The 144179-nt window shown below is 33.6% G+C and overlaps 6 protein-coding genes, 1 non-coding gene and 4 pseudogenes across 8 annotated transcripts; 5 read left to right on the top strand and 6 right to left on the bottom strand.

Annotated features, from left to right (window-relative positions):
- Nucleotides 1–10202: 10202 nt before the first annotated feature.
- Nucleotides 10203–26414, top strand: LOC120197379 (monooxygenase 2-like). 2 transcript variants are annotated; one of them, XM_039198920.1, is made up of 6 exons: nt 18163–18251; nt 18384–18530; nt 18618–18837; nt 20021–20189; nt 25346–25408; nt 25863–26414. In XM_039198920.1, the coding sequence occupies exons 1-6, from the start codon at nt 18178–18180 to the stop codon at nt 26381–26383; spliced, it is 1194 nt and encodes a 397-aa protein (XP_039054851.1). In that variant the 5' UTR covers nt 18163–18177; the 3' UTR covers nt 26384–26414. The 2 variants fall into 2 exon arrangements, with proteins under 2 accessions (XP_039054850.1, XP_039054851.1); XM_039198919.1 differs by lacking the exons at nt 18163–18251; nt 18384–18530; nt 18618–18837; nt 20021–20189; nt 25346–25408 and adding exons at nt 10203–10358; nt 10446–10665; nt 11424–11652.
- Nucleotides 26415–58733: 32319 nt separating this feature from the next.
- LOC120197331 lies at nt 58734–64927 on the top strand (annotated as a pseudogene).
- A 3636-nt stretch (nt 64928–68563) lies between these two features.
- On the top strand, nt 68564–70966 carry LOC120197333 (annotated as a pseudogene).
- Nucleotides 70967–71806: 840 nt separating this feature from the next.
- On the bottom strand, nt 71807–74851 carry LOC120197332 (26S proteasome non-ATPase regulatory subunit 4 homolog). Its single transcript, XM_039198899.1, has 10 exons — nt 74737–74851; nt 74501–74614; nt 74304–74409; nt 73782–73896; nt 73489–73698; nt 73039–73330; nt 72804–72924; nt 72370–72473; nt 72214–72282; nt 71807–72121 (listed from the first exon to the last, which is right to left on the bottom strand). The coding sequence occupies exons 1-10, from the start codon at nt 74746–74748 to the stop codon at nt 72074–72076; spliced, it is 1191 nt and encodes a 396-aa protein (XP_039054830.1). The 5' UTR covers nt 74749–74851; the 3' UTR covers nt 71807–72073.
- A 172-nt stretch (nt 74852–75023) lies between these two features.
- Nucleotides 75024–85330, top strand: LOC120197296 (annotated as a pseudogene).
- Nucleotides 85331–90568: 5238 nt separating this feature from the next.
- On the bottom strand, nt 90569–91123 carry LOC120197715 (dirigent protein 4-like). The gene has a single exon (XM_039199134.1). The coding sequence runs from the start codon at nt 91121–91123 to the stop codon at nt 90569–90571; it is 555 nt and encodes a 184-aa protein (XP_039055065.1).
- Nucleotides 91124–96401: 5278 nt separating this feature from the next.
- Nucleotides 96402–96947, bottom strand: LOC120197716 (dirigent protein 4-like). The gene has a single exon (XM_039199135.1). The coding sequence runs from the start codon at nt 96945–96947 to the stop codon at nt 96402–96404; it is 546 nt and encodes a 181-aa protein (XP_039055066.1).
- Nucleotides 96948–98080: 1133 nt separating this feature from the next.
- LOC120197713 lies at nt 98081–99947 on the bottom strand (annotated as a pseudogene).
- A 2522-nt stretch (nt 99948–102469) lies between these two features.
- On the bottom strand, nt 102470–105618 carry LOC120197714 (translocon-associated protein subunit alpha-like). The gene is made up of 8 exons (XM_039199133.1): nt 105536–105618; nt 104715–104876; nt 104579–104629; nt 104313–104401; nt 103426–103503; nt 103117–103320; nt 102906–102977; nt 102470–102728 (listed from the first exon to the last, which is right to left on the bottom strand). Exons 1-8 carry the CDS (start codon nt 105600–105602, stop codon nt 102687–102689), a joined length of 765 nt encoding a protein of 254 aa, XP_039055064.1. The 5' UTR covers nt 105603–105618; the 3' UTR covers nt 102470–102686.
- Nucleotides 105619–107270: 1652 nt separating this feature from the next.
- Nucleotides 107271–107354, bottom strand: TRNAL-CAA. The gene has a single exon. It is a non-coding gene; the product is annotated as a tRNA-Leu (tRNA).
- Nucleotides 107355–114671: 7317 nt separating this feature from the next.
- Nucleotides 114672–116454, top strand: LOC120197259 (V-type proton ATPase 16 kDa proteolipid subunit). Its single transcript, XM_039198851.1, has 3 exons — nt 114672–114844; nt 115468–115753; nt 116158–116454. The coding sequence occupies exons 1-3, from the start codon at nt 114766–114768 to the stop codon at nt 116288–116290; spliced, it is 498 nt and encodes a 165-aa protein (XP_039054782.1). The 5' UTR covers nt 114672–114765; the 3' UTR covers nt 116291–116454.
- Nucleotides 116455–144179: the final 27725 nt, after the last annotated feature.

Raw genomic sequence — 144179 nt, 5'->3', positions numbered from 1 at the left:
AAAATCCTTTCTCTCCCAAAAAGCTCTCAACCCTTCCCCTAGTCGGCCGAAAACCAGCCACCCGCCGGTGACAAATCCGCCGCCGCTCTGGCCACCGCCTCCAGTGGCCGGAAAAAATCCAAACTTACCAAAATGCTCACCTCAACCCGATAATCACAAAACCGAAGCATATTAGTCCTAAAAAACCCTATAGGCGTATATCTAGGCCCAAAGTTTTGACTTTTTTACCTTGAAACCGGCATTTCTTCGCTTTTCGACAACTCCTCTTCTCCGAAGAGGCTCTCACGCACTTCTACCAAGTCTCGGTGTGGCAAAGTTTTTCCATTTCGATTTCGGTTTACAGGCTAATCTCTTGTTTGGTTGTTTTTGGTTTTCGGTCAAATGTGGCTTGGGTATTTCCGTGGTCGTCGTGTATTCAGCTTTTGCTCGGGTTTGTTTGATGTTGTTGTGTTGTTGTGTTACTGATATTTTGATGTTTTCGTTGTACTTGCTCTGTGTGTTTTCCTTCTGTTTTGTCCGTTGCATGGACGAAGGCTTTTATAGCCCCGTAATTGCCCGTTGTGGTTCCGGATATTTTGGGTTGCTGTCGATTCTTCCGGGATGGTTCAGTCCTAGTGATTGTGCTTGACTCTTAATGGTTGGTCTTGGTTTCGATTTTCCTACGATTTCGGCTTAGAGTGACGAGGATTTCGATCGGTCAGTGACTGGACTGATGCGTGTTGTCACCGGCTGTTCATGATGGATTCTGACCGTTGGATTAGATGGACAAATGCAACGACTCCTATGCGGTTGCATATGGGTATATGTGGAAACCCTAACATATCTCGGGTCCCTTGTTTACCCGGTTTACACGCTGGGTATTCGGGCTTTGCCCGATCTTGGTCTGCTGGGTCATGTAGACTTGGACCCTTGTTGGACACATTTTTGACATTCTTATTGGACATTAACAAATCAGAAAAAAGAAAAAATATATTAATAAAATAATAAATTAAATAATTATTATAAATATAATATAAAAATAAAAAACATTTTTAAATTATTTATTATATGCTTTCAAAAATTGTTTTCAAAACCATATAATATATATTTTCAAAAATTATTTTAAAACTATATAATATATTTTCAAAAAATATTTTCAAACTATATTATATACATTTTCAAAAATATTTTCAAAAACTACATATTATTTTTAAAATGTTTTCAAAAACTATATATTATATATGTTTTCAAAACTATATATTATATAAGTTTTCAAAAATGTTTTCAAAACTATATATTATATAAGTTTTCAAAATGTTTTTTAAAAACTATATATTATATAAGTTTTTAAAATGTTTTCAAAAACTATATATATATATTCAAAATGTTTTAAAAACTATATATTATATATATGTTTTCAAAATGTTTTAAAAACTATATTATATAGATATATATTTTCAAAAACCGATTTTTAAAAACTCAAAAAAATCTTTCAAAAACTATATGATAACATTATATATATATAAATACTTCCGGACGAAAATAAGTGTCTATATATATATATATAACACAAGAACTTGACCCGCACTTTTCAACGGTAGCCGGGCCTGGCCTGGAACAGGAGGGTGTATCAGGAAAGGCGGACAAATATACGGCGTTACCGAAAACATAATAAGATATTTAACAAAGTTGGTTTAGCGCTACCGGAAATGTTGAGCAATAATAATGTTGTAGGTGGAAATCATGAAGAAATATTAAAAATTTTGGCAACCGGCAAACTTAGCTTGTCGGTACGTATCGATACAATTAAAATATGTATCGACACATAACAATATATCAGGTAAAAATATGAGAAAACCGAGTTCAATATAACAAAACCGGTAAAGCGCTACCGGATATGTAGAAAGTATCGATTCTACTGAAATAAGTATCGACACTTTTAAAATTTAAAAGAAAAGTATTAAGAGCGTCTAAAAAGTATCGATAATTTATAAATATGTATCGATACACAACAATATAATAGGTAAAAATATAACAAAACTGGTTTCATTATGACAAAACCGGTAAAACGCTACCGGATATGTTGAAAGTATTTATTCCATTGAAATAAGTCGACACTTTTGGAATTTAAAAGAAAAGCAATAATACACCCTAAAAGTATTGATACTTTATAACATTTACGATAGAAAACAATATAACATGTAAAATATGACAAAACCGGTAAAGCGCTACCGATATGTTGAAAGTATCGATTCCATTGAAATAAGTATCAACACTTTTGGAATTTAAAATAAAAGCAGTAATAGCGCCTATAAAGTATCGATACTTTATAAAAATGTATCGATCCATAACATATAACAGGTAAAATATGATAAAACCGGTTTCATTATGACAAAACCGTAAAGCCTACCGGATTGTTGAATGATCGATACTTTAATAAGTACGTGTAAGAAATTATCGATACTTTTAAAAGAAATAATATATCGAAAGTATCGACACCTGACATAAAAGTATCAATTTGGGTAATTTGTATCGATTAAATATAAATAGCATATCCGGTTAAAATATAAAAGGCATAGCTAAATTTCCTCTGAAAATAGATAGAATACGACCGAGTTTTTGAAATCAAAGCGTAATTGTTGTTGCATTTCAGAAGGCGTTTTTAAAGCGAAGTTTTTTTTTGTTGCTGCAGTCGAATCTAAAAGTACGTTGTCGAAGCCCTAGTTTTTTATTATTACAATAATCGAAAATAGAGTTTTGCATTTAGGGTTTTCAAAGTAAAGAAGCATTTGAGACAGATTATAGGTAGAAAGTGATATTCTAGTAGATGATAATATCAATACTTTTATTAAATATAGGTAAAAATGATATTGTAGGTTGTATAAATGTACCGATACTTGGAGTATTGAGTGTTCCTATTAGTTTGAAGGAAATAGGGATTAGGGTTTTTGGGTTTGATTTGGGGATTTTGAATCGAAGCCAAGAAGATTTGGGACCAATTATTTAATACTATAGATAGAAAATAAATATGGATACTTGTATATAATATTATAGGTAGAAATGATATTGTATGTTGTATAATGTACTGAACTTGTAGTGGTCATTCAAATTCTTTTGAAAGAAATCGTTTTACTACAAGAATAGTTATCTTCTTATCGATATTTTTATCTTGAATAAAGTGAATGTAACCAGTATTTGATTTTGATTTGCGTAAACTGATAAATGAAGGAAAAATGAAGTCAATAGATCTTGCAATTGTTGTTGGCGAAGACGACTTTGAAATGGAAGTCGAGAGTCGAAAACAACCAAAGGGTGGACATATGTATTTCTAGTAAGTATCAATGTATTTTTGTTGTTATTGTTGAAATAGTAATTGGATTAAAGCATTTAAGAACGTTAAATTGATTACAAATTTTAAATGTGACAGTATGACCGAATGCTAAAGGATGATAGCTGGCAATCACATCGGTTCGATATGTAAAATAAAATTGACATGAGTATTATTTAGTTTGTATTGATTAAGAAACATTTATGCTTAATTTTACGTGAAAAATGAGTTGGAGAAATGGAAGTCGATGACTGATGCTGAGAAGGAACCTTACTTGACACGGTTAAGATGGATAGAGAAGAATACAAAGCTTGGAAGAAAGCACATGAAAAAAAGGTATTCATTAAACTTGTAAATACTTTGATAAAAGATATATAAGAACAATAGCATTAAATATTTTAAAAAATATAGGAAGTGTTGACAAGGTGCAACATAAAAAGAGTGAATTTATTAATTGAACACCTTAAGGAGAATGATCAATTGAATGTGCTGAAAGACATAGAGTTTGGATCTTTGATATGAGTAAGGGATCGACCAATTCGGAGGGAATTGTGTCAATCCTTGGTGGAGCAATTCGATGTCCAACAATGTATGGTTAAATATGGTGATTATTCATTTCCTCTGGAAGTCCCATGTGTTGCAACCGTCTTGGGGTAGAAAATAAAGGCAAAGTGTTGTAGAAGTCAGTAATACTAAGAACTGGAAAGTGCTTGCCTCCAAATATGATTTGAAGCACAAGGTGACATACGCTGAACTTGAAGAGAAAATCAAAAGTGGATCTTACGAGGGGGTGACCTGAAGTCCCGAGTTCTGTTGTACCTTATCGGGATATTTCTTTGTCCAACGGGTGATATCAACGAGCAAGAACAAAATGAAGTTGATTTGTGATGAAGACTTGAAAGGTGAATTCAATTGGGTTGAATATCCATTCGAGATTGATTGAATCAATAATTAGCTTTCAAAAAGGTCACCAGAGATACCTTAAAAGGTGCATAGCAATCTTAGAGGTAAATGAGTTGAATAATGTTTTTTATATAAAATGATAGTATAGTTATTATATAAAATGATAAATTTAATTATAAATGCAGGTTGTATTGTTCGATTTTTGGTCGGATTGTAATTGTGTACCGGCATATGAAAGAACCATAGTGGCACGCATCCGTGCATGGGGGAATGAAGAGGTGGTTAGAGTGATGGCGAAGTTGAAGTTGGATAGACCGATGAAGCAAGCAAGGGTAATAAATGTAATTAAATATATTAAATATAATCAATGCATTAATATGTAATTTAATTTTGAAGGTTATTGTCAAGAAGGTAGATGAGGAGGAAGAAGTGGAGGCAGTGAAGGAAGAAGAGATGGTAGTAGAGGGGATGATGGTGAGGGAAAATAGAGTAAATTCGACATTCGTTTTGATGTCTGAATGGCAGATGTAAAAAAATTCCTTTTTGATATTTTGCAAAGAAAATCAAGAGTCGAAGAGGAAATTGAGAGGCTTAAGGGGAAGTGGGTGGAAAAATAGATGGAGTGGTGAAAGAAGTTGAGGAGTTGAAGGGAACTTAAATGGTGATGGGTGAAAAAATTGATGGAGCGGTGAAGGAAGTTGTTGAATTGAGGGTGAACTTACGGGGTGAAGGGGGTGGTTGAGAAAAATTGATGCAATTTCCATGTTCAATTTAACACTGCATTTCATGTTCATTTCATATGTTATTGGAATTTGAATTTGAATTTCAATTTCAATTTCAATTTGAGTTTGAATTTCAATATAAAATTTGGCTCCACTATAAATATGAGCCCGAGCCTTTGTTCCATCCAAACAACAACTTACTCAATGGATGCATCGAGAGGTAACATCATATTTCATTTCTAAGGTAACAACTTACATTTTTCAAAACTTATTAACTTAGACAATTTGCATGTTATCATTGATTATTCCTAATTTCCATTGTTTTTCCCCAACTTGAAACGCGAGGAAATCCCGACCATCATAATTTTTAGTAACAAGCAGGAAGATTGGATATCCAAAGAATGCCTTTCGGATATTATCCATTTCAGCCAGCTCATTAAGATAGGTTAACCCTAAACTGAAACTATCTTAGCGAAACATACTTGATGTATAAGCAGCTACAGATTTAAAATCTCAAAGGTGATGCATTTGGTTCTCAAACGGTTAAAGCGTCAGAAACGGTTCGGACGTATGATCTGGGTGGTATACGGGAAATGCAATAAAGGGCAACTAAAAATCATGATAATTGAGGGCTACAACTTGTAATAATAATAATAATAATTGAAGGGTACACGTGTATAAAGTATCGATACTTAGCTAAATTAACAATTTAAACGGTAAAATTCTACCGGTGTAATAATAAAAGGCGTACATGACAAGCGTCTCAACTTGTCATTTAAGACTATTTTCATTATACCGGAGAACTTTTATCCGTTTACATTGTTAATTGTACCGGTACTTATGCTTTATGTGTGTATCTTCCATTTTTTAACATTATTATTAAAAGATCTAGCGTTTAATTCTCGAGAATTTTTGGATGCATTTTGTTGCATTACCCGTGTGATACCCAAATCATAAGTCCAAAATGTTTCTGATGCTTTAAATGTCTGAGAACCAAATGAATCGCCTTCGAGATTTTAAAAATGCAGCTGTTTCTATATCAACTATGTTTCTCTCAGACGGTTTCGGTTTACGGTTCTCCTATCTTCATGAGCTGGATGAAATGGATAATATTTGGAAGGCATTCTTCGCATATCCAATCTTCCTGCTTGTTACTCAAAATTATGATGGTTGGGATTTCCCTCGCGTTTCATATAGGTTGAATGCTCTGAATATATAACGACATTTGATCTCCGAATCATTGTTGGTTGATTGGTCAGGCTTTTATATTTATATTGCTTCTCTGTATACCGATACATTTGAGGATTGTTGAAATATCATACTAGTATAATGTATATTATATATGCGTACAAATGTATCGATACACATTATTAAAGTATCATTTTCTATAATCTCCACAACAAAGTTTCCATACTTAGAATTTCTAAATCGGTTAAAATTTGGGAAAACAATAAAAAATTAAACAATCGATTAAAATATAACAGATTGAAAATGGACACAACTGGTTTCTATAATTTCACCTATAAAGTATCAGTAACTTACAAACATGTATCGACACATGACAATATAACAGGTTGAAAATTGACAAAACCGGTTTCAATATATATAACTTAACAGGTAAAAAATTGACAAAATCAGTTTCCATAATTACGCCTATAAAGTATCGATACACGTATGAAAAGTAACGATACATAAAATCTCGAAACCGATTACTTTAAAGTAATAGGTAAATAAACAATATAAGGTGTAAAAATATACCGATTTAATGGTAACATAAGTTAATATAAAGTACCGATACTTTTTTTATATGTATCGATACTTTTTGTCCAGTATGTTTCTCAAAACTACATGCACGTAAGAAGTATAGATACCTATAAAACGTATCTATACATAATGATATAAAAGGTTAAAAATTGATAAAAATTGGTTTCAATATACAATGTAACCGATCAATAGATACCAGTTTAATGGTAACATAATTTTATATAAAGTATCGATACATTTTGTATATGTATCGATACTTTTTGTCCAGTGTACTTTCAAAACTACATGCACGTAAGAAGTATCTATACCTATAAAATATCGATACATAATGATATAAAGGTTAAAAATTGATAAAATTGGTTTCAATATACAATGTAATCGGTCAATAGATACCGGTTTTGAAAAAACGAAACGCTAACAAAATATCGATAATTTTGTAAGAGTATTTAATATAAATATCATATCCATATCGTGGTTATAAAGGAAACCCTAATCTAGAGAAATATATAAAAGACGATCGTAGTTTTCTCTAGAGGGAAGTTAGTTGTTGTAAATAGTAAAAGGGTACTTGTTTGTTTGTTGATGAAATAGAATCAAAAGGTATATTGTCGAAACCCTAATTTTTTTTATAATTTTAGTCTTCAAAATAGGGGTTAGGTTTTAAAGTTTGTTGTTTCGAATGGACCTATTATAGGTTGAAGTTCAATCTTAGTTCACAAAGATGATGACCTTCAAATGGACCCCAACGTATCAACATTGAAGAAAATCCAAAGCAAACAGTAAGTATCATGTATTCATGTAATTGTTCTTGAAATGGTAATTGGATTAAAGTATTTAAGAACTTTTAATTGATTACAAATTTCAAATCTCTACAGTCTGATTGAATGCCAAAGGATAAAGGAAGCTCATAATCATGTTGACTGCATAGCCAATAAAACCCCCTTACAGGGCCCAAATGGTAAGGTAGGAATTGGTAAGACAAGTTTTCTTTAAGGGTTAGGAACTGAATCCCTCCAACGTAAGGAGCATGATTGAACATTACATATAATAGTTGTATTCAGTTCTTGAAGAATTGTTTTTCATTGTATATAAGGATAGTTGTAATGATATCCATTCACATTTCAAGACCAATTAGTTAGATGCATGCAGTACCCTATATCCTCGAGGCAGAGCACAAGAAATCTGTCACTCAAAGATTTACCAAGAGGGGTAGCTTATGCTCTGCATGAAGACCGAACCTAGAATCACTTTGCAATTATGTTTATACTGCTGAAGAGAACCTGCTGAATGATAGGATTTGCACACAACTGCAAGCATTTTATGGGAAATCATGAGATCTCTGTTGCATAATTTTAGTAGAGTAGTTGGTTTTAGGGTTTAAAATTCTCACAATTTTGTGTAAATCCTATAATTCAGTAGGTTCTCTTCAGCATGATAGGCATAATTAAAAAGTGATTCTAGGTTCGGTCTTAATGCAGCAAAATCTACCGGTCTTGGTAAATCTTTAAGTGCCAGATTTCTTGTGCTCTGCCTCGAGGATATAGGGTACTGCATGCATCTAACTAATTGGTCCCGAAATGTGAATGAATATCATTACAACTATCCTTAAATACAATGAAGAACAATTCTTCAAGAACTGAATACAACTATTATATGTAATGTTTAATCATGCACTCCTTACGTTGGAGGGATTCAGTCCCTAAACCCTCAAAGGAAGCTTATATTACCAATTCCTATCTTACTATTTGGACCCTTAGGTTTTATTGGCTATGCAGTCAACATGATTAACCTGGATAATCCCAAATACAGAACTTATTCCGACCATGATTTGCGGGAGACTCTATTCTACAAATTGTTTGGCAAGGTTAAAGTATCGATACTCCAAGTACCGGTTAAAAATAATCAATTACTACATTGACACCCCATTGACGATTTTTTTTGCTTTACATCTTTCAAGTGCATTGTATATGTCTTTATGTGTAAATCCAACATTCTGAAAACCCTTTATGAGCTTTGTATAAGTAATAGTTAAATTTACAATATACACGGTAAAATTATACCAGTATAATGATAATATCATAAACTTTTATATATATCAATAATTTGTTATATCGGTCTCTATACTTTAATACCACATGAAGGCTATTACTTTTAAGTAATATTATTCACGAGAGGCTCAAATGCACGCAAAATGTATCGATATATATATATATATATATTTCATACTTATAATTCTGAAACCTATTACTTTTAAGTAATAGGTTAATTGACAATGAAAACGGTTAAATTCATTTGGTATCATGAAAATATAAGTAAGCAATGTACAAGGTTCTAAGGCTCCATCAACTTTAAACCCCCCCACACATTATATATATATATATATATATATATATATATATATATTTCATACTTAATTTCGAAATCTATTACTTTAAAATAATAGATTAATTTCCAATGAAAACGGTTAAAGTCAATCGGTATCATTATAATATGCGTAAACAATTACCATGTTGATAAAGCTTGATAACAAATTAAGTGATTAACCGGTTATGTTATCATGGGATTCTTAATGGCTCCATCAGTTTAAATTTGTTAACATTTATTCCTAAGGTAAGTTATCATAACTGATAACAATTAAATATGTAATTACCTATTTGTTATATTCGGATTTCTAAGGCCCCATCAGCTTTAATAATGCACAATTTATTATGTTACATAAGCGCTACCTAATATGTTATTATGCTTGATAATGTTTACACTAATTAACCGGTTATGTTATCATTGGTAACATTTTAGGCGTTTACCTAATATGTTGTAATAACAAATTAAGTAATTAACTTATTTTATTATATAAGCGCTACCTATTACGTTATATACGCGCTACCTAATATGTTATTGTGCTTAATAATATTTTTCGGTTAAATGATATAATATGACCAGTCTTGATTTTAATCGATCATTTGTTTAATCAATCACGCCATTTTTTTAGTCATTTTTTAACCGTCGTACAGGAGAACTTCTTCTGCTTCACCTGGAAAAGCTCTATCGCTTCTTGTTCAACAAAATATCATTAGAAAGGAGAAAAGTAAAAAGTGGAAAAAAGCCAACCACCGCCAATAATTCTTGCAAATGGATGTTTTAGCCACTATCAGGCGTCTACCCAGTATTACATATGCGCTAACACTTGAGTATTACATATGCGCTGACACCATCTTTTCCTTTACCTTTCTTTCACCATTACTCATCTACACACACACATATATATATATCCCAAGTCCCTGCAAAGAACTAAAAGCACCCAAAGTTTCAAAAATGGAAATCATTGAAGACGTAGTGATTGTAGGGGCTGGAATTGCAGGTCTCACCACATCCCTCGGACTCCATAGGTATACCATTACTTGTTGATCATTTTCATATATATATACTCACCAAACGTAGTTCTTGGTCGAAATTAAAAGGAGTGAATCGTCAAACTTGTTCTTATAAACAAGACTAATCGGTTGTGAAATATTTCAGGCTGGGAATTCGTAGTTTAGTGCTGGAATCATCGGAGACGTTGAGGATCACAGGGTTTGCTTTCACTACATGGAGCAATGCATGGAGAGCCCTGGATGCTATCGGCATCGTGAATCTCTACGCCATCAACATTACCTAATGACCAGGTAGTTTAACTTTAACCACGCCGAACCATCTCTTAAAAGCCTTGGATTTGCTGTAAACTAATGTGGGGTTATCTGAACTGAGTGCAGCATAGTTGTGGCTTCCACGTTCTTGGAGAAGCCGATATCGGAGATTTCGTGTGACGGCCGGGAGATTCGTTGTCTTCAACGAAGATCGTTGTTGGAAACTTTAGCAAAGGAACTCCCCGATGGAACCATCAGGTTCTCCTCTAAAGTGGTTTCCGTCGATGAATCTTCGGGTTACTTTAAACGAGTGCATCTTGCTGATGGAACCATCCTCAAAACCAAGGTCAAATCCTTCTATATTTTATTTCATAAATTACGGGGTTAATTACACTATATATCCCTAAACTGTGATTATAATCTAAATTAGTCCATCAATTGAACTTTTTGCGGCTTAGCTATCAACTTAGCATTAAATTGATAGGGTTTTAAATGTTCAACATCATATTCTAGTTAGAATTTTATGTTAGGTTAAAATCATCAATTATGGATATAAAATTGACTAATTATGTTATAAGTGTCACAAATATTAAAATATCATAAAAAATAATATGTAGACAAAGTAAGTTGTACTTATAATTGATGAGTGATCAAATTATAAAATCATAAAATTAATTTAATAATCAATATTTAAAAGAGACGGTGACCCGTGCAAAATAATTATCTTGCATTTCTTTCTAATACCCATCAGACAGTCAAATAAATATAGCAGAAGAGAAAAATAATTCAAAATTCTGTAGAAAATCTAACAATAAATTTATGTACACTTTTACAAATAATTTTATTTTGTACTTGATAATCTGACATGAAAAACCATTGATTATTAAGTTTTATAAAAGATCCAGTTTTAACATTTTATGCACAAGTTGTTAATAAATCAAACAAAATGTTTGGTTTGATACCATATTGATACTTTAACGAGTCGATTAGAAAGTTTTTAAGTTGATGATCGATTTAGAATGTAAACCATGGTTCAAGGACGTCTGGCGGAATTAACCCGAGATTATATATACAGTTGAAAAAGGCTAATTTTCATTGTAACAGGTATTGATAGGGTGTGATGGAATCAACTCAGTTGTGGCAAAATGGCTTGATTTAAAGAAGCCTGCTTTCACAGGTCGATCGGCGATTAGAGGTAATGCAAATTTCAAAGGTGGCCATGGATTTGAACCGAAATTCAGACTATTCGTCGGCAAAGGTGTTCGATCAGGGTTCCTCCCTTGTGACGACGAGAATGTCTACTGGTTTCTTACTTGGACTCCATCCTCCAAAGGTAACTTACTTTGAAAACACTAATATATTATATTTCCGGGGATTAGCTTCCAAAATTATCAGCTTTGTGTCCATCGAAAGTTATGGATAAATTTTTGTTTATCATAACCTCGATCCGGATATGAGATAGCATACATAATCTTCGAAATAATTATAGTGCATAGACAAAACATGAATTGATATATGATATGTCAGATAAAATTTATGATCAAACTATTAAATCTATGTATCTTATTGACTTACAAATAATCATAATAGCATTATATATATATATGTTTCATTATAAATATCTCTCACACATGATTCAAACAAAATATCCTGTAATATAATTTTCTATTTAAATTCGAAGAGTGAATTACCGATTACCGAGGATGTCAATTTATTCCTATGAACGTGCTCAAATCACATACCATCACTGCAAAAATTCTGTTGTTATTTGTAGAGGAAGAAAATGGAAGACGATCCAGTTAAGTTGAAGCAGTTCGCAACAAGCAAGATTCAAGACACATCAGACGAGATGAGATCTATCGTCGAGAAAACTTCGCCAGATAAAGTCCTGTCGTCGCCGTTAAGATATAGGAAGCCAACTTTGGGGAGATATCAGCAAAGGTAATGTCTGTGTAGCCGGTGATGCTCTTCACCCCATGACCCCGGACCTAGGCCAAGGCGGGTGTTTGGCCTTGGAGGACGGCGTTATTCTCGCCAGATGCCTCGGTGAAGCCTTGTTGCAACCGGGAAAAGTTGAGGAGGAATATGAGAGGATCGAAAAGGGGTTGAGAAGATTTGCTCAAGAAAGAAGATGGAGGAGTTTTGATGTGATTGCCACTGCTTTCGTGGTGGGTTTTATAAGCCAAAGCGATGGGAAGACGATGAACTACTTGAGAGAAATTCCTGTCTAGGTTGCTGTTGAGGAAAGCAGATTTGATTGTGGCAAGCTGAGTAATGTATGTTTCTTTTATTTCGGAGTTTGTATAACGTAGGAAAGTTGCAGAGTGTACATCTTGACCTCCACAAAGCTTGGTTTAAATTTGAAAGGAGGAAGTGACAGAATTAAGATCAAATATAATATAAATAAAAATATTAAGATTCTAACACATATAATTAGAGATGGATATAGCTTGAGTTGGTTCGAGTTTTGATCCACCTGAATTTAATCTAAGTATTACACTCTTTCACCCGTTATTTGATTAGGTTAGAATTAAGGAATGTTATATCTAATTTGTTAACTAGAATAAAAAATTTATAGCCCTCAACACAAATATATATGTCATTTTTATTTAGTATAATAAATATATAATTTAAAAAAATATAGAAATATTATGTTGCAATTATTGTCTTAGACTAAGTCAAATATTTTTTACTTTAAATTCAAAACTTTAACCCGATATTGTATTTAAAAAAATTAACTTAATTTAAACCTGATTTAAGAAAAAATGACCACCATAAAATTTGATCAGATCAAAATCTACAAAATTAGGTTAAATGTTCGTCTGTATTTATCACCTAAATCATTTTTATAGAAGGGTCCAATAAAATATACTTATTTGGATCGAGATGATCATTTTCATCTTTTTTTAATCATTTTCTTTTTCATTTTAATATTCAATAAACCACATACTCCATGACCTTGTATAGTATCTTTAATCATAAATATCCAATTTAATTAAATTTAATTTTAACCTTCATACTTACAAGAACTAAGAAAACCTCTTAAACACAACATCTGCATAAATATTTAAATATTTATTAAATAATAAAAAAATTCGAATAAATATTATCTTATAATTACTATATTCTAGAAAAATTAAAAACTAACCTTCATACTTCACAAGTTTTGAACATCCCTATGTCTATTTTAACATAAATTATATTAAATTCATGTTCAATTAACCTGATAATCAAAATCTCTATATATAACACAAATATTAAAAAATCTACCTTTATTTCCTTAAAAAAACTGCCAAACTTTATATATTATTATTTTGAGATAAATAATAAAAATTTATGCAACAATTTGGGTTAAATATACAATAAAAACATGTATTTTAATTTTATATAATTATACACGTAAAAATTTAATTTTAGTTTAGTGATATATATAAAACTTTAATTTTAGTTTAATTACATAAAAATATGCTATATCGATAGTTAATATAATAATTTTAAAAATGAAATCAAATTAATACTTAATATATGTAATTTTTTTTTCGTTCCAGTTCCCAATGGTTTTATCTTGACTAATCTGGATTGACTCGTGTCGCATATCTAACTTCGATAGATAAGTCTTCCAATGAGAATTTTTTACATACACAAAACCTTCAACTCAAAATTTAAATTTAAAATTATGTATATCATTATACATTTAATAAAAATTTATGTAAATATTTGATATTTACTCCTAGAAGAAAAAAATTATTTATAAAAAATTATCAAATCTAACGGCCTAGATGAAACTCAACATTCTATTGGCCCAAAACATCCAAATACGAGATAACAAGAAAGAGTTAATTGCAAATCTGCCCCTACACACCTCTTCAATAGCTCTTATTAAGCTTTTTGGGAGGTTCTGTTGTGAGGTGGTCTAATATACTGTTAATATATGGTGTAATTGGTTAAATAGGTGATCGGTTAAAAGTATTATCGAAAATGTTATATATTTTTACTGGAAATGTTATTTGTGTTGGTAATAATAATGATAATAACCGGGAATATTATTGTCGTATGTAAAATGTGCCAAAAAAAATTGACTTTAACATAACCGGTTAATTACTGGAAACATTATCAACTATAATAACATAATAGGTAGCGCTTATGTAACGTAATATGTAGCGCATTTTTAAAGCTGATGGTCATTAGAAATCCGACGATAACAAAATATATTAATTACTTGATTTGTTATCAATATTATCAACATATTAGGTTGCACTTAAAATGTTACCAAAGTTTAAGCTGATGGAGCCTTAGAAATATGATGATAACAAAACAGGTTAATTACCGGAAACATTATCAACCATAATAACATAACAAATAGCGCTCATGTAGCGTTTTTTAAAGCTGATGAGGCTTTAGAAATCCAACGATAACAAAATAGGTTAATTACTTAATTTGTTATCAATATTATCAACATATTAGGCAGCGTCTAAAATATTATCAAAGTTTAAGTTGATAGGACCTTAGAAATCCGACGATAACAAAATATGTTAATTACTTATTTTGTTATTAATATTATCAACATATTAGATAGCGCCTAAAATGTTATCAAATTTTAAGTTGATGAGACCTTCGAAATCTCACGACAACAAAATATGTTAATTTCTTATTTTGTTATAAATAAATATTAACATATTAGGTTGTGCCCAATAATGATATTTTGAATAAAGAAGTAGGTTGCAATATGAAATATTAAAGTTGTGTTTAATAATTTCGGTAGGATTTAATATATTACGTATCTTTGGATGACAATTATTTTTAAAATAAATATTGATACTATAATTTGATGGTCGATACTTTAGCAAATATCAATACTTTTAGAGTACATATAGATACATTATTATTAACCTTTAAAGTATCTATACTTTTAGAGTAAATATCTAAACTTTCGAATTTTAAAAAAATATTTCAAATGGTTAAGTTGTATATATTTTACCTTACATTATTATTAATCTTTAAACAAACCGGTAGCTAGTTTAACTGTAATAGGTTGTTGGTCGGGATATGATTGATTGGGTGCAGGGTCATGGCCGGGATAAGTTGTTGAAGGGGGCTGTCATTTGATTAGCTTGGTGTGGCTATCTTTATTATATTTGGCAGGAGAAGAAAGGTAGGATTCACAGGGTTGGTTTGAGGCAGGTTGCAGAAGTTGTTTTGCAGATTAAGCATGATGTTCAGATGAGATTAAAGGGGTGCGAGAAGGTCACTGGTTACTCCTCTACTCTTACTGAAGAGTGGGGGCTAATATAGTTTAGGAATGAACTGGTATAGTATTTTGATTTTGTGCTTTGTTTTGTCGTCTTTGTAACTCTGGTTTTTCTTTTAGTTTTGTTACGATGAATAATATTTTCATTTATCAATATATATATATACATATAGTAACTGTCCTTCGAGTGGGTTCGAAATTGGGCTTCGACTTAAATGAAGCATGTTAGAGCTGCCACCGATAATTTTTAAAAGAAAATTTAGGTTGATCGAACTCCTTAATTTATCATCTTACCTGATATGCATTTTATCATAAATATGTCGGATTCGGGAGTCGATTACAGTCAAAGAATGATTAGCACCATTGTATAGCCCTTTCGGTACCAATTTAATTTCTCGGTTGTCTTAATTGCGAAAATTAAAAGTTAAATTGAAATTTAAAGTTTCAATTCGAACAACTTACTTTTGATCGATTAAAATTACCCCTAAAAATAAAAAAAAAATATTAGATTGTAAAATAAAGTAATTTACAAATTTTAAAAATGTTTAAAAATAAAAAATAAATAAATAACATGTTAAGAAAAAAAAGGAAAAAAATTTCAAAGGATTAAATTGAAACAAGTTGGTATTGAGGGACCAAATTAATCCTAAAGATGTGATGCAAAGAAAAATAAAGAGTTAAAGGGGTTAAATTGTAAAATATAAATTATAAATAGGAGCTAAATCGAATTAATTGAAAATCCAGAGGCAAAATTTTAATAGGTGACCAAAATGAATTACACATCAAAAGTCCATGGACTACAGAAATAATTTGAAAATCTCATAATTACAACATAGTCTCCTTATAAATACCCCTAAAATCACCTATTAATTTCATTTCTCACATTTTTCTCAAAAACAAACCCCCAAAACTCTCCCAACTCTCTCCATTCTTCCTAACTCGACCGAATGGTCGACCACCGCCCTAGCCTTGTATTGCCTACCGGCCGTCGCCCTCGATGGTCGGAAAAACTAACCTAACCCAAAATAACCCCTCGAGGTCGTGAACCCGAATCCACCCTTAGAAAAATGAGATAACGTCTTAAACAAAGTAGATCTAAGCCCAAAGTTACGACTTTTACCTTTGTTCCACAATGATCTTTTGAGTTCCGTTGGTCGTTCCTCCTTTGATCCAATGTTGATGTTTGCCTTGATTTTTCCGATGCTTATTTTTTTGTATGCTTGTGATTTGGATGGTTTGGTTGCTCGGTTTCTTTTTGTATTTGCTTTCGTTTTTTGTTCTATGTTTTCTGTTGGTATTTGGCTTCACTCGCTCTGTGTTTCTACATTGTGGTTGTTAGTATATTGGTGGTATTTGGTTCGGGTTTATCTGCTTGTTCTGTTGTGCTCTCTTTGCTTCCCGTTCTTGGGTGGTTCGACGTGGTATTTATAGCCTCCCGATGGGTATGTTTCTGACCTTGACGGGATGGTTCAGTCCCCCTTTTCTTATTTAATCGGACGATTTATTACTGCTCGTTGTTGGCCGATTATTTTGGGATGGGCCAGTCCCGATTCCTTTACGATTTTCCGATCGAGAACTTCGGACGATTGTTAACTGGGTTGGCGCGTGGCCTCCACGCTTCTACCGTGTTTGCTGAGTCAGGCTACCCAATTGGATTCCAAATTTGGACTATTATGGACCCTAAAAAATAAAAACAAAATAAAATTTAAAATAATAGAATAAAAACTAAAAATAATATATATTATATAAGTTCCCTAAAAACATTTTAAAAAAACTAAATATGATTTCAAAAATTATTTTCGAAAGTATATGTGTTTTAAAAAGAAAATTATTTTCAAAATCATAATATATGTTTTCAAAAAAATTAAAAACCATATACCATACATTTTTTAAAAAATGTTTTAGAAACCATATTATAAGTTTTTTAAAAATGTTTTAAAAACCATATATCATATATTTTTAAATAATATTTTAAAAAAACGATATATTATACGTTTTCTTTAAAATTTATTTTGAAAATTATATACTATATGTTTTCAAGATTATTTTAAACCATATATTACATGTTTTTCAAAATCGTTTTAAAAGTTATATATATGTTTTCAAAATTACTTTAAAAACTATATACCATATTTTCAAAATCGTTTTAAAAAAATTATATATTATATGTTTTTAAAATTATTTTAAAATATATATTATATATTTTTTAAAATCGTTTTAAAAATTATATATTATATATTTTCAAAAGTTATATTTAAAATTATTATACACTATGCTAAATAAAAAAGGTGGACAAAAATAAATATATAATATATATATATAACACAAGAACTTGACCCACGCTTTTCAATGGCACTGGAAAAGCTCTATCGCTTCTTGTTCAACAAAATATCATTAGAAAGGACAAAAGTAAAAAGTGCAAAAAGCCAACCACCGTCAATCATTCTTGCAGATGGATGTTTTAGCCACCATCAGGCGTCTACTCAGTATTACATATGCGCTGACACCATCTTTTCCTTTACCTTTCTTTCACCTTTACTCATCTACACACACACATATATATATATCCCAAGTCCCTGCAAAGAACTAAAAGCACCCAAAGTTTAAAAAATGGAAATCATTGAAGACGTAGTGATTGTAGGGGCTGGAATTGCAGGTCTCACCACATCCCTCGGACTCCATAGGTATATCATTACTTGTTGATCATTTTCATATATATATATACTCACCAAACGTAGTTCTTCGTCGAAATTAAAATGAGTGAATCGTCAAACTTGTTCTTATAAACAAGATTAATCGGTTGTGAAATATTTCAGGCTGGGAATTCGTAGTTTAGTGCTGGAATCATCGGAGACGTTGAGGATCACAGGGTTTGCTTTCACTACATGGAGCAATGCATGGAGAGCCCTGGATGCTATCGGCATCGGTGAATCTCTACGCCATCAACATTACCTAATGACCAGGTAGTTTAACTTTAACAACGACGAACCATCTCTTAAAAGCTTTGGATTTTCTGTAAATTAACGCGGCGTTATCTGAACTGAGTGCAGCATAGTTGTGGCTTCCACGTTCTTGGAGAAGCCGATATCGGAGATTTCGTTTGACGGCCGGGAGCTTCGTTGTCTTCAACGGAGATCGTTGTTGGAAACTTTAGCAAAGGAACTCCCCGATGGAACCATCAGGTTCTCCTCTAAAGTGGTTTCCGTCGATGAATCTTCGGGTTACTTTAAACGAGTGCATCTTGCTGATGGAACCATCCTCAAAACCAAGGTCAAATCCTTCTATATTTTATTTCATAAATTACGGGGTTAACTACACTATATATCCCTAAACTATGATTTATAATCTAAATTAGTCCATCAATTGAACTTTTTTGCGGCTTAGCTATCAACTTAGCATTAAATTTGATAGGGTTTTAAATATGTTCAACATCATATTCTAGTTAGAATTTTATGTTAGGTTAAAATCATCAATTATGGACATAAAATTGACTAATTATGTTATAAGTGTCACAAATATTAAAATATCATAAAAATAATATGTAGACAAACTAAGGGGCCGTTTGTTTACTGCTGAATGAAATCATTCAGCGCTGAATGTTAAACCGTTCAACATTCAGCTTATTTGATTCTCACATCTAAATGAAAACTATGTTGAATGAAATAGCAAAACACTTCTGAATGATTCAGCACTAAAGTACATTATGAATCATTAAGTACCTGGTATTTTACCATAATACCTATTTTTTTACATGTTGCCTTATTAAACAATCATATCTTATAATATAATAAATCAATATATATGAAGGTAAAAATGAAAGTATTCATAATTCAGATTGTACATTCAGAACCATTATCAAGCAACATGTCACATTCAGAGCCAATTCATAAAGAGCCTTTGAATCATTCAGACCATTGAATCATTCAGTGCTTAATCATTTTATTTTATCAAACAACCCCTAAGTTGTACTTATAATTTGATCACTTATAATTTGATGAGTGATCAAATTATAAAATCAAAATTAATTTAATAATCAATATTTTAAAAGAGACAGTGACCCGTGCAAAATAATTATCTTGCATTTCTTTCTAATACCCATCAGACAGTCAAATAAATATAGCAGAAGAGAAAAATAATTCAAAATTCTGTTGAAAATCTAACAATAAATTTATGTACACTTTTACAAATAATTTTATTTTGTCCTTGATAATTGACATGAAAAACCATTGATTATTAAGTTTTATATCAGATCCAGTTATAACATTTTATGTTGTTAATAAATCAAACAAAATGTTTGGTTTGATACCATATTGATACTTTAACGAGTCGATTAGAAAGTTTTTAAGTTGATGATCGATTTAGAATTTAAACCATGGTTCAAGGACGACTGGTGGAATTAACCCGAGATTATATATACAGTTGAAAGAGGCTAATTTTCACTGTAACATGACAGGTATTGATAGGGTGTGATGGAATCAACTCAGTTGTGACAAAATGGCTTGATTTAAAGAAGCCTGCTTTCACAGGTCGATCGGCGATTAGAGGTAATGCAAATTTCAAAGGTGGCCATGGATTTGAACTGAAATTCAGACTATTCGTCGGCAAAGGTGTTCGATCAGGGTGTTGGAAATAAAATGCTCACACAAGCAACTTTTATTGAAGCTCAAAGAAATATTACAAGAACACTCTCACTCAAAAACAAGAACTACAACTCACTCTTATAAGACTTTGCTTCTTCACTCACTTAGAAGCTATTGATTTTTCTTGATGCTTAAAACTAAAATGGGAAGGGGTATTTATACTACTCAAGAACAATCCTACACCACACAAATAAACTAATTTAAACCATTACAAATTCAACAAATATCTAACTCTCACCTAACTAAATTGATGTAAGCAATGACATCATTAATTAAATGATGTAAGCAATGACATCTTTAATTAAATGATGTAAGTAATGACATCAATTTAGTTTGGGTTTGGATTTAGGCTCTCATAATGGATCAAGTTTATGATCCAACACCCTCCCTTAAACTTGATCTCGTGACCCCTAGTAGGTTCCTTAATCTTAAGAAGTCTTCGTTGGTCAGTGGCTTGGTAAAAATATCAGCAACTTGATCTTGTGACTTCACATATTCAACTTCCACATCTTTTCTTGCAACACACTCCCTTATATAGTGGTAGCGAATATCAATGTGCTTGCTTCGATCATGGAATACTGGATTCTTCGCTAAGGCAATGGCTGACTTGTTGTCGACACAAACCTTGGTAGGCTCTTCTTGTATCAAACCAATCTCCTTCAATAGATTTCTAAGCCAAATTGCATGACAAACACATGAGGTAGCAGCAACATATTCCGCTTCACAAGTGGACAATGTGACAATCAGTTGTTTCTTTGACATCCATGTGAATGCAATATCTCCCATGAAAAATACGAATCCAGTAGTGCTCCTTCGATTATCTATGTCTCCACCCCAATCACTGTCGCTATATCCAACAAGCTTGTAATCATTAGAAACTGAATAGAACAAGCCAAAGTCAATTGTACCTTTCAGATAGCGAAGAATTCTCTTTGCAGCTTTAAAATGGGTGGTTGTTGGGGATTCCATGTAGCGACTAACCAATCCAACTGCGTGAAGAATATCGGGTCTCGTGCAAGTTAGATAGCGTAGACTTCCTACCAAACTTTTGAAGAATGTTGGATCTACACTTTCGCCTTCTTCATGTTTGGTCATCTTGATCCCGTATTCTGCCGGTGTGCTTATTGGCTTACAGTTCTCCATCTTGAACTTCTTCAGTATCTCCTTTGCATAGCTTTCCTGTGAAATGAAAATTCCATCATTTTGTTGCTTAACTTCAATGCCAAGGTAGTACGCCATGAGCCCCATGTCTGTCATCTCGAATTCTTTCATCATCACATCCTTGAATTCATTAAACATGCTTGGGTTGCTTCCAGTGAAGATCAAATCGTCCACGTAGAGGCACACGATCAAAATATCTTCATCTTTGATCTTGATATATAGAGCATGCTCGTAGGGACATTTGTTGAAGCCATTCTCTTGGAAGTACTTGTCGATTCGGCTATTCCATGCCCTTGGTGCTTGTTTTAGCCCGTAAAGAGCCTTCTTCAACTTCAACACCTTGTCTTCATGCCCTTTGACTTCATAGCCTGATGGTTGCTGAATGTAAAGTTCCTCTTCAAGAACTCCATTTAGGAAGGCGGACTTTACATCCATCTGTTGTATCTTCCACTTGTTTTGAGCTGCCAAAGAAATGATTAGTCTGATAGTCTCCAATCGAGCAACAGGAGCAAATACCTCATCATAGTCAATTCCAGCCTTTGACTATAGCCTTTAGCAACTAGCCTCGCCTTGTGCCTTTCAATCTCTCCTTTGGCGTTTTGCTTGTTTTGTACACCCATTTGACACCTATCGCCTTATGTCCCTTGGGAAGTGAGGTAAGTTCCCATGTGTCATTCTTCTCGATGGCCTTGATTTCTTCGTCCATCGCATCTCTCCATTTCTTTTCTTGTACCGCTTCTTGAAAGCTCACTAGTTCACAATCGGCAAACAGACAAAATAATGTAAGATTATCTTGTCGTTCAGTTACCTCATAGAGATCTCTAAGGCTTCTTGTGCGTTGCACAACTCTTTCACTTTGACTCCCACTTGACGATGATGAAGGTGATGAGTCTCCTTGAGTGGTTGATGTTGGTGAAGTGGGTGGAGTTGCAAGCTCTTGTTGAGATTCATCTAGTTGCTCCCTCATTGTCTGCTCATCTTCTTCAAACTGAGGAAAGAAATTGAAGTCATCTGTATGAGAGTTAAAATCCCATTCTCCTTCTTCGTTGAAGACCACATCTCGACTAATCACAAACTTCTTATTGTCTGGATTGTACAACTTGTAGCCCTTCGAATTAGCATCATAGCCGATGAAGATAAAACTCTCGCTTTTATCATCAAGCTTCGTTCTTCTCTCGTCTGGTACGTGAACATGGGCTATACTTCCAAAGGTTCTCAAGTGGGAAATGCCAGGCTTTCTTCCACTCCATGCCTCTTGCGGTGTCTTTCCCCATACACTTCTTGTTGGAGATCGATTTGACAAGTAGACTGCACACGATACTGCTTCCGCCCAAAATTCTTTGGGTAGTTTCTTGCTTTTGAGCATGCTTCGTGCCATGTCGAGGATTGTTCTATTCTTTCTTTCTGCCACACCATTTTGCTGGGGGGATCTAGGAACTGTCATTGGTCGACGAATTCCATTTGCTTCACAGAACTCTTGAAACTCCCTGGAAGTAAATTCTCCACCTCGATCGGATCTCATGGATTTGATCTTTCTACCGCTTTCTCTCTCCACTGCTGCTTTGAACTTCTTGAAGACTTCAAAACTTCTGACTTCTGTTTCAAGAAATATACCCAGGTTTTTCTTGAAAAATCATCAATGAAGAGAAGAAAATAGTTACTGTTACCAAGAGAGCTTGGCTTGATCGGTCCACACACATCGGTATGGATGAGCTCGAGTGGCTTCTTGGCTCTTGTCTCCGACTCCTTTGGAAAACTTTTCCTGAATTGTTTCCCGACTAGACACCCTTCACAAAGCTGGTCAGGATGGTTGATGCAAGGTAGTCCCTTCACCATCTCCTTCTTAGATAGTAGCTCTAGACCTCCAAAATTGAGATGCCCGAATCGAAGATGCCAAAGCCATGATGAATCTTTGTAGCAAGCTTTCAGGCACTTTGCAACATCATTTTGAATGTTGATCAAGAACATTCTATTCTTTGACATCGGCACTTTAGCAATGAAGTTATTCTTATCATCTTTTATAGAAAGATTATAATTATTCATATGAATATCATAACCTTTCTCTACCAGTTGCCCTAAACTTAAAATGTTACTTTTCATATTGGGCACATAGTAGACATTTGAAATAAATTGATGTCTCCCATCTTTCAAACGGATAAGAATGTTACCTCTCCCTTTCACTGCTATTGTGGAATCATCTCCAAACGAAACATTTCCACTTACTGACTCGTCTAGCTCCACAAACATGTCTTTCCTTCCACACATGTGATTGCTTGCACCACTGTCAAGATACCAGGAATTGCTTGGCCACCATCAGTTTCCTTTCGTGCTAGAAGAAGAGTTTCTTTGCCATCTTTCTTTTCCTCCACGTAATTGGCCTTCTCCTCAATTTTGTTGTTGGGAGCTCTACATTCTGAAGCATAATGCCCAAATTTTTGACAATTATAACATCGAATTTGAGATTTGTCATACTTTGAGTTTGGATTAATTCTTCCACGGCCTCGTGTTGAGCTTTCTCCTTTCTCATAGTTGTTGTTGGAATTGTTATTGTTGTAATTCCAGCCTCGTCCACGACCTCGACTTCCACCTCGTCCATGGCCTCTACCTCTGCCTTGGCCACGTTGGTTTCTATCATTGCGTTGGCTCTCATGCATATCCTTGAGTTGCATCTTGAGGAGTTGCTCAGTAAACTCATGCTTCTTTTTATGCTTCTCTTCGTATGCTTGCAATGATCCTTGGAGCTGTTCGATCTTCATTTCTTCCAAGTCTTTAGTTTCTTCAATCGTCACGACGATGTGCTCAAATTTGGGATCCAACGAACGGAGTATCTTCTCTATTATCCTCACATCGTCTAACTTTTCACCATTTCTTTTTAATTGATTAGAAACAGCTACTACTCTTGAGAAATAATCTGAAATAGACTCAGATGCTTTCATGTTTAAGGATTCGAATTCACCTCTTAATGTTGGAGACGAACCTCTTCACTTGCTCGGATCCTTTATAAGAGGTTTGCAGCTTCTCCCACGCTTCCTTGCTAGAGCTTGCACTTGAAATCTTTTCAAAACCATCATCATCTAATGCTTGATAGATGAGGTAGAGAGCCTTCTTCTCTCTTTCTTGAATCCTTCAAAGTTGTCTTTTGATCTGGTGTAAGAGTAGCAAAAACATCATCATCCGTAGGCTCATTATAGCCTTCTCTATGATATCCCACACATCTTGTGATCCAAGAAGTGCCTTCATTTTGATACTCCAATTGTCGTAGTTGTTGTTGTTGAGTGTCGGAACTTGGAATGGTGCCATACCATTTGCCATATCTCTCAATATAATGAGATTTTATAAAATCCGATTGCACGGATGAATCCGGAACGATGAAAAAAAACTTTGGAGGGACTTGGACAACTCGGTCAAGAGCTCCAACTCGGCTGACTCGGCTCAACTCGGTGAGTCAACTCGATTTTCTGGCAGCAGTCTTCCGGCGGTGCGTGGCGGTGCGTCAGAACTCAGATTGAGAAAATTCTGGCGGCGTCGTATTCCTCGTCGAGACCTTCGATCTTTCCAACTCGCTCTGATGCCACTTTGTTGGAAATAAAATGCTCACACAAGCAACTTTTATTGAAGCTCAAGAAATATTACAAGAACACTCTCACTCAAAAACAAGAACTACAACTCACTCTTATAAGACTTTGCTTCTCACTCACTTAGAAGCTATTTTTTTCTTGATGCTTAAAACTAAAATGGGAAGGGGTATTTATACTACTCAAGAACAATCCTACACCACACAAATAAACTAATTTAAACCATTACAAATTCAACAAATATCTAACTCTCACCTAACTAAATTGATGTAAGCAATGACATCATTAATTAAATGATGTAAGCAATGACATCTTTAATTAAATGATGTAAGTAATGACATCAATTTAGTTTGGGTTTGGATTTAGGCTCTCATAATGGATCAAGTTTATGATCCAACACAGGGTTCCTCCCTTGTGACGACGAGAATGTCTACTGGTTTCTTACTTGGACTCCATCCTCCAAAGGTAACTTACTTTGAAAACACTAATATATTATATTTCCGGAGATTAGCTTCCAAAATTATCAGCTTTGTGTCCATCGAAAGTTATGGATAAATTATTTTGTTTATCATAACCTCGATCCGGATATGAGAATAGCATACATAATCTTCGAAATAATTATAGTGCATAGACAAAACATGAATTGATATATGATATGTCAGATAAAATTTATGATCAAATTATTAAATCTGTGTATCTTATTGACTTACAAATAATCATAATAGCATTATATATATATATATATATATATGTTTCATTATAAATATCTTTCACACATGATTCAAACAAAATATCCTGTAATATAATTTTCTATTTAAATTAGAAGAGTGAATTACCGATTACCGAGGATGTCAATTTATTCCTATGATCGTGCTCAAATCACATACCATCACTGCAAAATTTATGTTTTTATTTGTAGAGGAAGAAATGGAAGACGATCCAGTTAAGTTGAAGCAGTTCGCAACAAGCATGATGCAAGACACATCAGAAGAGATGAGATCTATCGTCGAGAAAACTTCGCCAGATAACGTCGTGTCGTCGCCGTTAAGATATAGGAAGCCATGGGAGCTTCTTTGGGGAGATATCAGCAAAGGTAATGTCTGTGTAGCAGGTGATGCTCTTCACCCCATGACGCCGGACCTAGGCCAAGGCGGGTGTTTGGCCTTGGAGGACGGCGTTGTTCTCGCCAGATGCCTCGGTGAAGCCTTGTTGAAACCTGGAAAAGTTGAGGAGGAATATGAGAGGATCGAAAAGGGGTTGAGAAGATTTGCTCAAGAAAGAAGATGGAGGAGTTTTGATGTGATTGCCACTGCTTTCGTGGTGGGTTTTATACAGCAAAGCGATGGGAAGACGATGAACTACTTGAGAGACAATTTTTTGCTGAAATTCCTCTCTAGGTTGCTGTTGAGGAAAGCAGATTTTGATTGTGGCAAGCTTTGAGTAATGTATGTTTCTTTTAATTCGGTGTTTGTATAACGTAGGAAAGTTGCAGTGTGTACATCTTGACCTCCACAAAGTTTGGTTTATATTTGAAAGGAGGAAGTGACAGAATTAAGATCAAATATAATATAAATAAAAATATTAAGATTCTAATACATATAATTAGAGATGGATATAGCTTGAGTTGGTTCGAGTTTTGATCCACCTAAACTTAATCTAAGTATTACACTCTTTCACCCGTTATTTGATTAGGTTAGAATTAAGGAATGTTCACTAATTTGTTAACTAGAGTAAAAAATTTATAGCCCTCAACACAAATATATGTCATTTTTATTTAGTATAATAAAGATCTAATTAAAAAAATATAGAAATATTTTGTTGCAATTATCTTTAAATATTTAGAGATATTATTATTGTTTAGATTGAGTCAATATTTTTCACTTTAAATTCAAAACTTTAACCAAACATTGTATTTTAAAAAATTAACTTAATTTAAACATGATTTTAAGAAAAATGATCACCATAAATTTGATCAGATCAAAATCTATCAAAATTAGGTTAAATGTTCGTCTGTATTTATCACCTAAATCATTTTTAGAAGGGTCTAATAAAATATACTTATTTGGATCGAGATGATCATTTTTCATCTTTTTTTTAATCATTTTCTTTTTCATTTTAATATTCAATAAACCACATACTCCATGACCTTGTATAGTATCTTTAATCATAAATATATAATTTAATTTAATTTAATTTTAACCTTCATACTTACAAGAACTAAAAACCCCTCTTAAACACGACATCTGCATAAATATTTAAATATTTATTAAATAAAAAATATTCGAATAAATATTAACTTATAATTATTGTGTTCTAAAATTAAAAAAATAATATTCATACTTCACAAGTTTTGAACATCCCTATGTCTATTTTAACATAAATTATATTAAATTCATGTTCAATTAACCTAATCAAAATCTCTATTATAACACAAATATTAAAAAAATCTACCTTTATTTCCTTAAAAAAATGCCAAACTTTTATATTATTATTTTGAGATAAATAATGAAAATTTATGCAAAAATTTGGTTAAATATACAATAAAACATGTATTCTAATTTTATATAATTATACACGTAAAATTTAATTTTAGTTAGTGATATATATAAAACTTTAATTTTAGTTTAATTACATAAAAATATGCTATATCGATAGTGTTGAAAACATTTTGATGTTTTAATATAACAAATTAAGTTAAATGAATTTTAAGATTTTACAAATGATTTTCTAAGTATATTCGATTTAATTACTCGAATATCAAAATATTACTCTATGTCTTTCAAAGTTCAATTTCAATCCTAACTAATGTGTAAAATTATGTTTTATACTTAAAATGTTTTTGAAACAATTTTTACAAAGTATTTCGAACAAAAAACGAGCCAAAAATCAAAATTGTGAAGGGATGCACCGATGCACTCATTGATGCATAGATGCACTTACCATATCGAATGCATTTCTTGCATCGATTCACTACCATGCATCGATGCACTCAGGTTTTATGAAAAACATCGAATGCATTTTATGCATCGATGCACAGACCATGCATCGATGCACTCAGGCTTGTTTGAAACATCGAATGCATTTTATGCATCGATGCACTCTTAGTGCACCGATGCACTAAGGGTCCAATGGTCGAAATATTTGAATTTTACACATAGTGTACTGATGCACTAGCCTTATGCATCAATGCACCAGCCTTATGCATCGATGCACCAGACGCTCCCAACTGTTTTATTAATTGTTTTCACACTTAAACGGCTCTATTGACTCCACTAATCTCCCAGTGTTCAGAATCAATTGAAGGAGTATTTAAGCAGCTTAGAAGCCATTGATCAACAACAAGAATCAAGAATTAAGAGAGAATCAAAGAGAAAACATCAAACCTCAAGTTTGAGCATTTCAAGCCTATTTCATTCAATATTCATTTTTGCTTTCAAGAACACTTATTTTGCTCAATGTATATTCTTGAGTGTTCTTTCTTTGTTCTATAATTGTGCAACATCTTGCCTTGTGAGGATTTTCTTGTAAGTTTGCAAAATTTGTATTGTTCTCTTTGGGAGAGAGTTCTCAAGAATTTGGGGTATAATTCTTGAGGGATTTGTAAGGTTACTCTTTGTCCTTAAAAGAAAGAAAAAATTAGTGAATTTGTGGAAAATCCTTAGTGTGGATAGCTAAGGTAGTGGACATAGACTTTGGTTGAGAAAGTCGAACCACTCTAAATCGTGCGTAATTACTTTCAATTTTCTGCAAAAGCTTCCACCGAAATTTTTAATTACCAATTCACCCCCCTCTTGGCCATATTCGTCGATCGATTAACTCAACAATTGGTATCAGAGCCTCACTCATTTGAAGGTTTAATCTCCTCTTGAGTCGATTCGGGAAGAGTTACATCAATAATCAAGTCATCAATGACCTTTACTTCAAACTCTGACTTCGGTCTTGATTCATTTCCCGTCAACAAGCCTCCTTTCTTCAATGGAGCTAATTATGCTATTGGAAGAAAAGGATGATGTATTTCATTCAAGCAAGTGACATGGGAGCAGGAATATTATAGAAGATGGATACATCAAACCCTCCACTCACCCAAGATTGTGAAGGAGAGATAAGAATATTCCAGCTCAACTCTAAAGCTATCCATATTATCTTTTGTGCTCTTGGACCGGATGAATATGGGAGAGTTTCATCTTGCACAACCGCCAAGAATATATGGGACAAGCTACAAGTCACTCATGAAGGCACAAACGAGGTAAAAGAATCTAAAATTAGTCTTCTAACTCATAGCTATGCAAATTTCAGGATGAAACCGGATGAATATGTCAAAGCTATGACGGATAGATTCTCCACGATTGTCAATAGTCTCAAATCATATGGAGAAATCATTCCAAATGACAAGCTTGTAAGGAAGTTAGTTTACTCTCTTCCAAAAGCTTGGCAATCAAAGAAGACGAAGATTATCGAGGTTAAGAACTTAAAATCCTTGACCCTCGATGAACTTATTGGCTCTCTCCTCACGCATGAAATGATGCTTAAAGAAGAGAAAGACCTTGAGAAAAGAGACGAGCCAAAAAAGGAGACGGAGAAGAAGAAGAACGTGGGAGTTGCTCTCAAATCAACAAAAGATGAGAGTGATTCGGATGAAGATGACGATGACGAGGAAATGACATTGTTTTCCAAACGGTTCAGAAAAATGATGAGGCCTAACCGAGGAAGAAAATTTAAACGAAATGAAGGCTTCAAAAATGAACCAAAAGAGAAGGACCCGATCATTTGCTATGAATGTAAAAAATAGGGGCATGTAATATATGATTGCCCACAGTTGAAGAAGAAGGGTCAACCAAAAATTAAGCACAAGGCTCACGTGGCTACATGGAGCGATGAAGAAGGTTCCGATGAAGAGGAACAAGAAGTAGCAAACTTGTGCTTGATGGAATTCGGGGAAGATTCTAAGGTAACCTCTAACTCATTTGATTTAGATGATTTATCTTATGATGAGTTATTAGAGGAATATAATGGGTTGGCTTTGGATTATGAGAATTTGTTTTTAAAATATAAAAATGATATTTCAAAATTGAAAATTGAAAATAATCTCATATCCAAAACCAACAATGATCTTGAAAGTAAAATAAAAAATTTGCAAATCAAATTAGAAGAGTTTGAAAAGAAAATTTCTGATTTTCATAATTTACTTTCAAAGGTCAGTGATGATCATCAAAAGAAAATTGACGATCTTAAAGCTTCTTTTGATAGAGTTGGAACAAAACGTTTTGAAAAAGGAGAAAATTCAAAATCCAACTTTGTTAGAAAAAGTTTTAAAAACTACAATCATAGAGGCCCCCAAAGAACCTCTAATGGAAAAATCGTTAGAAGTATATGGGTTCCTAAAGAACTCATTACTACTAAAGATAAGGATGTCCTACACAAATGGATACCTAAGGGGACTAGAATTTTGGAGACTAATGAGTATGAACCCAAAAGAATTTGGGTACAAAAAATTAAAAATTAATCTATGTTTGTAGGAAAAAGGAGCATTGCTACAAGGCAAGGGAAACAAATTCAAATTCATGGTACCTTGATAGTGGATGCTCAAGACACATTACCGGAGACAAAAGCTGGTTCATAGAGCTTAATGCCAAAAATAGAGGAGAAGTGACTTTTGGTAATAATTCAAAAGGTCACATTGAAGGTATATGTACAATAGGTAATACCTCTTCCATACAAATTAAAAATGTTTTATATGTGAATGGATTAAAGCATAATCTTTTGAGTATTAGTCAATTATGTGATAAGGGATTCAATGTCATGTTTTGAAACTAATGATTGTAAAGTTATTGACATTGCATCTAATCGGATTATGCTTGTTGGTCATAGAATATGAAACATTTACATGGTGCATTTAGATTCCATAGGCATGATAATTATGCCTAGTTGCTAAGGATGAGCATGATAGTTGGTTATGGCATAGGAGACTAGGACATGCTAGTATGAGTGTTTTGCAACGGTTAATACAAGGAGATTTAGTTCGAGGTTTGCCTAAACTAAAATTTGATAATGATAAAATCTGTGATGCTTGTGCTAAAGGAAAACAAAAGAGAATTTCTTTTAAATCCATTAATGACGTATCCACTAGTAGAGTATTACAATTGATCTATTTAGATCTTTTGGGCCTAGAACTATTAGCTTGGTGGAAAACAATATGCATTTGTATTGGTAGATGATTATTCTAGATATACTTGGGTTATATTTTTAAGTACTAAAGATGAAGCATTAGAAAAATTCATCACGTTTTCAAAAATCCAAAACGAAAAAGGTTACTCTATAACTAGTGTTAGGAGTGATCATGGAACTGAATTTGAAAATCTTGAATTTACTGAATTTTGTAATTCTAATGTATTAGCCATAATTTTTCAGCACCTAGAACCCCTCAACAAAATGGAGTTGTTGAGAGGAAAAATCGAACTTTAGAAGAAATGGCTAGAACCATGCTTTGTGAAAACAATTTGCCAAAATATTTTGGGCGGAAGCCACAAATACCGCTTGTTATGTTATTAATCAAGTAATGATTAGGCTTATTTTGAAGAAAACTCCATAAGAACCCTTTAAAAAATAAAAAGCCTAACATTAGTTATTTTCATCCGTTTAGATGTAAATGTTTTGTTTTAAACAACGGTAAAGACAATCTTGGAAAATTTGATGCTAAAAGTGATGAAGGAATTTTTCTGGGTTATTCCTTAAATTCTAAAGCTTATCGAATATTTAATAAAAGAACTTTAGTTGTAGAAGAGTCTATACATGTTGTTTTCGATGATAATCCCCTTCCGAGGAATGATTCTTATATGAATGATGATGTAAGCATTATAAACATAAATGACATTGGAGAACCATCATCAAAGGAAGAAACTAAAGATGAGGAAATTCATGATCCCCTCGAGAATCCAACAATGAAGAAAGAGAAGTATATTACCCAAACGAATACAACGTAACATCCCAAATCAGGGTCAGTGACTAAATTGTAAATTTGAAAGTTTTGTGTTCAATTTAGAAATGAAATTTAAAAGTCTTGGGATTTAAGTAAAGAATTTTAATATTGGATTAATAGCAAATGGATGAACTAAAGGGGAAAATGGTCTTTTCATGGGAAAGATTTTTTATCTTCCTTTTTGAGTATTATAAACGTGGGAAATATGACAGAGTTCCAGACTTCTCTTCTTCATTCTCTTCTTTTCCACCGTGAAGCCATAAGAAAAGGTAAGTTTCTTCATTAGTTGATTATTTGTTCAACTAAGGTTTGGTTATGATTATTGGATGATAATAAGCTTAAGGAAAGCTTAATCATCTTAAAAACAAAGGATGGTGAAATTAGGAGGGATTAAAGATTAAGAGTTTTGAATGAAATTCTGGAATAGAGTTCTTTACTCAAATTGGAAGATAAATTTGACTTGTCAATGGTTGAATTAAGAGATAAGTGATGGAATTGAATTTAGAACAAGAAGAAAAATTAGTGTGATTCTTGAATTCTATGTAGAGAATTAGATTTTGAAGTTAAAGAGTATGATGAGTAGTAATGAGTTTAAGCATGTATATGTAAGTTAAGAATAAGAAAGGGGATGATATATGAAGTGTTTGAGAGGAAATGAAGTAATTTTCGTGCTGAAAAATGATTTATGGGTTAGGGGGAATCGGTACCCATTCAAAGGGGTACCGATACCCTCTCAAACGACAGAATTCCAGAATGTCATGATGGTACGATACCCCCAGTAGGGAATCGATACCCCTAAAGGAAAATTGAAATATGGGTTTAATAAGTTCATTTAAGTTGATAGTATCCAACTACAAGGTGTAGGTATCTAATAATTGCCTTAAATGTACATTTATGTAGATTCTGAGCATAAGGCAATTCTGGAACATTTGGCAAATAAGATCGATCAGGGGAAAGATTAGAGATCGAGATTGACTAGTGAGACCAGGTGAGTGCATATTCAATAGTATATGGTGTGATGGGAATAAGACTTGCGATGAGTCTATTTCCTGAAGTGTTACATATGAATTCATGATTAAAGGCATGAGTTGAATATGAGTGTATGTATTTGATTAACTGAATTGATATTTTGTATGTGCCATGTGGTTTATGTAAAAACATTAACTGTATAAGAGAATATAAAATAAGTTATGAAATTATAGAATATAGAAGATAAGTCGAGAGATGTAGGGAAATAGAAATAGATGTTTATTAAGAGTCATAAGAGAACAAATATAAGTAATATGATAATGAAATATAAGACTATGTGAATACATGGTTATGAGATAAAATATGTAATAATAGGAAAATATGATGAAAGTGAGTTTATGAGAAGTTATATGAACTAGGTAAACATGGGTAACGATATATGCATAATGGAAACATGAGTTGGACAAGTACATAGTGGTATGATTTATTATGAGAATTAGTATAATGGAGCTATATGAAAAGATTATAATGAATATATGAAATTGAATTAAGTAAGAGATTAAATTAGTACCTAAATAAAAATACTATTAAATGATATATGTTTAGAAATATGACATAATTTATAATCTAAGGGAATACAAAGAAATGGAGCATAAGGTAGATAATATGATATCAGTTATTTATATCTATATGATATATGTCATCAGGTAATATGAAAGGACTCTGAAATTAATATAAGCTATGAGAAAGTGTTCTAGGTGTTTCTATGTTTATGAAGCATATGATCAGATGTGAACAAGATATGATATGTATGTTTATATGAATATCTGAGAAATGATCTAAGCTATATGATATGATATATGTGATTATATGCACTTTGGGATATATGTTTATGACATGGATCATGTAACTACGTGAGAAAGTATATAAACAAACTGTGATGTAAATGTGAATCATATGAAAATGTTCTATGTAATTGAACTATGTTTTGAATGATAAGTATAAAAGAAAATGCCCATATTAGTCTGAGCTAGGGGTATAGTTGGCATGCCAAGAGTCGAGGGTCTACGCGTCCTTCGGACTATATGTATTCTTTGGAATATGTGTGAATCTGTTGAGACACATACTTGATCCTTGGCATATGTATATGATTCTTAAGGAATGATATGTGGTCCTTCGGGACATATATGTATTCTTTGGAACATGTATGAAGTCTGGTGAGACACATACTTGATCCCTAATATATGTATATGATCTTAAAATGATGTGTTCTTATGGACATTATTATATGGCACTACGGTGCAATTCTACGTGACTCCGGTGCAATTCTACGTGGCACTTCGGTGTAATTATACGGCTGTGGTGACAGCATAGTGCACAACCTCTAGACTCACATCTATAGTTCTCACATGTGTACATGGGCTTTGAAAAGAGAACATAATTTGATATAATGATATGTGTATTTCTCGACATGGTAGAAGTGCATATATGTCATGGTGATATGAGATCTATGTGTTTATATATATATGATTAGAAATTAGTAATGTATTGTGGTTTATTAAATATATATAATATGTTTATATTCATTATGCTCATATGACGGAATTGAAGTAATGACAAGGGAATTAGTAAGGATAAACAGGTTGGTGATATGAGACATGTATGTGATATATGTATATGAGTGATATGATGCATGATATGATAATGTGTGATAGGGGTTATGGTATCTGTTACATAATACACGAATATATGTTGATGTATATGTAAATGAGTTGTATAATTGATAGCATAAACAGTCATGCATGATTAGTGGGTATGAATTCCATTAGATGTGTTTTCTTTATGCCTCACTAAGTCTCGACTTGCGTGTGAGTGTTTCACACGCAGGTTACAGAAAGTGAATATGGAAGCTGTGAGGAGCAATACAGGTCATATCTCCCTTACAAGATTTCAGATCAGAAAATAGATGAGTTAAATGATTTTTGTTATTTGAATATAGTTGTCATGTACTAATGATTGAGTTAAATATGTTCTGATCAATTTGGTTATTGTGGTCAAATTATGTAACTAAACTGCTTTACTCTAAGGAAAGTTTTAAATTTTCTTTGAATTTTTTCAAGAGTCAAAGTTTGAAAAGTCAATGTGACACCTCGGACTCGTATCTGGGTCGGGTACGGGTTGGGGTGTTACATTTAATGGTATCAGAGCCAAGGTTTAGCCGATTCTCGGCATAAACCGAAGTCCAAAGTGTCATAAAATGTGTACATGCCAACATAGAGTGAAAAATTCTGATCTGATAGTGCAAGGAGTATGTTGCCTTGCTAATAGAAAAAATAGTTTAATACAGTAGAAATCCGATCGTGATAATTTGAAGTAAGTGAAGGTGATATTCCTACTGTGATAGCTATTCACCTGCCCTGGCCAGGCAGGATGAAGAGCGGACACCTCAAATGCCTATAAAATCAAAAGTTGATTTCAGAAAGCTGAAATCATATCTGAATAATGATAGAAAGTTTTCATTATTTTGAATCGGAAACACGATATGGAATAGTTTTGTTATTTTGTGGATAAGATAGAATATGGTGAAAAAGTGTCACTATAAGATTGTTAAAAAGATCAAAGGATGTGGTGAGTATTTGTATAAGAATTCAAGAATAGATGCATCAGTGACAAGTGTATAAGAGATATGGAGATAAAGTTTATGAATTAAGGCAAAGGGATAATATTGTGTATAAGCAGAGTGTGGCTATAATAAGGGTTTGCATTCTAGATGAAAAGAGCGTTGACTAACCGATTATGTGATGGAAAATATATGTGAATTATAAGATTTTGAGATATTGTCAGAACAGAAAAACCAAGATGATATCTGGATACAGTTGTATATTTGGATCATAATAAATGTGGATTTGATAAGTTAAGTAAACTATTGCTGAGATAATTCCGACTGGAATGAATGTATATGAATGGTTCGATGAAGGTTTATGTTTTAGATTGGAATAATTGGTGGTGACTAACAGAATTATGTGATGGTAGTGTATCAAAGGTAAATGATTAGAAGATGTCAGGGTAAATTAATTAAGTAGGGTGTGAATTGAGACACGATTATGTGTTTTGATCACCTAATTGTAAGGTAATAGAGGAAACAAGAGAATAATTGTATATGAATAAGAGTGTGGGCTGGATAAGTGAGTAATTGCACTGATTGGATTTCAACTTAGAAGATGATATGATTAGTCTGATTAGGGCTTATGCCCTAAATTGGAAAAGTATGACTGATTAATTGTAATAGTATGGATAATAAGTTCTAAGATTTGAAGAAAATATAAAGTTAAGTAAATCAAGTATGATGTGGATTGGATAGGTTTTGATCATATAATATGATGTAGGCAAGGAATACTATTGATATGTTTAAAAATGAGCTTTGAGGAAGAAAATACAAGTACAAGAGATGTAAAAAAATGAGATTCTGTATAAGTAAAGCATATTATCAAATTTATGAAGATGCGATGAAGATCAGTAATCATGGATAAGTATAAACGATATGAAAAGAGTATGAGAGCCTAAAGAAAGATGTGATCTATGTTATAAGGAGATTGTGATGTTGGAATGAAAGAATAAAGGGATAGGAAAGACAAGATGGAGGTTAAACCATCAAGTAAGACAAGTGGTATATTGAGATATAAGTTATAAGTTGATATTGAAATAATACAATTTTCAATTATTAGAAGAACGAGAATGGGTGATTATTCTTTGAACAAATACATAAGGGTTATATGAAAAGATGTGTGTATAATATTATATGGACTTATAAAGATGTGGATGTATATGAAGAATTGAGTATGGGAAAATGGTAGGTTGTAGCGGTGGCAGGAAATATTAAGGGAAGCAACAAAAAATATTAGAAGACGTGATATTAAAGGCATGCAGTGAAAATCGAGGACGAATTTTCTTTAAAGGAGGGAAGATTTGTAACATCCCAAATCAGGGTCGATTAAATTGTAAATTTTGAAAGTTTTGTGTTCAATTTAGAAATGAAATTTAAAGTCTTGGGATTTAAGTAAAATTTTAATTTGGATTAAATAGCAAAGATAGATGAACTAAAGGGCAAAATGGTCTTTCATGGGAAAGATTTTTATCTTCCTTTTTGAGTATTATAAACGTGGGAAATATGAGAGAGTTCCAGACTTTTTTCTTTCTCTTCTTTTCCACGTGAAGCCATAAGCAAAGGTAAGTTTCTTCATTAGTGATTTTTGTTCAACTAAAGGTTTGGTTATGATTATTGGATGATAATTAAGCTTAAGGAAAGCTTAAATCATCTTAAAACAAAGATGGTGGAATTAGGAGGGATTAAGATTAAGAGTTTTTGAATGAAATTCTGGAATAGAGTTCTTTACTCAAATTGGAAGATAAATTTAACTTGTCAATGGTTGAATTAAGAGATATAAGTGATGGATTGAATTTAGAACAAGAAGAAAAATTAGTGTGATTCTTGAATTCTATGTAGAGAATTATTTTGAAGTTAAAGATGTATTGAATGAGTAGTAATGAGTTTAAGCATGTATATATAGTAAGAATAAGAAAGGTATATATGAAGTGTTTGAGAGGAATGAATAATTTTCGTGCTGAAAAATGATTTCTGGTTAGGGGAATCGGTACCCATTCAAAGGGTACCGATACCCTCTCAAACGACAGAATTCCAGAATGTCTTAGGGTTTCGATACCCCCAGTAGGGAATCGATACCCCCTAAAGGAAAATTAAAAAATGGGTTTAATAAGTTCGTTTAAGTTGATAGTATCCAACTACAAGGTGTAGGTATCTATAATTGCCTTAAATGTACATTTATGTAGATTCTGAGCATAAGGCAATTCTGGAACATTTGGCAAGTAAGATCGATCAGGGGAAAGATTAGAGATCGAGATTGACTAGAGACCAGTGAGTGCATTCAATAGTATATGGTATGATGGAATAAGACTTGCGATGAGTCTATTTCCTGAAGTGTTACATATGAATTCATGATTAAAGGCATGAGTTGAATATGAGTGTATATGTTTGATTATTTGAATTGATATGTTTTGTATGTGCCATGTGGTTTATGTAAAACACGATTAAGTGTTATTAAGAGAATATAAATAAGTTATGAAATTATAGGAATATAGAAGATAAGTCGAGAGATGTAGGGAAATAGAAATAGATGTTTATTAAGAGTCATAGAACAATATAAGTAATATGATAATGAAATATAAGACTATGTGAATACATGGTTATGAGATAATATGTAATAATAGGAAAATATGATGAAAGTGAGTTTATGAGAAGTAATATGAACTAGGTAAACATGGGTAACATTATGCATAATGAAACATGAGTTGGACAAGTACATAGTGGTATGATTTATTATGAGAATTAGTATAATGGAGCTATATGAAAAGATTATAATGAATATATGAATTGAATTAGTAAAGAGATTAATTAGTACCTAAATAAAAATACTATTAAATGATATATGTTTAGAAATAAATAATTTATAATCTAAGGGAATACAAAGAAATGGAGCATAAGGTAGATAATATGATATCAGTTATTATATATCTATATGATATATGTCATCAGGTAATATGAAAGGACTCTGAAAATTAATATAAGCTATGAGAAAGTGTTCTAGGTGTTTCTATGTGTTATATGAAGCATATATGATCAGATGTGAACAAGATATGATATGTATGTTTATGAATATCTGAAATGATCTAAGCTATATGATATGATATATGTGATTATATGCACTTTGGGATATATGTTATATGACATGGATCTATGTAACTACGTGAGAAAGTATAAGCTATGTGATATGTAAATGTGAATCATATGAAATTGTTCTAAGTAATTGAACTATGTGTTATGTGAAATGATAAGTATAAAAGAAAATGCCCATGTTATGTGTCTTGAGAGCTAGGGGTATAGTTGGCATGCCAAGAGTCGAGGGTCTACGCGGTCCTTCGGGACATATATGTATTCTTTGGAACATGTGTGAAGTCTGGTGAGACACATACTTGATCCTTGGCATATGTATATGATTCTTAAGGAATGATATGTGGTCTTTCGGGACATATATGTATTTTTGGAACATGTGAAGTCTGGTGAGACACATACTTGATCCCAAGTATATGTATATGATTCTTAAGGAATGATATGTGGTCCTTATGGACATTATTATATGGCACTACGGTGCAATTCTACGCGGCACTCCAGTGCAATTCTACGTGGCACTTTGGTGCAATTATACGAGCTGTGGTGACAGCATAGTGCACAACCTCTATAGACTCACATATCTATAGTTCTCACATGTGTACATGGGCTTTGAAAAGAGAACATAATTTGATATAATGATATTGTATTTCTCGTGACATGGTAGAAGTGCATATATTCATGGTGATATGAGATGCTATGTGTTTATATATTATATGATTATAGAAATTAGTAATGTATTGTGTTTATTAAAAAATATAATTTTTATATTCATTATATGCTCATATGACGGAATTGAAGTAAAGACAAGGGAATTAGTAAGGATAAACATTTGGTGATATGAGAACAATATGTGATATATGTATATGATGTGTGATATGATGTGTGCATGATATGATATGTGATAGGGTTATGGTATCTGTTACATAATACATGAATATATGTTGATGTATATGTAAATGAGTTGTATAATTTGATAGCATAAAACAGTCATGCATGATTAGTGGGTATGAATTCCATTAGATGTTTTCTTTATGCCTCACAAGTCATCGACTTAGCATGTGAGTGTTTCACACGCAGGTTACAGAAAGTGAATATGGAAACTGTGAGGAGCAATACAGGTCAGTATCTCCCTTACAAGATTTCAGATCAGAAAATAGATGAGTAAATGATTTTTGTTATTTTGAATATAGTTGGCATGTACTAATTGATTGAGTAAATATGATCTGATCGATTTGGTTTTTCAAATTATGTAACTAAATGCTTTTACTCTAAGGAGTTTAAATTTTCTTGAATTTTGTCAAGAGTCAAAGTTTGAAAAGTCAATGTGACACCTCAGACTCGTATCCGGGTCGGGTACGGTTGGGGTGTTACAACAACTGTGTCAAGGATGGTGATTTTAGGTGATCCATCTAAAGGGGTAACAACTCGATCCTCTCTTAGAAATATTTGTAATTATGTTGCATTTATCTCATGCATAGAACCTAAAATATTAAAGAAGCATTAATGATGAACATTGGATTATGGGTATGCAAGAAGAGTAAATCAATTTGAGAGGAGTAAAGTATAGACATTAGTTGAAAGGCCTAGTAAAAATCTACGTAGGTACTAGATGGATTTAGGAATAAGCTTGATGAAAGGTAATATAGTGAGAAACAAGACTAGACTTGTTACTCAAGGTATACTCAAGAAGAGGGCATAAAATGATGAAACATACGCTCCTGTAGCTAGGATAGAAGCAATTAGAATGTTATTAGTATTTACATGCTTAATGAATTCAAATTTATCAAATGGATGTTAAAAGTATATTTTTAAATGGTTTATAAAAAGAAGTGTATGTAGAACAACCTCCAGGTTTTGAAGATTCAAAATTTTTGGATCATGTTCTTAAATTGACAAAGTGCTTTATGGTTTGAAATAAGCTCCTAGAGCTTGGTATGAAAGATTGTTAAATTTTTTAATTGAAAAAGGTTTTTCAAAAGGTAAGGTTGACACTACATTGTTTTTAAAGCATAAGGTAAAGATTTATTAGTAGTTCAAATTTATGTTGATGATATAATATTTGGTTCTACTAATGATGTTCTTTGCCAAGAATTTTCTAAGCTAATGCAAAGTGAATTCGAGATAAGCATGATGGGGGAACTCTCATTTTTCTTGGGACTCCAAATCAAGCAAAGAAAAGATGACATCTTCATCAATCAAGCTAAGTACGTCAAGGATATGCTCAAGAAGTTTGAACTGGAAAACGGGAAACCTCATGACACTCCAATGAGCTCATCAACAAAGCTGATATAAAGGAGGTAAATGTGTGGATGTTAAATTATATAGGTCAATGATTGGCTCTTTGCTTTATTTAACCGTAAGTAGACCATACATTATGTTCAGTGTTTGCTTATTGCTAGATTTCATCATGCCCTAAGGAATAACATTTACTAGCTGTTAAGAGAATCTTTAGATACCTTAAAGACACTCCTAGTTTAGGACTTTGGTATCCTAGAGAATGTAGCTTTAGCTTGCATGCCTTCTCTGATGCGGATTATGGAGGATGCAAATTAGATAGGGAAAACACCTCCGGTACTTGCCAATTCCTTGGAAATATGTTGATTTCTTGCTTTTCAAAGAAACAAAATTGTGTTGCATTATCTACCACTGAATCGGAATACATTTCAGCTGGTAGTTGTTGTGCACAAGTTTTATAGATGAAACAACAACTTTTTTATTATGGAATTGAAGTAGGTACCATTCCTATTAAGTGTGACAATACTAGTGCTATTTGTCTCACTAAAAATCATATCCAACACTCTAGAACTAAGCATATTGAAATAAGACATCACTTCATTAGAGACCATGTCACTAAGGAAGATGTAGTTCTAGAATTTGCTGATACTTTGCATCAATTAGCGGATATATTTACAAAATCGTTAGACAAAGACATATTTTGGATACTTAGGAGAGAATTAGGTTTAACTGACATTTCCTCACTTACTGTTTAAATTAATTTTATCACTTTTAAGAATAAATGAAAAATGCTTATAATAATAATTTTTTATTGCATTCTTTGCTATTAGTTAGGGGAAGTTTATATTCTTTGGTGAAAATTAATTTTATGTTCAAATGGAGTTTAAGGATTAAATTGATTGATTGAACATGATTAATTTTCAATATATGAGTTGCCAATACCACTAGAGCTAATTAATTTAGCATTTTGAGTGTTTAAAATGGATTTTTGACATTTTTGTGCAAAATGCATCGATACACTAAATAGTGCATCGATGCATCCCTTTGAATGTGCATCGATACATCATGAAGATGCACCGATGCACTCATTGAATGTGCATCGATGCACACTATCATAGATCGATGCATCGGTCGGGTTTTGGGTATTAATACTATTTTCTCATTCTTTCAAAACCTCAAACACCAACCTTACGCCGTTCATCCTCTCTCTCCCTATACTCTCTTTTGCTCAAAATCAATGAAAAATAGTCAAATCTTCGAGCTTTACATCTCCAAATATTGCTAACATCATTAAATCGTGCAAAACAAAATCACATTCCACTCAATTCGAATTTTTCAAGGTATTTTTCCAAAAACCTCTATTTTATCAAATTTTGATTTTAGAACTAGTTTAGATTAGTTCTAGGATGAACATTATATCGGGCATTGATTAGTATGATTCTAAACTAGATTTAACAATCAATTTCGTCAAAAACAATCAATTTTTCAACATTGTCTATGAATTTTCAAAATTTTTTTTTTTTTTTCGAAAATTATTGATGTTTTTAATTTAATTGTATTGTTTTCATGAAAACTATATGTATTATGATATTTTCAATGTATTTTCAAATAGTTTTCAAAATCATGCCCATTAGGATTCGGTTTAGAGAACCTTGAATTATTGAGGACTCAATTGAGTTTGGGATTGATTATTTTGCATACATGTGTTTCAATTGCAGGTTACATTCCTAATTCTAATTCCCTAAACCATGTTAAACCCTAAATGTCCTAGGACTCATCTATCATTCTAACCGACCTCCTAATCCTATTCCTCCTCAAGCTCTAAATCCAAACGATCCCAATATGACCATTCTAAACCCATGTTTTAATATGACTGGTCGTCATAGAGAAGAACTCTATCATAGATACATGAATTCTTTCCATCATACAAAATCGGGAAAAACGTATTCTCTCTTCAAGCAATAATAGATATAACTTTGAATACCTACTAACTTTCAAATCCTGGAAGTTTGATAAATGTTTTGCCTTAAAATTGTCTATCATCAGTTAGTCCACATTTTCTACTCTATTGCGATATGTATTCAAAACGAGAGTCAATGTGGGACTATAGGAATTAGATCCTACATTTTAGGACAATATATTCATATTGACTCCAAGACTATAGCCACACAATTTGGGCTAGATGACAATGGTTATATAATGAGAAAGAAACTGTGACATATCCCTATATTCCTAATGCTAGTGTTAGTACCTTACGTACACATCACGATCATTTTCTACATTTTGATCTCTTGGTGGTTTGACCACCGGAGGTAGGCACTCACTCTTCATGTCAGGGATTATGGTGGATGCATTATCCAGCATAATAGAAAGATAAATTTGCCACATATGATTTTTAGTGAACTAGATACTATAAATGTCCCTTCTAACATGTCGAAACTTTAGTTTATGGGTGTCTACTTAGTATCTTTTTATCAAACTTGACCTTAGAGTCTCTCTCGCAAACTCCGGGAGCCAATTCTTCACGATCTACTCCTAGCTCTTCTCGTGCTCCTCCTCCTCCGGCACCGGCTGCTGACGACGATCCCGAGCTTCAACAGCTCATGCAAAATATTGATGAGGAAGTACCTGACGAAGATCCTCCGACACCGGAACCAACAAGGCATGAGGAACAAATGCCTCCATATTTTCGAACATTTATGGAGTCATTTGATCTGAGGTTTGCTTCCATGGAGTCTCAAATAACTGAGTTTCAACGGGAGATGCATGAATGTATAGACGCTCTCACTCTTGAAGTACGAGCTCATTATCCTCCCCTCCCGACCCTCCGATGGAGTAGCTCTTTTCCATGCTTTCTTTGTCTTAAAACTTAGATTGATAAACATTTTGTTGTTTTTGGATTGTTTTACTTTGGTTGTTGAATGATTGAATTTATTTGGATTTATGGTTTGGATGCTTGGATTTAAGAGCTTAATATATATATATTATTTGGCTTGGATTAAATTTTTAATTTGGGCTTAATGTTTATTAATTTTTGCATCATTTACATTTTAGTTGTATCATGACCAATTATGTCATTTCACATTTGATTATGAATATTGAATTATGAAACTAATGGCTAGCGTTTCTCTTGATCTTTGATCTTAGTACTTAAGCTATATGTATTTATAATCAATTGGCTAGCTTTTCAAAACCTTGTTCCAACGTTTTTGAGTCTTTTTGATTTAACAAAAAGGGGAAGAAGTATTTAAGTAAGGGGGAGTAATTTTTCAAACTTGATTTCAAAATCTATTTTGAATTAGAAAATCTTAAAATTACTAAAATGTTTTGTTATATCAAAAAGGGGGAGATTGTTGAAAACATTTTGATGTTTCGATATAACAAATTAAGTTAAATGAATTTTAAGATTTTACAAATGATTTTCTAAGTATATTCGATTTAATTACTCGAATATCAAAATATTACTCCAAGTCTTTCAAAGATCAATTTCAATCCTTACTAATGTGTAAAATTGTGTTTTATACTTAAAATATTTTGAAACAATTTTTACAAAGTTTCGAACCAAAAACGAGCCAAAAATCAAAACTGTGAAGGATGCACCGTTGCACTCATTGATGCATCGATGCACTCACCATATCGAATGCATTTCATGCATCGATGCACTAACCATGCATCGATGCACTCAGGTTTTATGAAAAACATCGAATGCATTTTATGCATCGATGCACAGACCATGCATCGATGCACTCAAGCTTGTTTGAAACATCGAATGCATTTTATGCTCGATGCACTCTTAGTGCACCGATACACTAAGGGTCTAACGGTCGAATATTGAATTTTACACATAGTGTACATATGCACTAGCCTTAGCATCGATGCACCAGACGCTCCCAACTATTTTATTAATTTTTCACGCTTAACGGCTCTATTGACTCACTAATCATCCCAGTGTTCATAATCAATTGAAGGAGTATTTAAGCAAGCTTGGAAGCCATTGATCAACAACAAGAATCAAGAATTAAGAGAGAATCAAAGAGAAAGCATCAAACCTCAAGTTTTGAGCATTTTCAAGCATATTTCATTCAATATCATTTTTGCTTTCAAGAACACTTTTTTTGCTCAATTGTATTATTCTTGAGTGTTCTTTCTTTATTCTAGAATTATGCAAACACTTGCCTTGTGAGGATTTTCTTGTAAGTTTGCAAAATTGTATTGTTCTCTTTGGGAGAGAGTGTTCTCAAGAATTTGAGGTATAATTCTTGAGGGATTTGTAAGGTTACTCTTTGTCCTTAAAAGAAAGACAAATTAGTGAATTTGTGGAAAATCCTTAGTGTGGATAGCTAAGGTATGGACATAGACTTTGGTTGAGAAAGTCGAACCCTCTAAATCGCTGCGTAATTACTTTCAATTTTCTGCAAAAGCTTCCACCGAAATTTTTAATTGCCAATTCACCCCCCTCTTGGTCATATTCGTCGATCGATTAACTCAACAGATTTAATAAAATAATTTTAAAAATGAAATCAAGTTAATACTTAATATATGTATTTTTTATTTTCATTCCAGTTCCCCATGGTTTATCTTGACTAATAGTATTGACTCGTATCGCACATCTAACTTTGATAGATGAGTTTTCCAATGAGAATTTTTACATACACAGACATTCAACTCAAAATTAAATTTAAAATTATGTATATCATTATACATTTAATAAAATTTATGTAAATATTTGATATTTACTCCTAGAAGAAAAAAACTATTTATAAAAACATCCAAACTACACAGAAAGAGTTAATTGCAAATTGCCCTACCTCTTCAAGAGCTCTTATTAAGCTTTTGGGAGTTTTGCTGTGAGGTGGACTAATATACTGTTAATATACGGTGTGATTGGTTAAATAGTGATCTGTTAAAAGCGCTACCGAAAATGTTATATGTTTTCACCGGAAATGTCATTTGTGTTGGTAATGTTGAAAACATTTTGATATTTCGATATAACAATTAAGTTAAATGAATTTTAAGATTTTCCAAATGATTTTCTAAGTATATTCGATAGAATTATTCGAATATCAAAACATTACTCCAAATCTTTCAAAGATCATTTTTAATCCTTACTCAAGTATAAATTAAGTTTTAATCTTAAACAATTTCAAATAATTTACAAAGTATTTCGAACCATTTCAAAGCCAAAAATTCCAGATTGCTCAGAGGGAACCGATTCCCCCCTTGTATAACGGTCGAAATATTTGAATTTTACTCTTAGAGAACCGATTCCCCATAGGGGGTACCGATTCCCCCACGCTCCAGTTGTTTTTATTAATTGTTTTCACACTAAAACGTCTATATTATTTTCTCTAATCATCTCCAACGTTCAGAAGTGATTCAAGGTGTATTTAAGCAAGCTTAGAAGCCATTGATCAACAACAAGAAATATCAAGCAATTAGAATCAAGAGAGAATCAAAGTGAAAGCATCAACCTCAAGTTTGAGCATTTAAGCCTATTTTTCATTCAATATTCATTTTGCTTTCAGAACACTTATTGTGCTCAATTGTATTTATTCTTGAGTGTTCTTTCTCTGTTCTATAATTGTGCAAACATATTTTCCTTGTGAGGTTTTTCTTGTAAGTTTGCAAATTTGTATTTCTCTTTGAGAAAGAGTGTTATCAAGAATTGGGGTATTCTTGAGGGAGTTGTAAGGTTATCTCTTTGGCCTCAAAATAAAGAACAAATTAGTGAATTTGTTGGAAAATCCTTAGTGTGGATAGCTAAGGTAGTGGACTAGACTCTGGTTTATAAAGTCGAACCACTCTAAATCGCTGTGCAATTTCTTTCAATTTTCTGCAAAAGCTTCCACCAAATTTTTATTGCCAATTCCCCCCCTCTTGGCCGATTCAGTCAATCGATTAACTCAACAATTGACATCAGAGCCTAACTCATTTGAAGGTTTACTCACCTCTTGAGTCGATTCGGGAGAGTTATATCGATAATCAAAGTCATCAATGGCCTCCGCTTCAAACTTCGACTCCGGTCTCGATTCGATGCCTGTCAATAAGCCTCCTTTCTTCAATGGAGCTAACTATGCCTATTGGAAGAATAGAATGATGTAATCATTCAAGCAGTGACATGGGAGCATGGAATGCCGTAGAAGAAGGATACATCAAACCTCTTACTCATCCAAGTTGTGGAGTGAGGAGAGACAAGAATGTTCCAGCTCAACTCCAAAGCCATCCATATCATTTTTTGTGCTCTTGGACCAGATTGTGCTTGACCAGATGATACGTAAGAGTTTTCATCGTGTACAACGCCAAAGAAATAGGGGACAAACTTCAAGTCACTCATGAAGGTACCGATGAGGTAAAGAAATCTAAAATTAGTATTCTAACGCATAGCTATGACAATTTCAAGATGAAACCAATGAAGATATCAAAGCTATGACGGATAGATTTTCAACGATTGTCAATGGTATCAAATCATATGGAGAGATCATTTCAAATGAAAAGCTTGTGAGGAAGTTAGTCTACTCCCTCCCAAAATCGTGGCAATCAAAGAAGACGGCAATCATCGAGTCTAAGGACTTAACTTCCTTAACTCTTGAAGAGCTATTGGGTCCTCCTCACTCATGAAATGATGCTTGAAGATGAGGTGACCTCGACAAGATTGAGGAGACACCAAAGGAGAAGGAGAAGAAGAGAAAAACATTGGAGTTGCTCTCAAATCCACAAAAGAGATAGTGATTCGAATGACGATGACGATGACGAGGAAATGACATTGTTTTCCAAACGGTTCAGAAAAATGATGAGACCTTATCGAGGAAGAAAATTCAAACGAAATGAAGGCCTCAAAATGAACCGAAAGATAAGGACCCAATCATTTGCTATGAATGCAAAAAGCCAGGGCATATCAAAATGATTGCCCATAATTGAAGAAAAAGGGTCAATCAAAGAATAAGCACAGGGCTCATGTGGCTACATGGAGCGATGAAGAAAGTTCCGATGAAGAGGAACAAGAAGTAGCTAACTTGTGCTTGATGGCATTCGGGGAAGATTCTAGGTAACCTCTAACTCATCCAATTTGATGATTTATCCTATGATGAGTTATTAGAGGAATATAATGGGTTGGCTTCGGATTATGAGAAATTATTTTTAAAATATAAAATGATGTTTCAAAATTGAAAAATGAAAACAAACTCATATCCAAAACCAACAACGATCTTGAAAGTAAAATCAAAGATTTGCAAATCAAACTAGAAGAGTTTGAAAAGAAAATTAGATTTGCAAAATTTACTTTAAAAGATCAATGATAATCATCAAAAGAAAATTGAAGATCTTAAAACTTCTTTTGATAAAGTTGGAACAAAACATTTTGAAAGGTGGAAATTCAAAATCCACTTTGTTAGAAAAAGTTTTAGAAACTACAATCATAGAGGTCCCCAAAGAACCTCTAATGGAAAAATCGTTAGAAGTATGTGGGTTCCTAAATACTCATTACTACTAAAGATAAAATATCCTACACAAATGGATACCTAAGGGGACTCGGATTTTGGAAACTAATGAATATGGACCCAAAAGAATTTGGGTACCAAAAATCAAAAATTAATCTATATTTGTAGGGAAAGGAGCATTGCTACAAGGCACGGGAAACAAATTCAAATTCATGGTACCTTGATAGTGGATGCTCAAGACACATGACCGGAGACAAAAGCCGGTTCATTGAGCTTAACGCTAAAAATGGAGGAAAAGTGACTTTTGGAGACAATTCAAAGGTCACATTAAAGGTATTGGTACAATAGGTAATACCTCTTCCATACAAATTAAAAATGTTTATATGTGAATGGATTAAAGTATAATCTATTGAGTTTAGTCAATTATGTGATAAAGGATTAAATGTCTTATTTGAAATTAATGGTTGTAAAGTCATGACATTGCATCTAATCGGATTATGCTTGTTGGTCATAGAATAGGAAATATACATGGTGCATTTAGATTCTTTTGATATGACTAATTTATGCCTAGTTGCTAAGGATGAGCATGATAGTTAGTTATGGCATAGGAGACTAGGACATGCTAGTATGAGTGTTTTGCAACGGTTATAAGAGGGTTGCCTAAGCTTAAATTTGATAATGATAAAATTTGTGATGCTTGTGCTAAAGGAAAACAAAAACGATTTCTTTTAATCCATTAATGATGTATCAACTAGTAGAGTTTTGCAATTGATCCATTTAGATCTTTTTGGGCAACTAGAACTACTAGCTTGGGTGGAAAACAATATGCATTTGTGTTGATAGATGATTATTCTAGATATACTTGGGTTATATTCTTAAGTACAAAAGATGAAGCATTAGAACATTTCATCACATTTTCAAAAATTATCCAAAACGAAAAAAGGTTACTCTATCACTAGTGTTAGAAGTGATCATGGAACTGAATTTGAAAATCTTGGTTTATTGAATTTGTAATTCTAATGGTATTAGCCATAATTTTCAGCACTAGAACCCCTCAACAAAATGGATTTGTTGAGAGGAAAAATCGAACTTTAGAAGAAATGGCTCGAACCATGCTTGTGAAAAATAATTTGCCAAGATTTTTGGGCAGAAGCCACAAATACGCTTGTTATGTTATAAATCGAATAATGATTAGGCCACTTTAAGAAAACTCCATATGAAATTTTCAAAAATAAAAGCCTAACATTAGTTGTTTTTCATCCTTTTTTAGAAAAAGTTTTAGAAACTACAATCATAGAGGTCCCCAAAGAACCTCTAATGAAAAATCGTTAGAAGTATGTGGGTTCCTAAATAACTCATTACTACTAAAGATAAAATATCCTACACAAATGGATACCTAAGGGGACTCGGATTTCGGAAACTAATGAATATGGACCCAAAAGAATTTGGGTACCAAAAATAAAAAATTAATCTATATTTGTAGGGAAAGGAGCATTGCTACAAGGCACGGGAACAAATTCAAATTCATGGTACCTTGATAGTGGATGCTCAAGACACATGACCGGAGACAAAAGCGGTTCATTGAGCTTAACGCCAAATGGAGGAAAAGTGACTTTTGGAGACAATTCAAAGGTCACATTAAAGGTATTGGTACAATAGGTATACATCTTCCATACAATTAAAAATGTTTTATATGTGAATGGATTAAAGTATAATCTATTGAGTTTAGTCAATTATGTGATAAAGGATTCAATGTCTTATTTGAAATTAATGGTTGTAAAGTCATTGACATTACATCTAATCGGATTATGCTTGTTGGTCATAGAATAGGAAACATATACATGGTGCATTTAGATTCTTTTGATATGACTAATTTATTCCTAGTTTCTAAGGATGAGCATGATAGTTGGTTATGGCATAGGAGACTAGGACATGCTAGTATGAGTGTTTTGCAACGGTTAATTCAAGGAGACCTAGTAAGAGGTTGCCTAAGCTTAAATTTGATAATGATAAAATTTGTGATGCTTGTGCTAAAGGAAAACAAAAGCGAGTTTCTTTTAAATCCATTAATGATGTATCACTAGTAGAGTTTTACAATTGATCCATTTAGATCTTTTTGGGCCAACTAGAACTACTAGCTTGGGTGGAAAACAATATGCATTTGTGTTGATAGATGATTATTCTAGATATACTTGGGTTTTATTCTTAAGTACAAAAGATGAAGCATTGGAACATTTCATCACATTATCAAAAATTATCCAAAACGAAAAAGGTTACTCTATCACTAGTGTTAGAAGTGATCATGGAACTAAATTTGAAAATCTTGGATTTATTGAATTTGTAATTCTAATGGTATTAGCCATAATTTTCAGCACCTAGAACCCCTCAACAAAATGGATTTGTTGAGAGAAAATCGAACTTTAGAAGAAATGGCTCGAACCATGCTTTGTGAAAATCATTTGCCAATATATTTTTGGGCAGAAGCCACAAATACCGCTTGTTATGTTATAAATCGAATAATGATAGCCATTTTAAGAAAACTCCATATGAAATTTTCAAAAATAAAAAGCCTAACATTAGTTATTTTCATCCTTTTGGATGTAAATGTTTGTTTTAAACAACGGTAAAGAAAACCTTGGCAAATTTGATGCTAAAAGTGATGAAGGAATCTTTCTGGGTTATTCCTTAAATTCTAAAGCTTATCGTGTATTTAATAAAAGAACTTTAGTTGTAGAGAGTCTATACATGTTGTTTTTCGATTATAATTCCCTTCCGAGAAAGGATTCTTGTATGAATGATGATGTAGGTGTTATAAATACAAATGACGTTAGACATGACGTTGGAGAACCTCATCAAAGGAAGAATGAAAAATGAGGAAACTCATGATCCTCTTGAGAATCCAACCATTGAAGAAATGGAAGTATCTTATCCAATAGAGTACAACTATGTCAAGGATGGTGAAATTATAGGTGATCCATCCAAGGGGTAACAACTCGATCTTCTCTTAGAAATATTTGTAATTATGTTGCATTTATCTCATGCATAGAGCCTAAGAATATTAAAGAATCATTAAATGATGACATTGGATTATGGCTATGCAGAAGTTAAATCAATTTGAGAGAAGTAAAGTATGGACATTAGTTGAAAGGCCTAGTAATAAATCTACTATAGGTACTAGATGGGTATTTAAGATAAGCTTGATGAGTGGTAATATAGTGAGAAACAAGCTAGACTTGTTGCTCAAGGGTATACTCAAGAGGGCATAGACTATGATGAAACATACGCTCCCGTAGCTAGGATGGAAGCAATTAGATGTTACTAGCATTTGCATGTTTTCATGAATTTAAATTATATCAAATGGATGTTAAAAGTTCATTTTTAAATGGTTTTATAAAGGAAAAAGTGTATGTGGAACAACCTCTAGGTTTTGAAGATTCAAATTTCCAGACCATGTTCTTAAATTGACAAAGTTCTTTATGGCTTAAAACAAGCTCCTAGAGCTTGGTATGAAAGATTGTCAAATTTTTTAATTGAAAAAGGTTTTCAAAAGGGAAGGTTGACACTACATTGTTTCTAAAGCATAAAGGTAAAGATTTATTATTAGTTAAAATTTATGTTGATGATATAATATTTGGTTCTACTAATGATGTTCTTTGCCAAGAATTTTCTAAGCTAATGCAAAGTGAATTCGAAATGAGCATGATGGGGGAGATCTCATTTTTCTTGGGACTCCAAATCAAGCAAAGAGATGGCATCTTCATCAATCAAGCTAAGTACGTCAAAGATATGCTCAAGAAGTTTGGACTGGAAAATGGAAACCTCATGACACTCCAATGAGCTCTTCAACAAAGCTTGACTTAGATGAAGGAGGTAATGTGTAGATGTTAAATTATATAGGTCAATGATTGGCTCTTTGCTTTATCTAACTGTAAGTAGACCAGACATTATGTTTAGTGTTTGCTTAGTGCTAGATTTCATAATGTCCTAAGGAATCACATTTACTATCTGTTAAAGAATCTTTAGATACCTTAAGGACACTCCTAGTTTAGGACTTTGGTATCCTAGAGACTAGCTTTTAGCTTGCATGCTTTTTCTGATGCGGATTATGGAGGATGCAAATTATAGGAAAAGCACCTCCGGTACTTGCCAATTCCTTGGAAATATGCTAATTTCTTGGTTTTCAAAGAAACAAAATTATGTTGCATTATCTACCACTGAAGCCGAATACATTTCAGCTGGTAGTTGTTGTGAACAAGTTTTATGGATGAAACAACAACTTTTTGATTATGGAATTGATGTAGGTACCATTCATATCAAGTGTGACAATACTAGTGCTATTTGTCTCACTAAAAATCTCATCCAACACTCTAGAACTAAGCACATTGAAATAAGACATCACTTCATTAGAGACCATGCACTAAGGAAGATGTAGTTCTAGAATTTGTTGATACTTTGCACCAATTAGCGGATATCTTTACAAAACCCTTAGACAAGGAAAGATTTTGGACACTTAGGAGAGAATTAGGTTTGACCAACCTATCTTCACTTAGTGTTTAAAATAATTTTGGCACTTTTAAGAATAAATGAAAAATGCTTATAATAGTAATTTTTGATTGCATTCATTGCTATTAGTTAGGGGGAGTTTATGATTCTTGATTAATTTTATGTTCAAATATTGTTTAAAGATTAATTTAATTGTTTGAACATGATTAATTTTAATATATTTGCCAATACCACTAGAGGAAATTAATTTAGCATTTTGGGTGTTTAAAATCGGATTTTAGTATTTTGGTGCAGAGGGAATCGATCCCCCTTGAGGGAACTGATTCCCCCTTTGAAGGGGAACCGATTCCCCCCACAGGGGAATCGATACCCCCCTGGGGTTCTGGTTATACACGGCAGAACCCTTCAAAATCCTAAAAATTCTCTCATTTCTCTTCTGTCGTTCCCTCTCAACTCTCTCCCTATCTCCATTCTTACCTCAAATCATCGATTTTAATCAGAATTCACTTCAAATATCATCTCCTAAACTTGCAATCATCATAAAAATCGTGCAAACAACATCAAAATCCACTCAATCTCATCCTTCAAGGTAAAATTCTCTAAACTCACTATTTTATTGATTTTGAACATAGGACTAGTTGTAATTAGTTCTAGGATGAACTTTAGATCGGGCATTGATTGTTTAGTGATTAGAAACTAGATATTACAACCAATTTCATCAAAAACACAAGAATTTTCCAATTTTTTTTAAAATTTTCGAAATTAAAAAAAATTTTAATTTTCAAATTATTGTGTTTTGATTAAATTATGTTGTTGTTATGAAAACTATACATATATTATTTCTCAAAACCATATTTTTCAAAAGTTTTTCAAAAACTTTGCCCATTAGGATTGATTTAGAGAACCTTGAAATATTGAGGACTCAATTGAGTTTTGGGATTGATTGAATTGCATACATGTGTTTTCTAAATTGCAGGTTATCAATTCTATTCTGATTTTCTAAACCATGTCCAACCCTAAACGTGTTAGGTCATCATCTAGTCGCTCACACCGTCAACCAAATCCACCTCCAAATCCTCCTCCTATTCTAATTTCTAATCCTAATCCCATTGATCCTAACTTGATTATCCAAAATTCGTGTTTCAATCATCCTGGTCCTAGAAATCATCATTTTTGGTATTATCAATATTTCGATTCTTACAAAATCTGGGAAGAACGTATTCCTTCTCGTCAAGCTATGTTAGCTATTAATTTTAAATATCTTCCTCTTTTACAAGAGTGGAAATTTGATAAACTCTTTGACCTTGAACCCATCGTTTACCATCAACTTGTTCGTATTTTCTATTCTAATGTCGTTTGAGTTAAAAACCAAACTGAAACCGAAACCATAGGAATTCGTTCCTACCTACTAGGACAATTCTTATATATTGACTCGGCTTACATAGCCAATACATTCGAATTAGATAATGATGGTATTTCAAATGAAAAACAGGTTTTAGGATCTCATTATAAAAGAAGGGATAATGCAAGTGTCTTAGACCTTCATGAACGTTTTCTTCATCTAATGATTTCTTGGTGGTTTCGACCATCCGGAGGTCGTTATTCTACTCTTAGAGCCTTAGATCTTTGGTGGTTACATTGTTTCGAAAACAATATTAAAATTAACCTACCTCAGATTATTTTTGCTAAAATTGTTAAAACCGTAAATCTTGTTCCTAACTAGAAACTCTGTTCATCTCTAGTTTACGGTTGCATTTTGAGTAATCTGTTTTCCAAAGCTGGGCTTAGAGTCGGTCTAGATGCTGTTTTTCCCCTTAAGAAACAAATTAACCTTCTTTCCTTAACGAGAGCGGGATGGATTAAGGATAAGGAAACCGGTGAATGGGTTCGATCTTCTGCAAATACTCCGAGAGCTAGTTCTTCACAAGCTCCACCCGAAGCTGACGAAGATCTCGAGCTTGAGCAATTAATGCAAGACATCGATGAAGCCGAAGATGAGCCTGAGCAACCCGAGGAGCAGCCCGAGGAGCAAGCACAACAAACTCATCAAATGCCTCCATATTTTCAATCCTTTATGGAGACATTCGATTTCCGATATGCTACCATGGATTCACGCTTTACTTCTATAGAGTCCCACTTATCCACAATGGGAGCTCAACAATTAGAAATTCTTCGGGAGATACGTGCAAACAACGAAGCAACCAACGTGCGTATTAATGACCTCACTCACGAAATGGCCGCTATGCGAGCTCGTTTTCCTCCTCCTGATCATGATATGTGATTCTATGTTTTTCTTTGAACTCCAAACTTATTGTTTTAACATTTTGAATATTTTGGAATGTTTGAATTTGTGGATTGATTGACTTTGAATTTGTTTGGATTTATGAATGGTTAGAACTTATCTATTTGGTGTGATAAATTTATTCATTATTGCATCATTTACTTCATGATTAGATATGACCAATTTTGCCATGTCACATTAACTATGAATATTGATTATGAAACTAATGGCTAACGTTTCTCTTGCTTGTGATCTTAGCAGCTTAAAAAATATCAATTAGCTAAATGATTTCAAAACCTTGTTTTAATTCTTTAAAATGTCTTTTTGATTTAACAAAAAGGGGGAGAAGTGTTAAATGTGTTTTTAAATGATAATGGGAGAAGTGTTAAAGTAAGGGGGAGTAATTTCAAAACTTGATTTCAAAATCTCAAAATCTTAAAATTACTAAAATGTTTTGTTATATCAAAAGGGGAGATTGTTGAAACATTTTGATATTTCGATATAACAAATTAAGTTAAATGAATTTAAGATTTTCCAAATGATTTTCTAAGTATAGTCTATAGAATTATTCGAATATCAAAACATTACTCCAATCTTTCAAATATCATTTTTAATCCTTACTCAAGTGTAAAATTAAGTTTTAATCTTAAAACAATTTCAAAATATTTTACAAAGTATTTCGAACCATTTCAAAGCCAAAATTACAGATTGCTCAGAGGGAACCGATTCCCCCCCAAGGGGTACCGATTCCCCCCTGAATGGTTTGGCTCCGAGAATTCCAGTATGCTCGGAGGGAACCAATTCCCCCCCAGGGGTACCGATTCCCCCTTGTATACGGTTGAAATATTTGAATTTTACACTTAGGGAACCGATTCCCCATAGGGGGTACCGATTCCCCCCACGCTCCAAGCTGTTTTATAATTGTTTTCACACTAAAACAGCTATATATTTTCTCTAATCATCCCCAACGTTCAGAAGTGATTCAAGGTGTATTTAAGCAAGCTTAGAAGCCATTGATCAACACAAGAAACATTAAGCAATTAGAATCAAGAGAGAATCAAAGAGAAAGCATCAAACCTCAAGTTGAGCATTTCAAGCCTATTTTTCATTCAATATTCATTTTGCTTTCAAGAACACTTATTGTGCTCAATTGTATTTATTCTTGAGTGTTCTTTCTCTATGTTCTAGAATTGTGCAAACATATTTGCCTTGTGGTTTTTCTTGTAAGTTTGCAAATTTGTATTTCTCTTTGAGAAAGAGTGTTCTCAATAATTGGGGTATATTCTTGAGGGATGTAAGGTTATCTCTTTGGCCTCAAAAGAAGAACAAATTAGTGAATTAGTTGGAAAATCCTTAGTGGGATAGCTAAGGTAGTGGACTAGACTTTGGTTGATAAAGTCGAACCACTCTAAATCGCTGTGCAATTTCTTTCAATTTCTGCAAAAGCTTCTACCAAAATTTTTATTGCCAATTCACCCCCCTCTTGGCCGATTCAGTCAATCGATTTAACTCAACAGGTAATAATAATGATAATAATCGGAATATTATCGTCGTATGTACAATGTGCCTAAAAATATTGACTTTAACATAACCGGTTAATTACTAGAAACATTATCAACTATAATAACATAACAGGTAGCGCTTATGTAATGTAATATGTAGCGCATTTTTAAAGCTGATGGGCATTAAAAATTGACGATAACAAAATAGATTAATTACTTGATTTGTTATCAATATTATCAACATATTAGGTTGCACCTAAAATGTTACCAAAGTTTAAGCTGATGGAGCTTTAGAAATATGATGATAACAAAACAAGTTAATTACCGGAAACATTATCAACCATAATAACATAACAAGTAGCGCTTATTTAATGTAATATGTAGCTCTTTTTTTAAAGCTGATGAAACCTTAGAAATCCGACGATAACAAAATAGGTTAATTACTTAATTTGTTATCAATATTATCAACATATTAGGCATCGTCTAAATTATTATCAAAGTTTAAGCTAATAGGGCCTTACAAATCCGACGATAACAAAATAGGTCATTACTTATTTTGTTATTAAAATTATTAACATGTTAGGTAGCGCCTAAAATGACCAAATTAAGCTGATGGGGCATTCGAAATCTCACGACAACAAAATATGTTAATTTCTTATTTTGTTATAAATAAATATTAACATACTAGGTTGCACTCAATAATGATAATTTGAATAAAGTAGGTTGCAATCTGGAAATTTAAAATTCTTTTAATGACGTCGATATGATTTAATATATTACGTATCTTTGGATAATAATTATTTTTAAAATAAATATTGATACTATGATATGATGGTCGGAACTTTAGTAATATCAATACTTTTAGAGTACATATAGGTACATTATTATTATTATGGATACATATTTATTAAACTTTAGAGTATCCATACTTTTAGAGTAAATATCCATACTTTCGAATTAAAAATTATTTTAAACGGTTAAGTTGTATATATTTTACCTTACATTATTATTAATCTTTAAACAAACCGGTAACTAGCTTAACCGTAATAGATAGCGCTTATTTAATGCAATAAGTAGAGTCTATTTAACATAATAAGTAGCGCCTGTTTTATTTTACCATTTACATTATTATTAACTTTAAAAAAATCGATAGCTAGTTTAACGTAATATATAACACCTATTTTATTTTACCGTTTACATTATTAGTAACATTTAAATAAGTCGGTAGGTAGTTTACGTAATAGACAATGTTTATTTTATTTTACCGTTTATATTATTAGTAATCTTTAAATAAACCGGTATATATTTTAACGTAATATGTAACGCCTATTTTATTTTACCGTTTACATTATTAGTAACCTTCAATAACCGGTAGGTAGTTTAACATAATATAGCACCTATTTTATTTTAATCGATTAAGTTTTAAATATCAGTATCGATACATACAATATAGATATAGATACTTTTTTAGGACAATAGTTGAACATAGTTTACTGTCGAAACAATATTCATACTTTTAGAGTAAATATAAATACAAAATTTATGCAATTTATGTTTCAAAAAATTTTAATAGTTTTTTATGTTTTCTACCTAAAACATTAATTTAATAATTTTATTTACAAAAAAAACTATTTAATTAATTAGATTTTTTTATAAAATATTATTTAGAATTTAAATTTAATAATTTTAACTAAATATAATAATAAATATATAATATATATTTATTATTTTTAATTTAATAATAATATATCGTAACATAAAATAAATCATTAGACGCTTATAATTACTAAATTAATATCTTAAAACTCAATCAAAAGATAACTCTAAATTATTTTTCACAAACAAATAAATATAAATACTTATATATATATATATCGATACCTATCTATAACCAAATTTTACCAATTATCAAATATTTTAATAATTCTTCATATTTTCCACTCACAACATTACGAGCACGGATAACATTTTACCAAATGTATTAATTATATTATTAAATTTCCAAATCATATTATTTTTTAACCTTATATTAATCCGCCTATACTGAGACAACTTATCAGCGTTTATTGACATTTTCCTTTTCAATACAAAATCAGCTTTACATTTTTTACAACAACCACAGCTCCTCAGAGGTTCGCTCTCGCTCTCGCTCTCGCTCTCGCTCTCGCTCTCGCTCTCGCTCTCGCTCTCGCTCTCGCTCTCGCTATTCAGATAAATCGCCGTTTTTCATCAGGTATATTTCGATTTCAGATCGTCTTTTTGATAATCCGCCGATTAATTTACCGATGAAAGCTGAGCTTGTATTTCCATTTCTTCCTTTTTTTTCTACGATTGTTTTATCGGAATGAGGTGGTATAGTGGATTTGATCTGCCTGTTCTTCTTTTATTTTTTTTAATTATTTGTTGTTTCGTTTGATTTTTGAGCTGTTTTTGGAAATTTATGAAAAGTATTTCCCAGAATATGAATAAATTTTTTAAAAAATATATGTTTTGTTTTGGCATTTCGTTTTTATTGCGATTAAATAAGATATGGTTGTTTCTGGAATATTTCGGAGCACTGTTTTTGTGTTTCCAATAGGGTGTTAAATGGTTACATGCGATTTTAGGTGAAATTATGGTTTTTATAAAATCCGATGATTAACTTTTGAGAAAGAGCTGAATGTTAGTTTGAAGTGTATGGCAATATCTAAGGAGTTTGTACTAAATAATTTATGAGGAACTGGTTTAAGAGTGTTGCCGTGTTTTATTTACCAGTTGCGATAATCAATCATGAAAACCTTGTTTTTAATATGTTGATTCTGAGTTAGGTAGGTTGTTTTGTCGGTAACATTTTTTTTTGGGGGGGGGAGTATTTCAGAAAAATAGGTTATTTGCTGAGCAAAAGGATTGGAAATAAGAAAATGCTTGATACGCTGAAACTTGCTTTGCTGAATCCTGAATTGTGCTGAATTATAGTTCTATGATGTTCATATGTATTCTCAGATGGAGGCAAAGCAACAATTATCAGTTTCAGAGACTAATGAATCCACCACTGCAAGTTTGCATGGAAGTAACACTTTGATTAAGGGTGATTCTACAACAAATGGGCCTGTCAGTGATCAAAATGTAAATAACCCAACTATTGTTGGAGTTAGTAAACAAAATGAGGCTTCCAGTAACTCACATACTGTTCCTTATATTTATCGACAAGACGTTGTCAAGAGTAATACAAGTGGTTCAATTGGGATTGTGAGTGAAGTTGCTGGTGACTCAGATTCAGATGGAAGCATAACTGATGATGAAGATGATGAAGATGAAGATAACGAGGATGGTGAAGATGAAAGCGGTGATGTTGATGCCAATAGCAATGCTAATGGGAGTGGTGAAGCGAGCAAAGGTGACCGTGAATATAAGTGTGGTGATCTTCAGGCTGATCAAATTCGGGTACTATGGATGGATGATACTGAACCAGTTCAAAGTATCAAGAATGTACTGTTGTTGATCGGGTTTCTTACATGGTGATTATGTAGCTGCTGCTTCAGACTCAACTGGGCAGGTGGGTGTTGTGGTGGATGCCAATATCTCTGTTGATCTATTGGCTCCTAATGGATCAATTATAAAAGATATATCCACCAGAGACTTGCAACGTGTGAGGGATTTTGCTGTGGGTGATTATGTGGTTCTTGGTCCTTGGCTAGGTAGAATAGATGATGTCTTAGATAATGTCAACGTGTTATTTGATGATGGCTCTGAGTGCAAAGTTATGAGGGCTGAACCATTGAGTCTCAAGCCAACTACTAGGAATACCCTTGAAGATGATGGTAGTTTCCCATATTATCCTGGCCAGCGTGTGAAGGCAAGCTCTTCATCTGTTTTCAAGAATTCTAGGTGGTTATGTGGCTTATGGAAGCCAAACCGGTTTAGAAGGTACAGTAACTAAAGTTACAGCTGGATCCGTGTTTATTTATTGGATAGCATCTGCTGGCTATGGGCCTGATTCTTCCACTGCCCCAGCTGAAGAGCAGAATCCAAAGAATCTAAGATTGTTGTCCTGTTTTACCCATGCAAATTACCAAGTGGGTGATTGGTGTCTTCTTCCAACTTCATCACAATCCATTCCTTTGGACAGGGGTTTTTCTAAGCTGCAACTTAATGGTTCCATGAGAAATGGAAGAAATCGTGAATGTGACTCGGAAGAGATGGATGAATCAAATGATAAATCTGAATCCATGGATCTTGATGTTATGCCTACACCTAATGAAAACAATGCCATTGTTGAAACTAAAGAAAATGGCAGTATTTGACAATAAAGTCTCACCTGAATCTAGCTCTTGTAGCAGTGCATTATCAGTTTCAAAGGAGACTGTCCATGAGCATTGGCCCCTTCACCGCAAGAAGGTCCACAAAATTGTGATTAGGAAAGACAAGAAAGCAAAAAAGAAAGGGGATAATTTTGAAAGGGCACTATTAATTGTCAATAGTAGAACAAGGGGTTGATGTTGCCTGGCAGGATGGAACAGTGGAATGTGGAGTGGATGCAACAAAGTTGATCCCAATTGAAACTCCTGGTGATCATGAATTTGTTGCCGAGCAGTATGTGGTGGAGAAAACCTCTGATGATGGTGATGATACATATGAACCCAGGCGGGTTGGGGTGGTCAAAAGTGTTAATGCAAAGGAACGGACAGCTTGTGTAAAATGGTTAAAGCCGGTTGCCAGGGCAGAGGACCCTCGTGAGTTTGACAAGGAGGAAATTGTAAGTGTGTATGAACTGGAAGAACATCCAGATTATGATTACTGTTATGGTGATGTAGTAGTTCGATTACCCCCAGCTTCTTTTCCTGTGCAATCTGTTTCTGAAGAGGGCTCCCTTGAGGAACCAAAGCAGGAAGATGGAACAAAGGAGGTGAAACGAGACTTTAAAAATAACTCAAGAAACAACAAAGTAGAAGGTGCACCACTGAATGAAGCTTCCATAGACTTCACAGATCTCTCTTGGGTTGGGAACATAACTGGCCTGAAAAATGGTGATATTGAGGTTACATGGGCTGATGATGGGATGGTCTCAACGGTAAACTTGATTCCTTATTCTGTGAACTATTATTTTCTTTTCTTTCAACTTAAGTTGTCTTTAACTTCTGAATTTTAAACTTTGCATCTTTTTTTAGTTGGGTTTCTTATATTTATTACAGTGGTAATCTCTCTTCCCAAAGGAGGCTAAATATAAGCATTATAACCTTAGAGAAATCTTCTCATGACATTTTTAGCTTATCATAATCAGTAAACTTATCTTCCTTTGCTTATAAACTGTTTATATCTGCTTCTTTTAGGAATATCTTAATTACTTCTATGTTCCATCGCATGATGATTACTGAAGTATTTCATACTGTGCCTTTATTCCCCCGTGGAGGAGCATGGTATGGTCATTGTTTTGACAAATTGATCCTTTGGTTTGTTTAGGTTGGACCTCAAGCAATTTATGTTGTTGGTCGAGATGATGACGAGTCAATTGCTGCTGGGAGTGAAGTAAGTGATGATGCTACTAGTTGGGAAACTGTTAATGATGATGAGATGGATGCTCTTGAGAATGCTCAAGAGGTTTGTTTCTGTTTGAGACAGTAGTATGGTTGTCCATATATATAAATCAGTTAACACATCAACATATCAATTATATGCAAGTGGGTTTTCAAAAAACTGGTTTGGAAGTTGTCGATCTTGGCACTTTATTTTGAAACACATTTTTATGAGCCAGAAAAATGTTTGGAAAAAGTATATACTTTTGCCTTATAGCACAGGTAGGACCATAAGATGGTTGAGAAAAGATGTCTAGATGTCTTTTTCACATGCATGATCACTGAACCTTTTATGCAATCTGCTATTAAAACTATCAGTATATTATTATGTAATCTTAAATTCTAATAATTCATTTATTATTCTCAGTTGAATGATATGACTATTTCTTGTTCAGGATCTGGAGCCTAAAAAAGCCAGTGGAATTGTTTCGGAAACAGAAGAGGGTATGGAAAAATAATTCTGGAAGGAATGCAATATTATCTATCCCCTTAGCTGCATTTGATTTTGTCACCAGAGTAGCAAGTGGATTATTTTCAGGACGACAGAAGAATGTTGATCCAACTGGTTTGGATTCTGAAGGAGAAAATGAACATGAGCCTGAGGGAAGAGATTCCAGTTATGAGTCTAACTCACGGAAGTCTAATGTTATTGATAATTCCTGTGGAAAAGGTCCAAAACACGTTGAGGTAGAGGCCCAGAAACATTCACTTCCAGGGGAAGATATATGCAACTTGAGCATTGAAGACTCGGATCCTAACACAGGTGATGAGGATAATGCTTGCAGTTTCAAGCGGTTTGATACAGCTAAAGATCCTCTAGATCATTATTTTCTTGGTGCAAATGGGCAGGTATATGACCTTACTATATTAGCACTTCCAACTAATAACTTGCTTTGTTGACTCAAGTTTGAACATTAAGAACATGAAATATAATCTTTTGATGTGAACTCGTTGTCATAGTGTGGTTAAGATCGTCCATTAATTTGATTGTGCAATTTAAAATGCACTCTGACATATTGCAGTGCAAGTTGGGAAGTTTATATTGATATGTTGCTTGAGGAGATTCTGATATATTGATATCTTTTTTTCTCTTGTTAAATTTCTGTTGGTACTCCACCTTCGTAGTTATGTCTTTTAGATCTTGAGTCCTTCCACATTAATCATGCTTGCAGAATAATACCGGAAGGAAGTGGCTAAAGAAGGTTCAGCAAGATTGGAACATCCTTCAAAACAACCTGCCAGGTAAGAATTGTGTGGTCTAGGCTTATTAAAAGGTTTCTGGTACTTGGCTATGGCAACCTTTGTTTTAAGCACTTGAAACAATGTAACAGATGGAATCTATGTACGAGTATATGAGGATCGGATGGACCTCTTGAGGGCTGTAATAGTTGGGGCATATGGAACACCTTATCAAGATGGTCTTTTCTTCTTTGATTTTCACCTTCCTCCCGAGTATCCTGATGTGCCACCGGTATGATCCCAAATTTGATTACTCAAAGCTTGAAATTGTTTTTTTTCTTATCTTTTAATGTTCATAGAATTGGTTCTGAACTTTTTGAATTCTCTTAATGTGTCCTATGACAATGAATCATGCTACTAGTTTTTCTGACTTTGGTTCAATTCTGCAGTCAGCATACTATCATTCAGGTGGTTGGAGGCTAAATCCTAATCTATACGAGGAAGGCAAGGTTTGCCTTAGCCTTCTAAACACATGGACTGGCAGGGGAAACGAAGTTTGGGATCCATCGTCTTCAAGCATCCTTCAAGTCCTAGTTTCATTGCAAGGGTTAGTGCTAAATGCTAGGCCATATTTCAACGAAGCTGGGTACGATAAGCAGATTGGGACAGCTGAAGGAGTGAAAAATTCGTTAGCATACAATGAGAATACTTTCTTACTGAACTGCAAGTCGATGATGCATCTAATGCGGAAGCCCCCGAAGGTGATTATTCCATTTCACTCATACATTCTCATTATTGAGTTGCTCTGGCATGGTTCATAGGAAGTTGTCCACCTAAGATTTTAAAAGGCTAGGAGGTTTTAAGCATTGCACATATTTTCTCGAAGTGTCATCTGAAGTTATCAATGTTCCTATGTGCCGATTTATTGATACCTCGCATGTAGTTTTTAGTATTTAACAACTGTCTAGCATAAATCCATCCGTCGTAGCCCGTGGTAAAGTTCTGTTCTAGCTCGACTTCTCACTGAATTCCATATCATGAACTACTGACATAATTTACCGGGGCATAATTAACAGAGTAACCCCCCTACTTATTCTCATAAGTAGTGCTTAATATTATATCTTAGAGGTAGTAGGGATTTCTGTGCCTATTCTTTATCTTTTCCAGATACAAATGATTAACTTCATAATTATCTCTAGGACTTCGAGGAACTTGTCAAAGACCATTTCAGACGACGTGGTTATTACATCCTTAAAGCCTGTGATGCATACATGAAAGGCTACTTAATTGGCTCTCTAACAAAGGACGCCTCCATTAGTGACGCGAACAATGGGGACTCCAATTCAGTCGGTTTCAAGTTGATGTTAGGCAAGATTGTGCCAAAGCTTTATCGGCATCAACGAAGTCAGAGCTGATTGTCAAGAATTCAAGCATCTCCAGTCATCATAATGGTTGATTCTTCTAAAAAAACTCAATATTGCCATCAATGCGACAAAGGTCAGTGCTCTGGTATTTTGCTATGTAAATATATAACTCGGTGAAACATTCTTCCGTCTTGTTTCGGACAAGCCATTTAAAAACATTAGGAGCTGCACTTCCTTGTAGGAAAAAATGACAGGGTTTCTTGTTTTTTCTTTTTGTCATATTGAAATTCTTTTCATCTAACTTAGAGTGAATTTTCCTTTTTTACTTGAATTCTTTGAGTGAATTCTGGGTTTAACTCTTCTTTTCACTGATTTATTTTAGAACCCTAGGAAATAGGATTGGGGAGACAGTCAGGTTTCGATTGACTGTGAATTTAAATGACAAATTGATTTAAATTTGAAGAAAAAAGAGTACACTCTGTTATGAATATTATCATGTTAATCATTCATCTGATTTGATTTCCTTTTACCCGTAGAATCTTTTTCTTCTTCTAATAGATAGATAGATAGATAGGATGTTAATGAGAATGCATTAGATGCGAATATCGAATTTGGATATGAATAAATATGAAAGATTTGTGGAGCTTTTATGATCCATTAATGGTTGATTAGGCGTAGTCGTCAGATTTGTTGATGACCCAATAGATTTATCAGTCGGTCTCAAAGCAATTACTTTTAAGAATTTAATCTATCATTTGATATAAAATATAATTTAACTTTTTAGATATATTCAAAAAATTATGGATCAATGTTTTTAAATTCATGTTTTAAAATCAAAACAATTAATAAAATATTTATGTATCAGCCTTAGAATAACCTTGTAAGTAGGGATGGGCATGGGATCCAAATCTGACTGGTTTCGGGTTGGGTTATTTTTAAAAAAAATCGGGTTCAGGACGGGTCATGTTTTTTAAATATGATGTTCGGGTTTAGGATGAAAAATATCCGACCTGATTTTTTTATTTATTTATAAATTTACCTTATATATTTAGGAATAATTATAATAATATCCTCTATATTATATTTTCATTAAGTCATTATTTTTATTGAATAAAAATATATTTTTTATTATTTCGGGGTCAGGTTGGATTTTTAAGTTATATATCGGGTCGGGTCTCGGGTTGAGGATTTCTTGATCTCGGGTCGGGTCGGGTGGACAAAAAAACCGACCCATGCACATCCCTACTTGTAAGAGGATCGGAGTTAAGGAAATTGAAACTTGCACATGAGAATGAGAATTTGGGTAAAGTACATAAATGGTCATTGATTATAAGATATTATTTTGTTGAGTCCTTTGATTATTTAAAGTTATAAAATAGTTTTTTAATTATAGGATGTTTTTTGTTGAATCTTTTATAAAATGGTTGTTTGGCTGTTTCATATGTTTCAATCTCGTTCTTTTCTATTAAAAGTTGACGACAATTTGAGTTGTTTGTTAACCTACTGATTGGATATAATCATGTTTACTGGATATAATAAAGTCTAATTTCAAAATTTCAAGCGACTATATAGTTGAAACGATTATGAGATATAATTTTATTATATCTCAGTCAGTAGTTAATGTTTAGCTCATTCGACAGTTAATTTTTTTAATAGAAAATGACAAATTTGAAACTTATTAATAGTTAAGTAATCATTTTGTAACTTTTAATAGTTGAGATTTAACCAAGTAATACCTTATATTCGTAAGACTGATTTGTGACTTTAAATAATTAAGAAACTCAACAAAACGAGACTCTATAATTGGAGAGCATTTGTGTACTTTACCCTTAATTTTTAGTAAATAATCTTTGACGAGGAAGAACAAGAAAATAAACTAGGTTTTTCTCCTCATATATATATATAATGTGAAATTTTTTTAGTTTTATACAAATATATGATTGTTGGTTGAGTGAAAATAGATGATTGAAATTAATAATTAAAAATGAGGTGTTTACTTGAAAAATAAAATAGTCTATCTTAACTAATTATTTTCACATATCCAACGGTCCAACATCTATATAAAATTAAAGAATTTTATATTGTGTAAGTGGGTCTTAACTTTATATATATATATATATGTATATGTATGCTCGTATAGATATTATAGCAAATCACCACTAATTCTAATTATCCCTTTTCAACTATATTTATAAACAATTTTTTATCTTGTTCATTTATTTTTTTAGAAGAACGCAACTTTTTTTAATTAATGGTTAATGCATTTTTTAGTACCTTACAGATTCAAGGTCATCCGCCCACACACATAATATCTAAATTCGACGCTTTTTTTTTATTCTCAAACATCCATGGAATATTGCGAAAGACGCTCACGACATAAACATGTGAACATGCTAAATGGTTCCAAGAAACAACCATTAGGTCTCATCTAAATGACCATAAGTGCCTTGCGGACTTTGTAGACTCATATAGAGTATCCTCCACACATACCGCAAATTCTCTTCCACAGTGAGACATAAGAAAGTGCATAACCTAAACGTACAAATCCAAGGTTCATTGCTACAATAGGTCATCAAGCAAAGGATGATAACTAGCACACCACAATAACTATAATTTTGTTGATATAACTTCAACATTTCACCCTAAGGTTCTGCTTCGATCACCTTCATGGCAAAAGACGGCAACAAAAAGCGACGAATGAATCTCGGAGTTGTAAACTTTAGAGGTTGCTTCGATTTGCAGCAGATATCATTTCTTGATATGCACACTCATCTCTCTCTGTGAGATGTATCACATCATCCAAAACAAGAACCTTTCCATACCATGACATCAACCATAAGTTTAACTAATATCCATACCATTCATTAACAATCGACATCATTATACTCTATCAAAACGCCTAGTTACATGTCACCACTTCATAATTAAACATCATAGATACACATACAAAAGATTACTTGTGATTTGTTCATAGACTCACGGAGTCGGTATAAGACGAGGGATGTCATTTGTATTAAAATGACATCACTTTTAAATAGTTTTGACACCCTTAAAAAATAAATTGACCTTATATTTTAAAATAAATTAATATAATTTTATTTAGATGTTATAATTTAAAGTTATGATACCATAATTTAAATTTTCTAGCTCCGTCCCTATTTTATGGATATAACTTTAGAATCAATTAGTTAAAGCTTAAAGAGTTAACAATGAAGCTTATAATGAACTTCAAAAAGTTTAACGAGAGAATCAAATTAATGTTTTATCATACAATCAATTTAATTCTTAATCTCAATAGTTATACCAATACATTATTGTGGTTACAATTTTAATTAGTTTGTAATTCATGGTATACTTAATAACTAGACGGATATGCAAATTAATCCATCTCACACACCATTAATGGCACCAAATTCTCCCGTGCCACACACCAATAGAATAATATATCACAATTAGGACTGAACGTAAAATTTTATATTATGAGATAAGAACTTAAGAAGTTACATTAGAAATTTAAAAGTATAAAATTAGATTATTAATAAAAAATATAAAATTTATCAAGATATGATCTCTTGATTCATCCAAGATAACAAGTCTAATTAATCAAATATTGTCACATCCGTAAAAGTAACAACTATTTGTAAATTAATATATATTTTTTTAAAATTTTTTACGTTTAATCGATTAAGAGTTTATAAGTAAAAGTTCGATTTATATCACAATTTTACCTATTTTTAGACCTTTTGATAATCTGACACGACATAATGTTGAGGTTTAATAGGGAAGTTCTCGGATTAAGGATTAATTTGAATTAAAATAAAATTCAGTGAATAGGTCAAGAAACATTACTAAGTTGGGGACTAAAACTTACATTATCTGTATAAATAATAGAAAATTGAAAAAAGTAAGCCCTTTTTCACGTAAAAGAAAACCCTAGCCAGAGGAGAAAGGATTAAGCGATCGAAGCAATATCCGTATTCAGGTTCGTTTTCTCTTTCCTAATCTTTTGTTATCGTTTTCTATATTCGTACGTACTTCAATTCTTTTTAGGGTTTATTCGAAGTTCACTTCTCTCTTTTTTGGTTGCTGAGAAATCATGCTGATCGAAATCTGGTATTATTGGCATACTATGATCGAATTGAGCCGCCAAGTTTGATGCTTATGAATTTTGAACAACAATTTAGTTAATTAATTTCGTTTGCCACTTAATTTTATCAATTAATGATTGCAAGCTGTACGCCCGGTGAAAATTATCTGTAACCTTGCTTGTGAAAATAATATGATATAGTAATATTAGTCTAATCGTAGTAGTATAATGTTTTTTTCCCTTTTTAGAAATAAAAATCTCTTAAATTAGCTGAAACTGGCTCTGAAATTGGGATTTGAGCTTATTTTCAGGTAAAAGCTAGTAAGAAAACATGGAAGAAGACAGCAGGGTGCACCCAGATTGTATCAATGCATCGAATCCATTCCATGAATGTGTTGAATATTGCTTTAGAAAGATTGCTGAAGCCAAGGCAAGAAAGGATCAAGAAGAGACAGGTTTTAATGCTGTTCTTGTAATTCTTACATTAATGAGTTTTTTTTTTTTTGTACCCTGCCTTCCCCTCGGTAGCACATTCGAATGTTTAGGTTTTATCAACTCAATCTCTCTTTCATTGCAGAAGCTGTCCTAGCGGAGCATGGCCAGGCTAGATGTGCTGAATATCAAGAACAAGATGTACAATGTGGAGCACCAGAACCGGAAGAAAATTCCAATGACGATAGCAACCACCCAGCTGAAGAGAACATTGAAGTAGATGTTACAAACCTGACGGGAAGGCGGGAAAAAATTATTGAGTTGAGGTGAAGATGGTTAGTATGCTTAACCTTTCCCAGAAGTCTGTTCTTTTTTGTCATCGTTATGTTTAATTCCTTTACTTTGATTCCAGAATGAGGCAAGAAAATCCAATCAAACGGCAATGGTAGCTGAAAAGAAAAGAATGGAAGCTCCACCAGAATCTAGAGGAATTTCTAAGCAAAAATGGCTAGATGAAAGGAAGAAAAAGATAGGAAAACTTCTGGATGCAAATGGCTTGGATTTGCAAAAGGCATATATGCTAGACACTCAAGAGGCAGCCGAGGCAAAATATAAGAAATGGGAAAAGGATCCTGCTCCATTTGGTTGGGATGGTATGCTTTGAACTGCTACTTGTGTTCTATATTTTATTCCATTATCTCGGTTACTTTGTTATCATATTTCATGGTTTGTTATGTTACTCTTTCTTTTTTTCGATTTCATACCACCAATTTGCACATACATATCTCACTTCTAATGTTGCAGGTCCATATAATGTCCACAATGTATTTCATATTTGTTGAAGCGTGGCCACATATTTCAAAATTGTATATGTAGCCCCAAAAAGCTTCTTATTATAGCTGTTATAGTATAGAAAGTCTTAAGTGCAATTTCCTTGATTTTTTGCTTTTTCGATAAAAAGTGAAAAGCAAAATGTAAAAAATGAACTGAAAACAGGGATAAATAGAAAAAAGCAAATGCACTTTAATATGGCATTGAGTCTAATCTCTCTGTTTTTTTTATGGAGGGACCTAACAGTCTTCAACCAGAAGACATTGTACAATGCATACAAAAAGCGGACAAAGAACATTGACGTTGACCTAGAAGAATATAACAAAATGAAAGAAGCTGATCCAGAGTTCTACCGTGAAGCTTCGAGCCTCCAATATGGGAAGGTAAGGTTGCTGATTTCTTTCAGTGGTTTCCCCCCAATGTGATTGAAGTATTTGAATGGAAGTTTCTTACGTTTTGCGCAGGCACCTAAGGTTTCAGAAGATAAGATTGAGAAGATGGTGAAAGAGCTTAAATACCGGGATGAAAAGCGTAATTCGTTTAGCAGGAGGAGGAAGTTCCACGAAGAGAAGGATATTGATTCCATCAATGATCGTAACGAGCATTTCAACAAGAAGATCGAGCGGGCCTTTGGAAAATACACATTGGAAATTAAAAATAATCTCGAACGAGGAACCGCATTGCCTGACTAAGTTATATCACTCAGTTTGATGTTTTTGTGTGAATGCCCTTGTCTAATTGAGAAAGCATTAGTGTGCTTTTGCCCGGCCTTCTTGCATTCACAAATTCATGGTTATGTATTTATTTTCTTAGAAACTGAACTTGGCTATCTGGTTTGACCGGATGGCACTTATCACCGGATGGTACTTATCGACGCTTGATGCTCGTACACCTCGAAATGTAATTCATGCTTGAATTTTTTTTCTTCTATTCGAACTTTTTCTCTCTTTTACGTCTCTCAATTGTCTAGTCTTTAGCTATCTTCGTTTACATTTTAGGTAAAATTATGCAAAAAACCTTGAACTTCTCTTCAATTCATATTTTTGGGCTCCATTTAATTCACCTATATTTAATTTTTTTCTCAAATTTGAATAGTTGGTAGGTCGAGAAGAAGAAAAATAATATCTTTATTTCATGCAGATCAAACAGTGGAAGATTTAAAAAGATTATAGATCGAGTCAAAATGAAATTGAAACTTTAACTTGTGTTGTTATCGAATTTCAACGAGATTTTAAAGGAAATCAAATTAAGAAGAAACATGAGAGCTGGCTAGTCATGGACCAATGATAGTGGAAAATAATGTCGGATTAATTTCATAAATAAAACATCTAAAAACGTAACATTTTCACGATGCCGATGTTAAACACTTATCGATCATGTGATCCAAAAGATAAAGATGCACAATTTGTTTAAAGATGACCAAAATAAAAATACACTTAGAAATAATATACCTTCCATTGCACTTTAACACTTGATGGTCTTAAAATGTTTACTTATTTCTTAAAGAAATATTTTTCATGTATGCTTCGAGATTAAAAGTTATTAATTTCTTCCTTTATGAAAAATAAGAATCATGATTTTTATAAATGGTCTGTAGCACCAGACGAGAAGAAGCAGATAAAGGGTTGAACTGTTTTGGAATCAATTGGACGTGTTAAGCAGCAGACGAGGCAGCCTGAAAACGATCTGCCGCCAGTAAAGAAGCCCGGCAGTGTCGAAATATGGCCGTAGTAAGAGTAATAAAGAAAAGTAAATAGGTACATCAGAAAGAAGGAAAGAAGTAGAAATACTGTCATCAATCACCAACAAATAAAGTTCAGACATGAAAGATAACGTCCTAATCCCATACACCCACCCACACACACACACACATATAAACCGATAAGCATTCGAGCGTTTCAAATCAGGAAAAAAGGACAATGTTTCAGCCGATTTTGCGCCATAGTTTTGACACATCACCTGAATTTCCGGAGAAAGATGGGACTTATCTAGGTTAGAAATCGCCCGGCACATCGACCATTAAAGGGATGTAGATTTTCACTTTTCATCTTTCGGCTTCTCATCTTCATCCTTCTTTTGTTGCGACTGGTAGCACGTAAAAGTTATGATAACAGATCAGTAAATGGAAAATTGAGTTTAAGTTAATTTTAGGTTATGTTGAGCTTAATGAAATAAACCTCAGATTGGCCCGGCAAAGATGCTAGCAGATTTTTCACATTTGGGTCATTTGGGTCAACTCCCGGAAGCTGTAAAAGCCACAACACATCAGAATATATGAAATCGAAGGAGGAACTGATTAAGGGTTTAGATAGGCAAAATTGATTTAGACTTACTGATGAAATAATGGATGACATAAAAGACTGATCTCCCAACACCTTGCTGACATCTGATGGAGCTGATGACTCTTTTGAACCGTCCTGCATAGACATCTGAAGTGCTGCGAGGAAGAAAGTTTGGCATTTAGTTTAGAAGTGGATGATATAGATCCATGCATTGACTATATTTATATATCCGGACACACTCAATTGTGCGTGTAAAACAGCTTTTATAACTATTACCCTTACATTAGAGATAAGAAATTGTTTAAGCCTTATGTGTGGGATTTAGTAATGTATAAATAATATTGTGGGCTATCCAGACACCAATATGAACACTGCACTCAAAAGAATTGGTGGACCATTTATCCATCCCATAGAAAAGAAAGGTGTAGCTTGATGTAAGTATATACCCAATAAGTTAAAAGAACCAACAAAATAAAAGGACATACCCAAGGCCAATTCCTGGTCGTCATTACTTGCCTCAGACATTTGAGCATCACCCGCAGAAGAATCAGATCCAGGGATATTCATTGACAATGCAAGGGCCTCCTTTAGCAAATCATCCTCATCCTACCATAACAACAGTTAGCAAAACCCAATTTGAACTCAAGTTGTATTGTGCAATGTTAATAGATAGTAATTCGTGGAATGGAAAAATATATTGACTTCCAAGGTAATACTTACCATTGGATCAGAAACTTTTTCAGTAGCAGTCGATGTTGCATTCTGAGAATCAGACTGTGGTTGCGCGTCCTCTCCTTTCTCTTGGCTACTGGCTTCCTCAGCAGCTTTCTTGGCGGCAGCTTCTTGCCTTGCCCTCTCTTCTTCCATGGAAACCCTTAGAGCAAGAGCCAGCTCTGGATCTATATTTGGATCCACGCCAAAATCAAAGTCAGAAACACCACCAGCTGCAGCTGCTGCTGTTGTAGCAGCAAAGCCGCTTCCTCCTTCCCCATCACCAGTGAACACAGGTGTGCTGGCATAGAAATCAAAAAATAATATCAATCACAAAATTAATATTAGGTAAGTAGCATAAGCTAAGAGGGACAAGCTGATAGCATCTTACTCAAATATGATAATTAATGTGTGTATATATAAATTTTGAAGAAAGAAACAGAAGGAACTAAGTGAAACCTGATAAGGACATCGGAAAGTGCATTCTGACTAGGAGGAACATGAACTATGTGACTAGCATCATTATTATTAACGGACGCAAGAAGTGCCTCCAGTTTTTCTGGCTTTCCATCTTCTTCCTCACCAAAATCGACAATATCAAGAGCTACACTATTCTTTTTCAGCTTCTTTCCAATAATCTCCAATGCTTTTTTTTCATGCTTAATAGGACTGAGAGCATAAAGCATATGAGGAAAAAAAGGGTTATATTCAAACTGATATAAACAAGCAAATCAAAGGCCAAAATGATATACCTTCCAGCAAAAACTATAATCCTTTGCTGCTGATTTTTGTTTTGGCGATGCTTCAGAGCCAACTGAGCAATCAGAATTCCGGCTGCTAGGTTCATCTCACCCCCCATTTCAAGACCTGTGAAATGCATTGAAAAGTATACAGAGAAGGTGATGATGATTAGGCAACTTATAGAGTGGAAGGAAGATGACATTCAATTCAGAAATGCATATACAAAATATTACAGATTAATCATTAATTATATGCTGATATTGCATTAAATGGAAAACTAAATTAAATATATAATATATAACTCCTGAATTCCACCAGCAAGGACAAGTTCTCCATTTCTAAATTCTTAAAGTAGTCAAATCAGCACCACGTAAAAAAACCCAACTTGCTAAATTTTATCATCAGTATTAATAGTAAAACGGAAAATCAAAACACAAACTCACATTGGGTTCCTTCAATATAAGCTAATCTACTGCCACAAGTAGTTCAAAGAACCCTAAACTTAAATCTTCAAATAGGTGAATCAAAAGTACCGTGCATGCAAGACAAGATTTTCCCAAGATCACTGGTAGGAGTAGCCAATACACGAACTCCTTTGCCAGCCATAGTCAAAATCCCGACCGTGTTTTCCGGATTAGACTGCAATTAATTTATTAAACAAAATCAAATTCTCAATTCTCCGGATTGAACTGCAATTAATTTATTAAGAGAAAACACCAATTTTTTTTACCTGGGTTTTAGCTCCACAGACAAGACTAACGGCATCAGCTTGGACTTGAAATCGAGACGGAGAATAGTCGCCATTTCGCATCCATTCCGAGTTATCAACGCATATCATAGTAGCCTAAATGATTGAATTTGAAAACCCAAAAAGAAATAGGAGAAAATCGATGAAACCCTAATTCGAGAAACGAATAAAGATGGTTGAAGAAGGAGATAAAGGAAGGATCTTTTAGAATAGGTTACCTCGAGAACCATGGCTGCAAAAGCGACGAAAGACGGAGAGTAGTAGGCTTGGAAGAGAAGAAAAGGGAGTAGAGGAAGAGCACACCTATGTGTTCCTTGATTTGCTTACTCCCCCTCTAAATTGCCAAAGTATACTTATATAGGCTAAAATACATAATCAATTAAATTAAAGGGTAAACTACATCAATGTTGATTAAACTTTGAGTAATTTTCCTTTTTCGCTACTGAACTTTCAACTGTTATAAATAAGTCACTAACGTTATCGATTGTAACAAAATGATCCCTCGATGTTAACACCCGTTAACTTCGGTGACGGAAAGCTTACTGGACCATTAAATGCTTACCTGGACAGTCAAGTGCCACGTTGAAGAGCTCATTTGACTCATGTCGACCGACGCTTCAATTAATTGCAACAACAAAGCTCCACCCACTAATGCGAAGCTCTACTTCATTGCTAGAACCTTCGGCATCGCCACCTTCATCCGGCTAAGAATACATTTCCAGAAAAAGGAGCTGCTCCAGACTCACCATTCCCCAAATGTCCTTCGGAAAAACTCCATCAACTAGTTGAAACTAACATCAAACACAGTAGGAAGCTTAGCGTTAACTATTCCTCCGCCATGGAACCACCTCCGCCTTCGGCTAACGCCACCTTTAATCAAATGTGAGAAGGGGGAGTGCCACTAACAAAGCAAGGTCACCGCTTCCTCTCTACATTAGCATCCACTACCGCCGTCGACGACCCAGCAACTGTTAACCGGTTGATAAAGAAATTCGTTGCATCATCGTCAAAGTCCATTGCTTTGAAGGAGCTCTCTCATCTTCTCTCTCCCCGCAATTCGCGTCCTCACCTCTCCAACCTCGCGTTTCCCTTGTATACTAGGATAACTGAAGCACCAACCATAGTACAATTGGAACCCAAAGTTAGTTGCAGAGTTAATTCCTTTGCTGGATATACAAGGTAAGTGTCGTAACCGCCTTTCGGTTGGGCCCGGAATTGGGCTTCGACATGAATTAAACGAATTGGAGTCGCCACCGATCACTTTAAAAAACATTTAGGTGGATCGGACACCATCTTACTTGATCTGTGCTGTACCAGAAACGTGTCGAGTTCGGGAGTCGGTTACGGTAAAGGAAGGATTAGCACCCTTGAACCGCCCTTTCGGTACCAATTAATTTGTTGGTTGTCTTTAATTACGAAAATTAAAAATTTAAATTTAAATTTAAAAATTTGATTCAAATTACTTTTCTTTGATTAAAACAAATGTTAGATACAAAATATCAAATAAATAAAAATCATTAAAAAAAACAAAATATGATACTTAAAGGACTAAATAATAAAACCAATAACTTAAAGAACTGAATTAACAAACCAGATATTAAAAAAGCAATTATTAAATCAGATGCAAAATGATGGCTAAAATAAAAATCGTGGCAAACTAAGGGGGTTCTAAAGCTAATTCACCAAATACATTAATATATATACTACATTTGGCCATTTTAAGTAAACTGTAACCTAAACCCATATCTTTGTCGCCGCCTCTCTTTGTATCCTCTCTCAATCCCTCTGCCTGGCCAACGATCGAAGCCACCAAACCTTACGAAGCTCTCCCATATTGAAATGAAAATCGTGAGGTAAGTGTTCTAAGGACCATAAAAGTTTCACTTCCCCAACTACAAATCCCTAAAGGCTTCGATTTTCACAACTTCGTCGACGAAATCCTAGACTCCGACGAGGCCTCCTTCAACCGAGGTAAAAAAACTAAACCCTATTTGTTTCGAATGAAGTATATGCAAAATTAAAAAATTATAGCTGTGATTTGTGTTTTCGAAAATCCAGAAAATTACCTTAAAAAATGCTTTACGTTCCTTCAATGGTTTCGTTTTCTCCTCTCTTTTTCCTGTTCGAATCCCTCTCTGTTCCCCTCTTTTCCGAGTATATTTCGTGTCTGCTAGTGGGATCTTCGTGCGTAATATCTCAGTGATTTTCTTTTCGAATTTTTACATAGGAAAAAAAGAACTTCGAATGATAAGAATATTTTGGGATTTTGCTCGTATATTTATTGTATTTCCACTGTAAAATCATGTACAACCCTCCCTGTCCTCTCCTTTGGGTTCGATTACAGACTTTATTTATAATGAAATTACATGCTATTTTTAGAGTGTTTGATTTCTAGTAAAACATTGACGTTGTGGTTTGTTGGTAATGCTAACGAGATCCTTGCTTGTTGGTGGCCGAGAAAGGTGGGCGTTTGACCGTGAAAAATGGCGGTTGGCTTGGGATGAAGGCATGCGGCATTGGGAAAGCTTGGGTTCAGCGTTGGGAAGCTGATTTTAGGTCCCATTTGAGCCAGTAGTTTTGTAATAATCTTGGGCTGAATAGTCAAGCCTACAACATGTAATGAAAAACAAATTAATAGTAATAAACATACGCTATATAATTATAATATATAGTATGTGTATATTATGTAATATAATACACATAGGATATACTATAAATAATAACGCATAAATCATGTAAATGCCATATGGACGAAAATAAGTGTCTACAGTTGCCCCTCTTTGTCCTTTTTTCGAGGAATAAAAATGGGACAAAGACAAAAAGACACAAATTTTCGTTCTGTTGAGTTGAAAAATTGACTCTGAAAGAATAACTCCCTGTCGAATCGAATTGAGTCAATCTCGAAATGTTATAGAATTGAAGCCGCAGTTCGGGATTTGAATCGGGATTGGACTTTTGGTTGCCCTTCGGTCTTCTTCTCGGTTTAAAGACCTTGGTTGGAAAACTCGACTGGAAAATAGTTCTTTGATTATACCATGTGGTTGATATACCTTTGAGCTGAATGACATTGAACTCGAAAGGTATTCGTTGACATATAGCTTTTCTTGATTTAAGCTATGCTGTCGGAAAGCGGTTTCTTGCCACTAAGGCACGGCTAACCCAGGTCTTATTCTCGATTTGAAAGCCTCGATTGCAGCCGGACAGTAGTGAATGATGTTCCATCGAGATGAATAGAGTCAAACTCGATAATTTTATTGACAAATAGTCCTTCTTGCCTTGAGCTATGTTGTAAATGATGGTGCCTTTGAGTTGAGTGTAATCGAACTCGAAGGTCTTTGGTTGGCAGACAACCCTTCTAGACTTAAGTTGTGCTGCAAATGATATGCCTTGGAGCTGAGCGTAGTCGAACTCGAAGGTCTTTGGTTGGCAGATAACCCTTCTCGACTTAAGTTATGCTGCAAATGATGTGCCCTCGAAGCTGAGTGTAATCGAACTCGGGGGTCTTTGGCAGATAGCCCTTCTCGACTTAAGCTATACTGCAAATGATGTGCCGTTGAGCTGAGCGTAGTCGAACTCAAAGGTCTTTTGTTGCCAGACAACCCTTCTAGACTTAAGTTGTGCTGCAAATGATATGCCTTGGAGCTGAGCGTAGCCAAACTCGAAGGTCTTTGGTTGGCAGATAACCCTTCTCGACTTAAGTTATGCTGCAAATGATGTGCCCTCGAAGCTGAGTGTAATCGAACTCGGGGGTCTTTGGCAGATAGCCCTTCTCGACTTAAGCTATACTGCAAATGATGTGTCGTTGAGCTGAGCGTAGTCGAACTCAAAGGTCTTTTGTTGCCAGACAACCCTTCTAGACTTAAGTTGTGCTGCAAATGATATGCCTTGGAGCTGAGCGTAGCCAAACTCGAAGGTCTTTGGTTGGCAGATAACCCTTCTCGACTTAAGTTATGTTGCAAATGATGTGCCCTCGAAGCTGAATGTAATCGAACTCGGGGGTCTTTGCCAGATAGCCCTTCTCGACTTAAGCTATGCTGTAAATGATGTGCCGTTGAGCTGAGCGTAGTCGAACTCAAAGGTCTTTTGTTGGCAGACAACCCTTCTAGACTTAAGTTGTGCTGCAAATGACATGCCTTGGAGCTGAGCGTAGTTGAACTCGAAGGTCTTTGGTGACAGATAACCCTTCTAGCCTTGAGTTATGCCGCAAATGATTTGTTTAAAAAAAATGGCTTCCCTTAACGGGTCGAAGCCGGTCATGACTCTTCAGGTGGTTCCTTTGAGCTAGTCTGAACCAAATGAGACAATCTTTGGATGACTCCCCTTTTACGGAAAAGCCCACTGATAAATTCTGATAGCCGGATATCTTCCGTTGTGGAATTGAAATCTGGCTTGAAGGCATTAACTGGAAACAAGTTGCTCATTGTTGAGTTGAGCTGAACTGAATTTGATCTGAATTGGTTCTCGAACCCATCTGAAATTGGTTCTGAGATCTGTAGAAATGTAAAGTCGGTTGAGGTGTAGCTTCTTGCTGCTGAGTTACACCATCGTTCTTTAAAGGTGCTTGCAAGTCGAGTAACCTTCATCCTGAAGTCGAAGCTTGACTCTGAAAGCTGCAAAATTATGCATGCTAAAATGATGGATGTGATGCACCTAAGTATGTCTAAGATGCATGCAACATGAATAAATTATGTGTTATTTCCTGGATGGAGTCTCGTGTTTTGTCTGCCAATCTGGTCCATGGAATCGATCGTGCCCCATTTGCTTCTCGAGCTTGGGCTTTACAGACATTTCATATCCGAGATTGTTCTGTTTGAAAATGTTTTTCTCATTTTTCTTGTTTCAGGAGAGAAAATGATAAAAATGCTGTAAAATATTATTCGCAATTGAATCAAATTATAAATGTGAGTTCAAAGAATATCAAAGGAATCAATAGCTCTCTTAACGTTTTTAGAGTTACAGCTCTTTGACAAATGTTCAAATGGATGGGTTGGCTTTAGTCTGGCCTCCTTTCTAAGGTTTTGGTAAAAAAAATGTCATTTTTGAAATATCGAACCATGCTTTGGCATTTCGATTAGGCGCGGACAAAATGATGCAACTAACTTAATCAATTACTAGGCCTTCTATTTCGGTTCTCCGAAATATTTCACTTGTTCAAGTTTTGTAGGCTCCTCTAACAAAGGTAGTGCAGAAACATCGGTCTAAAAATGAAATTCTTGAGTGCTCGTGTGTAGTTGACTATAACAGGTGTTCCTTAACTCCCTTAGTCCATTTTACCGAAAATTTCTTGCTTAGATAAATTTGATTTAACTTGTCATTATCTGGCTAGCTGAATCCATAAAGCCGGGGCATTAAACCAATTGCTTTAGAGGGACAGCTTAATATTATAACCACTCTTATCAAGTTAACTGAAGGGTTCATCTCATCACAGAGTCTTCGGCCTGACAAGAGCAGTGGAGCAAACACCGAATTGCCAAGTGTCCGAGCAATGTCATGGTTTGAACGTAATCTACTCATAAGGCCAGGGCTTTCAAGTTTCCTCTATAACCAATTGCCTTAGCGGAATAGCTCAGTTTTTACGGATTTAATTTCTTAAGATTGTTAAGAAGAACCTGTCATAGTCTAGGTGTTTTTGAAAGTCAAGGAATCTCATCTTTAGAGTTCAATTTTCAAACAACTGGCCTAAATTGGATTCACCTACTCGACTCTTTCATTTGTAAAGATCATCATCGTCATTGAACGTCTTAAATAAAAAACATAGTAATTGTCATATGCCAATGATGCCCCATGTTATCCGCACCTTATGAAAGGTTAATTACAAGAGTATGGTATGGTGTTTGAGTGTATATTCTGGGTAAGGTCAAAGTCCTTGTTTTTAAATCATGTTACTTCGTCAAAGATCTGTAACTTTGAACCATTTACAGAGTTTCTTAATTCAGATGATATTCAAAGAATTGCGAGTTTGCAAATGTGATTCATTGCTTACAATCTTTAAAGTAGCATAAATTTATTCAAATATCCAAAGAAAGTTCAAAAAAATCCAAAATAAATTCAAACAACATGTCTCAAAATTGAATAAGGCCTCATCAGGATGCCCCACTTGCCATGACTCTTTCTGCTTTAGGAGTGTCATTGCTTTCATCGTAAAATTCCAGCTCTTTCCTGTCCATCATTAATTGGATCAAGGCTCTAAATTCGGCACATTCTTGTACATCATGTCCATCTTCATTGTGATAACAACAATAACTGTCACTTTTGGAATCTGATGTGCTAAGATGTGGTGCAAGAAACCCCTCATTTATCATTTGCCTCCATACCCAAGCAAGAGGTAACTTCACTTCGGAAACTCTGGTTTTGGCCTTTTTACCTTTTTCCTCGGTGACTGCACTTTCCTTGTTTTCTTCATGATTTGGTTGGGGGTTCTGTGCAACGTGGAGTGATTCTGAATTATTAAAATGAATCCAACCCCTGTTGCGTATCCTTTGGATAACCCTCTTAAAGGGGAGGCAATTTTCGATAGCATGCCCCGGAACACTGCCATGATATTCACAGTGCATATTTTTGTCATACCACCTGGGGTATGGGGGCTTTAGAGGTGTCTCGGGATAGGGTGACACCACATGTGCGTCAAACAGTTATTGGTAGAGCTCCTTATATGTCATGGGAATGGGATCAAAATGCTCTTTTTCCTTCTTCGGTTTTTGCCTACAAAAGGGTACGACTGGAAACGACTTTGAAATGTTGATGATATCTCTTTCCTTCTTCTTCAGGGGAGGCTTTCCACCCGTTCTACCTCCTGGGTTAATGGTAATTTCTACCCTCTTTGTTTTGACCTCTTCTTCAAATTTCGGAATGCGATAACTATCCGAATTATCTTGAAGTCCTGGTAAGATTCTGGGTGAGACAACCACTTGCGGGGTAAGTGGCATGGTTACCCCTTCCGATAAACCTGCCCCGAGCGCACTGGTCTGTTGCAGGCCAACTAACTTGGCAACGATCTGATCCATCAAGGACTCTTGGTTCTTTGTGATTGTTTCCAGAGTATTTCGACTGTTCTGGTTTATCTTGTCTTCTAGCTCTTTCTGTAGTTTTAACATATTCTCCTCGATTTGTGTAATTCTGGCTTCCATCATCTTCTTCTTCAAACGAGTGTTATGTGGATGGGGTGTGTCCAACGCTTGAGACGGCGTAACCAGTATTTAATCCTTTTGATGAGACATGTATGTGTTAGTTAATGTGAATGCAAAGAAAATAACAAAATGCAAAGAAAATAACAAAATGCAAAATGTCTAAATGCATGATGCATGAAATGATCGAGGCATTAATCCAAAAAATGTATTTGTTATTAAAAATAATCCTTATTGGGGACAAAAGTGTTTTATCTTTTAAGAGACAAGAATATTCTGACAACTTCTGACATGTTGACTAGTCTTCTGCCTTCGTCTGTCACCGGTTGGATAACCTGTCGAACCGCTCCGACTTATGCAGATGATGAGTTGTTTGCCCCCAAAAAGAGTCTCGAAGGACTGCACCTCCAGCTTCCGCTCTCTGTCGAGTCTGTTCCCTAACAACAACACCATTGGAGCCCTATATCAAAATTTTCTTCTTGAATTCGTCAGCAATGACATTCAGCTCAGCTAGGGTTTCGCCGTCTTGTTCTCGTATTTTTTGAAAGGAGCGTCCGGGTCTGTAACCTTTTCCTCGTTTTGCTCTGCAACCTTTTGCAGTCAATTCTTCAAAGATGGACTTTCATTGTGCTTGATGTAGACCCGGTTCATTGAGTCCTTTATAATGCAGTATGATGATATACCCTTCAATTGCGGGCACCACATCCTCTGGATTGAAGGTGACACATAGTCGCCTTGTAGACTGTCTTCTGCATTTTCATCTCTTGTATTACAACCCTTTTGTCCATTAATGCTGATTATTCATGTTTAACAAACACATTTTTGGTGGATCAACACCCCGTTTTAATGATGTGAATGATAAAAAATGCAAAAGAACAAAAATGAAAGGAGGAAAAAAAAGGTTAGTGAGATAAGGATAATAATAAAAAAAATGAAAATGAAAAGTCCTACCCCACATGATATCTACCCCACATGCTTATTATTCCTACCCGGACATGATCTCTATCCCGCATGCTAATTTCAAACAAATCCTAACCGCATATTTGTCTAGTTCGCATGCTTTGAGCAAAAAATAAAGTAGGAAATAAAAGCAGCCTAGGGTTTGGAATGAGGTTTTGGGGTGGGCTCTAATTCCCTGTACTCTCCCGGTTTAGGTTCTAAAAAAAAGGTACCCGAGTTCTCCTTGCTGGTGCCCCCTTGGGCTTGCCAGACCCTTAGTCCTAAGCCCATTATAAGCTTATGTGGACTAAGTTAAACTCGAGAGGAAACATTCTCTTATGCCCATACGGAGAATAAATTCATACGAAGGCATAAGATATATGAATCCCGAAGGTTACTTGCTAGGCCCATACGGTGAATAAATTCACACGAAGGCGTCGCTTTCGCCCCCACTTAAAAGGGTTTGGAGCTCGGGTATAGAGCCAGAGATGGAAACTTTTAAAAAATCTGAAACCATTGAAAAAAATGTCAGTACAACTATTTATTTGAAAAAAATAATCAAAGGTAAATAATTCGAATCGAATAAATAAATTAAAATTTAAATTTACCATTTTCGCATAAAAAGACAACCGAAAATTAATTCTGGCCTGACTCACTTACCTGTCCCCAGCAGAGTCGCCAAGCTGTCGTAATCGCCTTTCGGTTGGGCCCGAAATTGGGCTTCGACATGAATTAAACGAATTGGAGTCGCCACCGATCACTTTAAAAAACATTTAGGTGGATCGGACACCATCTTACTTGATCTGTGCTGTACCAGAAACGTGTCGAGTTCGGGAGTCGGTTACGGTCAAGAAGGATTAGCACCCTTGAACCGCCCTTTCGGTACCAATTAATTTGTCGGTTGTCTTTAATTGCGAAAATTAAAAATTTAAATTTAAATTTAAAAATTTGATTCAAATTACTTTTCTTTGATTAAAACAAATGTTAGATACAAAATATCAAATAAATAAAAATCATTAAAAAAACAAAATATGATACTTAAAGGACTAAATAATAAAACCAATAACTTAAAGAACTGAATTAACAAACCAGATATTAAAAAAGCAATTATTAAATCAGATGCAAAATGATGGCTAAAATAAAAATCGTGGCAAACTAAGGGGGTTCTAAAGCTAATTCACCAAATACATTAATATATATACTACATTTGGCCATTTTAAGTAAACTGTAACCTAAACCCATATCTTTGTCGCCGCCTCTCTTTGTATCCTCTCTCAATCCCTCTGCTTGGCCAACGATCGAAGCCACCAAGCCTTACGAAGCTCTCCCATATTGAAATGAAAATCGTGAGGTAAGTGTTCTAAGGACCATAAAAGTTTCACTTCCCCAACTACAAATCCCTAAAGGCTTCGATTTTCACAACTTCGTCGACGAAATCCTAGACTCCGACGAGGCCTCCTTCAACCGAGGTAAAAAAACTAAACCCTATTTGTTTCGAATGAAGTATATGCAAAATTAAAAAATTATAGCTGTGATTTGTGTTTTCGAAAATCTAGAAAATTACCTTAAAAAATGCTTTACGTTCCTTCAATGGTTCCGTTTTCTCCTCTCTTTTTCCTGTTCGAATCCCTCTCTGTTCCCCTTTTTTCGAGTATATTTCATGTCTGCTAGTGGGATCTTCGTGCGTAATATCTCAGTGATTTTCTTTTCGAATTTTTACATAGGAAAAAAAGAACTTCGAATGATAAGAATATTTTGGGATTTTGCTCATATTTATTGTATTTCCACTGTAAAATCGTGTACAACCCTCCCTGTCCTCTCCTTTGGGTTCGATTACAGACTTTATTTATAATGAAATTACATGCTATTTTTAGAGTGTTTGATTTCTAGTAAAACATTGATGTTGTGGTTTGTTGGTAATGCTAACGAGATCCTTGCTTGTTGGTGGCCGAGAAAGGTGGGCGTTTGACCGTGAAAAATGGCGGTTGGCTTGGGATGAAGGCATGCGGCATTGGGAAAACTTGGGTTCAGCGTTGGGAAGCTGATTTTAGGTCTCATTTGAGCCAGTAGTTTTGTAATAATCTTGGGCTGAATATTCATGCCTACAACATGTAATGAAAAACAAATTAATAGTAATAAACATACGCTATATAATTATAATATATAGTATGTGTATATTATGTAATATAATACACATAGGATATACTATAAATAATAACGCATAAATCATGTAAATGCCATATGGACGAAAATAAGTGTCTACAGTAAGCACGATGAATCCGAGGCTTTAATCTCTCAAGCTGTTTCAAAGCTAAAGTCTCGAGAGCGAGATCTTACTCAATTCTATTGCAATTTGATTGAGTCTTGTTCTAAACATGAATCAAAGCAAGGGTTTAATGAAGCTTACGGTTACTTGTCTGAACTTGTTCGTAATTCTTCATCGATGTATGTCAAACGCCAATGTTTTAAATCAATGGTTAGTATCTTATGTGAAATGGGTCAGCCTAATGAGGCTTTGAATGTGGTTGAAGATATGAGAAAAAATGGGGTTAAGCCTTCATTGTTTGAGTTTAGGTTTCTTCTGTATGGGTATGGGAAAATGGGATGTTTTGAAGATATGGAGAGAATGGTGAACAAGATGGAGATGGAAGGATTTGAAGTGGATACTATTTGCTCGAATATGGTTCTTTTGTCGTACGGGGCTTTTACGAAACTTTCCAAAATAGCTTTTCCGGCAAGTGCCCAGTGATATCACCATGGTTCAAGTTAATGCCGGCGAAGATTCTGATCGTGCCGTTATTTGGCGTCGGAGCAAAGTAAACGCCGGTGTAGTTGCATTAATTTCTAAGCCTTGGGTTTTAAAAAACAAGCAATGGATCGACGATGACCGCTTCCCCTCTGTCATGAGAAGCTGGCGTTGCTTGATGTAGACAACTATTTGTTTTGTGAGGCCGCCATGACTGGCATGAGAAGCTGCTCACATGAAGAGAAGCTGATGAGGAGTGTAAGCAAACAGCAGAAGAGTGAGAGAGGTGAAGGTGGCGATGGCCAAGTTGTTAGTGGATGGAGCTTTGATGTTGTAATTAGTTGAAGAGTCGGTCAACAGTAGTCAAATGGGCCCTCCAGCTTGTCCCCGGACTGTTCAATTAAGCGTTTAACGGTCCTCAGCTTTCCGTTGCCGAAGTCAATGACTGTTAAAGTAAAGTGACCATTTTGTTATAATTGATAACGTTAGTGATTAATTTGTAACTTTTCAAAATTTAGTGAGAAAAACGAAAACTTACTCAAAATTTAGTAACCATTAGTGTAGTTTACCCTAAATTAAATTATTAATTCACTTATAAATATATCACTTTATATATATATATATATATCATTATTTAAAGATATAATGTTAAAGTTAGTCTTAACATTATTCAAATGATTTTTTTATTAAGTAAAGTTTAGGTGTAACACTCCAATCCGTACTTGACTCGGATACGAAATCGAGATGTCACATTAACTTTTTAAAATCATTTTCTTACAAAATTTCAAACATTTGAACATAAATTAAGAAAATACAATCATATATTGTTGAATTGTGTTCGTTATAACCAATTTAAGAAAATATACGTTTTATGAACAGTAAAATACAGTAATGAACAGTGCCATGAACAGTGCTACAGTACATCGATGCATTGCTACAGTACACCGATTCACTAAAATTTCGAAGCAAAATTGTGCATCGATGCACTGCTACAGTGACTTTCGTAAAACATTCATAAAACTCGTAAAAATTTAACCGTTCATTATTTTACATTTACATTTATATAAATACGTTTAAAACATTCCAAAACTAGATCAGAGCGTATCTAATACAAATCTTTTATTTATTACATGCCAACTAAAATCTTTCTAACAAAATACATGCAATTCTATTTACATTTCTGATATGATATTCGGTAAGGAGAAATGACATGTCTTGTTCCTCTTTATTTCTCTTTTTCACTTTACAAACCTACGTGTGAAACAATCACACGCTAAGTTGATGACTTAGTGAGGTATATAAAACATATAATATAACCATAAAACATTTCATATAACAAAATATATACATGCACATATACTATCATTAACATGCTTATCGGTACTTATATTACTATCACTAATTTCCTTTTTATCATATAAGCATATAATGAATATTTCTATACATATCATGAAGCACATACATCATTTCACAACAGAGCACACATAGTATCACATCAATTGATTTATTTACTCTCTTAAAATACCATGTATTAGCCCATGTACACTTATGAGAACTTAAGATATGTGAGTACATTAAGGTTGTGCACCACTATGCTGTCACCACAGCTCGTATAAATGTCCCGAAGGACCTATCCAGAGATACAGAACCTCGGCAATTGTCCATAGGTCCCGAAGAACATAGGTAAACTATCCATATGTTCCTTAGAACATAGGTATACTGTCCATATGTCCCGAAAGACATAGGTAATTCTATCCATATGTTCCGTAGAACATAGGTAAACCCTCGACTCTTGGTATGTCAACTATACCACTAGCTCTCATATAAATAATATGGGCATTATCATTTATGACGGTCCATATATTCACAACACTTATTCATATCATTTCTCTTATAACCACATGTTCCTTCTCTTCTGTCACATACCACATATATGTGTAAACATATATCTCATATGCATATAACTCATAACTCTTTTATTTCATATCATGTAATACTCTTATAGAATATCATATCATCTTATCATGTATTTCATGTCACATGTTCTTGCTTTCATATAGTCACATAGCTCAAGTCAATTAGTTACTTATGATCATATAACTTATCATCACACATAGCTCATAGTCATATAATTGATCACATATACATGCATTCACCTAGAGCACATATACATAGCTTATATCATATTTTCATGTATTCCTGCACATATAAGAATCACATAATATTTTAGAAGTTACTTCTTACCTTAGTAACTCCATCACTAACTCATCGCAAGCAAATGTTCATTCTATAACATAAGCACAAATTAAATTGCACTCACCTTAGCCTTGCTTTGATTCGATCCTAATTCTTTGATTGTTCCAGAACTTGTTTAGGCTCAATATCTACATAAACATAAATTCCAATACGATTATCAAAAGTCTAAACCTTATAACTTGATGTTAATAACTCAAGCTAGTTTAATGAACCAAAATTCTATTTTTCTTTTAGGGGTGTATCGATGCACTATAGGTGCATCGGTACACAAAATAACTTTGAAATTCCCATGCATCGATGCACTACATCCCTAATGTATCGATGCATCTTCCAAAATTTGTCTTAGTGCATCGGTACACACTCATAGTGTATCGATGCACCTATCAATAATAAACTGGTTTCACCCAAAAATTCTACAACTTTTCATTAAATTTCCACATACTAAGCTCCTTTCATACCATTAAGCTCAACTAGTATTGCTTAAACCAACTTATATCCATATAAACTATCTTTATCTTCTATATCTCATCATGATTCTTAAAATTAAGAATCATACCCAATTTTCCATGTTATCCAAACTTAATTCTAACACTTATAACTTCTTATTCACACATATAACAAGTCAGATTCCATCTCAAAGTTCATTTATTAACTCTTTTTCAGAAATTCACTTTGAAACTCATTTTCTTTAATCTTTCATAACTTCTTCATCTTTTGATTTTAAGTCAAATTAAGCTTTCCTTAAGCTTAATTATCATCTAATGATCAAAATTCATACTTAAAATCAATAAATAATCAAGAAATCAAGAAACTCACCTTTACTTGTGGTTCTTCACGTTTGGGAGAAGAAGTGAAGAAGATAATTCTGGAAACTATGTTTCCCCAAATCATGATTCACATGGGTATTATAATACCCATTAATCTATTATTTAATTATTTTTCTTGTTTAATGACCTATTTACCCTTTGACTCTTTCAATAATTACCAATAACCCTTCAGATATTATTTTTAAATAAGTCATTGAACTATTAAATTTTTTCACTTTAATCACTAAACTCTGAAATTTTACAATTTAGTCACTAACCCGTTGTTTGGGATGTTACATTAGGTTAGGGGTGGTTCTTCCCGTTCAAGGTCAAGGCATACCTAAGACCTAATTGGGATTTACATAGAAATTTACAGATTGTCCACCAAGAGTGATGGTGATAGGATTCGAACTTAGCCATACAAGCTCAAATTCCTGAATCTCAATCACTTGTGACAATACTCATTAACTATTCAAATGATTATTTTAAACTTTATATATATATTTTGGATAAATGCTTTATATTATTTAAAGAAACATCAAAACTGCTACAGATACACACAAAAAAACTACAGAAAAACCTGCTACAAGATACAACCAGGGATACCCCAATTACTACAAAGGTTGCAATTAATATTATCTACCATGGCTATGTTCCTACCCTGCAATTTAATCCCTACTACCTCTTTGACAAATGAAAGAATGGTAGCAGCTCCTCGAACCTTCCTACGAAACAACTTGCAGTTTCTTTCCTCCCATATGAGATAGATGTGAGCATTCCAAGCAAGCTTGAGGATGACGGTGAGCAATGATTTACCCTTGAGGTTGGCAACAATCAACACATATTAGGACATTTTAGTTTTTAACATTTTAGTCTTATCAAAATAATCTATGATTAATAAAAATTATTTTTTATAAAATAATAAATATAAATTATTAATTAACTAACAATCAACACATATTATTAATATTAAATTTTGATATATACTTAACTGTTGGCATGTCATATGACATGACGTCGTTTAAATTTAATTGATTATTTTAACGTGTTTTTAATGTTGACATTATAATATTATATATTCTCATGAATTTAATTTTTATATGATATAATATAATAATATAAATTTAGAAAATAAGTTGGATCATGTTTGAGTCGTGAGTGTAGGACTTCATTGTATTGATTGAGGGAATTTTAAAATACAACTTATTAATATAAGATTAAAAAGGAAAAAATCGACTGCAACTGAAAATCATTTTAAGAGTGTAATTTTTTAAGTTGGACAGAGTAACATTTTCGATTGTAAGTCTTAAGCCACTCGCAGTGTAACTTTTCGGTTGCAACTGAAAATGTTACAAATTTATATAATTTTTTTAAGTTAAAAACCATCTTAAATTTATCTTAAATTAGACAATTGCACAACAAAACTACCAACTTGATCGTCATATTTTTACTAATTAAATCTATTTGCATTGCTTTTTATTTTATTCGTTCTCTTAGTATAGATTAAGTCGTTGTTTCATGGTAAAACTAAAAAGAAATAAATAGAAGCTTTTCTACATTATAATTAATACTATAAGATACAATAAGAGAAGATTGTGTTATTGGAATTCAAGTACAAATATTGGATATAAGTATGAATCCTTATATCCTTGAATTTCGTATGAATCCTTGAATTTTCCATTGAAAGTAATCTGCAGAGGAATATCAACCAAGCTTTGTTGATTAGAGCATTGGTGGCTCGGACGAGGGAATAAGGGTTGCCGAGGCATTAGAAGATAGGAGCTTGTGAACATCGAAACTATCCGTTTGGAGCAAAAGTTTAAAGTTGTTTGAAGAAATTTGGTCTAATGTTTAGCTAATTGACTCGAAACTATCAATAGGAGCTTGTGAACATCCAAACTATGGGTTAGAGTTTGGAGCAAAAGTTTAGAGTTTAGAATTTAGAAAAAAACTAAATTAATATAAGAACAAAATTTTACTATACCATAACAAGTTAAGAAGTTAACTTGATGGTTAGATATTGTAACCTTTTTCCATGAAATTTGGGTTTAATCTCATATGTAAGGATGATAATTTAATTTGAACTTAAAGGATTATGACTCAATTAGCTAAAATTTAAAGGGTCTATTTTTATTGATAGAATAAACAACCAAAATAGAACCGGTAAGTTATTATCTTACTAATGAATCACAGTCATTTTATACTCAACAATGGCGTCACCGTTCATGGGATTCAAGAAGTAAGTCTTAAGATGTGCAAACCCTTGTGCCATTCTGAACTTTCCCCTCCCTCCAACCACTGCGAGCTCGCGCTCCGTTTCGATAATCAGATTCCTCGAGAATACACTGATGGAGCTGCCATTGAATTCACCTTTCGTAAACCCGAAGTCCATGTAGATCGTAAGGCATGGAACGTCTCGGCCAGTCGACACCCATAGGCCTTGAGCGCTCCCAATGACCTCCGATGTTTTTTCAGGGCCGACAGTGAGTGGATCATCGATCGCTACCACGGTGCCGAAGGTGCTATTGGAGGCAATCGTCGTGTTAGGACGGGCTACAATGAGTGCACTAGGATTTTTGCCGCTCAATGTGTCATGGAAAAAGAAGCGTAGATTGGTCACATTCTTCGGAGCCGGAACATGTGGCTCGTCATTGGAGTAATAGCCACGGCACGGTGGCACCGCCATGGCCCTACCGAGAACAAGAATCCAGGCCAATATCAAGCTTTTGTCCATTGGTCATGGGATTCAGCTACTGTGATTATTGCATGGCTAATTCAACCACTTAAACCTTTCTCATATTTAATGTATTTTACAACAAAGGAAACAAATATTCGTAATATGAAAATTGCTTAAAAAGTTTCATTGGGAATTAATTGAAATATTTTTTTGCATATTACTACCGATTATTATTTCCTAAATGGTAAAAGGGTCACTTTTGCCCATACTCAATTTATCATTTTTGCTCCTATCTTATTTTTGCACCAATTTAGCCCTCGAAGTTGTTCAATTGCATCATTCTATATCATACCCCTCACTTAAAACTCTAAATTGAGAGTTTTAAGTTAAAGATTAAGGTTTAGAGGTTATGGGGTTATGGTTTAGGGTTATTGGTTTAGGGTTTTAAGTAAGGTGTATGATATAGAATGATACAATTAAACAACTTTGAGGACAAAATTGATGCGAAAATACGATATGGGTGAAAATGATAAATTGGATTCACTACAGTGACAAAAGTAACCCTTAATTCTTCCTAAATTAATCACATAAAATCTATACAGAGATTTAGGTTATAGTTTTTTTAAAATTGTAATGAAAAAATTGAGAATCCAAAAGGTTTAAATATATATTTAGTATCTCAAGTGGATTAAAAAATATTCTTAATTAAATTTAAAGAGATATTTTAATGTTAAACGGAAAATTGTTCTTAACTTGTAATCATATTAGGATTTTTAATATATATTCTTATATTAATATTAATATATTATTTTCTTAAATTCAAACCTTAAAATAAAAATTATTTAAGTGAGATCTATATTTAATTCTTTCAATACAACTTATTTCATAATCCTTTTATCTCATAATATCTTGATAGAATATAATGCATGAAAAATATCAACTTTATATCCTTCTATCTTCAGTTTCTCGATGCACAATTAAACTGACTAAACAAATGACATTGATTTCTACCAACTTATTTGAGCATGTTCATGCATTTCTTAGTCTCAATTCTTGAGGGGCCTTGAGATACCTCTCTTATGACAAGAGGGATAAATTTCATCTTAATCGCTAACATCTCACTATATTATTCTTATCATGTTCAAGCATAACTTTTATATTCGTCTGATTAAAGACAACGCTTGACTATGTTAAAACATAATAATTATAATATTGAGAACTGTAATAATTTCAAGTCTAAAGATTTAATGACATAACTGTTAAAGATTAATTTATGACATTAATTTATATATTAATCTAAAAATGAGTCGATCTAATATTTTTTCTCAACAAATTCATATGAATTTAATTTGGATCACAATTCACATATTCAACCCATGAATATTTATCAAAATTCATATCAATCTTATTTTATTATTGTTCTCGTAATAATAGTCGAATCGGGACATTTAGAATAATAAACAATAATATTAAAGAATATTAATATTTAAAAGACATGTAAATTATGATAATAACAAATCGAATAATCAAAATATCATGCACATACAATACAATAGGCCTAGAGCACTATTACCAACATTGATTTCTTTTGAGATAAATTAATCAAATCAAATTAATTAGATTAATTATATCGAATTTGGTCTTTGAACATCAATAATTTTGCAATGGTTCAGTGATATATTTGATTTAATTTAATTAATTTGGTTATGATTATTGTAGATTAAAAGAGATCATTTGGTATATATCATAAACTATAAAATGATAATTTATAAATTATTAAGAAATTAAAAATATTTTTAAAAAGATATATTATACATAATATATACATGTAACATATAGTTTTATCATTAACACTTATATAAAGTATTTTTATTGGATTAGTCGAAACTTGCAAATTTTGTATTTAAATATATTAAGAATAATAATAATTTTTTTATCAATACACACATTTAATCATACTTCGAACAATCCAGTAAGAGTACAAAATTTGTAAGTCTCAACTAATTCAATAAAAATATTTGTATAAATTTTGATGATATAACCGTATGTTACATGTGTATAACATATGTTTTTAAAAATATTTTTGATTTCATATTCATAATTTATGATATATATTCAATTTTAATTTTTTTATAGTATTTATATATATATTTAATTTTTTTACTAATTTAGTTTTTATTTTTAGTATTTAATTTTTTGAATATTTGAGTATTTTTATATTTAAAAATTTAAATAATTTATTTAAAAAATTAAATAAGTCTATGAACTTTAAAAAAATCAATTTGACTCTCGAATAAGAACAAAAACCAATCTGCCACATCATCAACCACTGTGGTCTGTCACGTCAGCTCTATGAACCGTTACATCAACACTGTGAACTGCCACATCAACATCATAACGATTAACGACGGAATATTTTTGTCAAATAGTCACACTGGGTGTGTTTTCTGAGCTGGAGGGACACATTGAGTGAAAAATTAATTCGAGTGCCACATTAATTTTTTTTTTCCAAAAGTATAAGAGCCTCAGATGTCTTTTTGCCTTTATCATTTAAATTTTATTTGATTTTTCAAGTCGAGTATATAAAATTTGAGTCAGGCCAAAATAAATATTTATTTTAATTTATGTTCAAATTTAAATGTAATTATTTATAATATTATACTACTGATTAATTTCAATTTAAAACTCTCTCTAATCATATATATATATATATATATATATATATTTAACAATGAAGAAGTGATTTGTAATGATTTATAATATTATACTACACGTTATAAATAAGATTTGCAATATTATTTAACAAAATAGATGTTCTCAAAAATTATATAATATATTTATAATAATATTGTTTTAAAGAAGTGATTTTGAGATGGAGAAACAATGAAAGTACGAAGGAGCAGATGAATTAATAAGAGAGAAGAATTTGTAAAGAACTATCTTTGGACGACTAAATTGAATAAACTACAAAGTTGATGAATTAAATTAAAGAATAAAATATTTGTTGTCAGAAAGAAGAATCAAAATTACAAAGTTACGATATTCTACTATGAATAAGGATCTTGTGGTTCAAATTAGATTATATGGACTTAAAACGAATGATAAAAAATCAAAGAAATTAGAGACCAGATAATAACATAATCAAATTAGTAAACTAAAAAAACCAAAACAACGTCGTTTTATTTTTCAAACTATACAAGTTTAAACTTGAACTCCGAATAAAATAGGAATTGAGCCGAACAATTATGAAGTGTTTAATATTAAGCGGTTGGCGATTGATAAGTTTTGTGTATTCTAAGCTTTCAAGATCGCTAGTCGTCAGCTCTTTCGGAAATGAACAAAAAGTACTAGGTAAAGAGTGGACTCTTGAGCAAAATTAATTTTCATATTGCATTTTTTAATTATTATGTTTTAGTCCTCGACCGATTGTAATGAAATCAGGATAAAATATTGGTGGTCAAATTGTAAAATGACACAGGTCTAAGAGCTATATAAATTTTAAAAGTGAGGCTTAATTTATTTAAGGGTAAAGTATACTAAAAATCTCTAAATTATGATCAGATGTTCATTTCAATCGTTGAATTTTCAAAAGTTATAAGATGATCGTAAATTTATTAAATTATTATAAAACGATCAATATAATGTTGTAATAATAAAGTTTGATAAATTTTATGATCATTTTATAAATTGTAATAGTTAGATAAAATTTAATGATCATTTTGCACAATTCGATAAATTTAAAGACCATTTTGTAACAGTTCGATAAAATTTAATGATCATTTTTTAATAATTAGATAAAATTTAATGGTAATTTTGCAATAATTAGATAAAATAATGACTATTTTGTAACATTTAGATAAAATTTAATGACCTTTTTTAATAATTCAGTAAAATTAATTATGATTATTTTATAATATTTAGATAAAATTATATATATATATATATAATTAACTCGATATTATATTTATGAATCAAGTGATCTCAATGGTAAATGAATTATTATCATTTTTTGAGGTCTCGGGTTCGAGCACCACATATTTAGAGATATAAGTGTTAAATCTCCAATGGTTGAGAGAGTATTTGAATAGATATTATCTTGTACATTACCAATGCTATTAATATTAATTTATATATTTTCAAAGTTATTTTTTATATAATTTTGAGAAATCCATGTTTTTATTTTATGCTTTCTCTATTTTGTTTCGTTTATTTTTATCATGTTCATAATTTGCATTTCATATTATTTTCTATAGTTGTACTTGATATTAAAATGATTTTTTTATAAAAATAGTTAGTTTAATTAAAAAGAAAATATCCATAATTATAATAAATATTTACAATCATAGCTATAAACTAAGCACATGAGTAGGACATTTTTCTATAATCATCGACACAAGAAAATAAAAATTAGTCACTTAATATTATACAAGGATTGATAACAATCTTTAGAGCAGGTGGTTAAAAGCTCTCAGTTGACACATTCATTTTCTCCTAGGTTGTGGGACATTATCCATTATGAGAAAAATTCTTCTTCCCCTCCAGGAGTTATTGCAAAATTAAAAAACACACACACACACAATGACCTTACAAGGAATAAGTTAAAAAATTTAACCAAAAAACTAGAAGAAATGAAATGCAAATGGATCTGATACCATCAACAACTGAACCATAAAATAAGATCAAGCTACAGAAAGATCATCGACAAATCGTAAATCAGAGTCGGGCTATGTGAGAAAACTATCCACAAACACAAATCGCATAACCAAATCTAATTTGAGAGTCCAAAGAATGAAAGATCGACGTGATAACAAACAAACATCATCTTGATTAGTCAGATTAGTCATGACGATGTCAAATTTAACCATGAAAAAAAGATAAATGAAAAAAACGGTCAAACAACAAAAAATGCCAAAATACTGAGAAAAACGTGTCATAAAAGCAGAAGAAAACGGGTCATAAAGATAAAGTTAATTAAAAATTAAAAAATTAAGAAAAAATAAAGTTGTACTTATATCAAAACATAAGTGGGGTAATAAACTAAATGTATGAAATATTAGTAGATCCAATATTAATTTTTATTTATAAATTTTATCATCTTTAACTTGTATAATTCCAGAAATCATAAATAAAGTTGTAATTAGAATATTATATATTTAGACTTTGAATTTAAAATAATTTAAAATTATATAACTCAAATTATTAATTAGATGTAAAAAATAATAAACAAGAAAATTGAACCGGTAAAATTCCTAAAATATGGCATGCCAAGTCTAAAAGAGGGACTAACTTTATTGATGAAATAAACAATGGAATAGAACTGGCAAAACTTATCATCTTAATAATGAATTACAGTCACATTATACTCAACGATGACATCGCCGTTCCTGAAATTCGCGAAGTAAGTTTTAAGTCGTGCAAATCCTTGTGCCATCCTAAACTTTTCTCTCCCTCCGACCACCGCGAGCTCGCGCTCCAGTTCAATGATCGGATTCCTCGAAAATACACTGATGGAGCTGCCATTGAATTCACCTAGCGTAAACTCAAAGTCCATGTAGACCATAAGAGTTGCAGCGTCTTGGGCACTCAACACCCATAGACCTCGAGCATTTCCAATTACCTCTGACGTTATGTTTGGGCCGATGGTGAGCGGATCATCGACCGCTGTCACCTGACCGAAGGCAGTCGTCGTGTTAGGATCTGCTACGAAGACCGCACTAGGGTAGTCGCCGCTGAAGGTGTCGTGTAAAAAAAAGTGGAGATAGGTTTGTTTTTGTGGGGGCGGAACATATGGCCTGTCATCGTTGTAATAGCATAGGGAAGGAGCGAGTGCAATGGCCGTGGTGAGAACCAGGATCCAGGCCGGTATCAAGCTTTTCTCCATTGGCATTGGGATCAACTTTAAGCCTCAGTTTCTTAGTTTATATAATACAAACATGATACGAATACGATATTCGACGAATCTAAATTATAATAAGCATGAAGGTGAATTTTCAATACTTTGATTGAAGGTTGAAGACAGATTGTGTGTTATTTTAAGCAAATTTCGGTTGGTGATTGAGATTGAAACCAAATCTTGTTTAATTTTAACGTACGAACCGTGGAGTGTGGCTTTCGAGAAATATATATACAAAACGCCAAGATTGACATTTGGTCATTGTTTTAATAATACTAATAAATTCCGTATAAAATATTTTAAAAGTTAATATAAAATAAATAAAAATTTGTGATCCAGAGTTTCTTTTAAGACCCGTTTGATACATTCCTTACAAATCATATACCTTCTGTTTAGTTTTCTTTGGTATTAAAAGTATGAATTCTACTCTCATATTATTTTTCCAAGTTAATTTGTAGGAGTGTAGGATTATTCATTTTATTAGCAAAAGGGTAAGCAAATGACTTTTTTATTTGAATATACATATTAAAGGTAAGACGATTAAAAACATAAGAAGATATAAATATAATGAATTGTATGAATGATATGAAATATATTCAAATTTAAATAAATTAAATGGAAAGAAATTAACTGAGGGAATATTGTGACATTTTAAGCTGTTCATATGTCAAAATTATAAACAATCTACACATATATCTCGTCCAAATACAGCCGAAGATTCCTATCTTATCAACTTCCCTTGGGTTAATCTTTGATTCTTATATGATTGTTTTGGAAATGATATACTTGCATATTATAACCAATAAATCATACCAACATGATATAATGCAAATGTTTTGACCCATAGATCGACGGATAATAAGTGCTTAAGCGAGCTCGACCTCAAGTTCTTCTGGATGAAGAAATAGCAATTATGTCAACCAAGCTAACACATATAGACGGTGCTCAAAGACGAGAGTTGCAAGAGAGACATAATTAATGCAACAACCAAAAGAAAACACGTTGATTTATTTGGTCAGCAATACAAACAATTATAATCTCAATACAGGGTCACAAATATGAATGAAACAAAGAACTTCAACAAAAAAAAAAAAGAAAAATTATGAAAACCCTAATAACATGAGGCAAGTATGAAAAGAAAACAAGACTATCTTTAGCAAAAGCCAATGCGAACCAATTCATGGCCCTATCAAAATTGTTCTAAATACTGCATTGGCAATAATAACAATAAAAAACAAAGTCACATCATCAACTCTAACTCTTAGACATCCAAAAAGGTTCCAATAAAGCTTTTCTTCTCACTTCCTATGGACCTTAAGCTTTGGATTCTGTGACATGGCCGTTTTCCATATTCCCGGCACTGGATTCTAGAAAGAAAAATATCAGAATTAGCAATGTCATGTTATTGCAACAAAATTAACAATCAAAAGCAAACTCAAACTCGAGCAAAACTCAGAACAGGGACTTTTGAGAAGTATAACTACCAAGAAGTTCTTGCAAACAATGCACTTTCGCCTGGAAGGAACAGCATTATCCATACTTTTAAGACTCATATTATGTAAATGCTCAAATTGAGGTGAAAACTATGGGAAGGACGATAAGAGGAGCATGAGAGATGAAAAATATGCATGTTTATTTGTTCTTTAGCTAGTTAAAGTATAATCATTCCCCAGAAATATTGTTCAAATACAGGTATATAGGTGAGAAAACACCTGTTCCAACACAATTCTAACATGCAAAAAATTCAATTATACTACTTCTACTTTGTTTCTTAAAAGGCATCAAGGTTCATGTGATATATATATATATATATATATATAAAGCAATATTCTAAAATTAACCAAGCAACCAAATTTCAGTTAATTGAAGAAACCTTTAGGGTTGATCAGCATCAGCTGCAGCTTCAACAGGTTCACTCTTCCTCCAGCTCTTGTCAGCAGGGGCATGGCTGTTACCGAAGCTTGTCTTTCGTTCTCTCTCTTTCTCTGTTAACAGTGACCGTTTCTTTGATCTTCATAGCTTCAAGCTTCTCATCAATCTCCTTCCAGTCTTTCCCCTTTTCCTTCAACACCTCCTCTCTCGGTCTAGCCTCACCGAAAGGATTTGCACCTTTGGGCTTGGCCACCGTCGAGTACTTCGTCACAGGTACTGTTCGTGGTTGAAGAAAAAACTTTGGCCTCGCCCCACCACTCCCAGCAGCACCACTGCCAGCCTCCTCCTTTTTCTTTCCCCAGTTATCCAAATCCCTAGGTGTATCCCTAGATTGAAGTGATTCAAAAATGCTAATTCGCTCAAATACCCGCACCAAATCTCCTAGGCGGTGGTGCACCATTGGGGCTTCTATTATTACTCTTACTAGCAGCCCAGTTATCTACTTCATCAGCTTTGGATTGCGAATCGAAATTCCCTCCTGCGCCACTGCCTCTATCTCTCCTCTCAAATCCACTGCCAAATCCATTTCCGGTGGATCGATCTCATCAGCGCGAGAGGGAGTAATTTCTCTATTGGAATCTCTGTTCGAAACCCTAGAAGATCCCCATCTACTATTACTCGACGAATCGTCTCCGTTGGAATTATTGTATCTGTTCGAACCGTACGATTTAAACCCGCCACCAAGCCGGTTCCGATCGAGCTCCTCGGGGGTACGTTGGCGAGGACCGGTGGGGAGCGCGAGGACCTCCTCGTGAGTGAGGCGTGTAGGCTCCATAGTTAAATTCAGCGAGGGAAACGGTTTGGCCCTTCTTTTTCTTGGCCTTAGTAGTGGCGGCGGCGGCTAGAGAAGGGAAATCCCAAGGAGAAGTGCCCAGCTTTTCGTTGGAAGAATCGGCGTGCCTTTGCTGTTCGAGTTCAGCTTCGTGCTCTTCGGCGTCGAGAGCCCACGCGCCGGGTTTGCCCCAAGGAGAAGAGACAGTTGCCGCCATGAATTTTCCGGGGGATGCTTTGGCGCTGTTTCGAAGCTTGCGTTTTGCGTTTGGCAGCAAAAGAAGAGGTAAGGGTTTTCTATATGGGAAGACGATGGGACTATATCTGACGGTGGAGAATAATTTAGGGTATATATATATTTTTGGTACCTCAACTTGGTTTTGAAGTTCAATTTGATACTTAGAACTTTTTCTCCAATAAAATACATAAACTTGGAATTTCTTTTTCAAATTAATTTCTAAATTTAACTTCTTAATTTAATTTGATATTTATATATTTTTTAATTAGATACATAAATATGATTTTTTTAATTTAAATTATATTAAGGTTGGACAAACTTTAATGAATTCAAATAATTTTAAAATTTATAAAATATAAATATATTATTTTAAATATAATAATTAATTGGACCAAAAGATTTTTTTTGGTAAAAAATGTTTAAGGTTTCCAACCTACGTAATTTAAAGATTGGTGACGATTCTAAAATCAAATTGTATTTTTTAAAATTATATTTTATCGTATTCCCCGAATTAATTTTTTTTTAGTCTAACGGATCCCAAGAGACGTTATGACACACATACAAGGCCCATTCACTACATTCAGCAGCCCAAGACCCTAAACCCTAAGGAGGGTTTACCCGTTGTTGCCGCCGTCTAGAGCCTTGTGCTCATTTCCACCGTTCGGTTTCCAGTCCACGCATGCACAAGCCACACCAGTAGTGGTCTCATGGCCACGTGAGCAGCAACCCGATGGTCCTAAAGCTCCATCATCAGCCTCCTCAACTCTCCAAATCAACCTCGTTGAGAAAGAAAAATCACAGGAAAAACATGAAATAAAATGAATGTAAATTTCGGTTTGTCGTTTTGTAATAGAGGGGTCGATATAAACCCAAAAACGAGTTGTAAAAGGGGTTGTTGATCCTCCCCCTTCCGATTCGAGAAAAACAGAGGCTCCCCCATTTCCATTTCCCTCGAAAATCATCTGTAACGGGTATTTTCCCATTTTTTCCTTTGGAACAACAAATCAATACAACTAAAAAAAGAAAGCATTTTCAAGGTATCATTTGGTGCATTTTCCAGGATCTTTTTTCTCCATTTTTCGAAACAAAGAAACAAAAAAGAGGAGTGGGGATTAGTTCTTTACCTTTTAGTCTTTGGAGCTCTCGTCGGAGCCAAGACCGTCGCCAGTGTCGGGGAGGTGAGAGGTCGATTCCATTTTAGGCTAGGGTTTTTCTTAGTCGTTTCTAGGTTTCGTTTTGGGATTAGAAAAAGGAAGAGAATTGGACCAAAAGATTCATATGTACTAAACAAAAAGTTTAAGGTTAGATATTAGTTTGAACTAAAAAACTAAATTCAGATACCAAACTAAAAGAAAACTCCAAATATTAAATTAAATCTTAAAGTTGATTTTAAATACTAAAATATATAATTACCCAATAGTTTATAAGGTGATGAAATGTGATTCTATTTTTGATCTTTTAAACAGTAACTTACAAAACACGCTATTTTTTAATATATTTTAAAAATTATTATTAATGTAAATAAATTAAACGTTTGATAAGTAATTTACAAGCAGTTTAATTTCTATTTCTTTATTTCTATTAAGTTAATATAAATGTCCTAAACTAAAAACTGAACATATAAATATGTTTAGCTTAGTTATTTTATTAATGATAAACTAATTTTAATTGATTTAAAAATATTTGATTTTATATTTATAAATATGTTCGTTAAAATCCGAAAAAGTCGGTATGTTGTAAGAATTTGATCACGGTTAAATTATTTTGATCATTAATTTATAATTTAATTGATGACACTAGCTATTTTTTTAAAAAAAATTAATAATAAAAGAATCATTAAAGATTAAAAGAACGATCGGATCAAATAAATCATTGGGTTTTTTATATTAAATTTTCGATTTTTAACAATTTGCATAATTTTCAATTCTTATATAGTTATTTTTGAATTAAATTATTCTATTTTATTCAATTTTGCTAATCATGACTTAAATTAAAAGATAAATTACGTATTTAGTCACTCATTTATTTTTCTAATTTCATTCAACTACTTTTTTGAGGAACCTATATCTAATATTATATTTTAATCACTTCATTAAAAAATCAATGATAATATTAATATATTAATATTAAATAATATCACATTATCATTTAAAAAAAAGAATATTACGTCAATAGTTATGTTTATTTTCTAACGATAAATAACTTAAATAAAACCAAATAGTAATGTTAAATATAATTTAAAAATTAATTAAATGATCAAAACACAATCACATGAATAGCTAGATGATTAAATATATAGTTTATCCTATATTAGATTCTGATTCTGTTTAGGTAAAGGAGATAGGCACCTCGTTCTCCGCCACACTTTTTGAAAAGTAGCTGCTGCTTACTTCTGAAGCTGAATACAAAGGTTTTGACTTTCAACTTCGCAACTTTACCGACAGATAACCCAAAAACTGATTCAATTGGATCGTTTTATTGATAAGGGATATGATTAGCATATACTGATAATTTGGGGATAAAATTAAAATGTTTTAAAGTTTGAGATCAATTCCCAAACAAAGAAACCAAAAAAGGAGAGACCAAATTAGTCCTTCTGCCTCGTATCGGAGTTAAATTTGCTTCTAAAAGCCTGAATGTAAGCATCCTCAAGAAAATAAAGACGTAGAAGAAAAGGAATCCCGCATGCTACAACAACAAAAGTAAGCTTCTACTCTCCTGGCCCAAGTCTCGAAACTCACTTACAATTTCCAAACGCCTTGGCAAGTGTTACAATACTCCGTCAGCTACTTCTTTGATTTGGAAGTCGATTGAGTGAAAGCGGTTCCCTGAAAATTTTGACACCCGAAAACACGAAAAGTGAAATTATCAGCGACAGTTCTATAGATATCGTTAACGATGAATGAAGTCTCTGGTGAATCAGGGGATGAAAGAAGTGAAAAGAAAAGTGAAGTTAACTAAAATCGAAATAATGGAACGTGATGTTACATAAGTCAAGTCATAACCTGAAGCCATTCCTCCATCGAGGCATCGGCAGTCCTAGTCCCGACTTCCACCTTCGGAGCCCTCTTAGTTTTCTAGCAAAATAAAGAAGCCACACATTAACTTTATTCCACAAAAGAAACATAAGATATCAAAAAATCGAACGATGCTAAATGGTTGTACATAGTTAATGCAGTAAATAATCTATAACCGAAGGTGGCACCACTAGAATACCTTGGTGATGCGCTGAAATTGACCGTGAAGCCACAAACCAAGGAGAACAAGTAGTGCGATTCCAAGGGTAACAAGAAAAACGGACTCGACGCTGAGAAAACCACCAGTTTCAGCAACTTCAATGGTACCATTAAAGAATGTACTTTGGAATGGCTGCTGGTCGATTTCATAGATAATTGTACCCACAAGATCGAAAGTTCCAGGCTGCATCAAAATTTTAGACGTGTAAGCTTCATTGTAAGACTGCTTCACATGGAAAGAAATTTAAATACAGTTTTACGGCATAAAACTCCCACTGTAATCATTTACCTGCAGGTACTTGCTAACAGCAAATATGTAAGGGAAAGAAGCTTGCACTGAAGGGGGTACAGTTGCATTGTTGAAGGCCTACATTAAAAAGACATATTCCATTACAGAATCTACAAGGAAATGTTACAAGGAAGCTTTCATGGAGCAACACGTGCTGTAAAACTCTAAAATGATAAGGAGCATGATCAACTTCGTACCAGAAGAGAACCTTCAAATCTTTTTCAAATAAAGCAGGAAACATTTGATGATAAAGTACCCAAAAAACACACTTAGACCACGGAACAATCAAAAGCACCGACACAGCATAATAAATGCATAATGACCAATTAGAGCATGGAGGCCTAAATTGTATATATGTGCTCAATCTCATATATGAATCATTGTAAGGTCTACATTTACAAGCTAATGTTTCTTAAATTGCGATACGACTCCTCAATGCAAGTTCAACATCCATCCATAATTTTAGAAAGCACTGGCTAAAATAACTCACTCCACTATAATTGCTATAGTTGATTAGAGTAGGTATGCAGTTGCAAGTGAAACACAAACTAAAGATTCACAATAAATAAAACTCATTTCATAGACCACATGGTTCACAGTGGATATTAAAAGCATCCAATAAGATGCCATATAAACACAAGAACATGCATGGAAAATATGAACATGATCTAGAAGATCAAACTCAACGAATGCTTAATTGTATTTATAAAACAGACTGACTGAATGCTTAATTTTAATTATAAAAATACAGGTCAGGATACCAAATTATGCAAAGTTTTCCAGTTAGGAAATAATAGAGATTAATCAAAATGAAAACTGAACTAATTGATGAATCACGGGTATTTGAAAATGTTAAGCAGAACAATAAAAATAAACTCTATGATTACCTGTACTGTAAGATTTTGAACAAGCATACGATGATCAAAAGAGAAATGAACACTGGCTCTGATAGCAATGACATTCACAGTTGACTCCCCTGCAATTTAAACAAGTAAGCTAAGCATAAGAGGAAGGAAACCTCAATTGGCTAATAGAAAAGAAAGAATTTAAGGATAGTAAACTAAGGAAAGATAAATTATATGTTACTATTTCAATACCGTAATATAAATTCCATTGTAAAATATCAGTAAGGTAGTGAAGAAAAATTAATTACCAACATTTTCCATCCCCACGAGGAGCTCAGTCTCTTCTCCAGCCAGAACCACTGTTCAAGATTATCCAACAAAAATACAGATCAGCCTCAAAATCATACAATGCAAAATCCGGATCCAGCATCAAAAGGTTCTTACATTTGGCGCTGTTTTTGGGAAAAACACAGACAGTTTCAACTCCTGGAGCTGGACCAAAACTGGAATCACCAAAATCCTGAACATCCTCAGCAACAATCCCGAGATCACCTCCTTCAACAGCTTCTCCAACATCTGCCTCTGCTTCTGCTTGACACCTAGCAACTATCACAGAAAAGAAAATCCATGTCAAGCCATAATTTCAAAACAAATTTGAAGATTTATTTATTTAATAATCAATGAAAAATTAAAAACGTAAACAAAAATTAAGGCAACAAGCAAATACTACATGAAGAAAGCAACTGCCTCAAGAAAGTTATTGAAAAGGACATCAAACCCCCCAGAGAACTCGCCAAGCACTCTTTCCTTTGCCTTTTCTTAGAGAAAACCTAAACTGTGCTTCTAAAAGCCACTTTAAGTACCAGTAAGAACAGTTATAAGGAAGATGCCAAAGCTTCTTTCAGAACAAAACACAGAAATGAAAAGGATCAAAGTTTCACAGCCATGCAAAGCAACCGTGAGCTTGAAAAAAAAATCACTCCAAATTTATCACTGTCAAACATTAATCTAGATAAACAAACCGATCTCACATGGATGTAAAAACAGATATTATAGCAAAAAGAATCAAAACGAATCTAATTTGAACATATCAAGGCAATCGGAGTAAGAAACTAAGCATGAAAACAGGAAATTCAAAAAGCAGCACCGAAAACTCCGCAGAAAGAAATGAATTCGGTAAGCATAGACATCTGCAATTACAGATCTTAAATATAAAGAAACAAATCAATGTAGATCAAGCAAAAACATAATATAAATTTACAAACCCTGGAGCAAAGGAGAGGCGAGGAGGAGGAAAGCAAAGAAGAAACCGCCCAAGCTTTTCATCGCCATTTCACAGATTTTTCTTTCCCCTTTAGTTCGTCAAATCTAAGAAGAAAAAATATCAGTGTGGCAAATTTAGAGTCGACAAAAACGAGGGCCGGCGGATTTCGATCCAACGGCTATTAATAACAGAGATTTCAGGCGAGCGAGCATTTACCGTTTGATCTTTTGGTTGATAGCGTGTTTAAATTTTAAAATAATATACAAATATAAACAACTACTTCCCCACTACTGTTTGTTCATTTGTGCTGCTCGGCAAAGAAACAAGAGATGACACGCGCCGTTTTGGCTCTGTTGAGTTGGTTGATCATTCCGGAAATTCTAAAATACAATCTATTAACAGAATGTTAAAAAAGCTATGGAAATTGATTATAAATAAAATTTTATTAAGAGTGTAATTTTTTAAATTTTTCTTTATAATCGAAAATAGTACATTCGTAATATATTTTTATTATAAGTTTTAAATATCATGTATGTAACTTTTCAACTACAATAAAAAATATTATGCCTTTGTGTTTAGAGATGAGTTAAGAGAGACATCTAAAACAAATGCTTACACGTTACTATTCTTTTATCCTCAGATGAAGGCAAAATCTCAAAGGAAAGCTGAAGCAGGCACACCATTGAAGCTGGGTGGTATTTTTGTTCATAGTTGACTCAAGTTTTTAGGAATAATGCATCAACAATGGGATTGTCCCATTTTTTTCATTTTGACCTGCCGCTTTTTATCGACCGTCGGCAACCGCCGTTGTTATTATTTTTTGGATAGTTATTGATGTGTCCATTCAAGGTTTATTTATTTATTTTCAGTAGGCAATGGCATTATGGATGCTTATAGTTTCTTTTCTGTAGTTAACACACCAGCTGCTGGATTATATGCTCCCCGGTTGTAAGTAATAAATTTGGTCACTTTTTGGCACAAAAAGTTCTGTTAATTTGCGAAAGAATTTGGTGACAAATCTTATCATTCCTATTGCTGCAATTGACATTAGTTTTTTCTTTGATTGTACTACATTCCATCTTGGCTCTGTAAAGCCGAGACTAGTTATCCATCCTTTTCTCCTAGTTGCTCTATGAAGAACACAAGGAACTAGTGCGAAGGATGGAAATACAAAGTCTGTCATCAACAATTGCAGATGATGTGGTTGTAATATACGATGAATATGTTGTGCTAAAAGTAGGGGTAGCTTTTGAGGGCACGAACAAGGGTACGAGAGAACAGGATTCGGGGGGACAGGAAAGAATGACGAAATGTGCACATAATGGAAATCCGGGACGTCCAACTCACGAAATGCTATGCATCAATGGTGTAAAGGAGAATGCAGTTGCTATGCCGTTGTCAACCCAGGATTAACACTTGATGCTCTGATTAGCAAGCTTGAGAAACTGGTTGAAGAGTTAAAAGCAATGTTATCTTCTTTAAATGCTTATGTTTTTCAACCACCAGAATATAAACATGAACATTTTAACACATCAAAATTTATATGAATCTCAATCACCATAATATAAACATGAATATTCGAACATGTCAAAATTTATATGAATTTCGACCAACAATGTCCAATGTCAAATAATAACATTTGTCTGAGTCAGAAAAATAATATATACATCCAAATTAGTTAGCATGCAGAGGCTATAAATCAAAGCTAAACCTTTGAAAATAATCCTTTATAAAATTGTCAGAAGTGGGATTTGAACCCACGCCCTCGTTAGAGGACCAGAACTTGAGTCTGGCGCCTTAGACCACTCGGCCATCCTGACAACTTTGATTGGTGGTATGTTTTAGATATATTTCTAAAAGAAAGTTCCACTGTGTATAGTACCTGTCTAAGATATTAAGAATACGCAAGTGAAACTCTTATTCAAAATATTATTTCCCACAAGCCACTTAGAACAAGGGTTTTGCGTGGTAGCATAACCAAATTTCGATTTAATAATTAGATTGTATTTGAGCCCATTAAATGGTCTCAATAATTAAAATCAATATTATTTTTTTTGAAATTTTGAGTTCAAGCAGTTGTATCTGCATGAGGTGTGCATTATCGATGATTATGAAATATTATAAACATATATTATCTTGAAAATCTCATGAGCTATTCAGAAGGGGAAAAAAGACAATTATATCTAGATTATGTAGAGTGCATGTATATATGACTAACAAAACAGAATAAAAGAAAACAATTCAAAACAAAATACTAACAATGACTAACAAAGTAAATAAGCAAATAGACATAAAAAAATAACATAAATTTATTATATTATTATAAAAATTAATATTTTAAAAACGGTCTCTTCATAATTGATGTAATCTTCAAATAGATATAATCTCTCAAAATTAGTAAACCTTCTTTACTTGTATATCTAACTAAAGAGATGAAACTGAACCAACATTATTCTTTATCAAAGAAAATAAAACCTTCCGGACTAAAGGAATAGAAAATAGAGATGCAAAGAAAATTATAATATGAAAAACAAAATGATGTGACATTATTTTATAAAGGGATAAAATCATCCAAAAAAAGAAGATGATTCTCACGAAATCCTCAACCACGACAAAGCAGTCAAATTGTTAAAAAAAATTATTGTTAAAAAAAATTAATAAAGAATATCTAAAAAATATTTTAACAAAAATTAACACGAGCAATACTCTTAATAAACACACGTAATTCTTGTCAAAGACACAAACTGAAACAAATAACTTTGTCATGAATAAATATTATCTTCTATTACTCAATTATATCACTTTCAACAGACAAATATTTGATAAAAAATTTAAATTTATAATTGATATTATTAAGAAAAACAACTATAATCCCGAAAATAAAAATATAAAACTAACATTATTCTTCACAGAACACAACGAAAATAACTACGCAAACAAAAATAACAGAAACTCGTTTTAAGCATAGAGATCTATGCCCCAAAATTTGACAGGTTGAATATTGGTCCGATAGTTCTTGTCGACAGTTTTGATTAAGTCCATGTCTTTTTCGGATAATTCAAATGTCAGAAAGTATAACTCCAGTGATCGGAGTAGCTGTTAAGCTTAGAGAGGAGAGGAGCAAGACGGTTAAGTCTTAAACATTTGAAGAATAAGAACAGCAAAGCTAAAACAGAAATATCAAAAACAAAGTCATTCATTAATTTTCCTTAAATCCAATATCACAATACAGACCAGTATATATAGCCCAATAGCATAGACCCAACTGACTCAACAGACTAGAAACCGTCTAACTCTTCATAGTCAGTTTAAGTATATAATATCAAACCCGGAAATTTTGAAATTCTCTTGCGATCTCTACAACTTTGATGTTTTTGGGATCACAACTGTGTTTAGTCGGTTTCCCCAACGAAGAACAGTCTGAGCTATTGTTCTCTTGTACTTCTCAATTATCCCCTACCAAATGGTTCCACATAAATTATAAATCAGATAGGATAAATCGTAGATTCAGATGTTGATATTGATAACATTTTTAAGAAAAATAAAGTATATCAGGTGTTATTAAACTATACTCAAATGATCTTTTTAGTCATTAAAATTATCATTAAATTATCATGAAACGTCATGTTTCGTGCTCGTACTTCGACTTTGAGAAGTGTTTCGATTTTTCAATGATGTATAAAGAAGACGATATCTTGTTATTATCAAGACACATTTTTATAGAGAGCAATATTTACAGAAAAGAAAGATTGAGATGAGAGGATACAAGTACAGTAGAAATGGCAAAAACTGATTTTGATGGAGTCGATGATGAGATCTTTGATCGCCTTTTTCTCCATACGCCAAACACCCGGAACGGGTATGGGCATCTTGAGTCCATTGTTGAGTGTTATAGCCATTACCCCTTTCTCCTTTGCTCTCATTCCAACTCTTCGATATGTTGGTTTTTATACTATTTATGGTTGCTCGAGAGTACGCATATACATCTTGTAAACGTAGTTATTTGAATTCAGAATTTTAAGGGAAAAACATACTTTCTTTTATCAATAAGGTCATTTAATAAGTTCAGTCACTCGGGAATTAAATAATAGAAAACAACTATTGTTGATCTCACTTTAAAAAAATATATTATAGAATTCTTATATTATATTTCTCGACAAACTCTTAAACTCTTACAAATAGATCAATTATAAGTTGTAGATAATCTTTAATGAACGTTATGGAATTGATAAACAACATGAAAGATGAGATTATTTAAAAAAATGTGTCCAATAGTCAATAAGATCGACATTCGTAAAAAGATCGACTTCGAAAAAAGTCTACTTTGTCCTAAAAAAATATTATTTAATATTAAGAATCAATGGTAAAAGAAAAAAAAAACTTTATTTCTTGGCAATGTATGTGTATCCTTGTCTTTAAATGGTAACAAGCCATGTGATGTCTTCAATGATTCGATGGACAAAACTCTCCACAAAATTATTAGACGTTACAACAGAAGCAGGTTCCTACATAAAAATCATATTATTAAATCAAAAAGATAATAATAAAGTTGTAAAATAAGAATATATAAATTTATATAAAAAAATAAAATTTTAAAAATTATAAATAAGAAAAGTTTTATCATATAAAAAAGGTATACGAAAAATTACAAAAATCATACAAATGACGACACACATACATTATTTCGCACATCCCAAGAAGTCATATGTATATATTTACAAATATTGCACCTTTTTAAAAAAAAATTGCACCTTGAAACCTCATGAGTATCTAGGAATGTCTCCGACCCTTCAGAGAACCCATAAAGCTTTTATTTTGATATAACACTTGCATTATAAAATTTCTCACTCAAAATTGAAAGAAGGTGATAAAAATTTCTGATGCCGTTAAAAATTTCAGTGAAGCGGCAAAGTCTTGGAATTCAAATGTTTTTGGCCCTATTACTCATCAGAAGAAGACTATAATGGCAAGACCATACGGCATTCAAAAAAATATTGACCGAAGGCACAATCCTTTTCTCATCACCTTGGAGTCACAACTTCAACTCGAACTTGAAAAGATTCTTTATCAGGAAGAACTTCTCTGGAAATAAAAATCCCGGATGGATTGGATCGCTTCTGGGGACATGAATACTTCCTATTTCCACAAGAGAGAACGATCATGAATAGGCGAACCAACCGTATTTCATCTATTCAACTCTTATCAGGTGAGTGGTGCTCTGATGAAGAAACCATTCTTGAAGAAGTTGTTAGGTTCTTCCGCAATCTTTACTATGTGGATAATGTTCCTCCAGGAAGCTTTCCGCTTTCTGGATGCTTCCCAATCATTGATATTGTTGACCTTCAACAGTTTGATCGAATTCCAAATTTTGAGGAAATCAAAGATGCGCTCTTTGACATGTCTCCTCTCAAGTCTCCGGGTGCTGATGGCCTTCATGCCCAATTTTACCAAAAGCATTGGAACACCGTCAACCCTTCTATTACTCGCATGGTCCAATCTGTTTTTGCTGGCGCGGACATTGAACCTGCTCTCAATCGCACAATCATTGAGCTTATTCCTAAGGTGCCAAATCCGACTTCTTTCAAAGACTTCTGGCCTATCTCGCTTTGCTCAATTTTATATAAGCTAATCACAAAAATTGTGGTACGACGGCTTAAACATATTTTGCCTCGTCTTATTGCTCCCAATCAGACTAGCTTTATTGTTGATCGCAATATCACGGATAATGTGATTATTAACTAGGAAATCATCCACTCAATGAAATCAAGAAAAGGGAAGGAGGGCTGGATAGCCGTTAAAATTGATTTAGAAAAGGCCTTCGATCGTATCAGATGGGATTTTATCAAGGACACTTTGCATGAAGCTCACTTTCCATCAAATTTAATTCGTCTGATCATGCATTGCGTCACTTCCTCGACTTTTCAAATTCAGATTAATGGTGACTTTGGCTCGGTTTTTACTCCTAAGAGGGGCATTAGACAGGGTGATCCCCTTTCACCCTACATATTTTTTTGACAATGGAAAGGCTCGGTCATAGTATTATGAAGGCTATTGAAAATGGCGATTGGCTGCCATTCCACCTTTGTCGTGTTGGCTTGCCTATTTCTCATCTTTTTTTAGCCGACGATCTCATTTTGTTTGCCAAGGCTACTCTTCCTCAAGCTACTCTTATCAACAATATTCTTGATGTGTTTGGTACATACTGGGGCCACAAAGTCAACAGAGTGAAACCCCAAGTCTTCTTTTCTGGGAATACGAGCATGCACTCAACTAATATTGTTGCTTCTCATCTTGGAATCAGTCAAATGAACGATCTTGGGGTATATATTGGAATGACTGCCATGCATAAGTGTGCCACTTGTGAATTCTTTAATTTCATCCTCGATAAGATTCGGAAAAAAATGTTCTGGTGGTCCTCTCGCTCACTTTCTTTTGTCGGTCGAGTGACCTTGGCCAATTCTGTTTTGAATGCCTTACCATCATATATGCAAACATGTCGTTTTCCTACACGCATCTGCGATGAAATTGATAAGTTAATTTGGAATTTCATTTGGTGTTCCAATTCTCATAATCGTGCAATGCCACTTATTCGTTAGAAATCTCTCTGCCAACCTCGGATTAACGGAGGCCTTGTGCAATCCCCACAATCAAAACATAGCTTTTCTTCTAAAGCTATGTTACAATCTTGTTTCTAACACCAGCAGCTTCTGGGTCACTTTTTTATGGCAAAAATATAGGATTCACTCTTCTTGTTCGGCTTCTATCAACAGAGGTTGTTGTTCTCACCTTTGGCGTGCTCTTGGAAGAATTTGGCCTTCGTTCTATGATTTCCTTGCTAGGTCGATTGGTGATGGACTCTTACTCGCTTCTAGCATGATAATTGGATACCGCAATTAGGACGTCTTATCAATTGGAAAGCTTCTTCGGTTATTGTCGCGGACGATCTCCTTGTCTGTGACGTCCTCTCCCCCACTGGTTCATGGGACTTGTCTGTCTTGAAGCAACTCCTAGTTCCCCAAGCTATTCCGTATATCATGAACATTCATCATCCTAATCCCAATATGGGATCTGACGTTTGTTATTGGGAACCAGGTAGCCATGGTCAATTTTCTGTTAAGTTTGCCTACCAGAGGATGTCTACTTCTACCTGGGATGCTGTCAACTCCAATTGGAGCCTAATTTGGAAACTTCCGATCCAGGAACGAGTTAAATATTTCTTATGAATTTCTTTTAGAGATAAGCTCATATCTAATCAAAGTCGTTGGCATCGGAATATTATTGATAACCCATCATGTTCCATTTTTAATGCTATTGAAGAATCCTCCATTCATATCCTAAGGGACTGCGTGGAAACAAAGGCTCTCTGGACGTCCATTTTGCCAATGAATCGGCTCCAGAACTTTTTCACTCTACCAATTGATGCATGGATTTTATTGAATATTCAATCCTGTTTCCTTCTTCCAGTTTCTGAGCTTCCATGGAATATCGTATTTTCTTCTATAGTTTGGCAGATTTGGTAGCGAAGAAATGCCATGATCTTCTCTGGCAAACTCAACCAAATGACGCTCTCCTTCGGCAAAGCAAAACCTGGTCCTCATACTGTTACTCGACGCTTCTGCAACCGGGTTCGAGTTTTCCCCGTGCACAAGAATTAATCCAATGGAAGCCTGCTACCTTTTGTTGGGTTACCTTAAACATTGATGGTTCGTTTTCAGCCTCATCTTCAGCTAGCTATGCAGGTGGCTTAATCAGAAATCATTATGGTGACTGGTTAATAGACTTTAATAAATACATTGATTTTTCCCAGCCTATTCATGCAGAGCTCTGGGGTATTTTAGAAGGTCTCCGCCTCGCCTGGTCCAATGGCTTTGAAAGAGTTCAATGCCAAACTGATTGTTGTGAAGCGATAAATCTTGTTACTTCCTCCTCAGCGCATTTGAGCCCCATTTCTCTTGTCCGAGCTATCGCTAACTTAGTCTCGAAGACTTGGTTTGTAGAATTCATCTTGATCCGACGTGAAGCGAACTTCTCAGCTGATTTTATGGCAAAACTATCATCTTCCTCCAGTGACTACTAGAGTTTTCATGGAACCTCCCACGGGAATTAGCTCTTACTTGCAATGGGACACTCATGGTCTATCTTTTCTTAGATGCTAATTCTTGTAATGACTCTTAGCCCTTCTATTATCCCAAAAAAAAATGATAAAATATTTTTTTTAATTAATCTCACTTCTACCTCCTCATTGAGACATAAGATTTTATTATCGGCTAATTGTAACTCTTCATACAAATTAAAAAGGATAAACTACTTGTAACAGTCATAAATCATTTGTTTTCATTAACAAGTATATATATATATATTAATGATTATATCATAAATTTTTCAGATCATAATTTCTAACCATATTAATCATTTAAAATTTTTATTTGTATTTTTAAGTCTCGTAATATATTTTAATTTTCTAAATATGAAGATTAAATTATGATAATGTTAATAAATTGGCACGCAAGTCAATACATTATTAGACATATCAACTTTTTTAAATATATTATTTAAATTTTAAATAATATACATAATAACCAATAATCAGTTTATCTAGTGAAATAATACACTAGATTTCTTAAGCAATGTTAGGAGTTCGAACCCTGCCGTTTGTGAATGGAGCAAACCGGATTGAGAGGGTTACCCTCGCCTCTGCAATATCTGATCTAAATTAACTGATCAATAGATCGAATATAAGTGATTAATTTAAAATAATATACTAATAAAATATTTTTCTTTAAATTTTTTAAATTTATTTAACTAGTAACACAAATGACCCCAAAACAATTAAAATATACGATAAAATACATAAATGATCTATCGATTATATGATATTGTTTGGTTGAGTGATTTGACTACTAAAAATTATAAAATAGTTTTTGGAATGATTTTTCTATAAAGTTTAAATCGTTATCTCGTTTTAATCACTTAATTATTTAAACTTTAGGGATAAAATGTAAAAAAAAATACTTTAAGGGCAATTATGCACAACATTCATAGTTTTTGGTGCAATGGTGTATTTAAGTTATTAAATTTTGTTGGCTAATTTCCTGCCATTTCTTTCATTGGCATCAAATATCATATAGATAGAGATAAAAGATTAAAAACGACAACAAAGGCAAGTTCTCAACACGTTTTCCTCAGATCCGAACGTCGTCATCGTCTCAGCCAGATCTACTTTGATCCTCAATGTCTTCTACTTTCAGCGGAGATGAAACGGCACCGTTCTTCGGCTTCCTCGGCGCCGCTGCTGCTCTCGTCTTCTCCTGTAATCTATCGTTTTACCTCCAACTATAAATTTTCGTTCTTTAATTTTAATATTAGACCTCTGTTTATTATTTTTAAAATTAGATCCGCTGTTAACTTTATGTTTTATTTGATTGTTTGTTAGAGAATTGATGGATCAGTATTGCTAGCTTTTTTTAGCATTGTTTAGCGAACCCATTGAAAACAAATTCTTGAATTTATTTTTATTTTTATTGTGAATTATGTCTAAATTTACTTTTATTTGATGTGCATCTTCGACGTTGGATATGAATAATTATGAAATGATTCAGCTGAGTAAAACATCATTGCTAGCTTTTTAGCATTGATTAGAGAGCTAATTAAAAAAAACCTTCTTTTTGTGAATTATGTCTAAATTTACTGGTGTTTGATGTGGATCTTTGTTGCTGGATGTGAATAATTATGAAATGAATAATTTGTTGATTCAGCTGAGTAAAATTTAGACCTTTATAGTTAGTTTTAGTATTACTGGGGGTTCTAAATGATAAAAGTCATGTAAATTGCAGTCTTTTAGATCTTTATCCTATAAGAATATTGCATTTGAAATAAATTAAGAATGATTTAAATTAGAAAAGGAAAAGTAAATACAATTTTTTTTTAATTTAGGTATGGGAGCTGCATATGGGACGGCTAAGAGTGGTGTTGGAGTGGCTTCAATGGGTGTGATGAGGCCTGAGTTGGTGATGAAGTCTATTGTACCAGTTGTTATGGCTGGTGTTTTGGGTATTTATGGATTGATTATTGCTGTTATTATTAGTACCGGCATCAATCCTAAGGCCAAATCGTATTATCTTTTCGATGGTTACGCCCATCTTTCTTCCGGTCTCGCTTGTGGCCTTGCTGGGCTTTCTGCTGGAATGGCAATCGGAATTGTCGGTGATGCTGGTGTCAGGCATGGTTCTTTTATCTCCTTGTTTTTAACTTAGTTTTGAATATGTTGTTGATTAAAATTAACCCCTGATGTAGTTGTGTGAATTGATTTTTTTCTGTACTTTTTGAGGTTGCTTTGTGCCCTTTTGGAGTATGTTAGCTTAGCGAACCCTCTCCTTATTTGATTCGAGTTGGTTTCGAAATCTATGCTGCCTATTGCATTGATACGGTTTGGGGTTTTAGGCACTAATGAATTAGTTTTTCTTATATGATAATTATTAAGGAGTAACTTGAACACAAATTAAAAGCTTAAGGACTTATTAAGGAATATAAAAAAGCACGAGGGCTTATTTAAATAAAGTGATATATTTCGTTAATCTCACCATCATGGAAAATACTTTGAACTTTTGAATGTCTGTGTTGTAGAGCTAATGCGCAGCAACCAAAACTCTTTGTTGGAATGATCCTAATCCTCATCTTTGCCGAAGCTTTGGCTCTTTATGGCCTTATTGTTGGCATCATCTTGTCTTCTCGAGCCGGCCAATCCCGAGCAGAATAAGATGTGCGAGTACCGCGGTAGTATTCGCTTATTTATTTTATCCGTAGCAGTAGTCGGAAAATCATATCGATTAAGATGAAATTTGTTAAGGTTGGACGGCAAGTGCAGGGTTGGCACATAAATATCGATGATCATAAGTTTGGTGGATGCTCTTTTCCCCTTTTGTAGAAGAAGAAATTGAGTTTTCTCCTTAATAAGAACGTTGCATCTTTTTTCCGTATTTGATTCTTATTTAATCAGTGTACCTTCCCATAAGGCTGAAACTATTAATGTATTTGTTTATTTCATCAGTGTATCTGGAAATTTCATGTGGCAGAACTATAGTGTGACATGTGATAGTAATATTTTAGAGAAAATATTGAGACTTGAGGGACGGAATTGATCAAATGACTTAGTTGATTCAATTTATCGATTTGAGGAACTAATTGATTTAATTTCTTGGTTTTAGGATTCAATTGGGTGTAAGAAAAAGTTTAGATGCTCAATTGATTTTTTAAAACAAGTTTGAGTGCTTTAAGAACCCTTAAGCCAAAACTTAAATACCAAGTTGTGGAGAAAAGATATAGTTTAGGTATTAATTTGTCAAATAAACCGTTACCATTTTGGGCCAATAAGAAAAATAAAGTGTTATAAGAGTTGAGAGATTACAACATTTGGGATTAAATTAATCATTTCTAACCAAAAATACATTAAAGGGTAAGGTTGGGATTTGAGATTAGGTACACCCGAAAGAACACACAAAACGTAAGAAATAAAGTGCAAATTATATAATAAATAAATTTTGAGTTTGCTTTCTTAAAGATAAAAAGATAAAACGGCAATGCAAAGTGTACAACTTTTGGTACAAAGAGATAAGATTAGGGCAGCCCAACAATGAAACAAAGGGCAAATCAAATCAATTTGGGTAAAGTATATCAAAGGTCACTAAGTTGTACTCAAATGATTATTTAATCATTGACCTTTAAAAAATCATAAAATAATTGTTAAATTTATCGAATTGTTACAAAAAGATCAATGTAATGTTGTAATAATTATAAAATTTTGATAAAAGTTGATTATTATTTTATAACAGTTTGATAAAATCAAATGATCATTTTATAATAGTTCGATAAAATTTAATGATTATTTCGTAACTTATGAAAGTTTAGAGATGAAAATGATCATTTGAACACAGTTTAATGACTTAGATGTACTTTACTCTTTATTTAAAGCCTTTTCTATTGTATGGTGGAAAAGAACTATAGTGAGTCATTAACTTATGTATGCATATGCATACGTATTTGGCCGAGGAAGATTTGCTTCAATCATCAATATATAATGAAATGACCAGAAAAAATTAGGTCATGTTGTAAGCTTATGGGAAGTTGGAAACCCTACATGATCTTTATTTTAGTCTTTGCAATATTCCTTTTGCTTTTAGTATTTAAAATACAACGTTTATGCTTTTTTAATAGCTTATATTTAATTTATTGATCAGTCAATTTAAATACTAAAAGCTTATAGGAAGTTGGAAACTCTTAATCTTATTTCAATGACTTAACACTGCATTCAGATGTATCAATTCAGATTGAGTACTATATAAACTCGTTATGAGTTTCTAACACCTCATTAAGATATACCAATTTAGATTAAATACTATATAAATTCATTATGAGACAACTTTTCATATTCAATTTATTTAATTCAGAGTATTAAGATTTAAACCCTAATCTTGTTTAAGATATATATATAGATTGGGCAGCATAAAAACCCATTATGAAGATCTAACACTGCAACCAGAAATATCAATGTAGATTGGATATTGTACAAATTTATTATGGGGCAACTTTTTTTTTATCCAATTTATTCCATTTACAACCTTACTTAAAGGACCTAACACCTCATCTAAATATACTGAGGGGAAGTTGGTAAGATTTGAGTTTTTGAGTTAGTGATCCCAATAGTTTAGGAAATTGTGTTCTTTCTTGACGATCTAGGTTCGAACAATGTAATCTACATGTGTGCGTGTTTACATCTAAATCTTTTAATAAAAAAATATTTCAATAATTTTTTAGGGTTTAGATTTTTTTTTTTTGAAAAAATCGGCATGTGTTTTTAACTTCTTCAATTTGTCATCTCATTTTCAGGATTCATTTATTTACATGGTCCTGAAGTTTATCCTTCCAATAAACAATCCATGAGTTCATCGTGGCATTCAGCTTTTAAGAGACTGGTCCAAATTATTTAGTTTCACCATTACTTGTTCATCTAGAAACAATGACCTCAATTCTCTCTCCACACAAAAAACAAAACAAAACAAAAATACAATGACAGATTTTTAGAAGGATCAAGTTGACTATTCTTGAATAATATAGGGACCTATGAGGGGATTTATATTTTTCTCCCGACGAAATAAAACAAAGGACATGTGTTGATTTAATGGGAAAGCGAGAAGTTCTGCTGTGCGGCGGTTAAAAACGGCTAAAAAACGGCGTGACCGGTTAAATAAGTGATCGGTTAAAATTTTGACCGGTAATGTTATATCATTTAACCGGAAATATTATCAAGTACAATAACATATTAGGTAGCGCTTATATAATGTAATAGGTAGCGCTTATATAATAAAATAGGCATTTAACATGAAATATTATCAAGTACAATAACATATTAGGTAGCTCTTATATAATGTAATATGTAGCGTTAATATTGACCTATTTTCGAAGTAAACCGGTATATTTATACCGGTAACATTGCAAATTTACCTATTACATTATTATTATTGGTTTCAATGTTTTTTAGATCGATACAATTTTAAATGTATCGACACTTTATGCTTGCACTTGGTTGGGCATTCATATTTCATTCTGGAAAAAAGTATCGACACAAACTAACAAAGTGTCGATACTTTATTTAGACATATTCTCTCATAAAATCGGTATATTTATACCAGTTACATTGAAAATTTACCTATTACATTATACTTATGGGTTTCGATATTTTCGGGATCGATACTTTTTATAAATGTATCAACACTTTATGGTTGCACCCTTTTTGGCATTCATTTTGGACCAAAAGTATCGACACAAATTTAGCAAGTGTCGATACTTTATGCTGACTTAGTTTATCATAAAACTGGTATATTTATATCGGTTACACTGTAAATTTACCTAATACATTATAATTATCAGTTTCGATGTTTTTGGGATCGATACTTTTAATAAATGTATCGACACTTTAGCGTGCACCTCGTTTGTGCATTCATCCTGGACAATAAGTATCGACACAAATATACCGGTTACATTGTTAATTTACCTATTACAGTATAATTATTAGTTTTGATGTTTTTTGGGTCGATACTTGTATAAAATGTAATGATACATATTTAGGTAGTTATTGTACATACCTAAATATCTACTGCGAATTTAATGTTGTACCAACCCTTTAACTACCAGTACCAATAGCACATCCTATTGAAAGCAGCATGACTGAAACATGTTCAATGAACCTTTGCTTACATCTCCATCAACTCCGGGACCACTGAACTTGCATAACAAAATTTTTGTCATGGATTATACTGATGCAGACAATGTTAAGCCAACCGATGAATGTCATGAAGTATATAATGTTGATGAATCTGACAGATTGGTTGGTCAGCTCTTCTGTTCACGTGATTAAGCTTGGTACTTTTACAAGGGATTCGTACGGGAACATAGGTTTAGTGCACGTAAGGGAACAACATGGCTTGACGTGGAAGGGAATGTGAAGACACAAGAATTTTTTTGTTCCAAAGAAGGGTTTCAAGTATCAAAAGTCAATACTATTGATCGTCAACGTGCTCATACGCCAGTCACAAGAATAGGATGTAAGGCTAGATTCGTAGTTACAACAACAAATACAAACGATCAGTGTGTTCTAAGTAAGTCTTATCAGGAACATAATCATGCATTGTGCACACTGGCTATGACACCATTTATGCGTTCTATTAGAGCTGTAAGTAAGGCTGATATCGATGAGGCAACAACATTGAAAGAGGTCGGTGTTGGCACGTCACAAGTAATGAACTATTTAACGCAACAGGCAGGGGGCTATCATAATGTTGTATTTATACATAAAGACCTCTACAATGCACTTCAAAGAGGTAAAGCAAAAGAAATCATCGATGGGGATGTGAATGCGCTTATTGCCTACTTTGATTATAAGAAACATGATGATCCCAGGTTTTTTATGACATACTTGGTAGACAAATCAGGGGCATTGCATAATCTTATTTGGTCGGATTCTACATCGAGATCGGATTACACATGTTTCGGTGATGTAATTACGTTCGACACAACATACAAAGATAATTTGTATGGTCGATCAATTATGCCTATTGTCGGTGTCAATCATCACCATAACACAATTGTGTTTGCCACTGCCATAATCGCTGATGAGACGTCTCAATCTTTCGAGTGGATGCTATAGAATTTTTTAGAAGTCATGATGAGTAAATCACCTATTTCAGTTGTCACCGATGGGGATAGGGCAATGCAGAGGGCTATCAAATTTGTTATCCCTTATGCTAAGCACATATTATGTTCTTGACATCTTTCTCGCAATGCACAAGCTAACATTGGTGACCCAAAATTTACAGTAGCATTCTCAAAATGCATGGCTTCCTGGTGGACAACCGAGGAATTTGATATTCAATGGCGTTCGGTTGTTTCAGAATTCAACGTCGAAAAGCATCCATGGGTGATTGAGAAGGGAAATACACGACACTTATGGTCACAATCATATCTAACCGGTCATTTCTTTGTCAATCTTCGCTCAACACAAAGGTGCGAGTTTATGAATGATTGCACTGAAACACAAGAAGATATATTTAGATGTTGTACGTGCAATTGAAGATGGAATTAGTAGAATGCGTATGAACGAGTTGAAAGTGGATTACTTAAGTTCCCATACGAAGCCCTTCCAGATCACAAAACAGGTCGACCTTGAAAGCCATGCTGCTGCGATTTTTACCCGCGAATCTTTTCATGCGTTCCAAGATGAACTTCTACGGGAGACATTGTACCAGATTGAGGCAGAGATTCAGTCCTTATCAGATGAATGTCAACATTATATTTTGTCAAAGTACAAAGAAAAAAAATAGGAAATTAGTTTTGATTCTTGTACGAAAACCCTAATTTGCTCCTGCAAAAAATTCGAGACCGTTGGATTTCCGTGTCACCATCAACTTCACATTTTGAAGAACTTGGATTACACATATTTGCCCGAGACTTTGATTCAAAGTAGGTGGACTAATGATGCAAAGGCTTCTGCACCCAGTTATGTTGACTTGAATGTGTCTCCAGAAGTGATGCAAATGGTAAGGTTCGATGCTCTACGTTCAACGTCAAGTAGGTTATGCTATATTGCATCAAAGACATACGAGTCTTTCAAAACCGTAAGAGATGAGATGAAAAGACTAATAGAAGAAATAAAAAACTTGTTTGGTTTGAATGATTCAGTCAACCAGAGCATTGCAGTAAACAACGTTCATGACCCTCAACGAAAATAACGCAAGCGAAAAGAAGTACCGAAGAACAAGGTCGAGAAGAAAATTAGGCGATGTGGGTACTGCAACGGTGAGAGACATAACAAACTAACATGTCCTCAAGTCATGCTCAGTTTAAATACAAGCACACAGCCTACATCAATTGATTTTTTCGAAGACGGAATGGAATGACATTGATCTTCATATATCGTAAGTATCGAATCAAAATAAAAACGTTTCGCTACATGTTGTAGACCTATTCTCTTATAAAACGGTATATTTATACCGGTTATATTAAAAAATTACCTATTACATTATAATTATGGGTTTCGATGTTTTTGGGATCGACACTATTTGAAAAAGTATCAACACTTTGTGTGTTCATCCTTTTTGGCATCCATTCTAGACAAAAAGTATCGACACAAATTTATATAGTGTCGATACATATTATAGACATATTCTCTCATAAAACCGGTATATTACCTATTACATTATAATTATGGGTTTCGATATTTTTCAGGATCGACACTTTTTGAAAATGTATCGACACTTTATGCGTTCACCCTTTTTGGCATCCATTCTGGACAAAAATTATCGACACAATATTAAGAAGTGTCGATACATGTTATAGACTTATTCTCTCATAAAATCGGTATATGTGTACCGGTTATATTACAAAATTACCTATTACATTATAATTATGGGGTTTCGATGTTTTTGGGATCGACACTCTTTGAAAATGTATCGACACTTTGTGCGTTCACCCTTTTTGGCTTCCATTTTGGACAAAAAGTATCGACACAATATTGATAAGTGTCGATACATGTTGTAGACCTATTTTTCATAAAACCGGTATATTTATATCGGTTACATTGAAAAATTACTCATTACATTATAATTATCGGTTTCGATGTTTTTGGGGTCGTTACTTTTTATATATGGATCGACACTTTATGGGAGACTTTAAGTTTGGATTCATTATAGAAAACGATTATAAATATACCGATATTTCTAAGTATGAAAACTTTATTGTGGAGATCATAGAAAACATTTCTTTAATAATGTGTTTCGATACATTTGCACGCATATATAAAATACATTAATAACTAGTATTGATATTTCAACAATCCTTAAATGTATCTGTATACAGAGAATCAAATATGGAATAATTAATGAAAATATGCACACAATATAATCAAACCAAAAGATACATACACAACAATGTTCAAATAATGTACCGACAACGAAATTAATCCGATGAAAAAAGGTTATTTATAACGAAGTCCGGAACATTAGGCGCCTTCAACAAATTTTCCAAATACTCTCTTATGTTTCAGCCTTTTTCTGAGGACATACATAAATAATTTCAATTATCAAACTAATGAGATACAATTTTACTAACAATAAACTAAATTCGCATAAGCATGAATAAATTTGTGTCATACCTAGAGTATTGTCGTTCGAATGGGAAGCAGCGTCAAAGGTATGTGGACATATGTAATTGTTTTTCTATATAAACACATAAATTGTTAATCAATCAATGTATGAACACTTGTTTAACTGGAAAAACATATTGCATAAATGCAACTTACCGGATTATAAATCATTTTTTCCACTGAATCATCGACCAAAAGTGTATTTAGCTCGTTAAAATCAGGACACGCGTTCCAAACATCATTGAGATCTTTACAGTAGGTAACATAATCGTATGTTTTGCATTTTGCTTGATTCTATTCACAAACAGTCGAACATAAATATGTAGGAATCATAGACAAAGAAAAGTCAGCAAATTGTAATGACATTCATCTTACCCAAACGAATAGAAAATGCTCAGAAAATAAAGGTAGTTTCTCAAGTACACAGTCGATGTTATGCCTGTTCTGAGGACAACATCTACAACATGAAAAAAATGAGATTAAATTTCTACGCTTATATGTTAAAATAATGGATACAAAAGAACAGAATTAAAATCTGCAGGCAGTCTTAGGATGTAGGCAAGGACACCATTGAGATCAAAAATTAAAAGTTTTCTTGAAGGCGACGTTACAGACACGATATACTTGTTTGGATCATCATCATCATCATCATCATTATCTTCATCTTCATTGACCGTTTGGTTGCCCACATCTGTTAAAAGAAAATAAAATACATTTCAGAACGTGTAAATGTTTAGAAACATAAATAATGAATTACCTAACTCGTTTGATGTCGTTAACATAATTTGTCACGCAACATGGAGACTTCATCACGCAATGATGAAATATTTGCTCTTATTCCACTCACAAGGGAATCAATATGCTCCCAAAAATTGACCATGTATTCCATCACGGTCTTAATTGTGACATCCTCTCCAACTGGAGCTTCTTCCATCATTGCGTCTCCAATTGGTTGCTCGTCTTCATGGCTAATGGGGTCCATTTCCTCCCTCTCTTGATCTAATCTGACCTCTTTGACACGCTTCCAACTGAGTTTTTCAACAAAATCATATCCCATTTTTTTAATAAATAACATGTCAATCTTGCGGGTTAATCGAATAGCGGCGTCATGCGAAAAATCAACTTATTTATTCTTTAACAGATGGATGATGACACATCCATATGGTAGTGAAGTTGAAATTGTCGCTCCCTTTGTAACCATATATACAATTGTGTTAAATATCAGTTTAGCAATGTTTGAAGCCGTTTTGGATTTGGATTTATACTTTGCTATCCACCAATAATCGTTGTCTCGAAGCATTGAATGTTTTCCCCTACTAGGTCGGATATACCATGTGAGCATTTTGTGAAACACTCTCGACTCTACATCTAGGTGAATTGGGCTATTTCTAGCAACCCGTTGTATTGTAGTATCTAAATTATTTTCATCTGAATCCTTTTATTCTCGACACCTAGACCCTCCACAATAGTTTCCGGAGATATATATATTTCCTTCCCCATGACATGGGTATTAATTCCTATTATATTAGTCTTATTAGGCTTGTGCTGTAAGGAAACATTGTTGTAAAAGACTCTAACTAGGTTGGGGTAATATTTTGGTTCTACGCCAAGGAATTCAAGCCAACCCCAAGATGTAAATGTGGATTTAAAACTAAATGCATATTTATCATCAAACAAGAAACCCATGTCAATGACACATTCGGGACGAATCTTCCTTACTTTAAAACTCGTCTGCCATATTTGTTTCTCCATATTGGATCTAAAGTTTAGAGTTTCGAAGGACCTGATTTCCTCATAAGAAACGTTTGTTTGAGAAGGAGGTTGTGGTTAAGAAGAACTGGGTTGAGAAGAGCTTTGAGAAAGACCGCGCTTCTGACGCTGACATTTTGGAGCCATTTTGGGTGTGGATGCTATTACAATGGAACACAAACACATTCAGGAAAAAAAACTCCAATATAGAAATCACTCAAACCCATACCCATAAAATATCGATAAATTTACCTGAATATTTGATAGTCACTGTTATGATAACGCTAGTATTCGTCGGAGAAGAAGAGTTTTCTTTAGCCTTTAGGTTTAGGGTTTGTCGATTTAGAGTTTGTATCGATTTATATATAAATAATGAAGTGGGGAAAAACATGCGATATTTAAATTAGTATCGACACAAAATTAAAAAGTGTTAATACATGTTGTATACTTATTCTCTCATAAAACTGGTATATTTATACCGGTTACATTGAAAAATTACATACATTATACTTATGGGTTTCAATGTTTCTGTGATCGATACTTTTTATAAATGGATCGACACTTTATGGTTGCACCCTTTTTGGCATTCATTCTGGACCAAAAGTATCGACACAAAATTAAAATGTGTCAATACATGTTGTAGACCTATTCTCTCGTAAAACCGGTAAATTTATACCGGTTACATTGAAAAATTACCTATTACATTATACTTATGAGTTTCAATGTTTCTGGGATCGATACTTTTTATAAATATATCAACACTTTATGGTTGTACCATTTTTGTCATTCATTCTGGACCAAAAGTATCGACACAAAATTAAAAAGTGTTGATATATGTTGTAGAACTATTCTCTCGTAAAATCGGTTATTTTATACCGGTTACATTGAAAAATTACTTATTACATTATACTTATGAGTTTCGATGTTTCTGGGATCGATACTTTTTATATATGGATCGACACATATACTTACTTGTTTTTTGGAAACTTTACGTTTGGGAATGATACTGGACAAAATGTTGGAAACAAATCAGTGTTTATTAATTTTTCAGTAAAAAGTCTATTTATACCAACTACATTGTAAATTTACCTTTTACAACAATCTCCATATATCATACGTATCAACATGACTCTTAATGTGTATAAGAAACATGTACAACAACATACTGCTAACTTTTCTCATCTCATACATAATTACATTCACATACAAAATTATAAATCGTATACAAAATTATAAATCTTATACAACATTAACCCTACATTTACATCATTGCATTCTTTTGTTATTCTTGTGTATCATGGCAGTTTTTTTTATCTTCTGTCTTCGTTGATTTTGATTGTGGCTTACGAGATCGTTTAATATTCACGATCGATCCCACTCTCCAACAACCTATATTCAAATTGTCAGAACGTTAAGTATTGTAAACCACATCATTCAATCTACGACTTTTAACAATTTTACCATAAACGAATTTTTAATTCCACTTACAAAATCACCAGTTGTTCCTGTAGAACCGATCGATTCCATCCACATCATCACATACATGCCGTAATCATATCTGTTACAAAATTTGAAAACCACATATGTCAATTATGAATCCTGCATAAATTAAGCTTTCTATTTATGATAACATCTCATACCCATTCAACTGCTTATTCTTTTTATGCTCCACAAATTTGAAATTTTTCAAGGGGAACTTTCCTAGAGATCCACAGTATTCTACCCAAATGCGTTTCTTATTATAAACATCTAATATTTTAATCTGCATTAAAAAAATATGAAGTTATGATCCAAAAAAATTATGCATTATAATTTACATAATGTCATTTCATACATACATACCAATCTCTTAGCATCCTTCACTCTCTGTTTAACTGCTTCAGATTTAAACATACTATCATATATTGTTGCAACATGATCTACCATATCCAACACCAATAGATACCAATGTGAATTATGGTAGTTTATTGTGATCGTGATTTGTAACAAATTTCACACCCAATTTGACAAAATTCAACATTCTATATCCGAAAACATCATTTGTAATTGGTATGGTGTCTTACCTTCTCACAGTCGGTGAATTTAACATAGTTATCCAATATGGGACCCCAAAAGGTAGCAATACTCTCAATATTTATTAATTTAACTCACCGCTAAGTGGTATGTAATGTAACCAATCTTCTGGAGTGACGTTTTTGAATCGTACCATACTGTCCAGGCGAGCAAATCAATAACCTAACAAAATTAATTACACAATCAGAACATATTCAATAGGTTTTAACATTTTGTACTTTCTACTTACCACACCGCCAACCCATTCCGTAGGCTTCAACGTTGCAACGTCGAATACACTAGCGAATTGATTTCCCATTGAGATTACAAAATATTTGTATGAATCATTAGGATTAATAGGTTGTCATGAAATATTTAAATATCACTCACAAAACAATATATTTCACTTACCCCGATTCTAACCCACTATTCCATAAATAATCACAAATTGCAGCTTCGATGTCATCAATTCCGTTTGGAATATCCGCTTTTTCAACCTACAATTTTGCATACAAATTTTTGTCACAATAACATGATAAATATCAAATTAAGTTTTCTTTTATTCAACTTACCTTTTGCTTATTCTTCTGGGGTGTAGGACATTTCGAATCCAAATCTGCATCTATAACACTCTCCGGTATATAGATGACATCGACATCCTTCTTCCTCATTTCTTCCATCTTTTTTTCTTCCTCCTCCCTCTTTTCTTCTTCATATTTTTTCCGTTCATCGTATATTTTCTCTACATAGCTCTTCATCTCTTTTATTTCACCATTCAATTTTTCTCCTCCATCCAAGTATTGATTAACCACCTCATTCACCCCCGTAAGTTCACTCCTTAATTCCACATCCTCCTTCACCACTCCATCAAATTTTTCACCCATCACCATCTTAAGATGACCCCTTAACACCTCAACTTCTTTCACCACTTCACCCCTCAACACCTCTACTTCTTTCACCACTCCATCTATTTTTCCTTCCACTTCCCCCTTATGCCTCTCAAGTGTATCTTCGACTCTCTCAAGTTTCTCTTCGACTCTCTCAAGTTTCTCTTCGACTCTTGATTATCTTTGCATGATATCAAATTGGATTTTTTTTATATCAGCCAATTCAAACATCAAAATGTCGAAGTTACTATGTTTTCCCTCACCGTCATCCCCCAATACAACCATCTCTTATTTTTTATCCTCTGCCTCCACTACCTCCTCTACCTCCTTGCCAATAACCTTTAAAATTAAATTACAATATTAAGACATTGATTATATTCTTAATATTATTTAATTATATTTAGTACCCTTTCTTGCTTCCTCAGTCTATCCAACTTCAACTTCGCCATCACTCTAACCACCTCTTCCTTCCCCCATGCACGGATGCGTGCCACTCCAGTTCTTTCATAAGTTGGCACTACCTCACAGTCCGACCAAAAATCGAACAGTGCAACCTGCATTTATAATAAAATTTATAATTTTATATAATAACTATACTATCATTTTATATAAAAACACAAAAAAGTTCTTCAAGTCATTTACCTCTAAGATTACTATGCACCCTTTGAGGTATATATGGCTGCATTTTTAAAGGTGATTATTGATTCAATCAATCTTGAATGGACATATTCAGCCCAATTGAATTCACCCTTCAAGCCTTCATCGCAAATGAGCTTCATATAGTCCTTGTTCGTTGACGTATCACCCGTTGGACAAAGAAAGATACCGACAAGGTACAATAGAACTCTGGCCTTCGGCTCATCCCCCTCGTAATATCCACTTTTGATTTCCTCTTCAAGTTCAATATATGTCACCTTCTGCTTCAAACCATATTTGGAGGCAAGTGCTTTCCAGTTCTTACTCTTACAGACTTCTACAACACTTTTGCCTTCATTTTCTACCCCAATACGGCTGCAGCACATGGGATCCCGAGAGGAAATGAAAAATCACCATACTTAGTAATACATTGTTTGACATCAAATTGCACCATCAAGGATCGACACAATTCCCTCCGAATAGGTTGATCCCTTACTCCTACCAACGATCCAAACCCTATTTCTCCCAGCACATTCAACTGACTCATCTCTTTAAGGTGTTTAATTAATGAATTCACCATTTTAATGATGTACCTTGTCGACACTTCCTACATTTTTTTAACAATATATAATGTTATAGTTCTTATATATTTTGTATCAACGTATTTATAAGTTTAATGAATACCTTATTTTCATGTGCTTTCCTCCATTCTTTATATTCTTTACTATCATTCCTTGACTGTGTGATGTAAGGTTTCTTTTCAGCATCACTCACCGAATTCCATTTGGACCTCACATCTTTTTTTACCTAATATTAAGCATAAATGTTTCTTAATTAATACATTAACACTAAATAATACTCAATGTCAATTTCATTTTATATACCGAACCGCTCTGTGTGCCATCTTCCTTCATCCTTTTGCATTCGGCCACACTGTCAACATTTAAAATTTGTAATCAATTTAAAGTTCTTAAATACTTTAATCCAATTACCATTTCAACAATAATAACAAAAAGACATTGATACTTACTAGAAGTACATATATCTACCCTTTGGTTGCTTTCGAGTCTCGGCCTCAATTTCAAAGTCATCTACGCCACCAACAATTTTTCCACTCATTGACACAATTTTTCCTTCATATATCAGTTTATGCAAATCAAATCAAATACTTGTTACATACACTTTATTCAATATTCAAATATAGATAACTACTCTTGTGGTAAAACGATTTTCTTCAAAAGAATTTTAATGGTCACTACAAAATATGTCGGCATATTTATACAACCTATAATATCATTTTCTACCTATAATATTTAATAAAAGTATCGAAATTTATATTTTATCTTGAATATCACTTTCTACCTGTAATCGGTCTCAAATGTTTTTTTACTCCAAAACCCCAAATAACACATAAAAATCCTATTTTTGATTACTGTAATAATTAAAAACTAAGGTTTAAACAACATACTTTTCGATTCGACTGCAGTAACAAACAATCAAACTTCGCTTTAGAAACGCCTTCTGAAATGAAGCAACAATTACGCTTTGATTTCAAAAACTCGTCCGTTCTATCTATTTTCAGATGATATTTAGCTATGGCCTTTATATTTTCATCGGATATGTTATTTATATTTAATCGATACAACTACCAAAGTGTCGATACTTTTATGTCAGGCGTCTATACTTTCGAAAGGATAATTACATATTTCTTTGAAAATATCGATAATTTATTACACGTACTTATTAAAGTATCGACACTTTCAATATATCCGATAGCGCTTTACCGGTTTTATCATTTTGATACCGGTTTTATCATTTTGATACCGGTTTTATCATATTTTTACCTGTTATATCGTTGTGGATCGATACATTTTTATAAAGTATCGACAATTTATAAGCGCTAAAACTGCTTATCTTTTAAATTCACAAAGCGTCGATACTTATATTAAAGTACCGACACTTTAAATATATCCGGTAGTGCTTTACCGGTTTTATCATTTCGATACCGGTTTTGTCATATTTTTACATGTTATATCATTGTGGATCGATACATTTTTATAAAGTATCGACACTTTATAGGCGTTAAAACTGCTTATCTTTTAAATTCACAAAGTGTCGATCCTTATATTAAAGTATCGACACGTTCAATATATCTGGTAGGACTTTACCGGTATTGTCTTTTCTTGACCGTTTTTATCATATTTTTACATGTTATATTGATATGGATCGATACATTTTTAATTTGGATCGACACAAACCGACAAGTTAAGTTTGTCGGTTGTCAAATTTTTTAATATTTCTTTATGACTTAGACCTACTACATTATTATTACTCAACATTTCCGGTAGCGCTAAACCAAATTTGTTAAATATCTTTTAATGTATCCGGTAACGCCGTATATTAGTCATATATTAACCCGCCTTTCCTGAGACAATCCCTGGGAAAGCACATCAACGGTGCCACCGTGTTTCTTCCTATTATATATGTTTGTGGGAAATTGTCACTTGTTAATATTTTAAAACTAGATAAATTAAATTTAGTTTATACTTTTTGTTTAAATACATCTTAAGTCATTGTTAATTTTGAAATTAGTTAATTTAGGCCATTGTTAATATTTTAAGAAATGGAGTCGAAATTCCACTATTTTTTATAGAGAAAATAACCTCAGTGACCAAAAATGCCTTATAATATATGATTTTAACCAACTTTTTTTGGATTTGCCAAAATGACCAACTAAATCGCAATGCGATCGATAATTTGCAACACGATCTCTGGTATCGCAAATCAGTTTCCAGATTCGCAACGCGATTCTGACTATCGCATTGCGATTTTCCTAATTCGCATTGCGATTTACGTATTCGCGTTGCGATTTTCATAATTTGCAATGCGAATACGTAAATCGCAACGCGATTAAGTAAATCGCAATGCAAATTATGAAAATCGCAATGCGAATACGTAAATTGCAATGCGAATCTGACTATCGCAATGCGATTTACATAGCGCTATTCGTATTAACGGATATTTTTTTTTTCAAATTCCAAACACGAATTTTTTCTTAATATATCGGAAACTGAACCGTCCACAGTAATCGCAACTCATAACCTCAAACCTAAAATCACAACACTCAATCCCATCTCCATCTCTCACTCTCTACGGTGAAATCCATCCCCATCTCTGAAGATTTCTGTCCCCATCGCCGGCGAAATCCCTCACAACCATTCACGGTCAGAAATCCCTCACAATCATTTAGAAATGGAAAATCAACCTCCGAGGGTTAGTTTTTTTAATTATTTTTATTTTGAAAATTTTGCATTATTTTAGGTTTTTCATATTGAAATTGATGATAAGTTTACTGGTAATTTCAATAATAGATTAACCATTTCACTTAGATTTCTTATTAAATTCATTCGATTGCTGCCAATACTGCTAAACTGTTTAGTATTTAACCCTGTGAAGTTAGTATTTGTCTTTGTTTTGTCTTTTGGTTGAAGTAATGCAGAAGAAGAATAGTTTCGAGAATGAAAATCGCAACGCGGAAATGACTATCGCAACGAGATAATCGCAACGCGAAATGAAAATCGCAACGAGATAATCGCAACGCGAAACCAAAATCGCATTGCGATTCTCTCGTTGCGATTTTCATTTCGTGTTGCGATTCTCTCGTTGCGAGTCATTTCCGCGTTGCGGTTTTCATTCTCTCGTTGTGATTTTCATTTCAACCAAAAGACAAAACAGTGTTGCAAATTTTAGTTTCAAGAATAAACTACTATTTATGTTTATTGTTTTTGGTATATCTTCACAGTGTAGTTTTTGGTATATCTAACTTGGTATGTTTATTGTTTTTGTAGAAATTTTTTTCGGCTTCATTGACATTAAGGAATAAAGTTAGCCTAGCCACTGCAATTGCTTCGAAGCTTTCACCTGCACAAAGAAAATTGTTTGAGGAAACCTACTTCGAGCCATGGCTGAGAGTACATCATCTGGGTGGAGATGCTAATTTGACCCATTTGTGGCTTCAGACCATGACTAGATATCTACCCGACAGTATACAACGTGGTGAGGAAGAGATATGGTTTCATTTTCCACCGGCGTATACTTGTTTTGGGCGGAAGGAGTTCTGCTTAATCACTGGTCTATGATTCGGACACGATGATGTAGGTCGGTACACTCGTCATATCACCCACCCATCATGGTTATCCAGGGTTTTTCCTAATGAGTCAATAGAGAAGCCGAACTTACACGTCGACGACCTGAAGAAATTGTTTAATAAGAAAGATGGTTTTACTAGGATGAATGACGTCGATGTTGTCCGAGTATGCCTTATACTACTTTTGTATGCCGGCTTTTTAGGCAGAGAGGCCAGACAACCTATTCCTCATGAGCTAATATTATTGGTAGAGGACCTAAATGCATGGAATCTGTTTCCGTGGGGTTCGTATATATGGAAAGCTACTTGGACTAAGTTGTCGTCTGCCTTTGATGACCGCAAAATTTTGCGGGGCGATGGGTCGAAATACACTTTTTCAGGCTTTGTTTGGGCCTTTAAGGTAAGAATTTCTATATAATATTTTCAAAATTATAATTAATTATTTAACAATTACTAATGTTTGTTATTATATTGTTTGTAGATTTAGATATTCGAGGCTTTCCCCAGCATGCGGACATATGCATTAAAAACCTCAAATGATATTCCTAGGGCTATTTCCTGGAAGAGGAAACGTCTGTTGGATTGGGAAGACTTAATACCATATGCGACAATAAATAATGTAAGTTAACACAAATACTATCATATATAAACAAGTTATTAATAGTAGACGTTTAACTTTGTTTGAGTTTTTATATTTTTAGGAGGCCAACACTCCATTAATGAGACTGACACCCACGGAGGTTGAGCTTGCCACTGATTGGTGGCAAGCTAGTCAGCGTTTTCTTGATGGCACGAATGATGAGCAGCCTCCACTTCCTCCACTTCGAGAGCCATCACCTCACCCAGAGCCATCACCTGATCGACCCGACTATACACCTCTACAACAAGAGCCATCACCTATCCCGTCACATCATCGAGCCTCTTCTCCATCATCACCTCATGATAGGCAACCGGAAAAGATGCCACGACTTCTATCTCCCTGTTCTCCACCTCCACGGGATGAGTCAAGGGAGTTACGTGATGAGGTCAATGCCTTGCGTGAGGAGATCGGTACTCTACGCGATAACGATGGTGCATGGCGTGTGGAGGTGTCTACTTTACGTGGTGAGGTTGCCGCTCTATGTGAGATGGTAGTATCGTTGCAGAATGAGGTTCATACTCTACGCAACGAGGTAAGTTTAAGATTTTCCATATTTAACTTGATGATAAATTTACTCGTAATTTCACTTAGATTAACCATTTCACTTAGATTGCTTAGTAAATTTATTTGGTTGCTGCCAATACTACTAAACTGTTTATTAACACTGTGAAGTTAATATTTGTCTTTTGTTTTGGCTTTTGGTTGAAGTATATTCGGTTGCTGCCAATTCTGCTAAACTGTGTATTCTTTAACACTGTGATGTTAGTATTTATCTTTGTTTTGTCTTTTGGTTGAAAGTAAATTTGTTCGTTTGCTGCCAATTCTGCTAAACTGTGTATTCTTTAATACTCTGAAGTTAGTATTTGTCTTTGTTTTGTCTTTTGGTTGAAGTAATGCAATCCATTCAAGTTTCAATTTGCAGAAGAAGAAGAAATAGTTTATTCTTGAAACTAATTTAGTAACACTGTTTTGTCTTTTGGTTGAAATGAAAATCGCAACGCGAAATGAAAATCGCAACGCGAAATGAAAATCGCAACGACAAAATCGCAACGCGAAACTATAATCGCGTTGTGATTTTTGGTTTCGCGTTGCGATTTTCATTTCGCGTTGCGATAGTCATTTTTCACGTTGTGATTTTAAGTTCCAGAAACTATTCTCGTTCTGCAAATTGAAACTTGAATGAATTGCATTACTTCAACCAATAGACAAAGACAAATACTAAGTTGACAGTGTTGCAAGTTTGAAACATATTTGCCTTTGTTATCTGATGCATTTTGTGAACTATGATAGAATAATGACTTGGGTGAATTCAATGCAAGTTTGAAACATATTTGTCTTTGTTTTCACTGTTTAAATATCATGTATGTTTATTTACTGATATTTGTATTTAATTATTTAGTGGCCCGATAAGGTGGATGCTTTACGTCGGGTTTTTCTTGCACGACAGAATTCACGCATCAGACGGCGTGCACGTGCTATTAAGTCTCCGTACACCCCAATAGTGCGAAGGCACCGCAAGAAGAAGCCCGACTCGCCTGTCATCCCTCAAGAGTCCACTCCTATCGTTGAAGAGGCCCCTATCATTCCTCGAAAGTCCCCTCCCACCGTTCAAAAGGCCACTGTCATCGTTGAAGAGGTCCCTCCGACCATTCAAGAGCCCGATTCACATGGCGTCATATGTAGGATTCTTGAGAAACCCTCTGACATGCCGGACATGATGGATTCAAGTTGGCTCTCGTATGAGTTACCGACCAGTACCATACTGGTATCTGAAGTGGAGAGGAGACAACTACCAGACACAATTCTGGATAACACCCTTTGGGCTAAGACCGCAGTTGATTTTTATCTACATGAGCGGAGCCAGGGGTGTTTCACTGACATATGCAAGCTCAACGATGATATCTATTTGTTGCTTGATCGGTCTTGGTGGGGCGCATTATTAGGGGTCAAAGACAATGGCTATTTCGATGGAGGGGTAAGTCTTATATTTTTCTTATATTTCAATTTGATTATTTTTTTTAAATTTATGTAAGTTACTAATATATGTCTTTTTTTGTAAAACAGTATATCGATGCGTGGGTGTCACACGTCTTCTAATAATTAGGAAACTTAAGGAAAATAAAAGAAATACACGATATACAATTATACCGACGTCTTTTAACGCCGTTCACTTGAAGAATCAACGAGATGAATCATTTGCGTTGGGCAATGGACAAGCTAAAATTTATCCTGCATGGTGGGAGGTCGATAAGGTTAGTATTTATTTTAGATTGAGTTTAAAGGTATTCATAAATAAGTGCGCAAATGAATGAATTATTACTTATGATTGCAGGTGTTTATCCCTGTTTTGGAACGTAAACATTGGCTTCTCGTCGAGCTTCAGCTCCCATCCCTTAAGGCAATAGTATATGACAGCATGATAAATTACATATCATTGGCTGATTTAAGAGATATTATTAAGGGATGGAGCTCTCATTTGGCTAAATTCTTGGATGCGATAAATTATTGGACTCGTTCTGGAAACAAGAAGCCAAAGAAGCTCAATATTATAGTTAGCAGAGACGAGACCGCACCACAACAAACGAAAAGACCCAGAGGGGATTGTGGTCCTCTCGTATGCTTGGCGTTGGATCGTTTGATCACAGGAAGTATAAAGTATCTACCTCCCACCGATAGAGATAGAGCTGCAGTAGGCTTGTGGTTTCGGCATTATATGGCTAGATCGATATATACGAGACGCTGCCTACCTGCATCCGCGTTATAAAAATGTCCATAAACAATTGGTAAGTTTATAGTCTTGTGGTTTGAAAATGTTTGGTTAAGTACCTAGAATTCAATAATTTGCTGTTTGTAGGTTTTAGATGTGTAGAAAGTGTTGTTTGAGCAAATGTTTGGTTTCTGCAGGTTAATCTCAGAAGTGAGCTGCGTGAAAATGATGTATGGCTGCAAAAGTTGATTCAATAGTAGATGAGGAAATAAGAATTTATTGCTTATTTTTTTATTGTTTAATTGATTTGTAAAAGATGATTTGTAAAAGTTGATTTGTTTAATTGATATGAACATAATTCTTATTTGTGCTTGTTTAATTGATTGAAATGTAATGGTTGATTTTTTTGATTTCAATCTGCATTATGTTGAAGGCAAAAATGACTATCGCAATGCGAAATGAAAATCGCAACGAGAGAATCGCAACGCGAAATGAAAATCGCAACGAGGGAATCGCAACGCGAAACTAAATTCACTTTGCGATTTTCATTTCGCTTTACGATTCCCTCGTTGCGATTTTCATTTCGCATTGCGATTCTCTCGTTGCGATTTTCATTTCGCATTGCGATAGTCATTTCCGCGTTGCGATAGACATTAAGATGATTGCGAACATCATTTCCGTGTTGTGATAGTCAAATGAATGCCTAATAAGTGATAACAACTGAATATATCATAGCAATTTTCAAACTCAAGTTACTAATACATTACTAAATTCACTTTGCGATTTTCATTTCGCTTTGCGATTCCCTCGTTGCGATTTTCATTTCGCATTGCGATTCTCTCGTTGCGATTTTCATTTCGCATTGCGATAGTCATTTCCGCGTTGCGATAGACATTAAGATGATTGCGAACATCATTTTCGTGTTGCGATAGTCAAATGAATGCCTAATAAGTGATAACAACTGAACATATCATAGCAATTTTCAAACTCAAGTTACTAATACATGCCTAACTGAAAATGTTAAAAGTTCACACATAAAATCCACATAATACAACGTTTGCATTTAAAAATCACCTAAGTTAACAGTCCCAAAAGGTGAAGCCGGTTGTGATTGAGATTTTAAAGATGATTGCGATTTTGATTGCCTTTTGCTTGACACCATATGAGCTTTGGATTTTGATGAGGATCCATATTTTGGTAGAGGAAAAGATGATTGTGATGGCGCTGGTGATCCACATGTCAACCTTGTATGACCACTTTCCTTGCACCGACTACATGTCGATCTCTTATTCTCTTCACCCTTAGACGGTATACGATCGTGACTTTTTGGTCGGCCAGGTAGCCTTCTGTCCATGGCTGGTGGCAAAACTGTTTGTAAGTCATCTGGTATGTCCCACTCAGAAGGATGTGGAATAGGGTAGACAATCTCACCATAAGTCTGTCGATATACTTCTGTAGTGTAGCAATCCATAGCGTATGCACTTGAATCATCTTGGTTTAGATGAAGAGAAACTTTTATAACATGGGCACACGGATAACCAGATGTTTGTCATTTCATACAACTACACGTCTTTGCATTTAGATCGACAAGCCCATTTAAGTTATTATCCAGTACTTCAAACAAAGTGTTTGAACATGGTTCAACTCTCCATGACGTTGACTTCACAACACGTTTCGTTATCTTTTTTTGTCCATGGTGTAACACGATGTTCCAATGTTCCTGTAAATTTAAATAAATAATACTTAGTAAAATATATGATAAGTTACGAATTTAAAGAAATAATACCTGCATGGTTTCTTTTCTTGTAGTACCACTGTTGAATAGAGGCTCGAAAAAACTCCATTAACATAGTAATGGGTAATTTCTGGGAATGACGACTTAGAGCGTTGATTGATTCTGCACTATTAGACGTCATGAAACCATATCTTGCTCCAAGTTGATGTACTCTTGACCATCTTTCAAACCCGACATCTTCTAGTGTTTGAGCACACTGAGGCAAAACACGTCTTAAACACTTTATATGCTTATTAAAATCCACTTCCCGATAAGCTTTTACAGCCTTCCAGTATGTCCATTTGTGATGTTTTATACCAGCAGACCTTGATTTTAGATTTCTATACAAATGAACACCACAAAGTCCATGAAAAGCATCTGGGAAACACCTTCTAACAGCATTGTCAATTGAGTTTGCCCTATCGGATATGATTGTCAGATTGCTAATAGGACCTATGCAATCCCTAAGATGCCCCATAAACCATGTTCATGAATCAGAGGTTTCAGATTTTCCAACCCCGTAAGCTATTGGCAGTATCCCATTGTTAGCATCCATGGCTACTGCTAATAAGTTTACTCCAAGGTATCGACCTTTTAAATGTGCTCCGTCAACTATAATAACTGGGCGCATGCAATTAATAAACGAACGAATCTACAAAATCATATACACAAGAAATATAATCATTTAAATGTGAAATGCATGTAACTAACAAAAATGAGTCAACAAAATTATATTGATTTACTAACCGCAGCACCAATGGCGATAAACAGCAACTCAAAGCGTCCATCTCTATCTGTTTTGATATGAGTTACCGACCCAAGATTTTTCAGCTTTAAATTGTGACAATAAGCCGGCAGTTGGGCAAACGATGCTTCTGGCGACCCCTCAACAATTCAAAGGCATAACATTTGGCTCTCCAAGCTTGAGAATATGAGATACTAATCTTGAACCGAGCATTCATGTCAGTCATAATTTCATGTTCCCGATATACCCTACCATTCAAAAACATTAACTCAGCCAGAAAACCACCCAACACCTTTTTGTTTGCCTGTCTATGGTGAGGAAAAACTTGGGTTCTTGAACATGTATGTTTATCAATAAAAGTCCTAACTTGAAACATTTCGCAATCTTTTATCCTCTTTGCAATCATACGCCACATACAGTTTTTGTCAATCATACACCTTGTTTCGAAACGATCTTTGCTTGATTTGTTAACTTTTAGTTGATTGCCATCTTCCACACATTTCGTATACAAAGCTATATTCAAGTCTTCCTTTGTATCGAAACAATCATCTTTCTTGATACGAATAATTTTTGTGTGACAATCAACTGCTATCTTTACCAACTCTTCTTCCGGTATCTGAAGTAATTCTGGCATATTCCAGTTATACTCCCGTGGCATTTTCTTCGGGGATTTCTTCTTCTTCTTTTTCTTCTTCAGTGTTATATGAATTACATAATAGATGTTCAACATGTTCATTTACAGTCGTCACTTCCTCTTCATTATCATCAACAACATCTTCCTCGGCAGCGGCTGTTTCATCATCAAAATTCGGGTATTGACCAATATCAAAATCATTACACGCAGGGTCTGTTTCTTCTTCTGAAAAATCATCAAAATTCGGGTATTGACCAATATCAAAATCATTACACGCAGAGTCTCTTTCTTCTTCTGAAAAATCATCAAAATCCGAGTATTGACCAAGATCAAAGTCCGGGTATTGACCAAGATCAAATTTCGAATACTGACTAGTACTCACAATTTTTTTTGTTGGCTCATCATCGTCTAACTGGTCAATACGAAAACCAGAATTTGGTGCTGAAAGTTGATTGGGATTTGGATTAGGGAAAGGTTGTGGGTTTTGAGATTGTGTTTGGTATTGGAAATGTGGTAAAACAATATTTGCTTGGTGATGAAATTATGGTGAAACCATTAAATTTTGAGCACCATAAATTGGTGTTGAAAAACTTAGTTGATTACTACCCGCTACTAACCCAACTTAACTACTTCTAGGTTCAACAACATACAATGTAACATCATCACTTGAAACACTAATGTAAGCAATGAATCGTTCAACATCTTCATTGTCGGTTAACAAATAAACTTTACCATTTTTCTGATAAGATAGCCTAAATCCACTTAGGGGCTCTAAATTCAATTTATTTGCAACACGTAACATTAGAGTTTCATAAGTTAACTTTTTTAATGACAGTTTTAGTTGAAGATTCATGGGTAAAGGCATATATTGTAAAACACCATGAACATTCTCCTATGACCCTCCAAAACACAAATCTATCCAAACATGATCAACATTAGATGATTTCATTATTGTAAATTAATTTACTAAACAAACGATCTGCGAAACTAAAACTTGTTGCCGGATGGGGAAGGATGTCGTTGGATATAGGAACGGATGTCGCCAGAGAGAGTGATAGATGGAGATGGAATGAGTTGCGATTTAGGGTTTAGGTTATGAGTTGTTGCTGCTGCGTATTTATATACCCAAAACATTTGTGTTGCGAAATTAAAACCTGTTGCGAATTCAGAAATCGAGTTGCGAATTTGAAATTCAGTATTGCGATAGTCAGAATCTCGTTGCGATTTACTAAATCGCAATGCGATTACGTAAATCGAAGTGCGAATTAGGAAAATCGCAATGCGATTACGTAAATCGCAATGCGATTACGTAAATCGCAATGCAAATTAGGAAAATCGCATTGCGATTTACGTATTCGTATTACGAATTAGGAAAATCGCAACGCGAATTTGGGAAATGGCAATGCGATAGTCAAAATCGCGTTGCGAATCTGGAAACTGATTTGCGATACCGGAGATCGCGTTGCGAATTATCGATCGCATTGCGATTTAGTTGGTCATTTTGGCAAATCCAAAAAAAGTTGGTTAAAATCGTATATTATAAGGCATTTTTTGTCACTGAGGTTATTTTCTCTTTTTTATATATAGTTGATTTATCATAAATTTTTATTCTGGCTTTGTTCATGTGGTCGACATTATTATTGATATCTTTAAAGTGATGTGTATTGTACACCAAAATTTCGGTACCTTTGGCCATCAAGGCTGTAGCAATTATAAATTACTCAAGTGCTGGCGATAACGTTTTGAATTGCCCCTTACGTTGGAAACCATATCCCGCTTTAATGATGTTTGTCCATTTCTACATACTTGCATCTTTATTTATTTACTTTGTTTTTTCTTAAAAAATAATAATTACACGAACCAATTTACTCTAGAGATTAAGTGAACTGTTATTATTCCTAAAAATCACAGGTTCAAGTACTAACGAATGCAAGGGTGATTAAGCATTTATTATCAAATAATTGAGAATATTTAGAATATATACTACTTTGTAATCACCTTATTTTACTCAAAAAAGAAAAAGATAACAATTATAGTTATAGACCGAAAAATCTATTACGTTTCACGTTTTAAAATTTAAAATGAAAATGTCTTAGAATATAAAAATGACAATTTTATACATATTATCAAACATGTTTTAAGAATATAATAATAATTACACAACAAATAATATCATAACACTACAGCAAAACAAATTTTTTGAGGCGTTTTTTTTATTTATACCGACGTTTTTAAGCGCCGCTAAAAACACATGTGGCGTTATGACAAGCACCGCTGAAAATAGCGCCGCTAAATCTCGCGGAATTTTTTAACAAAAAAACGCAACAATAAGTTATGACATATAATGGCGTTTGTTCATGTTTATGTTTAGCGGCATTTTTCCCACAAACGCCGCAGTAGGTGTTGATGTTTTACGGCGTTTTTGTCGAAAACGCCGCAGTAGGTGTTGATGTTTAGCGGCGTTTTTATCTCAAACACCGCAATAGGTGTTGAGATTTCGCGGTGTTTTTCATACAAACGCCGCTAAAGGTCTGTATATAGCGGCGTTTCTAGGATACAAACACCGCTAAATGTATGGTATATTGCGGCGTTTTTTGTTACAAACGCCGCTAAATAACACATAATTTAACAGTTCTAAAAATTATGCTTGATTACCCCAAAACCATTTTTTCAACCTGTTCCATTATCCAACAAACAAAACAACAATAACATCAAACTCTATATCCATAACAAACAACATCAAATCCAATATAATAAATAAAAGTTTTCATTAACGTAATATAAGTTCAGTTAAACAAGGTTTAGCAACATTAACAGAATGCTCATAACATAAATGAGACTACGATGGTGGATTATAAGGTTGCGTTTTCTATATCATCAGCATCATATCATTGAGTTATTTTTCAAATTCTTCACATCTATGATGATATGTTGTTTCTCTCTGTGTTGCCGCTGCTTCTCTCTGTGCTACTGCTGCTTCTCTCTGTGTTATCATTGCTTCTTTCTCTACTTTCTTTGTTGCTCTGGCTACTTCCGTTGTTGCTCTCTCTGCTTCCCTTGCTTCATTTTCAGCTTTCAAGTTAGCCATTTTTTGATCCATCTCAACCAACTTTTCTTTTAAACGACTAACTTCTTAGTGGGAAGATCGAGACTGTGATGACATGTACTGTGATGAACTGGATCCAAAATATTTGGAGGGAGTAACGAATGATCATTGACAGCTTACCCGATCATATCTTTCAGGACCCAAAACATCATTAATAGCTTGGTTTTCAATGTCATCATTATTAACAATACCTTTACTCGAAGCAGTAGCATGATACTTCACCTTTTTCTCCCTTAATTTTTCCTAATGAAGTGAACAATTAATTAAAATAAAAAACATCATGGTACAAATATAAATAAAGTCAGGTAAATTTAAAACATCTACCCAAAAAACATACCATAATTTCTACAGCAACAGCAGTCATAGGAGTGTCATCCTTCTTCGTATGTGTCATGTCAAAGAGTTGGATTCGACCAACTTTAGAACCGAATGTATTTTTCTATAATGTACCATAATATAATTACTATGAGTTAGTATGTACATGGAATACAAAAAACTATTTCAATAATCTATAATACCTCCTCATGAGCTATACAAGCAAAGCTCTTAGATCCAGCCATGTGCGTAAACTTTTGTTGTTCCCTGCTAGCAACACCAACATGCTCTCGGTCCTAAAATGTCAAACAACCACTTTTAATGATGATTTACAATTCGTTACAATTATTTCTGAAATATACATCATACATGTCCTTTTTGTGAACTCCAAAATCTGACTGCATCTTCCCATTGGTACCTGAGCATTCCTGGTGGGACTGTTTACAACTCCTCTTCAAGGCTGAGATTATTCTTGAAGTATTTCTTCTTTAAGGAGCTCTTGTGATCCCTTCATCTCTTCCCTAACGCTTGCTTCACATAATCGTCAGATACCTTTAAAGAAAATTTGTAACACCCCAAAATACGGGTTAGTGACTAAATTGTAAAACTTCAGAATTTGGTGATTAAAGTAGAATAATTGGATAATTCAATGATTTATCTGGAAGGATTGTTAGTAATTATTAAAGGAATTAAAGGGCAAAATGGTCATTTAGCATGAAAGATATTTTTTTCCCAATATTATGAATGAATCACGTGGAGGTGGGGGAAAGAGTTACCTGAAAACTCTTTCTTCTTCCTTCTTTCTTCTCCTAACCGTGGAAGCTAGGCAAAGGTAAGGGTTTTCTGATTTGTTGGTTATTTGTTAAATTAAAGGTTAGGTTTTGATCATTAGATGATAACTAAGCTTAAGTTGTCTTATAATCAAAAGAAGAAGAAGAAGTTATAAGAGATTTAAGAAAACGAGTTTTTTATATGAAATCATGGAAAAGAGTTGATAAGTTGAATTTGAATTTAAATTTGACTTGTCATCATGCTAATTAAGGAATATGAAGTGTTAAAATTGTATTTAGAACATATTGAAATTTGAGTATGATTCTTGAATTACATATGAAAGATAGGATTTTGAAGTTATAGATGATTTTCATGGATATAAGTTGGTTTAAGTAATGGTAGTTGAGTTTAATGACATGATAGGGGTTTAAAATAAAAGAATTAAGTGAAGAATTGATGATTTTCGGGGTTAAAATACAATTTCTGGGTAGAGGGAACCAATACCCTATGAATGAGAATCGATTCCCCCTCTTGGACGAAAAATTCCAGAATGTCCAGGTGGTATCGATTCCCTTGGGGGGGAATCGATTCCCCCCTAAATGAAAAAATGGAATTTGATTCATTAAATTGATTTAAGTTATTAACATCAAGTTTAAAGTTTAGGCTTCTGATAGTTGTTTTGAAATGATATATTTATGTAGATATTGAGCCTAAACAAGTTCCGGAATAATCAAAGGATTATAATCGAATCAAAGCAAGGCTAAGGTGAGTGCAATTTTAATTGTACTTA

The sequence above is a fragment of the Hibiscus syriacus genome, unplaced genomic scaffold (assembly GCF_006381635.1).
Source record: "Hibiscus syriacus cultivar Baekdansim isolate YM2019G1 unplaced genomic scaffold, ASM638163v2 tig00117048_pilon, whole genome shotgun sequence".
NCBI classification, from domain to species: domain Eukaryota; kingdom Viridiplantae; phylum Streptophyta; class Magnoliopsida; order Malvales; family Malvaceae; genus Hibiscus; species Hibiscus syriacus.
Note: the sequence above shows the minus strand (reverse complement) of the source record. Positions and strands in the feature narration are given on the sequence as shown.

Bases quoted from the DNA above. Each gene is read 5' to 3' on its own strand.
- LOC120197379 (XM_039198920.1), top strand. From the start codon at position 18,178: ATGGAAATCATTGAAGACGTAGTGATTGTAGGGGCTGGAATTGCAGGT. The intron at 18,838-20,020 runs GTCAAATCCTTC...GTAACATGACAG, and splicing joins GAACCATCCTCAAAACCAAG to GTATTGATAGGGTGTGATGG. The intron at 25,409-25,862 runs GTAACTTACTTT...TTTTATTTGTAG, and splicing joins TTGGACTCCATCCTCCAAAG to AGGAAGAAATGGAAGACGAT.
- LOC120197332 (XM_039198899.1), bottom strand. The intron at 74,410-74,500 runs GTAAAAAAAATT...AATTAATTGCAG, and splicing joins TCTGTGGAGCTAAAACCCAG to TCTAATCCGGAAAACACGGT. The intron at 72,283-72,369 runs GTAAGTCTAAAT...TGGCTTTTACAG, and splicing joins TGTCATCCATTATTTCATCA to CTTCCGGGAGTTGACCCAAA.
- LOC120197715 (XM_039199134.1), bottom strand. From the start codon at position 91,123: ATGGACAAAAGCTTGATATTGGCCTGGATTCTTGTTCTCGGTAGGGCC.
- LOC120197716 (XM_039199135.1), bottom strand. From the start codon at position 96,947: ATGGAGAAAAGCTTGATACCGGCCTGGATCCTGGTTCTCACCACGGCC.
- LOC120197714 (XM_039199133.1), bottom strand. From the start codon at position 105,602: ATGGCGATGAAAAGCTTGGGCGGTTTCTTCTTTGCTTTCCTCCTCCTC. The intron at 104,630-104,714 runs GTAAGAACCTTT...AATCTTGAACAG, and splicing joins TCCCAAAAACAGCGCCAAAT to TGGTTCTGGCTGGAGAAGAG. The intron at 103,321-103,425 runs GTAAATGATTAC...ATTTTGATGCAG, and splicing joins CTGTTAGCAAGTACCTGCAG to CCTGGAACTTTCGATCTTGT.
- LOC120197259 (XM_039198851.1), top strand. From the start codon at position 114,766: ATGTCTTCTACTTTCAGCGGAGATGAAACGGCACCGTTCTTCGGCTTC. The intron at 114,845-115,467 runs GTAATCTATCGT...TTTTTAATTTAG, and splicing joins TGCTGCTCTCGTCTTCTCCT to GTATGGGAGCTGCATATGGG. The intron at 115,754-116,157 runs GCATGGTTCTTT...TCTGTGTTGTAG, and splicing joins GTCGGTGATGCTGGTGTCAG to AGCTAATGCGCAGCAACCAA.